This window comes from Mugil cephalus, chromosome 9 (assembly GCF_022458985.1).
Source record: "Mugil cephalus isolate CIBA_MC_2020 chromosome 9, CIBA_Mcephalus_1.1, whole genome shotgun sequence".
In the NCBI taxonomy this organism is placed as follows: Eukaryota; Metazoa; Chordata; class Actinopteri; order Mugiliformes; family Mugilidae; genus Mugil; species Mugil cephalus.
In genome coordinates, this window is record NC_061778.1 from 27,518,055 (window position 1) to 27,662,233 (window position 144,179).

Genomic DNA, 144,179 nt, shown 5'->3' on the forward strand with positions numbered 1-144,179 from the left:
ATGAGACCATGACAGCAGATGTAGTTTATGGAACTCTGCAGGTCAGATATACAGCACTCCAGACCAGAGACCCTCACAAGAAGATGGAGAGGGAGGAGAGGAAGGGAAAGAGGGAGACACAGTGGTTGGTAATAGAAAATATATTACAAGAGATTAGAGGACAGGAGCTTGGTGCCAGAGAAAAGAGAGTAGAGGACATTCAGTGCATCGTCCCCCTGCAGCCTAGGCCTATAGCAGCAAAACTAAGGGATGGTTAAGTCCAGCCCTAAATATAAGCTTTGTCAAAAAGGAAAGTTTTAAGCCTGACCTTCAAAGTAGACACGGTGTCTGCCTCCCGATCTGAAAATTTGTGGTTCTCGAATGACCTATTATTGGCCAGGAAATCTCCAGACTTGAGTTGTGATTGGAGGTGAAAGTTTGTGGGGAAGATGATCAATAAATAGAATCTCAGTCCTGCTCTCCTGTTTAGAGTGTATATGTTGTTGGAAGGCTGCGATAGGCTGGCAACCTGTCCAGGGATGTACCCCACCTTTGCCCGATGCCAGCTGGGATCGGCTCCAGCACCCCCCACAACCCTAGTGAGGATTAAGTGGTAGCAGAAGATGAGATGAGCTGAGATGTTGTTGGAAGGTAACCCTTCATTTCTGTCTAATTTAATTCAGGTTTTTTCCTATAGCATTTTTCATTTTCATGAAATAAATTCAAACCTGAGACTGCTTGTTTGGGCACAGGAAAATGTCATGTTTATATAGAGTGTTTACTGAGAAAGATCAGAAATCATCAATCAGTGGGGAACAGGCCATTTCCTAACTTACAACTCACTGAAGCTGAGAAGAAATACACATACATTTCAAATTGATATGCTTAAGTGTCATGTAAAAAAATAAATAAAGCCCAAATCACCAAAATGGATGCACACATATGGACTCACGCACGTCAGTCTTTCACACATGTAGTGAAACAGCCACAGGCTTTCTTCCTTATTAAAGATACTTGGAGTTCTTTTTATTTACATATAAGACAGAAGTTGTGTCCTTAATATCAGAATCCAACAGTTGTCATCAATCTCAGGTGTACTCACCTGATTCCAACAGCAATGTCAAACAGGGTTCATGCCCATCATATTAACAACATGATACAGATTTTCGACATGTGAACAATCAGACTTTGGTTCACAAAGGCCTGAGTTTCCTGTGAAATTAAAAAGTGTCTCATATATTGTATATTTAAATTAAGCTGGGGAATAAAATATATGGCAGCCACTATTCTCATGAGCTTCAGATGATTGAAGTAATGTCTAATCTTTTAGGTGATTATGTGTTTTTTTCGGACCCTGGACATTCATTACAACTATCAACCATGTTTGCTTTGGCTGTTAAAATTAGGCTGTTGTTTAATACATAGGGACAATAGGCCCCTCAGCTTAGATGGATTGTATTATAATTCACTGGGGATCGAGTTGCATTTTTTCAAGGACATAAACTTTCCTGTTTCCAATTCAACATATCTTAGGCAACCTTTTCAATAAAATAATGACATGAATTCATTCTTAAAAATTATAGACATACTTAAGGGTGTGGTTTTGTGGGACACTGTCTTGTGAGGGATACTAGCCTGCCTTTAGATGGCACACACACCGGGATAAATAATCTGACTGAAATTCAAAAAAAGACAGTAAAACACAGAACATGGTTTCGTGAATTATAGTGGAAAAAAAGGCTGAGATTTAACTTTATTACAATTTTCAGTCTGAATAAACTGATCTAAATTATACAGAATTATTACAGATACAGCTGGCTTTAATTAACAAATGAAATTTCCAAACTGGTATTGTTTGACATGAACAAAATCACACAGGCAGGCACAGGGACAACAGCTGCTGGAGGTATGGAAGTTTAATCCCACTGAACACTGGACCCCTTCTAAACTGAGCTCATGGCAACATTTACTCCCGTTCATTATTTGACACAACATATACAGCTTTGCTCAGCTGTATTGCCTGTTAGGGTGATGTATGCTTGCGTATCACCTACAGTATGCACTGCAGGGTCTATGACTGACACCAACACTGTAGAGAACCAGTACCTGCTGCAATACCTCTGCATCATAACGACAAGGCTTCAAAGATTCACAATGGTACTCCTGAAGTAAAGTGTAAACCTGCTATAACACTTAGGCTACAATAGATGTATCAAGGAAATATTAATCAATGTATGTGGTTATCTCCATGACTTACCCTGAAAACTAATGCCCCCTTCACTAAAATTGCCCCTTAAATACTCAAAAAACTATACGTAATAGGCAAATATAACTCTAACCAAGACATGGGAAACCCTGAAAACCTGGTGAACCATGCACTTGTGTGACTATTTGTGTCGAACCAGAAGTTAGTTGCTGTCCTTTTCTTGGACATATGTGAGGCTTTCTTGTTATGTAATGAAGATGCATATATCACTGGTGTCCCGGTAAATGCTGCAGGTTCTGGTTCTTTATAATATCACAAAAAATGGATGGATGTTATAGACTCTTATGTCTCAGGAGCATTTTTGGGTCAAATGAGGTGAACAACATTATGCTGTCGTCTAATAAATGCGCAAAAAACAATGTACTTAAATTTAGAGTTGCCAGTTGTCTTTAAATGAATTCATACTGTTGGCAGACTCTCTAGTCTTAAGATTACAGTATATGGTTGCCCCACTAAACAATGGCACCTAGTTTTGAGTTAATGTATGTATTTTCTTTGTGTTACAAAAATTATGCTGTCATGTATTTGACTTTTTTCTTTATGTCATTGTTCTCCTGTCCATTGTTAATTTTTATACTGCATAGTATAATGTAAGCCATGAAAAAACAATTGTAAAAATAGATTACAGTACTTTTTGTACACAGTAAGTGTGGTTATGATTATGGGGAGGATGGAAAAAATATTCTCAAAAATATACTTTTTTTTTTCATTTTATTCTTTAGCGAAATTGTTTATTTTCATTGTGAAAATGTACCAGAACATATACAGGACATGCTGTAAATTTGAAGCTTTCGAATGCTTCTGCCATCTGAGTATCTGACGACAGAATTTTTTATGACAATAACAAACTATGATCAGACTTTAGCACTTGGCAACCCGTCTCAGACAGGTAGTTCTCTCTCACCTTTGGTCAAAATTGGGCCATTACATTGTTATGCTGGTTTTAACCTCAGTATGAAAGCACTCCCTTTAGTGGGTAGTGATTTTGGCAAGATCTGAATTACTTTTTGTGTTTGAAATGAATTATTATTTTTTCCTACAATCTTTGTTTTACATAGCATAGCTGGCACATGGTTCTGTTGACTCTGTTGGTCTTTTACAGGTCCTGCAACCAATATGTCATTTGGCAAGATGTAGTGAAACTGCAACATACTTTTGTAATATAAACATAAACCTAAAACTTACCTTAACTGTGTTTTGCAGTTTTGAAGAGCAGAACCGTTTTGTTATTAAGTTGTTTTGTCAGTAACATAAGCCATATTCTGATACGATGTGCTATCACACTGACAGCTAGTACCACTCACCAAGGTTATCAGAAATGGTTTTGGCTACAAGTTATGACTTATAATTAGCAAATGATGTCGACAAATCTCTATGTACTTCTTATCATAATAAATATATATTTTCCTTGACATGAAAATAGTAATTAGTAATTCAAAATATCAAATGGAAACTAATGCTATCTTTGTTTTTTGCTCTGTCATATGCACTTCACTAATGAAGAAGAATGGCAGTAGTGTGATGTAAGTTGCTTTAAATTAGTAACCAAATAAATATCCTTCAAGCTAAGATTCACTTAGACATAATATTTTAATATTTACAGTTCTTTCCAATTTCTGCATTACTGAGCTACTGATAGTTTTCAGTGTACCAACCGACTAGAACAGTCGGTTGGTTGTGTTGGTTACGTTAGCATAAAGATGGTATGCACTTTTAGATCTGTGTGATTAAAAGAAAAGTAACTAAAAGAAGACACCTATGTGAATGTGAACCATGTCAAGTGTGCGTATTGTGAATATGTGTACAAGTATTTTATTAGTACTAGATTGTGGATATAATTGGATCTGGACAAAGATCAGGAAAGTAGGAAATTTTAATATTTGAATTCTTTGAGGAGCTCTTGCTTTACCCTACCAGCTGCTTGTGACTGTCTCAAACTAAAATAGACAACAGTACTCCTCCAGTGTCATCGGGAGATGAGGTGCCTCATCTCCCGATGACACTGGTGTGATGATGTGACTCATCATTATCACTCACTCACATAAATATCTTAAGCAAGTGTAAAGATAAGATAAATGAAGATAAATGAAGTACACCCTCATGTTTTAAATTTCTCTCTATATTTCAAATAAAGCTATCTTAAAATTGTCCTGATTTGTTGTTGTAGTTTACTGTTGTTACAAGCTAACTAAGCCTGTAAAATCAGCTTAGTACTAGCATTTATGGCATTCTTCTTTTGATGGCTGCTTTACTAAATAAATGTCTTTGTGTGTGCCTTTTCTTTGTCTCTCTCCATCCCAACCAAGTGATCCTCAATCAATGGTTTCAAATGTGACAAAGAGCAGGTGTTAGACATACAGTATGTTTGGTAAAGCATGACATGATATAGGGACAGTTGCAAAAGGAGGAAGGGGAGCTCTATTGTTCTTCATGAGTGATCTTTCTTGTACAAGAGACCATGATGCACAGCAAACATTTGTGGTAATGTTGCCATCTTCCAAAAGTTCCTACAGCTTCATTCCTTTGCACCCACTTTGTTAATGGACAGTTCATTTGTTCTGTTTGTGCAGTCCCATTGCTCATGACTGCAACACTGGTCTGTGTATGATTCTCTCCAGGTTATTTCCAAGTAATGTTGTGTCTAGGCCCAGGTCAGGGTGTTGTATAGAAGTGAGGGCCACTGGAGAGAGCGAGATACATGGTCTGGAGCTGAGGAACCCAGCTAGATCATTAAGTTTAAGATTTCTTTGCTAACTGATTCCATTAGTACACTTCCTTGGTGAAGGGTCCATTTGAGACCAGCACAGTTGCTGTTCCTTAAGTCTTCTGAACCACATCTCCCATTCTCAGGAAAGATGAAAACATGTTGTCCTGTTTTACCTGATGATGATGATTTTTAAGTGTCAGTTGTATAGGTCGCATGACAGGGCCGAACGTTTTTACATAATGCATTTGCATATCCAAAGATCTGTGTAATTGGTTTCCTGCATGTTCCATAGGTTCAAATGCAGTCGTTCACGTAATGAACGCCTGATTAACCTAGTCCGTGTGTAGGCTCTACAAACTTGTTTCTCTTAGAAACATGGTCCCAATGCTGTAGGAGACTTTCCTCATAGAGGCCGGAGGAGCAGAACGAGAGCTGGTCAGCGAAGCATGGCTGTGGGATGTCCCCGCCTCCAGGAAGTAACATGTCCCTGGGATCTCTTTGGGAAAATTCTCTGGGAGCTCCAGTCGTGATCGAGGAACGAATGAAAAAGAGCGGTCATCTTTCAACCATCTGTTGAGAAGAGAACATAGGAATTTTCATCACACTGCACTGTAAAGATCATACAACAGGGGTAAAGTAGAAACATATTTGAGTAAAAGAACATCACACCATATGACTGAGTTACCATTCATCAAAAACACCATTCTTATTAACAGTTGGACCATCTATATCGACATTTCTTTCAGGTTTTTAGAGTTTTGATACTAATCACCATCAAAAGTTCAAACACAGCCATGGATAGAATCACAGTCAGTGGACCATCATGTTATTGCTCAATTTAACATGTTCCCATCACAGCTGAGGTCTGCAGTATGTTAAAACATAATATTTTTTTGCAGCTCTCAAAAAACTAATACTAAAAACTGAAAATATACTAAACAAACAAATGAAATATTTGGGTACTGCTATAATCAGTACAGACAGCACAATTGTTTTGCGTCTTGTACAGAGGTGTGTGTCAGTGCACTGTGCTTACTGTACGCGTCCTTAGCTTAACAGCAGTCAAAACTATGTGATTAAAAACAATACAACATATACTGTACACATTTATCTGTAATCTAAAGCACCATTACTTACTGATAAGTTGTAGGACTAACGTTGATACACCGTGGATGGCTTCCAGATTCAAACTTGCTGGCCAGTGTCACATTGTTCCCAAAGAGGCAATAACGTGGCATTTTAACCCCTACCACGCCTGCCAGCACTGAACCTGTGTGGATACCTATCCTTAGCTAAGAGAGAAAAAGGAGAAGCGGAGGTACAAGGGAAGAAACATTAGAACAATGGTGCATTCAGCAGAATTCTCAAAGTAAGGTTTTAACATATGCCTGTAAAGGTTCTCATTCGTCCAGGTCATAGTATATGTTAAATCATTAAAGGAAGGCAACTGGACTCAGGCCAGCTGACAGTGTTGCCTGGGCCCGGGACAAGATAATCTTTGATGCCCCCTCACCCGCCAGGATCTCTCCTTTTCCCTTGCTCTTCCTCTCCTCTCCTCTCCTCTGACTCTCTCTCTCTCTCTCATCTCTCTCATCGGTAGCCTGACTCTGTCCCTTCGCGGGGCAGCAGGCCCCCACCCACATCACTCTCTCTGACATCTGACTGCAGCTGGATCTCTGTCTTCTCTGTCTCATCTTGTTTGACGGAGCTACTAAACTCAACTGTTTCTGTCAAAGATAGAGTGTTGTGTCAGGCTTTAATACAAGCTAACGGACATTAACATTAGAGCTGGCCATACAAGGCTGATAAACATTGGCTGCGCTGTTTCTTACCTTGCTCTACGCTGACTTGACTCGTTCCAGCTTCACTGTCACCACCTTTTTTTTTAAAATATTTAGTCAGAAAACCTCTAATCCCTTTATTTTCTATTTCTCTTTTCCTTTCTTTTCTGAGCACTGGACTTGTGCTGACCGGTCATTTTGAGCGTACTGAACTTCAAATCAAATGACAACATCAAATTTTGATCAGTGGCCAAACCATTTTTGTGTTGGGGGTGTAGGGTGGGGGTTGGGGGGATTCTTGACCACTATTTAAAGGACAATTAGGAAGAAAACAAATAAAAAGCTTTTATGTAACTCAAATATTACATATTTTCTCCACAAATAGGTCTATTATTATTATTATTATTATTATTTTAATTATTCCATAATTTAATGAGGGCCCGGTTCTGGGCCCTACCGTGGGCCGGGACAACAGACCTGTTGTTCATGAAGATGTTTCTCCACTCATCCGAGAAGCTTCTTAAGTTGTGAAGTACCGGCGGGATGTTGTGGTTTAAATGGGAACATCTGTGTGCCCATCAGAAACTGGCATGACTGGTGTTTGTTAACAACTAGATACTTGTTGGTCCCTGTCCTTATTCTCCATGGTGCTCTAACTACCCATTATAAGTAAGAGTCTCCAGTCTCAAGGTGGGAAACGGAGGTAAAACCTCTTGGGAAAAATTAGAACAGTATTGTAAATTTATGGCAGAATATATCTCACTCTGGGTGCTCTGGTTTTCTCCCACACTCCAAAGACATGCTTGTTAGGTTCATTGGTGATTCGTAGGTGAGGCCTCTCGCCTGATGACAGGTGGGATAGGCAGCCCCCACAACCCTAGTGAGGGTAAGTGGTAGTACAAGATGAATATATCTCTCTCCGCCTCCCCTGTTCAGAGAAGGTTTTTCCATTTTTTATTTTTTATTTTTTTGAGTGGTGGAGTGACCTTGTGTGGCAGGGAGGGCAGCACTACACCTCACTGAATAGAGGGGGAGAACAAAGGACAGAGAAGATGTGGAAGGATGGACAGAGGAAGAAAGGCATGTGGTGCTGGTAGGAACTAGTCGAGTGAAGGATTATGTACTTTCTAAGTCACCTCACTCAGGATTGAGGGGTTCCAGAGGGTTTCTGTGTAGATCTCTGGAGAGATGGGAGAGTCCAGGAGGGTAAGGGTGTCCCCAATAGAGGAGCTAAGTCAAAGATAGGGCCCACAGTGACAGAGTGAAAGAGCAGTCCAGCCTTTAACCTCAACGGATACTTTCAACAGATATTTCCGTCTTAACTCAGCATAGAGGTGAATTCAGTTACCACAGCTTAAAAGTTATTCTAAGATTCTTTTTTGTTGTTGTTGTTGTTGTTGTTTTGTTTTGTTTTTGTTTTGTTTTTTGTTTTGTAGTGCTCCAGATCAGAAGCTCCATGTTTTTATTTATTTATTTTTCCCTCTGCCAGTAATCTTTTTTTGGACAGTTCAGTACAGACAATACAGATATGAACAATACAGATATGAACATGTGATACGTGTATTTGTGTGTGTGTCATGGTGTTACATTTAATAATTACGTGTTTACCAGCAAATTATTAATACAATAATAAAGGAATGATAATAATTATTACATTGTTATTTATATTAAAGTAAGACTATATAAAGAATATATAAAGTAAAATTATGATTCCTTTAATAATATTTAAAAAGAAATCACAAAACAAACAGACATATACAAAACAATTAATAATTATAGTGCTAATAATTACTATAGTGAAGGATAGTGGGAGATAGTGGAGGGGGAGGAGGAAGGATAGGGAAGATAAATCTCCTGTGAGACTGATTTATTTATTCATTCAATTTTTATTCATTTTTATGTGGTATCTCGGGCCCCTGTTGACCCATTGGGGTCCAGCCTGAGGCTCCCCGTACCCTCCAACCCATTAGCATTATTAATAACAACAGCAAGAAATTATAGGAGAGGGGCAGTGGAAGACAGATAAGTAAATAAGTTATAACTAAAGAAAGGAAAGGAACACTGTAATACTGTAATTCATTAGTAAAGATACTATCTATATAATACAATAACTGGAGCTACAGGTATGTTTTAAGTTAATGATATTCTGGTTATGATATTGTAGTAAGATGCAGAGACTTGATGTAATGATATTGATGCTTCTAGTGGAATTGGCTCTCAGGCATCATGAGGGACTGTTTTATGAAGGAGAAAATAAGTGGTGACCAAATAGACAGCGATTCCTTTGCAAGTTGTTGATTGAAGTCTTCCATTGAGATGTAGTCAGTTAAGATATTTTTCCAGTAATGTTTATGTTGTGTTTGGACTTCACGTTCATGAGGATAGCTTTCCTGGCGATGGTTAGGGCCACCAGTAGGAGTTTATTGTTTGTGAGGTTTAATGCAGAGGTGTCACCAAGTAAGCAGGGGGAGGGAGACAGGGGGATATGGCAACCCAAGAAAACAGAAAGTGATTTGGTGACCTCACTCCAGAATTGTTCGACAGGTTTGCAGTGCCAGAATGCGTGATAACTGTCCGGTTTATTTTGCAGGTAGTTTGTGCAGATTCCTGATGTGGATCCCATTTTTGCCAGTTTCTGTCCTGTATAGTGAATCCTGTCAAGTATTCTATATTGTAAAAGTTGTAAATTTGTATTTCTAGACATGGAGTAAATGTTTCTGCACATGTGGTTCCAGAAGTCAGCATCAGAAGCAATAGCCAGATCTTCTTCCCACTTTGATGTAGATATGGATAAGGCTGTGTCAGATTATAAAAAGATTTGACATATTTTTGAAAGGACTTGAATGTTAATCAGGTTCGAACTTGGTGGGGATAAATCTAAGTTAATGGTTCTGATATTGTATTTTGTTTGAATTGATGCTTTGAGTTGAAGGTATTCCAGAAACTGGTTGCTCCTGATGCTGTACTCCTGGACCAAGTGGGTAAATGGGACCAATGTGTTGTTATGGATTATGTGTTTTAAGTGTGTTGTGCCTTTTTTTTGTGACCATGTGTGAAGGTGAAGTGATTTTTATTACTGAGAAAGTTGGGATTGCTCCAGAGTGGGGTGAATTTTGGAAGGTGCCAATGATGAGTTTGTGACTTTGTGGAATTTCCACCAGACTGTCAGAGTTGCTGAAATAGATAACATACACATACAACACATACATTGACTAAGATTCTGACTTCAGTACTAAACAAGTACTGAGACTAATCCACTTTTCCAAATCCATACTAGTTCGTATGAGTCATTGTCGAGTCCAATAGCCCTTAATTTGATCAGATAATCAACATTTTTCCTGGTCTTGCTGTATTTACTGATACATTTCACTATTTTTGTACCACTCAGTGGGCGTGGCCCCAGGCGGCAGTGACGTCAATGCATACCCTCAATTAGTGCAAATGTGATTATCTAATGGGATATCCTGTAGCAGCAGCTTTTTAGAGTGATGAACATCTTAATATAGCAAGAGAGTGAATGGGAAATTATTAAATAAATAATTGATTACATCTGTCCTTGGTAACATTTGGCATGGCAGCAACACAGCGTTTGTATTATCATGTGGCAGAAGTATGAATCTATAAACAGCCAGAGGCAGAGTGAAAGCTATCTAGCTGTTATTGTGATTCATGGCCTCTAAACTGATTATTGATTTGTACAACTTAAAAACAAGTCATCACACATACTGTACATCTCTCTCTCTCTCTCTCTCTCTCTGTGAGAGAGAGAGAGAGAGAGAGAGAGAGAGAGAGAGAGAGAGAGAGAGAGAGAGAGAGAGAGAGAGAGAGAGAGAGATCAGTGGAACCCAGTACATTTCTAATGATCTACTTGAGGATCCCATCACCTCGGTAACCAGTGCCACTGTGTGCATTCCAGCACACTGCAAAGTAGTCATGGCAACAGCAGCCAGGGGAAGAAGGCTACTTAGAAAGAAAGAGCACTGACAGACAGAAAGACAATGGAGAGGCAAAATAAACCTATAATTAGATGGCAAAACCTTGACAGAAGATGAAGAGAATGAGAGAGACAGGAACTGGGGAGAAAGGGCTTATAGGTGCGTTAGTGTGTGACCTATTTTTGTAGCTAAACTGCTTACTGATGGGCATATAGGCCTACTTGTTTGTCTCTACAACAGACAACGAGTCACAGACATACACAAACAAATCTGCATCCAACACCCACTCTTTCCTTTTTATTTCTAAAATACAGACACACTAATACTCGTGGGCTCTTCCCTATGAGTCAGCATCCCGAGTACATGGCCTTCAGTGAGCCAAAGAGCAAATGTCACAGCAGCACTGGCAACCAATCACATTCCAGCCTCTGGTGAAGCTGAGAGAAATATACAGAAATAAACAGAGGTGTTGTTTCTTGTACACTCAGCCATTGTTATACGATAGCAAAACTAATGCACCCTAATATAACTGTCTGCAATAAATAAAGATTACAGATCAGCTTTTTGTAATACAACGGTGTGGTAACTATGAATGAAAATCATCTCAATATAATGCAATACAATTTATTAATAAAACAATTTAGCCTTCAAATGAGCATACATTTGAATGAAACCCTTTCTAAAATTTGTCAGGCCTATTGAATCAGACTATAATAGCTAATAATAATCAAAAAGTATTTATATAGCACTTTTCCTACAAAATGCAATCCAAAGTGCTTCACACAAATAAAAACATAAAACATTACAATAAGAAACAAAATGAAGAACCCCGCCCGTATATACACATATAGACACACACAAGCACCTGCACACATACACATACACTACACATACACAGGCATACCCATGTACACACTGACCCCATATACGTCAGTGAGGTGTGGCTGGACACTGAGGCTTGAGGCAAGGAGGACGTTACCGTTGGGGGGTGGGTCCCGTCCATCCCATCACCATAGGGGCACCACCGCAAAGATCACCCCAACCCACACAGAGAGGCAGGCCCCACACCTAAGTGTGGAGTGTCCAGTGACCCAGGCTAAAGGGACTTAAGGGGTGGCACCCCCACGGGCAGACAGGAACACCCCCAGCGTGGCCCCCATGAGGAAACATGAGGAGTAATCTGTGATCTGAGTATACTTCTAGCTGTGATGAGCAAACCACAACACAAACTCATCCAAAGGCACCATGATTTTCACTGCTGAAGCAAGCCGTTAATAGTCAAATGTCAGGAAGGGTCTCAGGAAAAAAGTCAAACATGTGCTGGTTCAACCTAAATGTGAGGATTTGCATCAATTCTCTGTTTTATATCAACTTAAATTAAATAATCATATGGTTTTTGGACTGTTAGGGTTAGATTATATTGAGGAAATACCATTACAGTTGTAAAATGTTTAAAGAAGTACATACAGGAAGGTCATTGATACATTTTTGCTGCAATAATGTTGAATTACCTTAACTTACCACATTCTCAGCCAGCTTATAGTCCAGTAATGATAACCTATATGACAGTCCTGCATAGTGTGTATATAGTAGCAGAGTAGAATTCCATTTTTGAGCAAGATGAGCAAGTGAAACTGCAAGATGAAAAAAAAAAAAAAAAATGCTTTTGGTTTCCAAAAAGGGTCTCTGAGCATTTTGGAGTCTATAATTTTGCAGATACTGCAGATGTAATGTGTGTGGCCCAAAGAAACATAATAATTAACACAATAATAATCTAATCTGAATACAAGTTTCTCTGTGTCCGTGGATCACTTTCTTCATTTCTCTCTCACTAAGTATTCTCTCTCTTCTTTCTCACAGTTCTCATGCTAATTTGTATAACAGTGCATCATTGGTTGGAGCTGAGTGCACTCACTGAAAAGCATGCTAAGGTGTCTCTGTAACTCACCTTACACCAACATACACGATGAAAAATAGGAAAGCAACACAAAGAATCAAAAATACAGGAAAATACAAGAATAAAAAAAATCAGGAAACAAAGCAAGAAAAAAGCTGAAGACAAGTATTCAAATGAGTTGGACATGGGGCTACAAATGAGAGGGTGGAGGAAGGAGAAACGGGGGAGTGAAAGATAAGGAGGAGAAGGAGAAAAACAGTGAGAGAAAGCGGAAGTGCAAGACAGCAAGCCAAAAATGCTTGGCAAGGCCTTTCTATTTTGAGACAAATGGACCATGTCAGATCACTGCAGTGCACAGAACAGTATCCTGTCTGTAGCTTCTCTCACATATACAAGTTTCCCCCATCTGTGTTATCCACATTTTTAGAAAACTCTGAACTAAAATAAGTTCTGCAATGTGATCTCAAACGCTCATTTTGAAACTTATTATAACACATGTTGTGGTATTCCATATTTTTTTTTACTGTCAATAAATTCCCTGAAAATATCCAAACACAACTTTCTGAAACACATCACATTGTCTTTGGCTTCTGAAGTAAACACTGTTTTCTGAGTCACACATCATTTACAAGTCATTTACAAAAAAGGAGCTAATTAAGCTTCTGAAACAACAGGGCAGTGTAGTTTTATGTTACTCATACTCGGTAAATTGAGTATTTGTCATGGGATATTTTCTAAAGGGACTGGTTGACTAATTGTTCACATTATGAAACTTTCACAACCTTATCCAGTAATACTAGAATGGAACAATGAAAGACAGATCATGAAAACAACGGTTCTAAATGTCATTCTCTGCTGTACAATAGTAGGTTCTGTCTCATCATGTCCTATCAGAAAACAAGGTACTCTTACTGCAGGGAATTATTTTTCTAAGACTGCAAGGATGCACCACAGCCTGCAAAGCTGCTAAGGCATCCTAATACTGTTGGGTGACCTTCACAGAGACTGGACTAAGGATATACATTAATAAATCATATCTTGTGTTCCCTTTTTATTCTGCTGAATTAACATGAAAGGTTTAAACTCAATTCCCCCCACTGTGCCTCTCTACTTCCCTTCATCCTTAATATAATCTTTCTTTTACTGCAGAGCAGTTTTTTCCCTTCGTCCCTCTGAAAGCCATATGGCATTTGAAAATAAAGTATAAATAAGCCACAACCCTAGAAGTACATAACTGAATATTAATTAATGTCTTAACCATTAATCTCAGCATTAGTGCTTGGCAGCCTTCTGAAAGAGTCAACACTAACAACCCAGCAGCTAGTGTGATGAATTAGCTGTTGTTAATTTATTTATCCTCACAATGTATATATCTTACCAGAGCTATTGAGACACAGGCTGTTCCTCTAGCCTAACCATCTTAAATGGCGCAGTAACATAAAAACAAACAAACAAAAAAATAATAAAATAAAACATATAGCAATGTTTGAGGCTGAACAGAGAGAGGATAAACTAGAATCTTATTGAGTGGAGACCAACAAACCCACCAACACTCATATGGTATATGTACTTCCATCCACATTTGATCAACATGTATTGACTAAAGAAACATTCATGAACCCACACACATTCTGTACATGGCACACACAGCATCTGTTTGTGTAGCCTTACTGCAGATCCATGCAGATGCCCAATAGAGAGAAGTGTAACTGTACACTGTTACAGAGCACTATCCCTCTTTGCTCACTTCATAAAAATAAAACTCCACTGAACCACTAGCATCAAAGACTAAAATAGCTTTTCTCTGTTACACATCATCTCTTTCTCTTGATATTCTCCTACAACAGTCAGGTCCCAACAAATCTCTTGCTGTATTAAAAATAAAACAAATAATTATAGAAATATAATTATAGAAAGAGAGTCACCACTAAAAGTTAGTCCCGTAAGTTATACTGTTTTAAGTTAGTGTGATTTAGTTATGTTCTTGCCTGCACAATGTAGTGTACAGTATTTATTTGCTGGAGAGACATAAGGCTCAGTGGGAGCCTTTTCCATCAGGAATACGACTTAACTGAAGCTAAAGCTGGTACACATGAGTAGGAGCTGTATCAATAAAGCAAATCTGATTCTGTTTCCGCTAGCTCGTCGTGCTAGTAGTATGAGACACTTGTGCTTGGAAAACACTTGCTCCAAGCTGCTGAGAACCTACGGGATGCCTATGAATGTGAAGGAGAGAGGAGGAGCCCGAGAACATGTTTTCTTCACCACAATGACAAGACACTGCTGAAGGAGGGTTTTGACAGATTATATCTAACAGCATCCTGCATCCCAGGAACTGTGAGCACTGTTAAGTCACTGTGAACTGGATACAAATGACCTTGCATGAACATGCGTGCCAACTGTTTGGTACCATTGACTAATTAACTAAGAATCCATTCAAAATACACTTGCTTGTTTTGATATGAAATTGGGGACCACTGGGCCCAACATAAATGTTATTTGTCCATCTAGAAGTAACTCTGTGAAGATGAATGTCCTGGTGACAAGTGGTGAACTATGGGGCCACAGTGGTTTTCTTAATGCATGGGAGTCTAAGCTCTCATGAGAAGCATAGATGTATGTGAAGCTAACCAGGCCTCTCTCTGCACTGTAACCCAGAAAGACCCATACATTCTAACTAGTGGTATACATACATCCCAAATTTAAAACTTCAGAAGATCTGGTCATCTTCCACGCAAAGAATAAACACTAATAGTTTTGAGATGCATTACCCAATCTCCTGTAAAATAAGAGAAAAGAGTGCTACAAGACAAATAATAAATACTTGGTGTAGTGACTGAGATGTTCCACACCAAAAACAGACACATTAAAAGTTATTAAAGGCACAACAACAACAAGTAATGGATGAAAACAGGCAGAACAAACAAGCACACAATCGTTAATACTGAAATAAAAGTCACAAAGCCAGTCCATATGTCCTGACATCGCCCAATCTTTAAAGTTCTGACGTTTAAACCATACACAAAACTTCTCCGACACATGAATGATAAAGAATAGATGAAAACATACCTTGATGGGTTTTCCATCAGGTGTGAGTACTTCCTCAGAAAGTTCCATCATTTTCAGAGCCATGTGTGCGATTGGTTTCGCATGACTATCGACCTTCTTATGAAGTCCTCCTGCCACGCAGTACGCATCACCTATTGTCTCGATCTGTATGAGAAATGAAAGAAGAGGAACAGGCACTGAAATGAATGAATCATAGTAAAATTAACTGGGGCTGTGAGTTTGCTGATATGTGAAACTGAGTTTCTCCTGAGTAATAGAAAATTAAAAGCACTCCTTCATTCCTTGTGTAACATAAGAACTACAGTGTCCGTCTGTAACTCTCTGGGTCTGCATCATGTGATTGCTGCTGAGCATTTGAGAGGATCACAATAAAGCCACTTAAGCATATCACATTGCTTCTGACCCATTCGGTAAAACCACAAAACTCGAGCGTAAATGGCACAAGGCTGCTACTAATTCTGGTAACAAACTTGCAAATTGAAATGAACTGAGCCTCCTTTGCCATGTATTTGCCAGGAGCTCATTGTTAGTCAGTTTATTTTATTAAGTTTGCTTGCAGGGAATTATAAAAATTCTTAAATATAAATGCTTGACATACTGTGTAGTAAAAGGATCCTCTTAAAGCAAAGTGTCAAAAATATTCCTTTTCACAATGGGGTATTAAAATAACATCAGAGACCTTGTTGGGCCTAAATAAGTTCCCAAAAGATGTACTCTGTGCCTTTTATAAGGTGCTTTCAGAACTGTTTGAGGAGAAGAAGAAAAAAAGAAAACAAGGAGACAAACTGCTCTCATTAAGGCCGGCCACTGGCTAAATCATTTCGACAGTAACCATGGCAATGGCGACATATGGGTGATTCAGTCTTCTCACCATTTCCTCCTGTTCCTGCTTTCTGTCTGACACACAGACTAACTCTTTCACTGCTAAATGCAGAAATCCTTTCAGTCAGCGTCTCCATGTCTCCTCTTCTGTTTTTCTAAGTATCTGGCATTTAACATTTCTGAGATACCATATAAAAAGTATACTGTATGTTGTCATCACACTCACTGAGGTAATGAGATATAAAGGAAAGATGATATTAATTGTGCTGATGAAGAGGAGCAAAGGTGGAAAGAATAGGAAAATATGATCTGATTACAGAAAGAAAGAATGAAAAGAGTGAAAGACTACATTGATGACTGTAACTAGGCCCAGAGCCACACTGTCAGATGGACAATATTGACACATCTTTGTTAAGCTCTCACAGACGGGCCATTAATCAGTTACTTTTTCCACAACACAAGTACACCCACACATGAAAGCGCACACAGAGTATACACACACACACACAGTACACACAGACAGTGACACACTTTGTAAAGGTTGAGCTGGCTCAATGGGTAACACTTCAGAGATTTCAAGTTAAGAGAGTTGTAACGTTCTGGAGACAGTTATAATGATCTTATTCTATAAAGGTTTGCACATTTACCAATAAAGCCATTTCAGATTTCAGTGTTTCTGCTCCTCCTATAAATGCATCTCTTTGCACCTAATAAACATTTAGTCTTGACAGGTTTTACAACATAGTATCACTTTTTTTTTCTACTGACCTTATAAACATCCAGGATGCCACACTGGTAGTCGAAGCGTGTGTAAAGTTCATTCAGCATGGAGATGACCTGCATGGGTGTGCACTGGGCACACACAGCAGTAAAACCCACGATGTCCGAGAACAGCATGGTGACATCATCAAATTTGCGAGCAGGCACTGGCTGACCCTGCCAGAGTTTCTGTGCTACATCACCTGGAAATATAGAATAAAGGAGATCCACTGTTCTCCTCTTTTCCTCCTCCAGTGCCTGATGAGTCCGCTCTAATGTGGCCTGAGAGAGGAGAAAAGGAATTTAAGTGGTTTTGTTCCATGTGTTACTTTGATCAAAGCCTTGATGACAGCGATGCAGATATGTGGGAGTACTGCGCCAAATTAAAACTGCTGCTATATGCAAATGTATTTGTGTGTGGTTTGGTAAGCTTCTTTGTGTCAGGTTAAGCTTCTCAATGCCAAGTCTGACCTGATGCAGCACTATAGCATTATTCAAGCTGATATAGTTTATAACAGCAGCTTGGGGGAGTAACTGCAGTGAGAGAGTGATGCAGTGAGCAGATGCATAGGACTGGGTCAAGACTTAGTGACTTGCTTATGTGTGCTTTGAAAGACAATTATAAGAGCAAGTCCTAGGAGCCACATTATTCCAGGCAGTATGGATTTATATAATCAATATGGTACAGTATAGTTGTTGCATTATGGAAAACTAAAATAAAGACCTATTAGAGATACAAATAATTTATGAATATTCTCACAAATTTTAGTTTCATAGTCACATGATGTCATTCGTCATTTTGATAAGACGACAGATCTTAATATGACCTGGTCAGTAGACAGGCTCCAGAGAGGGAGAGAGCAGAGAAGTATGAGAGAAGAGAGCTGATAGCTTAACTCACTTTCTTGAGACTCTAATGGACAATGAGCGATGACCCTCATCCTGCATGATTAGCATCACAAGAATATGATGCCAGGCTGATCCCTCACCACATGGCGAATGCAAGCAACACAAGGCAGGAGCTTGTGCTTCCTTCATTAACTAAGTGCATGCAGGGGTCTGTAAGTCGTTGGTAAGGAACTGTGGTGCTTATTTGGTGATTGCATCATGTGTCCAGACTGATGTAAGTGCATCCATGCTGGTCAAACAGTTCCAGCAGGTGAAATGTTATGTTAATCTTAGAAAAAACACATAAAGCAAGTATGTTGACTGTTTTCTGATAAGAGCATTGTTTCATGATGGTAAACTTGTCTAATAAACTGAACTGAGCTCTATGTGAGAATCTTTTACCTTAAGCTTGTCCATTCGTTTCTTCAGGCCATCCTGGGCCTTGGCCTGCTCCCCGACCAGGATAACATCCCGCGTGGCATCATGGATGGGGATATCTGACAGATGGAGACCCCTGCCCATCAGCTCCTCTAACTTATCAACACGGGGCGAGCCCAGAAACATCAGGGAGCATGACTCGGGCACATGGATCATCTGACCCTTCAACTCCATCACCTGGACCAAGAAAATCGGAATGAAAGGTTCATTTTGTAGCTTTGTCACTTTCATTGAGTAAACGTCAGACATTGCTACCAGTGCTTTATTATTGGCCCGTCATTATTATTATTATGTCCACTTCACCCTTTCTTTCATCAACACACAAACACAACAACACACTTTCATGATGTGTCCCTACATGATACTAGTGTTTCTTTTTTATTATTTAATTTAAATGGATAAATAACAAGCTCTTGATGTTTTAATTAGCTAAGTATTTTACCCTATCCAGCTCTGTTTTAGCCCTCAAAAAAAATCAGATCATATGATGGCAACAACTAGATCGTTGTTTGTAAATGCATCCACAACAACTAAGGAAAAGTATTACAACTCCATCTCTACATACAATTAATACTTGGCGACTTAGCAACACAATCGTGTAAAAATAAATACACGTTTGCACTGCAGCACACACACTTACCATGCCTACACAATCATAGTGTTGTAAATTCAACACAGATTATGGTTACTGAATTTAGTGAGGTAAAGTCTGATCTAGAATGCATTCCCTGCATGGGAAAAGCCTATAAAACAAAATGGATAGATTGGGCACCTCATTAATAGGGATTATTATTACGATTTAAATTATTTATTATGTAAATCATAGCACCCAAACAGATCCTTAAATGAACCTAAATATCTTTCAGTGTTTTGAAGACTAAATATTAGACAAATAATATATATTTTGGTACATGTGTTTAAACACTACCAGAGCAAGCAGATCTGCAAACAACTGCTGAATTTTTGGCAATTGTGAATGGGTTGCACTAGCTTCTTGACATTTTGCTCACAAGCACTTACACATGATGACAAATATGCACAGGACCTGCTCCTGCTAAATGTCCTTAACACAGGTGTGAGAAATACAAACACAAGCTGCCTCTTATTCCTTGCAGGCATAAAGGAGGGAGACTGAAACACGCATGGCAGATTACCCAAAGAGAAAAGGCATTATTGCCCCTTTGAACGTGACTCTGAGGCTTTGGTTGTGTCATGGTGCTAACTACCTCTGCGAGAGGCCCTGTGGATAAACCATTCTTCCTGATTTCTCCCTCCCCTGCTTGGTTGTGGTGCCTTTTCCTTCGTTTTCTTCAGTTTAATTTTTTTCATTCTCTCTCCATTCACCTATCTTTAAATCTCCTGTTTCTCTGCTCTTCTGTCTCTTCCATTCCAACTTCCTCTCTCTCCCTTTCTCCATAGTGTCAGATAGATTATTCCGCTAGTGAGCACACTGCAGCCCTGTCTTATTTATAGCACAAGGCTCTCCTAGGTCTGCATAATACATAGACTACATCTACATGCACACAGTATTTCTCTACGCACACATATAAGTAGAAAACACACGTACTGCCTCTGTTGTATTGTTTCTCAGAAATACATATAGGATTGCATGCAAATATTTACATACACGTAGGCAGCCTACTTCCCATAGTACAAGACATACAAACATTACTGTAAAAGCTCATTTGCCAAACATCTGCACATGAAAACAGAAATTACAGTGTAATATTAGAATTTAAGAAACAGTCGTGTTAGCACACATGCTCCCATATGCCTGTCTAAAAACCGCACACCCGCGCACACACACACACACACACACACACACACCAACGTGAACATATTTTTTGAGCTGCTGTATCCTGAGGTCGTGTCTGGCTGTGAGTGGGAGGGCCTACATGCCTGACATACTAACAATCATCTCCATGGAGACTGTAAAATCTGGAAAGCCAAATACAAAATGAATAATGCTGCTTGTAGGAAGACACTATTCTCTGTCTAGTCACACTTTAATACTCCGCAGTGTCTGCCCTTCTCACATTTACCGTATATGAGCTAACAACACAAAGTATTAGGCTCTACTCTCTTCTCTCTCGCACAAACTCCTGTCCTCTAATTGCTTATCTAATTTCTTCTCTATTACTACTCTTGCATTTGTGGGCTACTATTGTATGCCATTCCTACCTGAACGCAACATTCTCCAACCTCTTGCATTCAGTCACTACAGCAGCTAAGTCACCTGTAATAGAAATACTGCTGTTCCTAACCGGTTTTCTGAAATAGTAGTCACTGTATCTAATAACAGGGTAGGCTATAGGTCACAGCTTCACTGTTCACTAATCACTTTCAGAGATCTCCAGAGAGTGATGGACTAAAATAAATGTGATTTATGGAATCAGACAGCCACAGTAACCAGATAAACAGTGCTTAATTGGGAATGCATGATATATATGTGGTCAAGATATTACTGACTGATAAGATATGTAATCTAATTATTGTTATTGTTCTGATAATGGAGTTTAGAGCACTGATTGTATCTGGTAATGTGAAGCATGGGTGGGGACAAAAGACACCACTTGAAACCCAGTCATATACATGGTGATTCTTACTTTACTTTGCTTGTCTCTCCCTTTTTCCCTTGTCTGTGTTGCTGACTATTTGCTGGAGGGAGGGACTAAGCTCCTTCCTTATTCATACACACACACACACACACACACTGCGGACAGAGTCAAACATGACAATGCTCATTATTCACAACAACATTCACCAGTATGTGAGCAATTTCTTTGAACACATTGCAGAATGTGCAAAAAGTGGAAAATGAGTCAAACGGGAGATTAAATCTACAAGTCAGTAAACATGCAGAACGTGCTAGCTGTCATTCTCAAGGCTTGCAGGTGTATCTCTACTTGATGAGTGGCAGTTTAAAAACATCTTATCAACATTAAAAAGCCCCCAAGTGAAAGCCGAGGTCACTACATGAAGTCAAGACATGGTCCTCCCCCTCTCTTCAGTATAATCACTTAATTGTTGTCCACCGTGCATCACAGCAGCAGAAGATTATAAATGCAGTCATCAGGCCATCCGGCAGGGCCACAAGACAACATTCACAGTTGCCTTCTTTGTTGTGCTATTTTGTTACTGTTTTAAGCACTTTGTTGTTATACAATAAAGGAGGAATATACGATGTCTGTTGTTTTTGTATTGATTTTATAGCATGTATAATTATACCAGTGTCTCACCACCATATTTTAAGTGTCTGTGTCTATTCCTCTGTCACTCCCATTTTCCGTTGTACTCTGTAACAAACTCACTCTCACACTGGCACACAAATACACACATCCCTGGAGGCAGTTGTGTTGGCCTAGTTGTGCGTCTCTGTTTAACTCAGCACTCTCTTCTGCCTGCATCTCTGTCATCACAGCACAGAGAAAGAGGAGGTGAGTGAACCGTGTGAAAGAAAAGAAAAAGGAATACAGAATACAGGAATGCAGATACAGAAGGGTGGAGAACTGGAGAAAGGAGAAAATATGGAAAAATAGAGAAAAATCTAGCGTAGAAACAGCTGGATGAATAAACTTGAGGAAAAAAAGCAGAGAAAGGACAGAGAAGGGAAGAAAGCGTTACGCAGACAGAACAAATGCATGACCAGAGTTTACATAGGTAGAAACTGCAGAAGATACTGTATTAACACAGAAAACTGGTATAAAAGGTCAGTATGCTGTGTTCTAGTTCTTAGCCCGTTGTGATTCTTCCTTGTAGCAGACTGTTACATATTCACACAGCACCCTCACTCAAGGTCACTACACTGTCACCACAAAGAAATAACATTTTTTCAATGTAATTGCATCTGTAATTGCGAGAATTCTTAACAACTATTATATAGTGTTATAATACTACATACCTCAAAACATTTCAAATGAATGGCTTGTTTAGCCAAAAAAAGTCTGACATATTTTTGTTCTTTGTATCATGGTTTACACTGCAACAAAAAATCCTAACTTGAAATGATACTTGATAGTATTATTGTCTTTAAAAGATACATTGAAGTGTTTGTGACCACTTTTTAACCACTTGACGCACATCACCATCATATTTAAGATTAAATCTACCCTCACTGGCCACTTTATTAGGTACACCTTGCTAGTAAAAGGTTGGAAACTCTTTTTTTTTCCTTCAGAACTGCCTCAATTCTTCATGCCATATTTTCAACAAGGTGTTTAAAACATTCCTCAGAGATTTTGGTCCATATTGACATGATAGCATCACACAGTTGCTGCAGATTTGTCGGCTGCACATCTATGATGAGAATCTCCCGTCAGTATCCCAAAGGTGCTCTATTGGACTGAGATCTGGTGACTGTGGAGGCCGTTGGAGTTCAGTGAACTCATTATCATGTTCAAGAAACCACTTCGAGATGATATGAGCTTTTGTGTGTTCAGAGATGGTATTCTGCATTACTTGGTTGTAACCAGTGGTTATTTGAGTTATTGTTGCCTTTTTATCATCTCCAACCAGTCTGTCCATTCTCCTCTGACCTCTGACATCAACAAGACATTTTTGTCCACACAACTGACACTCACTGGATATTTTCTCTCTTTCGGACCATTCTCTGTAAACCCTAGAGGGCACCAACAACCATACCACATTCAAAGTCACTTAAATCCCCTTTCGTCCTCATTTTGATGCTCGGTTTGAAGTTCACTAAGTTGTCTTGATCTCCTCTACATGAATAAATTCATTGAATTACAGCCATGTGATTGGCGGATTAGCTATTTGTGTTAACAAGCAATTGAACAGGTGTACCTAATAAAGTGCCAAGTGAGTGTATGTCCACACAAGTATCTGTGTAACATATAAACTCTTAACAAAATCATCATCTCAAAATTATTTGAGTTGAGAGGTATCCTATGTTTTTCTCTTTTTCTCAAATTACCCTGCAGATATTTTACATTTACATTATATGTAAAGATTATCGACATGTACATATTCAGATTTCTATTGCAACGGGTAACAGGGAGCTAAAAGTAGATGAAAAGGAAGAAACCCAGAGATAGAAATAGTTGTTGAAATAGATGAGGGAGTAAAGAGAGAGGACGACCAGAGAGAGACTCGACTTGAAAAATCAAAAAGAGGTATGAGAGAGGAAGACAAATGTGGAGAACGGTGGTGGGAGGAGGAACAGACAGCTATTGAATTGTCTTTTGTGTGCAGACTCAGGCATGTCAGCAGACCCTCATTTGCATGAACAGACACTAAGCAGCAAAAGAGTCAATGAGTCAGCCTCACGCATCCCTCTCTCTTGTACACACAAACACACACAATGCTACATGGCTCTTTTGTCAGACTCCACCTATATTGTGCCATACGCTTACATTCCACTCTCACAGACATATACACCACCACAAATGTACAAACACCTACACACTTTGTGGACTAGATAGATAACGCATAAGAAATTTTATACATTTTCATTTGATGACCTTTGGATGAAATATTCAACAGAAGGCCTGATTTCAAATTTCAGACTAAGACCTCTAAGATGAGTCCATTGCTTAAAATGAAATGTGACTGGAAGTAATGACAAAAATAACATTGTTCAAATGCAATGCCATCAGTTGTTACGACATCAGAGTGCTGGCTCTGGATGTCACTATCTCAGTTTTTTTTTTTTAATTTCTGCTGTAAATTTACCCATTTCAGTCAGTCTAATCCATGGAGATTAGACTGACTCGTTTTTGGAGCCAGGCTGAAGTGTCCATTTGAGGAACTGCGCTTATTTTTATAATTTTTCAGTATCATTACTTCAGTATGCAGGACCAAAACGCAGTATAAATCAACATTGTGTGATGCTATATTCCAGACATAGACATATCACAGACAGACAGACAGACAGACAGACAGACAGACAGACAGACAGACAGACAGACAGACAGACAGATAGATAGATAGATAGATAGATAGATAGATAGATAGATAGATAGATAGATAGATAGATAGATAGATAGATAGATAGATAGATAGATAGATAGATAGATTGTCTTACATTTCAATTTCAGTGGCTCAGAAATGTGTGATTCCCTCAAATCTTTGTGTCTAACGCTAATTTGTTCCCATTTTCTTTTTAAATCTAAAACATTTTAATGGTGACAGGAAATTACTTTACCTTTCAAATGACACAATGAGTCCAGTTTACTCTTTAACAATGAATTATCTGCTATAATGACAAACCAAAACACAAAGGTGAGGTTATTATATATTAGTTATTGCTTGTGTATGATAGTGTCTGTCTCAGAAATGAATGAACTTACACTTTCCTTTGCCGTTAGTAATTTAGCCTCGAGTGGGCTACAACAAAATCTGAGACTTACTTCTTTCACTATAACTTTCAATTCAGCGATTTTCAGCAAAAAAACAAAGAACAGAAAGAATGTTTAGGTAAATTACCTTCTCCCATACTGTGACATCCTATATCTTCAAGGGTGTGGCCAACATTATTCACCTCTGTTTCTAAGAGGATGTGAAGTTGGCAGTTCACTTCTTGTAAGTGTTCAACACAGTTACATCAAATTCTACCTCTGCAACAGCACTGTATGGAAGTAAACCATCTCTTTCCAGATCAAACAAGTGGTGTGTGGCTTTCACAATCAGTAGCTATTGATCGTAAATCATGAACAGTGACTTGTAAAACATTGCCATCAACAACTACATGAAATCAGTCACATCATCTTAACTATTAGCGTATAGCTAGATAACAGCCCGGGCAGAAATAGTCGAGACAAAATTACACCATTTCACCACATTCACCAATCCTGCTTTACACTGAGGTTAGCGCTACCCATGCAATTAGCATATGCTGACACAGAAATACATTAGTAATTAGAAATACTGACATGCCTGAGTCTGCACACAAAAGACAATTCAATAGCTGTCTGTTCCTCCTCCCACCACCGTTCTCCACATTTGTCTTCCTCTCTCATACCTCTTTTTGATTTTTCAAGTCGAGTCTCTCTCTGGTTGTCCTCTCTCTTTGCTCCCTCATCTATTTCAACAACTATTTCTATCTCTGGCCCCCTTTCAGCTGCGTTTCTTCCTTTTCATCTACTTTTAGCTCCCTGTTACCCTTTGCAATAGAAGTAGTGTAAATGAAATGTTAAAAAATTGAAATAATTGAATAAATAAATGCATAACTGGATGAGTAAATACTTGGTGGAATAAAGTCAAATATTAATTAACAGATTTTAGAAATACATAAATAGCCCAAACAAAACTCGATTAACGGAAATACAGAATCATATTTGAGACATCAATGCCATTATTCTATTCTATATTATCAAATTGTATTTATTTCATTTTTATTATGTTTAGTCACATACCAGTTATTAGTGACACAGTATTTTGTGACACCCTCAATACTAAACCACATCAATAATGAGATTTGCTTTATCTATCTATGCTTTTAGGCTTCTATAATTAAACTGTCGTAGCCATGGAGCCTTATAGCCATTATTATGGCAGACATTTTATTTCATCCCTCTGCTCAAAGTATACATACTAGCAAAGTGAACTTAGATTAAATATGTGAAAGCTATTTCTGTCACCAACAACCATCACAACAGTGTCATCATTACTATTTCAATCTAAAGTGCTAAAACTGTATCAAGCCAACAATCACAGTTCTATTCTATTCATCTTTGTTTCAAAAATTAGACAAAAAATATTTTTGTCATTTTCATTAGTCCTTATGTGTTCCTTTGTCTTTCTGCCTTTTTTCCTTTGCGGGTATTGTCATTCATTACATTTTGTCAACTTATCAATAGTACACAGAGACAAAGGGAACAGTGATTTTCAAAGCACTCGCCACTGAAAAAAATAAACCGTCCCAGCACTGATTTATCTACCTCAGATCAAAGGAGCTGCTAATGTCAAGATTTTCTTTGTACTCAGACACACAGGTGCACACACGATGCACAACAAACCTCTTTAAGCCACCTCTACAAATGCAGTACAGTAGCATTTATTGAAAAATGCTGCAGATTTGTACACAGTACTTATTAACTAATGCAATGCCACAGAAAATTGCATAAAATTACATAAAATAGGCCAAATGTCACAGACAAGAGCAGGATTTGTATCAAAATATTGAAAATATTAAAATATTAAATTATAAGATAAGTCAACTGAAGCCAAAGCTAGCATAAGCTCTAGCTAACTTTAAACGGGACACTACTGCTGTACTGACTCTTCCTAAGCACAACTTTGACACTTTGAGTCAAAGAGTCTTGGAACTTTTGGAAATCTGCAACAATAGCATTACTGCTGCGGAGGCAGGTGTTGATGAATTCTGTTTCATCCATGCTTTTATGTTCAAATGAAATGCCAACATCCATGGTAGTCCAGTGCATCCAGAGCTTGGACGGATCAAATGTCATCAAAATATACTGTATGTTAACTGTGCTAAAAGTAGACTACATAATAATAATAAGCACAGTGTCTGATAAACAATAACACTGTGGTGTGGGAGAAACAGGATTAATGAGATGTTGGACTGGTTAGAGCAGGGCTTTAAATGGTGTAGCCTGTTTACACTCCCCTGTGTGCTGACCACAGTGTTCACGCCAAACAGACAGACACAGAGATGCGATTTGACCTTTTCAGTTGGTCTTTGAATGCCTCTTGCACAGTCCATAGCTCTGGGCGAAGAGAGGAAAGAAGTCAAACTGAAAATCCACTACAGACCACTCAAACACACACAGTGCAGCAGTGGGGTGTGTGGCCTCTTTACCTTGGCCTGTCGCCTTCTTTTGCTGCCCTTTCTCGTGAAAATGTCAGGCCACCCTTCTCATGCTCTGTCTCGTTTTTTCTGCTCCTCTGCTCAGGTGACACAAGATTCATAGAACAAAACTTAGAAAAAACAATGTGTGCCCAGAATGCTCCACAAAGACATGCTTCCAAGTGTCTAGCAGATAGTGTTTGGATACCGGAGAGAAAGCCTTTTTTAAAATTTAGCAATTCCAGGTTCGATCACTGGTGACGCACGAAAAGAAAGAGACTAAAAAAGCAGCAACACCAACTCCATGAACCTTTTTGGTCAGAAGACAGTAGAGGATTATAACCACAATTTAAATGAAGAACACTCACACATGACTCAACCCTGAATACAGGAAAGTGCAATCAAACAAACATGGCAACCTCCATCTTGTTTTTAATGTATCACACATGCCCTGTTTTTAATGCACTACATTCATTCACAAAAACAAACAAACATGCAACAACAGCAACTACAAAAAAAAAAACAACAACAACAACAAGACGAGCCCCAGTGGGAGGCAGGGGACAGGGGCTGGAGGGTGGGGGGACCCTCAGGCTGGTTCCCAGTGGGTCAGCAGAGGCCCGAGACACCACATTAAAATGAATAAAAATAGAATGAATAAATAAATCAGTGTCTTAGAAGATTTATCTTCCCTATCCTTCCTCCTCCCCCTTCACTATCTCTGACTATCCTTCACTATAGTAATTATTATCACTATAATTATTAATTGTTTTTGTTTGTTTTGTCTGTTTTATTTATTATCATCATTACTTTCTATTTAAATACTTATTAATGGAAGCATTATTTTACTTCATATATTCTTTATATATTCTTACCACAATATAAATAACAATGTAATGATTATTATTATTCCTTTATTATTGTATTAACTATTTACTGGTAAACATACAAATTATGGTAAGGTAACACCATGATAGGTCTCACACGCACACCCACATACACACACACACACACACACACACACAAATACACATTCTTCATATCTTTGTTGTTCATATCTGTATTGTCTGTACTGTATTGTTCAATAAAAAAAAAAACTGAATTCAAACTAAATCCTGTGGCTGAATTTCTTGTGATTGATTATTGCAAAAATCGTCAGGCAGTTTTAGGGCAATTATTGTTACATTTCCATTTTATGACAGATGCAAACATTTCTAAATCAATTTGCTTTAACAAGGCATAAGAGTGAGAATCTGAAAGAGATGAGAAACATGAAGCTTTTGTGAGGAAAAAACAGAAGCAGTTGAGAGGGAGAGAGAATGAATGAATTTATGAAAGACTCTAACAGTGAGAAGACGAAAGCCTGGAGAGGAGATGTGTTGTACTGGTACTCATGATCTCACTGTGAAAAGGGGAACCCTGCTGCTACTCCTGAGGGCATGTGGAATGTCACAGTGTAGTATATTCATGGCCTCTGCATGCATGCATGTATGGAGGATATGTTAACCTATGTGTGTTGTTATTTTCATTTCAGGCGTATGCCCTTAACAAACATGTACAGTTTATTTGGCCAATGCAAGACCTGCATCCCTAAATGGGAGCCTTGTGTAAGCATAGCTTTACACTGTACCAAAAAAATGATTCAGTTTTGTAGTATTCATTTTGAAAGGAAAAACTTCAATGTACTTCATCTCATCTACTACTGCTTATCCTCACTAGGGTTTGAGGGTTGCTGGGCAAAAGGGAGGGTACACCCTGGACAGGTCACCAATATATCACAGAGCTAACGCAGAGACAAACAACCATTTGCAGTTAATTTAGGGTCACCAATTAGCCTAATGAGCATGTCTTTGGAGGAAGGGGGAAGAGAAATCGTAGTACCTAGAAAAAACTCACGCAGACACAGGGAGAACACACAAACTCCACCCAGAAAGGCCCGGGCTGGACTTGAACCTTCTCACTGAGAGTCATCTGTGCTAACCACCAACTTCAATATATGCTGTGTGAGCATGCTAGCTGTCTTTGAGTCATATTTTTGTGCCAGGGCAGACTAGTGCAAACAGTGCTATGACAAGGAAGGAAAACATGACATAAGAGGACTTTTAACTGCACCATCTGCCTTTGGCTGCAGATCTGTGGTGCCATTTTTTATTTTTTTATTTTTTCAGATTTTGCCACTCTATTAAATGAATAAAATAAGTTCATTGTCCTATTTTGAGCAGCCATCTCTCCAGTTGGCATGCTATATTTGTCGCGCACCTCTGTGTTCCAAGGATTTCCTTCCCTTCGGTTCATATATCATTTAGATTCACCCACCACTTAACTCACATTGTTGCCTTGCCTACATGATTAAAAATAGCAGTTTTGCTTAAAGGACCCACACAGCCTGTCCACACAAGGAACTCTAGGCTAATCATTCAAATAGAAACCATTATTTTATCCGCCCTCTTTTTTATAGAATATGCTACCTGTTAGACAAGATACCATTTATAAGGACAGCAGAAGAAACAAAACCAGTAGAGGCCCCTACAAGGAACTGTGCAACTACAGACTGGAGAACTGGTGGTATTTGCAATATGCACCTGCATTACAGTACCTTTTGTTACATTTTTGTACCTGTACCATTTCTACCAATTTCATTTGGATCTACCAACAGTTTCCCAACCACAGGGGCATTACTTGTGTTTCCACTGTAAGCTTAGGATCAAAATGATCAAAACTAGCTTTTACCTTTGTGCTGGGTCAAATAGTACACATCTGCTCCCATGTCCTGTGAAGACAAGTTTAAATATACACCTATTCTTGGGAGTGTAACTTAAGCTTAAGGTGCACCTGGCTCGCCCACCTGTATACAAACACACAGACACACAGCACAGCACTGTGGCTGACCAATCAATCACCTCACGGTCTGTTCTGTTTAACATCAGGGAGCCTGGTGCTGGCACTGACAGAATGCAGATACTGGATGCCATGCAATCAATAAAGAACTGGATGTAGCACACAACTCCAATTATTGATTTGTTTCTGGCAAATTGGAACCAATTCAAACCTCACACCTAATATGCAGTGAATGGCATGGTCAGTGAAGGTTCTCAGCTATCCAGGTCACGTCATATCCAAACAACATACTCAAACAAGGGCTATTGGAGGTTCTTGAATATGTTTTACCACTCATCCAAGTAGCTTCTTCAGTTCTAAAACAATTTTGAAGAAAGGCCAGATAAAGTTTAGCATTACAACAACATCAATGGCTGACTAGTGGACTACAGTGTTGTGACCATTATTGGGTGGTGATGTACAATATATACTGTTGCTTTACAACTACCATGAGCTAAATATGATTATGGTTGGATTATGGTTGATGCATGCTCCTCCTCTTCTTCTTCTTTTGGCTGAGGTCTCTAGCAGAAACAGCACCACACATAGGCCTGGGATATGTACTACCGCCTTTGTACAACTAGATGTGGTTTCGCAATGGATCGACACGGATAAATACTCGACACGATGCCAAGGAAAACCCCATAATTTTCGTATGTGTGGACATGGACTAAATCACTCCTGCACAGTGCCTGATATCCCCAAATCTCCTCTACCGCCAAATCTCCTCTTCTCCTCGGACGCAGAGCAGCTCGCGGATCTCACAGTCTTACCAGTGTGCTGCCATGGTCGTTAAAAAAAAGTATGCCATACAGCTTTACAAGCTGTATATAAACACAGTGACACATGCATTCCCTGATCTGTGCAATTTTCCAAACATGACTAGGACTAATTCACCTATGCTTTTCCATTAATGATCGTGTAACAACACATTTGATTTGTTTGATTGAAAAAATGGACAAAAATCTCTGACATGGTCTGACAGGCCGTCCAGTGACACAAACAGAATGTGACTGGCAGGTACATCAATGTCACGGTGTAAATCAGATGGTCGACGAGGCATTCCTGTTCACATCAAAGTCGAATCCAGCCGATAAAATCCCGGTTCAATTGCGAGTGTCGAAAACCCATTCAACCCTTTCACATGGAACGAAAAACCTGGGATCCCGCGTCAACAGTGCTTGTTGACGCGGGATCATGAAACATTGCCTTGGAATCAGGATTCCTCCATACATTTATAATCTCAAACTGGATTTCACAAACAGTTTTACAAACACAGAAATAGTGTTGTACATTTCACATTTGATATCATTACCTTCTCTTTGGTGCCAGTCTGTGAGGAGTCGGGCCTGGTTCGGATGGTAAATGGGGATGCAAGCCTCAGCAAGATGCCCTGAAATGAGGGTTCCATCTTGGGTGAGACGATCACAAAACAGTCCCTGAATGAGAGGCTTCGGTGAGGCTCAATGCGAACCTGTCGCCTCAGACCTTCTCCAAGCTGCAGTAGCTCCATGCGAGGCCCCAGGACAAGGTGAAATGGAAAAGCACGACAGAATGTGGCCAGGCCAATGCGCAAGTCACTGGGGTTGGTGGAGAGTGACAGAGGGGGCCGTTTAGTGCTCACCAAGGCAGCATTTGATAGAGAAGTGAGGGTATGAGGACATATCTCCTCGATTTGGAAGGAGAGACAAATTGTGGGAACAGATGTGGGAAAAGTAGAGGGAGGGGATGGTGATGAGGAGGGTGAGACAGTCGGGGACGCAGTTGGAGTTGGGGTTGTGGAGTCACAGTCTGTATCTTCACTGGGCAACAAAGGAGTTAGAGGTGGCACCTCTTCCACCTCAACTTCTGAATGAAAGATCCGCCTGGCAACAGCTCTGATCAAACCAGGCATGACCAATCCAACAACAGGGGCAGGGTTGAAACAATGAAGAAGCAGCACCTTTCCTCTTCCATCTCTTTGTCCCTGATCTCCAACTTTGTCCAATTTTCTTCGCCCTTTCTCCTCCTCATGGGGATCCTTGCACTGGAAGGAGGGGCTCTCGGATGAGGCACGACGCCCTGTGGAGGTGCGAATGTGTTCCAAAATTGCATCAAAACCATTGAAGAAATCCTGGAGATTACTGCCTACTGCCCGAAGTACTCGTTCATTTTCTTCAAAGCAGAGTCCAAAGAACTCCTCACCAAAACGCTCTCGCAGCTCACAGAATGGTATTTCTGGAAGAGCAGAGATGCAAAAGACTAATGTCAACAATGAGGTACTGCACTCACACACACATGATAAAGACATATTATCACAGACAGTGATACACACCTAAACCACAAGCACATAATGCAATGCTTTCATTGACACAGAAATACACACCACATATGGATAACAGCAAGTAGAGGAGATATGTCATGTTAAGCATTATGTAAACCTTGGTTTAATATAATTTCTCAAGGAAGATCTGCTCTTGAGCACTTAGACCCCCATCTGAGGCACATTTTTTGTTAAGTATAATGTTACCTCGCCTTCATAATATACATGATATGTCAGTCAAAATTTTAATTCATCAAGTGCAATTTTAGGCCACAACCACAGAAAATCATCATCAAAGCCTTGCTAAAAATAATAAAAATTGATAACATAAAATAATCATGCCACATGCCTACTGACTGAATATCATAGGTGGAAAATGGATTAAGGGATTGTAGAAAAATTCTAAGTGATATTTAAAATAAAAGCCTTTCTGCCCAAAATGTATTTAAAGAAATGCACCTACTCAAAACCAAGCTCTTAAACTTTGATTAGTTTACAAAACTAAACATGATGAGGGTACTTATCAGCTGATAAAAGTGTCTTCACTGGATCACTGGGCTAAATGGACCTTGGCAGTAAGACTTCTTGGACATCCTCCAGTGGAGGATGTATTCCAGCCTTTTCGAGCTTGGAGGAGACTCCTAGACAGATCCCTAATAGGGATTATATATCATATCCAGCAGAGCAGAGGAACACCTCGGGATCCCCCAGGAAGAGATGGATGATGAATATGTGGCGACTAATTTCTGGCCTACTTGCTTAGCCTTCTGCCACCTTTTCAGCGAGACAAACAGCATAAAATGAACAGATAAATTCACCTAGTGAGCTTGGCTTCCCTCTCAGAATGGAGGGCTGTTCCAGGTGCTAACTGTGTAAGAAGCTGCAGCTTTCTAAAGCAGAGGTATAATTACAGACGCAGCCGCAATCAAAATTATTCTCCTAGAATGTTTTTAATTACTTGCTAATAACCGTTTCAAAATACAATTTCTGAGCTTATGCAAACAACTCTAAATTTGCCAGAGATGCAGGCATAAACTGCACATTTCCAGGTGTTTTAGCTGCAAGGCAGATGTTAGAAATATAAAGGGGCTGCTAAGACGAAGAGAATAAATCATTTAATTGCAACAACAAAATACAATGTTTTATGAAAACATACGTAAGACACACAAATCCGAGAGAGTGTTGCGAGTGTAATGCTCGTGGCATCAGAATAACACAGGTAAAGTTCGCTTGACCAGTGAGAGCTCCTCTAATATGGATATTTGTGTGTGCATGAGCAGAACCAAGAGCCTGATAGCCTATCTCTATTTTCATTAAAAGTGCCTAACACAAACTAACAGTATGTTTATGTATGTCCTGGTCAGCCATAATACAATACAATACTATTGATTCTAGGCAAACACATAAAAATTAGACAGCCTCTCTCTCCATGTCTTTTCCTAAACCATACACACAGTAATATACAGTAATACTCACATGTCTTACTTACCTAGTATGGTGGCCATGTATTGTAGGACATGTAAGACATCTTCCTCTGAACCAGAGTTTTCTAGGAAGGGGCACTTCTCCTCTCTCCTCTCTCTTCGGCGTTCCTCACTTCCGACTTCCTGACACCTGTCAAAGACACAAACCAAATATGCAAACAGGAGAAGTCATGACTTCAGCAAACAACAGGGTTAATGGATAATAACATTTTGGTGCCACAAATATCTTTTATTATTATTAGTTGTTTGTGTCTTTCATTCCAAAAGCTGCCATATCAGAAATTCTATTCATTACTATTTTGTTAGGGTGATGCAGTGAGACAACAGCAGAGGTGAGACAGAGAGTTCAAATCACAACACAAGTATTCTGTCAGTCTGGGAACTGGACTAGAGACCTCCTGTTTAGCTTAATTTGCAAACTTTACGCACAAATATACCCTCTGTTCATATTTACACATAAAAATAGAAAGTATTTTCTATGGTATCTTTTTATTCCATATTCACTCAATTGTATCCCCAAAGAGACCAGTGAAGCAGAGAAACTAGGGAGGCCAAAGCATGAAGCCAAGAGGGAAAAATCTGACGTTAATGTTTGTATTGTAGAATCTGTGCCTTTTGGATGGTGTTAGTATGTGTTGTGCTGGGCACAATGCTCACTGCTGAGTTTAAGTATTTTCATAGGACAGGACACGACAGCGAGAGACAGGCAGAGGCAAGAGGTGAAGTGCTGTGTGCGCATGTGTTTGTCTGTCTCTACGTGTGACAAAACAGAGGATGAGAAGACAATTTGGTGGCGCTCACAGAAAAATGAACAGGTGTTTGGATGTACATGTTTGACAGACGCATAGTCTGAGACAAGTGAGAAAATAGACGCAAAAGGGAGGAAATGAGTGATAAGGACACCACAACAAGACAGCAGGTAAACAGCATGTGACAGAGTGTGTATTTAGAGACTGATAAAAGAGGACTGGAGTCAGAAAAAGAACAGAGATCTTACCTGATCTCTTGTTGTCTGTAAAATCGTAGAGTCCGCTGAAGAGCTTCCTGAACAGTCTGTGTCTGCAAAAAGAAGTGAAAATTGTGATGTGTGATTGCATTTATATCACCTCAGTCTTTCAATGCCTGAAACATTCCCTAAGTCTGTACTTTTAACTTGTTTTAATCATCAGATTATGCCATGAACTGTTTTAATTTACCAACCATTTTATAACCAATTATGTTTTATTTGAAAGTTTGATCTCTCAATACCTAGAGCTGAAAACATATTATGTTTATGTTATTTCATGTGTGAAAATTATCTAAGCAGACTAATAATGCTGCCAAGGCATCATACATAGACCTTTTGACATGTCATTTGTGGGATGACTTTTTGTAAGACTGCCCAGATTCATATTTATATCAGTAAAGCACAGGCATGAATAAAATCACACATGTGGTATATCTGTGCTGTGCTATCATTGAGGTCAGCACGGCGGTGCAGTAATTAGCCCTGTTGTGTCACAGCAACATTCTTGGCAGGAACTTGCTGGGCAGCTGGAGCCCTTTTGGGTGCAGTTTGTATGTTCTCCCTGCTTGTTCTTTTCAGGTGCTCCTAATTTCTCCCACAGTTTGAACAAGTATGCAAGGTTCATTGGTGATGCACACACGTGGTTTTTGTCTCCATGTGTTATGGTGCCTCTTGAAAGATGCCAGCTGGGATAGGCTCCAATCCCCCACGGCGCAGTTATAGATGAAGTACGAATTCCATTCAGTTTCTTAAGTTTTAGGGTCTTAAGGTGCCTGTAACTAGTAGGTACAACAGAGCTACTCCTTGATAGTGATGTGCCCCGTATTACCCCGTCTATCATTAATAAACATGTCCTGTCCTTGTTGTCCAGTTCTTTAGCATGCTAAGGCCATGCTAAACATGCTCAATATCTGTCTGGTAATTGGTTGACAAACACTTTCAGTGTATCAGTTAGTATGTATGTTAACCGACTGGTGTTTTGCTGTAGTGGTGTTTTAGTTTCTAGTGCTTGTGGCTTGAGCTTTTACAAGTTAAACATACACAGTTAAATCAGCACACCCAAATTAACACTGTAAGAGTTGATCTGTCTATATGGGTCCATACTTCAGAGTGTTAATTTAACACTTTTTCAAGTGTTGGTACCTTTACACTAAATTAGTGTAAATTTGACTCTTCTTGTAGTTAAATTGAACACTGCCTAACAACAACCAGTGTTGGGGTTTTTTTTAACACTTTTATGTAGAGTTAGCAATTAACTCTCTCAGAGGACTATTTCTTAACTACACAAGTGTTACCCCCATAACACTTAAAAGGTGTCAATATAATTCTTATATAATCCTACAAAAAATACATGGAAAATACTTTACTGAAATAAAAAGGTAGTCATGTTTGGCCACAAATATTAGAACATGCAACAGTAAGGCACAGTGTAGCGTTAGCACCACTTTAGCACGCTAGCTAGCAACTCCGAACCATGAGCATCGTCTTTTCACGTTTTGTGAAAACATTTATTTTCAAACTTGCACCACAAATATTAGAACATGCAACAGTAAGGCACAGTGTAGCGTTAGCACCACTTTAGCACGCTAGCTAGCAACTCCGAACCCTGAGCATCGTCTTATCACGTTTTGTGAAAACATTTATTTTCAAACTTGCACCACAAACATTAGAACATGCAAAAGTAAGGCACACTTTATGTATGTTGTGTTAGCACCACTTTAGCGCGCTAGTTAGCAACTCCGAGCCATTAGCATCACCTTATCACGTTTTATATCTATGGTTACAAAGAGCATGACTCGTCTCACTCAGCCAAAACATCAAGCCAAACGTACCGTTTACTGCCGTTACTCACTTTCTATGTAAGGCTAGGCATGCATGCTAACCTCTAGCTCATTAAGCAGGTGTTCGGGTGGTTAGTAGCAGCGCGACGAGTAAAGTTTCCGGGGCTCATCGCTGCAAAATGATTTCGGGTGCCCGAAGAGTAAGGGGCCCTTAACACTTGAGGTGTTAAATACAGGATCAGAGTTTAGAGTAAGAAGTTCGGAGTTAATATTTAAACATTTACACCTAGAGGTTTGATTTAGTGACACTTCCTTTTTACACTCGGTTTTAACAACAACTATTTATCGACTGAGAGTTAATTATAATGGATTAACTCTACCCAGAGTATAATCAACTCTACTAGTGTATGTCTAGTTTGACACCAAGAATTCAACTCTTCTCAGTTTGCTGTGTACCTAAAACAGTGAGGTGTGCTGACTTTTGTAATGTTTGAAAATAATAAAGACTGTAGTTAGTTACGTGTAACTTCGTGATCCAGTCTGTAAATGCTTTTTGTCTGCAAGAGAATGTCTGCTACTGTAACAGCTAAATTTTCCCACAGGCATGTCTCACTTTGGAACTGATTTTGCAAAACCACATACTGTACACTGGACAATGTATTCTTCCTCTTTAGGACCAGAGATTGGCATGGTGGACTTCAGTTCTTTATTATATTCCAGATATTTTGCTTGTTTTTTTCCTCCAAGACTCCACCTGGCACAATCTAATGTAAATGCTGTTGAATGTCTATGCCCCTTCATTGTCTGAGGAGAAATTCCTTAAACAAATTTTTGAATTATTAGTCTCGGATGCTCAGGGTACCTTAATCTGTGGTGGAGATTTTGATGTTAGATTGCACTCAACTCTGGATATATCAAAACCCTGCTACACAGGACAGAAGAAAATTACAAAAAAAACTAAAATGAATGATGAGGGAGCTGGGTCTCAGACAAATGGAGCAATCTGAATCTGATTAAAAAAGAACTTTACCTTCTTTTCTCACCCACATTGAGTTTATTCTCTGCTTGATTACTATTTAATGTTTCAAAGGGACATATATAGGGCTATAAGTTGAACTTATCTGATCAGGCACCCGTCTACTTGAATGTAATACTAAAGGGGACTACTTGGAGGCTAAATACGGGGATACTAGGCCAAATGAGAGAGCAAATAAGAACAGATATAAAGCAGTATTTTGACGAAAATGACAATGGAGTGTCCCCACAAACACTGTGGGATGCTTGCAAATGGGTTCTAAGGGGAAAATAATAGGCTACTGCTCTAATTTGAATAAACAGAGAAAAGCAAAAGTTGAACAGTGTTTCAGAACTGGAAACATCAGAGAGCATGCACAAAAAGGAAAACAAAAATAGAAATTAACAAGAAAAGAAGAAAAAATCAAACTGAACAAAATTTACTCTAATGACAAAAAGAAAAAAAATGACCTTTGTAAAACAAAAATATTATGAAATAGGGACAATCTGCTAAACTGCTAGCTTACAAATTAAAAAAGCAACACACAATTTATAAAATTAGGGATCCTATAGCAAATTCTGTACATTACAAAGTAAAAGATGAAAAGTTTTAAAGGATTTTATAAAGCCAACCAAAAACAGTTGGGGAAGTGACAGAATTTTATTTAGCCCACATAAAATTTCCCACGGTGAATGAGGAACAGATTTGTAATTGGTGAAATTACAGATGAAGAAATTAAAAACGCAATAGCACATTCGAAGATCAATAAAGTACCAGGGCCCGATGGTTTTCTGACAGAGTGATACAATGAGATGAAGGACCTACTCACCCCTGTACTTAAAACCATGTACAACCATGTGCTTATAACCGGCCTTACTCCTCTGGTTTGGAAAGAAGAAGCTATCTCGCTGATACCGAAGAGGGTAAAGACAAGCTAGATTGTGGAAGTTATCCACTGATAAGTGTCCTGGTCCAAGACTATGAGACCTTTACCCACATTCTGGCAAAAAAAATTCAAAATATAACTAGACAGAGCTGCCCATTGAGCCCATTGTTGTTTGCACTACTTATTGAATCATTAAGCCAGGGGATCACTCAGATTAACTAAACTCACTGGCCACTTTATTAGGTACACCTTGCTGTAAAAAGTTCCTCTCTCTTCCTCACTCTTTGCCTTCAGAACTGCCTTAATTCTTTGTGGTATACCTTCAACAAGGTATTTGAAACATTCCTCAGAGATTTTGGTCCATATTGACATGATGGCATCACACAGTTGCTGCAGATTTGTCAGATACACATCTACGACGAGAATCTCCCGTTCCACCACATCCCAAAGGTGCTCTATTGCATTGAGATCTGGTGACTGTGGAGGTCATTGGAGTTCAGTGATGATGATGATGATGATGATAATGATGATGATATGAGCTTTGTGATATGTAGTCTTTCTTCTTCAAGGTTGGACGTGTTGTGCGTTCAGAGATGGTATTCTGCATTCTTTGGTTGTAACGAGTGGTTATTTGAGTCACTATTGCCTTTCCATCATCTCCAACCAGTGTGTCCATTCTCCTCTGACCTCTCATATCAACAAGACATTTTCGTCCACACAGCTGCCGCTCACTGGATATTTTTTTCTTTTTCGGACCATTCTCTGTAAATCCTAGAGATGGTTGTGTGTGAAAATCCCAGTAGATCAGCAGTCTCTGAAATACTCGGACCAGCTCGTCTGGCACCAACAACCATAACACGTTCAAAGTCACTTAAATCCCCTTTTTTCCCCATTCTGATGCACGGTTTGAATTTCAGCAAGTTGTCTTGAGCTCCTCTATATGCCTAAATGCATTGAATTACAGTCATGTGATTGGCTGATTAGTTATTTGTTTTAATAAGCAATTGAGCAGGTGTACCTAATAAAGTGGCAAGCGAGTGTATATTACTGATATAAAATTATTAGAACTCAAGATTTCTGTGTTTGCAGATGATGTTCTGATCACTTTATCAAATCCTGAAAATTCCATTTTACAATTGCTACCATTTCTAGATGCTTTGGCTCAGTCTCGGGATACAAATTAAACATTATAAACACTCAAATACTAAATTTCAATTACAAACTTAGTCAGGACTAAACCTCCAAGATTCAACTAAATTGGGGATAAGAGTGCATTAAATATTTAGGAGTGAGCATCCTGAAAGATTTATCAAAATTATACAACTAAACCAGGAATTAAAGGAAGGCATATGGAGATGTAATGTTACTCCAATATTAAGCTTTAAATCTCGGCAAAAATCAACCTCCTGCCAAGGATATTGTATCTATTCCAGACCCTTCACTGCAAAAAAAAAAATAAATAAATAAATAATATAAAATAAAAAATAAAAATCTTACCAGGTATATTTGTCTCATTTCTAGTCAAAATATCTCATTACACTTAATATAAGACACAACTACCTAACAAGTACCATTTCAGCAAGATATAGGGACTTGTTTTAAGACAATACATCTTGAATATCTTGTTAAGTGAAAAAGTCTTGAAAACATCTTCAGTCATATGTCATATGAAACAAGTTTTTTTGACATTTGAGAAGGCTTTTAAGCTTTGTGTTATTTGCAACAGATAAATCATCTTGTTTCAGGAATTAGACTTGCTTGATTTAAGAAAATATATCTTGTTTACAGGAAAGCCTTAAGTTTCAATGGATTTTGACGAAAACTAATCAGATCTTTCTGGAGTCTGCTGTTTGCCTCATGGTGATCACAAGACTAGGGATTAGATCAATGTTGAAGTATTCCTTCAATCAAAATAAAACTCCAACAAAACTGAATAAAATACAATGATATACAAATCCAGGATTTTTTAATGTTCAGTTACAGAAAATAAATTTTTGCCATAAATCCCTGTTTTGGAAATGGCAGCAGTCTATGGTTCAGCAGTGGTCAGGCTGTCCTGCTATTTTACCTTACTGCGCAGCCCTCATTAAAGATTAAACGAAAATGAGATATGGGACACTCCATGGCTATTTCCATCTCTGAAAAACAACGTGTTCTATTCAGAATCTAAGTGAGCATAATACATTCACCTGATTTTTTTAAGAAGTGAGACTTTTTTATCTCGTCGGTTGAAAGTTGGACATGCGCAGTTGCGAACACAAAGAAGAAGAACAACAGTACAGCTCTCTGGATGGAATGTTACAGGTACATAATAAAGCTGCCCCGTGCAAGACGTTTTGAATTCGTATTTCATCGCAGGTTAAGTTGTATCAAATATCTCATATTTTTTAGTCACATACGTTTTAAATGTTATCCATGTTGAATGTGTGTTTGTTGTGTAGTCTACACTGTTGCATTTGAGCACGAGCTAACGCTACCTGAGCTAACTTGCTAGCTAAAACCACTAACAGCATGGACGAACTTCATCGTGTCGACTTTAAGAGGTAATGTAGTGAAATATACATTTTGGACGTAGTTATTGTTTTATATTTACATCATAACTCTGAATTCTGAACTGATTGTAATGAAACTGGTTTTGTTATAAATTGGATAAATTGGGCGTGATACTGGTTACTTGTTTCATTTAAATCCAGTTACTGGGTTGGATCTCCTCAATTCTATACTAAAACATTAACCTTCTGAATAGCTACAACTTAAAATGTATTTATGCTTTTGAGTTTCTCCAAAATTGTAGATTGCTATATACACTCTGTATATTTGAATTAAAATCACGTAAGAATTAAGAGAATTACAACCAATTGCAATGTTTAATTCATCACTGATATGGTGATGTATAGTCCACTGAGGTATGTAATTTCTTTACCTATTGTTAATGCACTAACTAGTCTGCGCTAACCAGCTGTGTCATACAGTTCGTTCTATGGCACTAATTTATCTTAATGTGTGTCTTACATTATGTCACAGCTGAAAACACAAGTGAAGAAATTATCAGCACTCTGTCTCATGAAGACCTTTTTCCCAGGCCCAGAGAACTTCTTGCGACGAAAAGTGAAGAGAGCTCAGATACAGATTGTGAGTCAAAACATGACTGGTGCTCCAGTCATACACTTAATGCTGTTAAGTCTCAGTGTAACTAACTAACTGCACTGAATTGTAAGAACTGTTGACTCCTGCATTTCAGAGCTAAAAAAAAAAGCATGTTCTTTCTTATGCAGAGAAGTTTGTTTAATGTAAGACTTGTTTTCATTCAATAGATGGTTGTCTTAAATCTAGAACAGTGTCACTATTGTAGAGCTTACAGTAAGTTATGTACTTGAATTGAGATTAATTATGATTATTATTATTACACTTCAAATAACTGTTGGTAACAATATTCTCTGTGTATGATTTTAAATTTATTGATTAAGACAAAAGCTAATCATCAACTCAATTTGAGTGAAAAACTAAAGTGAAATAAGAATTGAAAAGCTAGTTTTGAGATTATTTGTCTTGTATACAGTACTTGGAATGAGTGTTTCACCACTTATTTTAAGATATTTCTCACTTGCCTAATATGTATTTATTTTTTCTTATTTTAAGAAATCTTACCAAGTGTGATTATCTTACTGCACTGGCAGATTATTTCACTTAATTTTAGTCTATATCTGCTCAAACCAAATATTTATTTCTTATATTAAGACTATTAATTTTTGCAGTGTTCCAACTGAAATTATTGACAAACAATTTAATGAATTGAATAAATTGATATCACGTTATATCTGGCAAGGGAAAAAAACAAAGGATAAGATTTCACACTCTTCAGTTGGCAAAAAACAAGGGTGGACTGGCACTTCTCTGTGTAAAGGATTATTACATATCAGCGTAATTAGGGATCCTGTTTTGTTGGTGTGTCCCAGATTACGAGGCAAGATGGAAAGAAATTGAAGAAAACATATCTGGGACGATACCAATCCAAGCAAGGTTAGGAGACAAAAGACTAATTAAAAAATGATGGAAACAGGTAATGAATGGATCAACTTGACTTTGAAAACATGGTTAAATAGAAGCCCATGTAATAATGAAGAGTTTTCAGATGTTGAAAAGACTGCGTGGTCTTAATAACAGAGACTTCTTTAGATTTCTCTAGGTTTGCCACCACTTAAACAGTTCTATGTCAGAACATCAAAAGGTGTTTGAAAACAGTTTGTACACTCAACTACTAAATGTTGAAACTAAATATTTATTTGTAAAACTGAGTTTAGCTGCAAGAAAAGCAATTACAAAGAAAGGTCTTAAACCTGACATCCCAAGCAAAGAAAAATGGTATGATATCATCTATGATATATTTGTGATGGAAAGAATCACTTTGTGAATGAGACTTCAACAACCTAAATTTGAAGACATTTGGAAGAAATGGAAGATGTATGAAATGGAAAATTTCCCTGAGACACCCTTCTTCTGTTCAGATCTTTCTTTTCTTTTTCTTAAACAGTTGTTTCCTTTTCTTTTCTATGAGAACTATTTAATTATTTACTTTTTTGTATTATTAACATGCACCCACTCCATGTTCAAGTGTTTTGTTTAAAAATGTATTGTTTTAGAGAGAAAAAATGGAGCACTGGGTCAAAATGAGTAACAATGCAATGAAGATTGTTATACGCAACATTTTTGTGATGTGACTACCCCAAGTGCCAGAATGCACAGCAAAATGCATGAAAGCAGATCCAACCCTCTGTGAGTTTCACAAGGTTTTATTTAAGATTTTAATTCTCATTGACTGTGTTATACAGTCAATGAGAAGCATGTAACATAGATTCCATCAAGTCATAAAAGAATCATATCAACTTGTGCGTGGGGGGGTAAATCTACCTCTCGGCAGTATATTTTTTATATTGTGTAGAATTTGAATCTTTCCTCCAATGGTCTACCAAAATCAAAAATAAGATGGCAATGATGATTAACTTTTCAACATGACCAGAATGCGCACACAGCTTGATGGTTTGTATGCGTTTGTGCAGCTGGTGTATTTTGTGTTACTGACAGCCTAAGCTGTGAGGGCGGGTCCAATGTTATTATCTGTGATACGGCTGAAACACAAGGCTATAGTGACAAAACTAGAACACAGTGTGCCAGCTGGAGAGGTCATTCTGAGGCCTCCACCCACTCCGGACAGATACAGGAGTGATTGTGTGTGTTTGTGTCAAACAGACAAAGAGAGGATGAGAGGGGCAGACACTAGCGAGACTTGGGGTTGTAGAGCAAAAACATGACACAGTAAGAGATGAGATGCAGTGTGTGCACAGCCAGGGAACACATGTGTCCAGTGTGTGTCTTTATAAGGTGAATGTAGTTTTCTGTCATTACACCATGGGTTGGACACTGTAATACACATGTTTGGAGCTTTTCTTCATCTTTTATGTCCACTGGTACTTGAAATAACACCTGCTGATAACATTTTTGCCCCTTTTAGAAACACTCACATGTATATAAAGCAGTAACAGGGGTCACTTAAGCACTGTGTAGACAAACAACTGTGCAGTAATGATGAAGTAATATCTACCCACTAAGCCACTTTCACAGAATATTGGTGAGAAAAATGTTTACTATCTGCCACCTTTTTCTATTCCCCACTTGCCTATTATATATTTGTGTGAGTAGAACAGAAATGACAGTCTCCTCCTACTGCGTCCTTGATGTAGCTATCCATTTACCAAAGAACATGTACATTATAGTGTGTGTGCACAGGACTCTACAACATGACCAAACACACACCCTCACTAACTGTTATCGGCCACACATGTACACATGTGCAAACATGCTGAGCACATGCATCACCATTAGTCCGCATTGTTACATCCCTGGCATGTTTACTGTACTCACAACTTGATGCCCCATCACACATTAATCTCTCTTGGTCACACAGATGTAGTTAGCAGCTAGTAATGAATCAAGATCACCTGGTTGTTGGGATACGCTTTTAAAACACAGACACAGAACAGCAGACGTGTGGGGATTGCTGAAGTGTTGAGATGGGAGAAATGTTGCTGTGAAAAAAATATTTAATTAAAATAAAAGGTTGTTTGGGAAAGCTTGGGGTGTTCTCCTTTATTTCTGTCTTTTCTTTCTCCACCTCCCATCGTCCTTTTCCAAATCACTGTCTCTTTTGTTTGCTCTGTTTCTTTACCCTAGGAGAGAAACAGAATCCTTTTCCTTTTCAGTTGCTCTGATGTTCTGCTTTGCTGTCTTTCCTTCTGTCTTTCATGTGAATAATTCTTCTTTTCCTGTCTTTATTGCATCGTCCTCCAAATTTCTATTAGCATGAGCTGGTGTGGTCTATGATCGCAGAGCAGAGGCTGCTGCTGCTGTAGCAAGGTTGGCAAGCTATCAACACTTCTAAATAAAATAGAAACTTATGCACCAGATGAGACATTGCAAGAATCCCAGCATGGGATAATAAATGAGTGATGAGCTATAAACCAGGTACAAAGAAAACAATTCTGTTGCTGTTTGGTTCATTGTATTTTCATTGTTAGATGTTTAATGCAGCCTGTGCTAGACATGGAAAGGAGTCATATCTATCTATGGTTCCCTACTCACTGTAAATTACTTTAGAAATAGTGCCTGCCACATAAATGTAATATAATGCAATAAAGAACGTCATTGCTCAGATACAATGTTTCTATTACACTTTCACACACTATTTTATAGTCTTTCCATATTTTTTTTCCATAATGTTGGAGTATTCTCAGAACCCAAGTTGAATCAACATCTGTCTGTAGTTCAGAGAGACATCTACTCGTATCTTTAAGAAGATGCAGAATTCCAGTCTAATATACTCTATATCTAAGAAAATGGATCTCATTAAGTCCGTTGGTGTGTCAGTGACAATGATGAGTCTCGGTTACCACCAACACCTAAGATGTGCATCATATTTCACAAATGCAGCTACACAGTTTTAAAGTCAACATTATGAAAGCATGTCGGTCTTGTTAAAACTACAGCTAAACAAACAAATAGAGAGTTAGGGGCTCATGTTTTAAGGCTTGCTCATTTAGGTGTGAGGTACAACTTTTAATTTGAAGGAACTGTACTGTAATATAATAATAATAATAATAATAATACCAGGAATAACAGTAAATTCGATGAATTTTGAGTGAACATTATGAGAGGCATGTCGCAATCAAATATTTTTGCTCCCCAATCTGATCTTCTAATATTCAGTATCGGCCAATCCTAATTCTTGATGCGGTTTTAAGTACACAAAAATGTCCTCTAGCGCAGATTCATAAAGGCTCTACTTATCTTGTATTCACTTAGATTACATATGCACTGTGTAACTAGATTAGCACTGTCACAGCTAAAGTAGTGAGGAGAGGGTTTCCATTGGCTCCAGTAGCGTTCTCTACTCCAGAAATGGCCTGATCATCTACCATTAACTGGAATCCTCGCTGACTTAAGGTCAGTGAGGATTCGAAGTTTCGAAGAAACTTTTTTAAACTACTTCATCTACTTTTTTGGCAGCTTTGAATATAGCCAATAGCCACTCAAACAAGAGAAGAAGTTGTCTTCCTCTTTGTTTCTTCATGATTTTAGTTTATGGCAGGCCTAACAAAATCCTTTTGAAGACCGGACTTGGCTGAAGCTTGATACCAATACCATGATTTTAAAAAAGGGGCAGATCAGCCCCGATAGCAATTTCTCGATGCTGAATGGGACCTCCCTAATTGTAAATGAGAATTCTTCTCTGGGAAACTACCAGACGTTATGCAGACAAATACCTTCCCACCTTAACAAGGAAGGAATATAGACACGAAAACAAATTTTCATCAAAACAGTCAACATATTCACACTGACTATTTTGCAAAAATCAGTATGGCTCTTCACACTTACAAATCTGTTTTGTGATAGAGAAGAGAAGCCACAATTTGAAAATGTGTATTCACCAGAAACCACCCATTAGCACACACACTTTTCACGGCCTTTTGCTCAGCATCACGGGTCACTAGGCTAATGGCCACCTTCCATGTCGGTATACAAAACTGAGCGAGAGATACAGAAAATGAATGTTTGTGCACATGCAAATGTGTGTGGTTGTGCATGTTTCTGTGCATGTGTGTTTCTGCTTCTAGGTCAGTGTGTTCAGGGTGAAGACAAGGAGAGAGAGCATGCTCTGTTCTGTCAGTCATGGTCCATTGAAGTCAACAATAGACTGTTTCTGAAAGCAGCCAGTGTGTGTGTGTGCGTGTGTGTGTGTTAGTGGGTGAGTGAGTGAGTGAGTGAGTGAGTGAGTGAGTGAGTGAGTGAGTGAGTGAGTGAGTGAGTGAGTGAGTGAGTGAGTGAGAGAACAAAGATAATAAATTATGTGTGACTGAGTAAAGGTCTTTGACATTTCCGTTTTCCTTGTCACTGTGACCAATAATCACTCTTACCTACTAGGATTTAAAAAAAAGCTGCATGATGCCAAACTGTTGTCGGCAAACACACAATATGCAGACACACAGAGAAGTAAAATCTGGGTATTATCATAACTGAGTATTATACACAAATCTGTGTGTGCCCACTTCCCTATTTTTTCATGGATCTATTAAAGATCATGGCCAGTAAGAGCTACAGCTGAGAGCTGGAGTTGGCTCTCAGCGGGCCTCTCCAATATACACCAACTTCAGTTTTTATAAATATGGTGCTGAATTTCATCATTTTGTAAGGCGGTGCCTTAGCAGCAGAAATAATGAATAGGCTGCCAATTGCAGCTCTTCTACATTAATTTCCCTGCAACATCTATTTCTCCTAGGAATGTAAGCAAGAACCTTAACCACACAATTATATAACCAAATACAATACTTTATGGAAATAGTTTGCTAGTAGCCTACTGCTGTGCCACTGAGGAGCATCATACTTTGCAGCTTCAGTTCTTGTGCTGGTTATCCATAATCCTGGTTATCTATGGCAAAATTAAATATCGCCAGCTCATATTAAAACATGGTTAGCCTGTCACAACTGATGGTAATTTGTGATATGCTGCATACACAGCATGAAATTACAAAGCAGCTGGTGATGAAAGCTGAACGCTTAGCAAGCTAATGAGATATTTTCGTCAAGATTAGGCACCTCTAAATATTGCCTTCATTGGAGGCCAGCAAGAAGACTACACTAAGATCTTATGTTTGACTTAAACAGTTGTTGGGTAAAATGTTAATCATAGAAAGATGGTAAGAAAATGTTTGTGGTAGTGACTGTGTTTTAAAAAGCACTAGTGGTAAAAAAAAAAGAACAATAGTCCTTTAGCAGTGTGATATAAGTGTCTATGTATGTCACATAGAATGACTCAAGAGACAGGTTTTTCCACTTTTGACTGCATTTTGGTGTCTAAGGATATTCACATGAAATATTTTTTTCCAGCCAGGAAGAAGTTTGAACTAAAGTAGGTCAGATCATATGCCTCTGTCACATTTTTAGCTTCCTTCAGGACAAAGCAGTCATACAGCATCATATCTGGATAACATTAGTTCACTCTGTCATTCTGTTTAACCTTGTAAGTTGCAACTGCAACCTTTCTTGCTGCAGCATAACCTTTTTGCATTTCATACTGGAACATGAGCACAGACTATTAGACCTCTTCGACACAGCATCAATTGTGAAAAGGGTAATAGAATATGACATAAATTACCAAGAAATAGTATAGCTTCTAAAATCACAAGTAGTTACTACTTTTATTATGCTATAAGATATGAATTTGTGTATTTATCTATTCATATTTTTGATGTTAAGCAGCTGCATAACAGCAGACGCATCCAAATCCCAAACTGATATGCCATCACAACAGACAATAGTAAATTCCCTAATCACATGCCATCCATCACAATTGCACGCTGTTCTGATAGCTGCTTTATTGCATTACAGCCTGTAACACAACTGGGACACAGATAGAAGCAGACACACAGACATAGAATCGACTCCTTCGTCACACTCCCCACACCATTGCATTTATACAGACACGCATGGGCATTTCTCACCCTCACAACAACATATTTATTATGTAACCCTCCTGATGATTCAGGCTACCAGAGGTAAAGGATGAAAATTGTTGTTTTTTTTCATAGACAACACAGTACACATCATATCTTGATGTCAGAAAAGAAATTGTCTGCGATTTTGGAGGTGGTGATATTACTTGAATGTTGTCTTTTTGTCTGGTCTTAAAGGTTATGTTTCTCCTGAACTTTGTGAGACAACTCTGTGCAATGGAATAAAAGCCTCTGGCTGTTTTTCAAAATAACAGCCACTGATTTAATAGAGCCCTCTTACTATGCGTGACTTTTTTTAACAACTTGTTTTAAATAAAGGGCCGCACATTTATAACAAAGCTATCCCTCTAGTTAAGATATTAGCCGCATCGGAGAGAAGATTACTTTTGAAGTTTTAAATTATAAATATCTAACGATATTTCATGGAAGCCCTTCGGACTGATTTGGAGGCCTACCGTGGGTGAGGTCAGCCGCCTCAGGCTCTCCCCAAGGGAATCCAGGTTCACCCTTCTCCTTCTGGTGACCCTCTTGTGAGGACCACCGGGCCCCTGCTGCTCCTCGCCCGCCGGGCAGGCCGGCCTCTCGGCAGGGCTGCGGCCGTTCCAGAGCACCGCTCTGTGGGAGGACGAGGAAGAAAAGGAGGAGAAGGGGCAGCCTCGTCTCTCCTCGGCTGGTTCCAAACCGACGTCCCCTCCTTCTCCCCCTGGGCTTTCGAGCCCGCAGTCCGAGCCCACCGAGCTGCTGAAGGACTCGGAGGAGATCTTGCGCGACGACGAGGACATGGTGACGATGGCGAGGAAGAGGAGGAGAACGGTGAGGATGACAGCGTGGAGGGTGATGCTACAGTCGGCTCCGTACCTCGGCCACCTGTGCGCCGGGGAGTCATCAGATCGTGGAGCCGGGGGTTCGAGGGTTATCGGGCTCGACAGGTGAGACGGGGGAGGGGAGGGAGGGAGGGGGTGCGCGAGGCGTGTATGCGTGAGATAATGTTCAAGTGTATGTATGCGTATGAGACGCGTCCGCCTGCGCGTGAGCCCTATTCAGAGGGAGACTGGGGGTGGGGGGTCGACCGAGAACGACAGCACTAACGGCACGCAAACATTTATGTAAGGGGGAGGAGGAGGTAGGGGGTATTAAAAAAAAAAAAAAAACGCCTTCCTTCACCCCCAAAACGAATCCACCCTGCTCCTTGGGTGGCCAACCGCTCTCTAACGAATGTCACCAATAAATAAACAGAAAAACAGAAAACCCAACAGCGACCGCTGTTATGAAGCCGCTATAACCGCAAACCTCAGCTGAGGTGGTCGCAACTATGTTAAAGCAGACGTTCCCTTAGATTGCAAAACAAAGGATATAGAAAAACCTCGCCAGTGGCTCCACGGCAGTCCGACGCATCCTAATCATTCCTCATAACGCGGCACATTTCGGCATCAGAGGGATGCAGCGTCTGTCCCCGTTTTTGCTCCATGAAACCGGAGAAAGCTCCTCAAAGTCACCGCAGATGTGTTTCCCCCGTCCCCTCTCCTCCTACTCCTGATGCTGCTGAGTCCCCTGCGACAGCGGTTCTCCTCTCAGTGCGCCAACCAACGCTCCTCTCATCATTCGTTCATCTTCCACTTGTAGTCCTTGCCTGGCTTTTGTTCTCTCTTTTTTTGTTGTCCTTGGTTGGACAGCTGTCGGCAGCTGGAGTGGAGGTGCGCAAGACGGGGAAACATGAGTGAGAGAGAGGGAGAGAGGGAGAGGGAGAGAGAGAGAGAGAGAACGCATCGGTGAACTCGCGCTGGGAAGCAGTCTACGTCTCAACATAGATAGATAGATAGATAGATAGATAGATAGATAGATAGATAGATAGATAGATAGATAGATAGATAGATAGATAGATAGATAGATAGATAGATAGATGGCTTTGAGTGTTTGTGAGGTTTTGGGATGATTTTAACTTCATATTTGATGCCCTACGGATTTCGCAGTTGCAGTTCAGTCGCTTAAGGTCCACTCCTTGATTAAAGGTCTACTTTATGTTTTGCAGTACCGAAAGAAATGCAAGTATGGAGACGGGGATTTTTTGACAAATTATTGTTTCCATGGTGAAGAAGACACTGTCACAGATCAAAATCTCATAACTGGTGGGTGTGGCTTTTTTTTTTTTTTTTCAAATGCTGCAAATAAAATTATCTGTGCCGCACACTCTGTTTCAGAGCTTTTATTGCTTGTGACATCTTGACTTGCCACTAACAAGTTATTATTGGCCAATTAACAATCTGGAGGCGGTAATCAAGCAACATCTGATTGTCATCCAACAATAGTCATCTCAATAAACCAGATTGAAGGCAATGTACCAGATGCATTCCACATGGGTATACATGGAAAATGTAGCTCCACAGGCAGATAATGAAGCCTCCAGTGGTGCTACATACTCGTTGGCTCCCATCAGAGGACAGAATGGTGCTCATGTCTGGCACTAACAACAGCCACAACTGCGACCTTGATTGGCAGAGCATGTCTGTTCATTAAGGGTCCCAAAGGGACAAGGAGAGTGAAACTGAAACAGATTTGATGCATCATGCATGTGTGTACACACGCCAGTGTTAAATTTCCTGAAGGTGCCTACTAATTCATTTGACTTTCTGGAGCAGCATGACCCTAATTCATTACATAGAATTTTACTCACTCTCTCTCTGCCTTTCTTTCTAACACACACCCAAACACGCTCTTCCTCTCACACATAGCCTGCACTCACAGACTAAACACTCTTTCTCTTCCTTATCTGGTTGCTTGCCCTCAGCAATCAGCCTTCCATCCATCAGTAATAATGTGGGCATATAATAAAGCTGGCACTACAATGAAATAAATAATCTTCCAGTCAAGATAACCCCACTAGCTGTGGAGCTGCTTTGTGCTGGTTGCCAGTCATCTGTAGTGTAGTGCAGACAGGGCAATGATCAGTCAAAGTGTGCTTACATGGAGGTAGAAGAGACAAAAAGGGACATCTCTTGGCTTATTGTGGTATTCTAATTCATTAGGTACACCCCACGTTGATGGCAAGGCACTTTCTATTTAGCAATGTCATAAAGCCATGGCTAAGTCTAAGTGGCACAGTTTTAAGATTTAAAATGTACACACAGTCATGAGTATTTTTTTCATTTTACAACACACATCAATCATATGTCCAAATTGTAAATGGTCTTCCATTTATACAGCACTTTTGTACCTATTGCTGTTAGTTTGAATTATAAAACTGTATAAAATGTGCATAAAATAATATACGTAATTCCCGTCATCCTTTTAACGCTACAGCATTGTATGTCTAACGTTACGTTTGCCTGTCCACTTGCAGTGACTCTGATTAAACTGTCAGCCTTCTGTTGGTCAAATGTAAATTTTCCCACAGTAAGATACCATCTTCAGTCATTTGTATCATAATATAGTAAGGCATCATGCTTCTCCAGGAAATAATTAATAATACAAATAAATAAAATGCAAAGAGGAAGGGTTGTAATTATTATTAAGTGATCCATAATAAAAATAAACTACTTCTATTTCTTCTGAAGCAACACTCGTTTAATTTGAGCAAGATTTATTAACAATTTTTCCATTTTTAAATACCAGGCAATACATTTTATAGTATTGCACTAAACACAGTGTAAGAGCTATGCTGCAGATTGATTAGGGTAAAATCCTGCATATTTACATGGTGTCTAAAAGACTCGATTCTGTACAAATATTTCAAATAAGCAAAAAGGGACCAGGTGCCTTTTACATGTTTTAGTAAAGACGTGTGTCTGTAGCAAATATTTTTAGGAAGCTTGTCTGTTTCAAAGTGCTTATATAGAGAATTGAATGAGAAAATGTGGGAATTAAACAGATATAATTGCATGTTGTCTGTGTTTGGGAAACAAGACTAGAAAGGAGGCATATGTGGCTAAGGGAGACAGGAAAAGATGTATGGCTGAGTTGGCCATAAATCTGCCCCCAGCCAATCTAATTGGCCATAACCATATATCACTCCACACCACTCTGCCACTACTAACCATGAACCTGTGCCTCAGCATCACTTGTGCTATACAAATAACCTGCTGCACAGTCCCCAAAGGATCGTTTCAAAAGTACAAATAGGTTTAAACAGCAGCAAACTGCAGGATGTGGTGTTATCTGAAAATATAGCCATACCAACAATACAGTAATTAGTACAATTATTAGATTGGTATCAGACATTTGAATATATTGAATGTATTGAGATTTTCAAATGGTAGGAAACAAGGGCGGTTGGCAAAATGTATTACAGCTCATTTATGACAGAACCATCCTTCTGAGCAATGATAAATAATCCACAGTGCACTGACTGCCAGGCTGCAGAGACTCTGGGGTCTTCATGACTGTTAGGGTGACCATGTAGCAGCTGGATGTGCAAGGAGGCTTGAGGCAGAGGTAGTGCTCAACCAACTGGTGTGTTTATTCACCAACATTTAAATACACATACAGACACACCGTGGTCCAAGCAGCAGCAACAACAGGAACAGGAGCAAAACAGCAACAAGGCATGTGGTGTAAATGGCAGCATTAAACATTAACATGCTGCTACCAACCCTGGCCCTAGGGGATTCTGCTCCTCCTATTTCATGTCCACATAACAAACTACACACAAAACCCTTAAAATATATTTACCTCTACTGTAATATCAATTCCTTACTCCTTTTGTCAGTTCTAAAGAATATCACCTAACCTATTCAAGAGCTACCATAAACTGATTCTGCTGTACTCCCCCCTACACCAATCAGTTCATGGTCTGACCCGGAACCTTTAAATCCAGCAGAGTGAATACAGGGACTCTTTTACCCGACCACCCAAATGTTTCCTTTGCAGGCTGGATCCTCACTCACTCCCTGCTGAGGGCACCCAGGACTTGCACACACGCATTGTCAGTAAACATATTCAATAAATATCTGCCAATTCGTTTGTGCCTCATTTCTTAACACGTGTAACATTCATAACCAAAAGTAAATAATGAAGATTACCTACATTACAATGGCTTTCCAGTGTTTACAATCCAGTAGGACCTTCCATACTGATCTCATAAAATCTGAAAATGATAACAATAATTACACTCATAAGATACATAAACAGTGAGGGCCAGTAGACCTTTTCATACACTGAAGTAAAGAAAATGATTAAATGTGAAAAGAAATACATGTTCATGTTGGGTTTAAAATAAATGACAGACTGATCACAGATACAGATTACTCCATCTTTACATACGTCCAGGGTTCTAAATTGGCATCCACCAACCTGCCAAATGTGGGTAAAAAAAAATATTTTTGGCAGGTGTTAATAAAAGCTTACTAGCCAGTTTGAACGGTGACATCAGGCAATCATGTCAGTCATAGCCACTCGGTCATTTGTCCCCCTGGCAGTATTTCCTACATTTCCAATGAACACTACTGTCATGTTATGTATGCTATGCAATGACATACATTGGCTGGCTGCAGGCACGCTACAGTCTGCAGTGCAACCAGCACGAGAAACCATGGAAACAAATGGAGTGAAAAAGAGGAGGGAGCTAGCTAAACAGTGAAGTAAAAAGTAAAGTAAAACTAAATGCAGCGATGGGTGGGACAGACGTCTGGGGACATGAAGAGAAAGGAGGCACTGGATGCCAATATCGTCAGAATGTGCAAAATGAAGAAAAGAAAGTTTAACACTAATTGGTTGGTTGTGTTTGTGTTTGATCAAAAAAAGGCTTCATGTTTAGTAATGATTGCCGCATGCACAGGAAAAAATAATAAATAAATGAAAAATTTTGGACTAATTATTGTATGTATGTATATCAACAATGTTAATAAAATGATCAAATGCATTCAGTGGCACTCATAATCTCTTTTATAGAGTGTATGCATTGACATCACTGTCAGCTGGGGACACGTCCCCCAGAGTGGCAAAAACATGGTGAAATGTAGCAGTAAATACAGAGAGACTGGGAAAATGTGGACTAGATGTGGATCAGATCAAATTAAGGATTAGCCTCATTTCAGTTATGATTAATGTACCTAAATCAAAGATGCTAACGCTATGAGCTTTACTGAGAATTAACGTTAGCCTTACAATACTGTAGCGTCTGACCGGATTTTAAAAGGATGACGAGGAGTGATCACAAAGTTTATTGTTTTATTGTTGGAACTGAAATAGTTGAAATAGCTGAAACAACGCCTAAACAACAACAACATCCACAAACCTATCTGACAGCCCCCCAGAGCATAACTTAAGAAGTAACTTAAGGTATGACTTCATCAGAAAAATAGAGCATGAATTAATATTACCTGACACAGGGGTTGCTGTGGCTTAGTAGGTAGAGCAGGTTGTCCACGAACCAAAGAGTTAGTGGTTTGATCCCCGGAATGTTCCCATTGCACCTGGTGTGTGAATGTGTGTTTGCGAATGGGTGGATGTGTCTGTGACTGTAAAAGCACTTTGAGTACCAATAGGTAGAAAAGTGCTGTATAAAAGCAAGACCAATTACCAGTAAACGTTAACCACAATACCAGGTTTCAGTGCCTGGACTCCAGTTGTTTCTTCTAATGCAGCGATCCATTTACTTCTCTTTTCTTTGGCAGATATCTATAAAAACATCTGACTGCTTTTCAAATCTGTTGGTACAGTCAATCGCACTACAGCTCTTCCCAATTTTTAAATGAATTTTATAATTTAGACTGTATTAAAGCCTATGATTCAAGCTAACGTGGCTAATCTCCATGCTCAACTGTCACTTTTTGCCACTCAGTGGGCGTAATACCCAATTTCCCTTCAGGGATGAATAAAGTTATCTCTCTATCTCTCTATCTCTCTATCTCTCTATCTATCTATAACCACGGAGATGCCAGTCTCTATTTTCACCGGGGGAAAAAATGCCTAGTGGAAATTCAAATTGACTGCTAACTTAAGAAGGTTTTCACATTAGCTGATAGTGATAAGTTCATTTAGAACCCTGCATATGTCAAGAATCAATCAATAAAATCTTTATTTCTAATAATAAAAGGTCTCAACAGCTATTCCGACTTTGATATTTAATCCATCTGTTTTCTATGGCCCGGAGGTTATTCAGCCTAGCATGTACGGTACTGTTAAATTTCTATCTAGACTTCAGCAGTCAGTGGGTATGGATGTATGTCAGTAAATATGTCCTCATTTGTTGCCTCGTCGAAGGAAGTACTTATACTCCATTTCAGTCCAGTTAGAGCATGTATCAGACCATATACGGTCACTTCTGCAGGCATCACAAATGATGTCGCCACCGTGCCTCTCGAGAAGAAGTAAAACAATCAGCAAAAATCATTCTACATCATGGGAATGCATCCAACTTCCTCGTTCGTCCGAAATCAGAAAATAATTCTTCAGCGCAGCTGCTTCCAGGTCCACTGCAATAACATAAAAACTAAGTGTACATCTCTACATGAACGCTGAATGCTGACCTAATGTCTTTATTTGTCAGAGATGGGGACTCTAGTCTTGTTTTGATGACTTGTGACTTGACAACAAATAACGAAACATGAGATTCAACTTGGAAGGTTAAGACTCTGGACTTGACACAACGACTTGAGACACCATGACTTGATAGTCGTTAGTTTCAAGTTTTCAGTTTGAATATGAAAGCACACTGGGAATGGTGTTGTCCTGAACAATGATTTCGGACAGCCCGTCTACAGCGTCAAACTTTGTCATGCATTGCAAGTCTCAAGTCTTTTTTGGGGGGGCAAGACAAGTCACAGGTTATGTCAAGTCCAAGTGAAGTCACATAATTGCAATCTTACCTGCAGAATCTGGTCTTAACAAAAACAAAATCTAAGATATCAGTAACTGTCAAATAATATTAATGGCCAATTTATCCAACCTGTTTAAAAAGTATGACATCTTAATTATTGATATATTTAGTAAAATACATGAAATCAAACAACACAAATAAATTTTAAAACCATTTATTATTATTTGTAGACAAAAAAACAAAAAAGGAAACAACTCCTTTCGTGGTTGGTTGGTCAGTGCTCGTGATCAGTGCACTTATTTGGCCTCTTCATGATGCTTAAATGTGTTTTTATCCATTAACCTACTCATTATTAAACCAAATTTACTTACTTTATTCTGTTTTATAATCATATTTATTGTTTTAGAACTATATTTACCTAACTCTGTGTTTCCCAACCTCTCAAGCAATGGCAGATAAAATGTACTGCCTTTTAAACCCATATATAAGTTCTGAAAAATGCTGTACACGTGCTCATATCTAGCTTCTATTTTTAGAGAGACCGGTTCTTTGAATGTTTTATATTTCACCAAAATGTTAAACAGAATATCAGAAATAGATAGAAATCAGTTTTTTGTTTGATGTTGAAAAACGAATAATGAAATAACGAACTGTTTTTTCCATTTGATTGATTTTTCAGTCTGAACTGAAATTCTAATAAACAAATGGACCTTTCTCCCCTGTGACCCTTCATACAAATCCCATAGTGAACATAAAATCAAAACCTTCATATTTTGTGATTCTCACAAATTCAGCCAGCTAACCAGCTGCATCCATGCATCAAATGATGTCTGAGAAAAAACCTGACAAGGCAGGTCTAGAGCTAATCAAAGAGTCAATAGTCTAGCTGGGAAAGTAAATGAGGAGGTCGCATGCAGGGGCAATGGTGCCAATTGCTCCTGAGAGGAATGTATATACATAAGGTGTGGAGGTTGCGATGTAGTGACACACATGCATCTGGATACCCTTAGCCGTGCAGCTGCAATGACACTGAAATCTCTTACAGTTAAGTGACAGCTGCATAGGATCAAGAGGTCACAGAGTTAGAAATTAAATCCCAGGACCAGAGAGCAGGGAAGGGCAGTACTGGCAAAGAAGCTAAAAATAGGGGTTATGTTGGAGTGACAACGGGTTCAATTCATGCCTTGGCCCCACTACCCACTACCTAGCAGTATATGTGTAGTAGACGTGCAGTATATATTGTAACAAAACACCATCAAATTCAATTTTTTATTTTTATATAAGCAAAAACTTTCACCCTTTGAAACATCAAAACCTGAATGTGTAGCTGAAACACCCCAAATGTAATTTCTGCATTGGAAACCACAGCATGGCTGGAGGAGTGTGTGTGCTGACCTAGCTCTCAGTCTTGGTACAGTCATATGGTTTCCACCACTGTGCAAATTGTAGGACTTTTTTCCTCTGGTCTGCAAAATTTTCTCTAATCAGCTTTCTCCAGCGCCGTGGCTCCAAATCCATCATGCCTCCAACCACTTCCTGCGAAGGAGAAGAGAGGTTGTTAGATCATGTAGACATATTGCTGTAAAATTAACCAGAATGTTCTGGTTCCTTCAAATATTTCATAACTTTATGTCAAGAACAGGTTATGCAGTTCCAGAAGAGCAAAGATGCATAACTGAATTCATAAACATGTCAGTACTTCATCCTTAGCAGCACAATTGTTTTTATTCAGCTGTGAGAATAGTGTTATTGCTACAGTAGAAGACTACTTTATCATTAAACATGTCCTTTTGTAGTCCTGGGTTGTGTCTGCACTGACTCATTTTGATAAATCTGAAGTAATGGGAAAATCAAGATTGGAGTTGAGCTGAAGTTGCACCCCGAAACCACATATACAAACTAAATCTTATCTCATCTTCTACTAAGGTCATGGGAGCCTATCCCAGCTGTCATTGGGCGAGAGGTGAGGTACACCCACACACTCACACCTAGGGTCAATTTAGGGGCACAAATTAACCTAACAAGCATGTATTTGCAGAAAGGCCCGAGCTGGACTCGGGCCCCGAACCCTTCTCGCTGGAAGGCATCAGTGCTAACCACCGAGCCGATGTGCCGCCAACAAAACTAAATCTTATTAACTAATTAAATAAGGTATTAAATCAAATAAACCAGACAACAGAAGCCACTACAAAGGAATAAAGATGCATGAGGTATCACACACGCACTGACCTTCCCAAAGTAATGAGGAAACTTCTGTTCATTTTCAATGACGTGAGCAAAACCTCCCTGGAGTCCGAAGTCTACAGCAAAGTATGGCAAACCTCGAGGAACCTTGTAAGACAGCATGATAAAAATTACGAGTAAACAGCAATCAACAAAAAAAATGGAAAGGATGACAAAAAGAAAGATTAGATAACCGAAAACTTACAGCTTGACGGATGTCTTTTGAAGAGAGGTCAACAACCTTCTTGTTCATCGCCCATTCTTCATCACACTCCATGATAGCTTTCTGTCAACACACACAAACAGCTGTCTTACTAGAGGTTATTTAAATGATCTTATGCCCCTACAACATTTTAGCAATATGCCTTTCCCAGTAAGAACCAGAAAAACCAGAGTCAGTGAACACATACCTTAAAGTATATGGGAGCCATATCGCCCAGTTCTCTGGGCAGAGGGATACACTCTAGGACCATGTGGTGACTTCTACGCGGGTTCATGTGTGTTTCCATGAAAACACAGTCCAAGTCCTGGGACTCAAACATCTGCACCAAGGTACGTCGGAACAGCTGAAGACAGCAAAGCAGGACAGAAGTAAGCTCAATTCAACTTTAAAGCACCATTTGGTTTTGATTAAGTCTATAACTTCTCTAAACCAACAGTCACAGAAGCCGTCAGTTTATCCCGGATTAACAGAAATTGGAGCTCTGATGGGCTCACCTGCATTTCTGACCATATATCCTCATCCAATCCAGTAGCAGAGCAGTGATGCTGGAGAGGACAGATCAGACAGTGGCCTTCTGCCATTGATACTCCAGCAGGCAGGCTGAGGTACACCTAAAGACAAGACAGCAAATGCATAAACAATACAAACTAAATAAAAAACATAATCTTTACATTTATATTGTTCAGTCCAAAACCGAAAGTTATTTAGAGCTTTAATAACTAATTCATTCTATGTGCTGACAAAAAAAAAATAACATACAAAATAAATTACAAGTAACACATATCAGTAATCTTTTTTTTTTAAATAATCTTTTAAAAAAAAAAAGAGTCAATTTTGCTGGTTCCAGCAGCGAATGTCAATATTTCTATGATTTCTTATTTTTCTGATTTTTTGAACACTTACTTATTGAATAATGTATTGTAAGCGCTTTGAGCATCTAATAGAAAAGCACGATATAAAATAAATGCATTATTATTATTATTATTTACACTGATATGAACTGCAATATTTCATTATGTTCTCATAATGACAATACAGATTCTTAAATCCTGAACTGAAGTGACATCCCATTCTTAATCCATAGGGTTTAATATGACGTTGGCCCACCCTTTGCAGCTATAACTCCTTCAACTCTTCTGGGAAGGCTTTCCACAAGGTTTAGGAGTGTGTTTATGGGAATTGTTGACCATTCTTCAAGAAGTGCATTTGTGAGATCAGACACTGATATTGGACGAGAAGGCCTGGCTCACAGTCTTCACTATAATTCATCCCAAAGGTGTTCTAACGGGTTGAGGTCAGGACTCTATGCAGACCATTCAAGTTCTTAAACACCAAACTCGCTTTATGGACCACACTTTTTGCACAGTCATGTTGAAACAGGAAGGGGCCATCTCTAAAGTGTTCCCACAAAGTTGGGAGCATAGAATTGTCCAAAAGGCCCTGGTATGTTGAAGCATTCAGTATTCCTTTCACTGGAACTAAGGGGCCAAGTCCAGCTGTTGTAAAACATACCCACACATAATCCACCCTTCAACAAACTTCACACTTGGCACAATGCAGTCAGACGAGTACCATTCTCCTGGCAACCACCAAACCTAAATTAGTCCAGAGAACATCTCCACTGCTCTAGAGTCCTGTGGTGGTGTACTTCACACCACTGTATCTAACACTTTGCATTGCACTTGGTGAAGTATGGCTTGGATGCAACTGCTCAGCCATGGAAACCCATTCCATGGAGCTCTCTACACACTGTTCTTGAGCTAATCTGAAGGCCACATGAAGTGGCATCCTATCACAGTACCACACTGGAATTCACTAAGCTCCTGAAAGCAACCCATTCTTTCACAAATGTTTGAAGAAGCAGTCTCCATGCCAAGGTGCTTGATTTTATACACCTGTGGCCACAGAAGTGATTGGAACCTGAATTTAGTTCTGGGTGGGTGAGGGAATACTTTTTGCATTGTAGTGTAGATAACTTGACTGTTGACTCAGTCACTTATTCAGTCACTATGTATTTCCACATATTGCACTGTATTGTCTCAAAACAGCCTAGATTAATAATCACTTACCTTGCTCCCTATTGCCACAATTAGATGCTTCTGGAGTTCGCTGCTGCTGAAGCAGTGTTGGCATTTATCCATTGAGGCAGCCAACCTCCTACTCTCCCCGATGGCTCTGTTCCTCATCCTCTCCTCCTCCCTTCCCTCACCCTCCCGCTGTGCTGCACTCGACACAAACATGTCATCCAGTGTGTAGTTGTCGCCGTCCGTCTTCCCCATCATCTGGAGAGTCAAGTGGAGAGGTGGTGATGGAGACACCGGGGACACCCGGGGAGATGGGGAGTGAAAGTGACAAAAGAAACAGTGAAAGAAATGGTGAGCAGTCTTGTACTCGTGTGATGCTTTTTTTTATCTATCAAACTAAAAATTAAGAAGGACTCATAAATAATCCCACTACTACACTGACGTACACTCAGTTTGTATCCTATTTAACCAAGTTATAGACATGTTTCATTGGTAAAGCGACTAAATGTTTTCACTTTTAATTTCAGGCTTAAAACAAAGTAGATGAAACACTGGTACTGGAAAAGAGCAATGGTAATCCTTAAAAAACCACCATAGTTCACTTAATGGTGTATGTAGGTGTGGACTTTGTGTGTGTGTGTACATGATATCTAAAGTACCCTGTATGCAAGTTGGTCTGCCTGCTAACAGTATGAGGCAGGACACAGAGTATTAACTGTGGCGTTCCTACGTCTGAGTCCTGTCACCATGGCGACCCAGCAACAAGTTGGAATGTATGTGAGAGAGCGAGAGGCAAGCATGGCTGAATGTGTGTGCATGACTCGCTGTGTAGGAGTGAGTGTGTGAGTGAGAGTGAAAATTGGATTAGTTTAGTGACAGTGTGGGAGGGAGGGTGTGTGTGTGTGTGTGTGTGTGTGTGTGTGTCTATGCGTGTGTACTTGTACAGCTTTCTTTCCGAGAACCAGTGTAAGTATTTATGCATTTAGCTTGTGCTTGGCCACATACATTTACAGACAGCACGCGTCCATGCGTCTACCTACATTCCCTTGTTTCGTTTGTTCCTTCTTCTTCCCTTCCACTTGTTTACTCTCCATGTACTTAGGAACATGACAACGAATAGTGTGAAAATCTTATTGCCAGGTGTGTGTGTTTTTGTAAAGCTATCTTTCTGAGAACCAGTTTAAGTTTTATACCATCAAATTGAGGACATTTGTGTAAAGTGAGGACATTTTGGCCGATCCTCACTTTTTGGCTGTTTTGAAGGTTAAAACTCAGTTTTAAGGTAAAGGTTACAATTAGATTATGGTTAGGGTTAGGGTTAGGCATTTAGTTGAGATGGTTAGGGTTAGGGGCTATGGAATGCATTATGCCAATGAGAGTCCTCACAAAGATTGGCAGGAGTGAGTATGTGCATGTAACTGTGTGCAGTGGCACATACGCATTTGGCCAAGACAAGAGTAGTTAGTTTTTTCTACTCTTAAACACATGTTGCCATGCATACTCACATGTGGACCAATTCCATGGTAGCATAAAACAAGCAGTCAGCCCTCATTCTCTTGGCTCATGTGTTTATGTTTATAAAGGTCATAGCAAATGATGAATGGATGCATGATCCAATATTATAATACAAAAAAAATATCCAATATATATACATTGTGAATTTAGCAAAGGACATATCTGAGACACTACTTGTAGCAAAGAAAAAAGAACATAATTTGCCAGTAAATGCTAACTAACCTTGCTGTTTATGAGCATGTATGGCCTACATTTACAAAAAAAATTAAAAAAAAAAAACAGGTAAATGTAAAGGTAGAGTGATGGTAAAGAAGTCAGAGGTTTCTCAATGTATGTGTTTTTCTAGACATCTTGTGTTTCCTGAAAGTAAGTCTGAAATCTCATTTTATTTAAAAAATAAATAAATAAATGAGTGACGCATGACAAGAAAACATTACTCAGAGAATGCAACAAAAAAGATAGTAAAAAAAAGAACACATTAATAATAAAATTACTGGTTCATGCCTGCACATCTCCAAAAACAAGTCAAGTCCAGCTAATCTTTGTTTGTCCACACACGTTGTCAGCTTTGAAGCAATTAGGTATAAAATAGGTATTAGGTGCATGTTTTGGTGAAAACAAAGTTTGATTCCAGTATAAAACATGGTGTCTTCACTGCTGAGGAACTGAGGTAGGTTTGTGAAGGTACAGTGATCTTTGACCAGTAAATCCACAAGTCGGTGAGAGTATTTACACCAAATTTAAAGAACTGTCATCAAGGTGCTGCAGCGATGTCAAGATCGGCTTAATAGGACTATCTGTTTCCTTATTTATTTATATTTTTTACGTACTTGCTAATATCAGTTTTGGTTAGCATATTGTTCCACATCACCACAGACAGCAAACAGCAAACTACAGCTAAACACCAGCCACTTAAATTAGATCAGTAACCTCATTACTTATTAAAAGAACACAGACCAGATGTGTTCTATAGGAAAGGTGACCTGAAATGACTTCTGTTGTGAGTTGTTGATATAAATAAAATCATGGAACTTGACTTTTGGAGAGTAGCAAAAACACTGAATCTTATGGCACTGTGTTCAGCTGCTGGTCAGTCGTGGAGATGGTGTAGTTTATTCTTTTCCTTGTTGAACACAGACAGATGAGCAACATGCCATCACCATCTTTTAGTATAATAATAATATAGAATATATAAAAAAAAATAATTGTCAGAAACAGCAGAGGTCCTGACAAGGACCTGATATTCTGACAAAAAAGAGAGCGGGAGGAACACGGAGAGTGGAAGAAGGAAGATTAATAAAACTGAGAAAACCATTTGAAAAAATAAATAAACATATTTGATGGGTAATTGAGGTAGGTGTAAAGGGGACAGGGAGTTAGGGCCAAAGAAGTGAGTCTAGAGTAATGTAGAGATAAAACACACCTTTCTCTCACTTGCAGATCATCGATCTACACCTGGGATTAGATGTGGTATTTATAGAAGGCCTACTATGGTAACTGTAGATGTATTTTTCGTGTCACTCTTTGTAGGTGCAGAACCAGTGTGTGTAATTTTGTACGCATGCATGTGTAGTTAATGTATGAGAGAAGGTGAGTGACTGAGCTGTGTGAGTGAGCAAGGCAAAGTGAACGAGTGAGGGCAGAGGAAGTCGGAGAAGGGAAAAACACGGACAGGACAGGACACTCATTGGCATAATGCATTCCCTAGCCCCTTACCCTAACCCTAACCATCTCAACTAAATGCCTAACCCTAACCATAACCCAATTGTGACCTTTACCCTAAAACTTAGTTCTAACCTTCAAAACAGCCAAAAAGTGAGGACCCTCCAAAATGTCCTCACTTTACACAAATGTCCTCAATCTGATGGTATAAAAAATTCTCAAAAAAATTGCTTTACAAAAACACACACACCTGGCAATAAGATTTTCACACTATTTGTTCAGTCATGTTCCTAAGTACATGGAGAGTAAACAAGGGAAGAAGAAGGAACAAGGAAATGTATGTGGCCAAGCACAAGCTAAATATGGATCCTAGCCCTCGTTCTTTGGGAGCTAATGAAGAATCAAGGGTGAGCACGTAACACATCTACTACTGTATGTAGCACCTGACCATGATGATGGGTGATCAATTTGGTAAGTATAATCCGGTCTAAGATTCTATTTAACCCAACTGAAATCTTGGTGCTATAACTCAAACTAAATAGTTCAAATGGGGTAGTTACATGAATCAGTTTTATTCTGTTTATTAGTGGAATACTAGTATCCATGTAAAAGCAGCCAATTATGTCTACTTACTAAAAAAGATAAGTGTGCAACATACAGTAGATTTTGGGTTTTCTTTTTTCCTTTGCCGACCATTAGGTATATAATATTGCAATTAATGTCAGGTCCATACTACACACTATTTCTCTCTCAGAGAAATCAAACAGTCATTGCATCTGCAAGTCATTGCAGCTGCAAGTTCTTGCAAGGACATGACTGGCTGCACAATCATCACTGACCAGTCACATCTTGGCTGTTTTTTGCCACTCGAAGAAAACTAAGAAAATGTGTCTATGGAGGCCATGAAGAGGACAACATGGTTTGTCTTTAGCCTAATATTAGCAATGTTGCTCTTGCAATTGTGCTACTGGTCAATGTCACAGTAATCACTGTAATGTGGAAGCAAGGGCAAGGACATACAAGGTTGAGTGATCGCTGCTGCTGCTCTCTGGAGGCCCTTCTTTTTAACAGTTTTCTGTACTGTACTTGTTTAAGACTTACTCAACTAATGAGATCTCAGTGGAATCTGCCTTTGTTTTATCAAGCGTCTATCAGTTGTTCTGTGGGCATGTGCCTGGACTCCTGTAGCTGCTGCTTTTCGGCCTTACGTTTGGCTGCTGCCAGAAAGTCTCTGTTGGTTTTTCCTCAGTGACAATGATCAATAAAGTGTTTGTGCAGTCTGTGCTTGCATGGTCTGTATTGTCTTTCCTATTCTATACATCAACAGAAATAACCCAATAATCCACGACTGAGTGACTGCAACTCCGTATCCACATATCTACACCTCTGCCAGTGTCACGGTCAGAAAATTATCTATGATGAGTAATAATCAGAGCTTTCACTTCGATGACTACAAACCAGTAAAATCTTTCTGAACCTCAACTCATCTCTCCTGAAGAAAGGCCAGTCACAAATTTGACCACAGTCTAACCAGGACAACTAATGAGAATGTCAAGCACAACACCACCAACATTAACTTTGTCTATTCAACGTCTGCTCACTCAGGAACAAGAGTGATCTTGTCCAGGATTTTCCAAATGACCATCAACTTGACATTTCGTGTTGGACTGAAATGTGGCAACAGCCTAATGATATTTCTCAAACGAATGAATCTACTCCTCCTAGATTTGTTGACATCTGTTGTCCACACACTTCCAGGAGCAAAGGAGCTCCTGGAAGGAGGTCCAAGTGGAAGTGAATTACCTAAACCTAACCTAACCTAAGCTAACCTCTCCCCAATAACCTAAACAACTTCAATCTCAAACTTACCATTTTGGTCAAAAATACTTAAAAAATGTTACTCAGGCTAATTCTTTATTCTTAGTTAAGTAGTCATATAGTACCCTCTGGCACTATCTCCATCCTCTCTCCTCGCACGGCTTGCCTCTGTTCACCAGCACCTGTCTCAAATGGCTCACATCAAATCTCTCCCACCGCACACAGTTTGTCCAGCTTAAACACTTCTGATCTCATCCAAACCCATCATCAGAGAAGTGACCCATTCTGGATCCACTGCTTTTCATCATTTGACTTCCTCTTTCCGAAAAACATAAGGTACACTTTCATGCCCACGCAGATGACATCCAGCTCTGTTTGTCTACAAAGGTGATCGTCACTATTCCATCCCTTGCCCTGCCTCTGCCTGTCTAACTGAGATTAAATTCTGATTCTCCTGCAACTTTGCATATATGAACAGCAGCAAAAAAAAAAAAAAAAAAAAAGAAGTCCTGTGACTTTCTCATTAAATATCAATAAGTCCACTGTACTTCCCTCCCCTCAGGTCTGGGTATGGTCCTCAACTGCACTCTGTGACTTGAAGCCCACATCGACAATGTCACTCTGTCACTTAATTCCACCTCCGCAACATCAATTGACTTTGCCCATCTCTGGCACAGAACGCCACTGTCATTCTTGTCCACACCCTCATCACATCACACATTGACTACTGCAACTCCGTTCTTTTTGGTTTACCCTCCAAATGTCTACATAAATTTCAACTGGTCCAAAACACTATGGCACATATCATCACCTGAACTCCCTCCATGGACCACATCACCCAGGTTCTTCAGCAGCTTTACTGCGTTGCAAGAAAATCTCGTATTGAATACAGGATCCTGCTACTTACCTGCAAGGCCCTTCACAACCAATCTGTCACTGTATCTGTCTGAACTTCTCCAATTATACATATCCTCCCGTACTCTCAGATCCTCCCAGGAAACACAATTTATTGCACCAGCTGCTTGACTGTCCAGCATTGGTTTCAGAGCATCCTTTACAACACTCTCCACCCTGACATCCGAAACATAGACTTTGATATGCCTCAAATACAGACTCATTTTTTATAAATAGTTCACTCTATTACTATTCTATACTGAAAAGAAAAAATCAAAGGCATCAAATGTGTGACCTCAGCAAGAAATATGCACAGGGCTTAAAGTTAAAAGAAAAAAGTCCTTCCGACAACAGGGTCTTCGATAAAAAACGCTGACTATTTTTTATTTTGGAAGAAGTAATTCCTGCGTTTGACAACTTAGAGCTCATTTTCAGTTGAATGCAGCATCAGCTGCAGCTGGATCTCAACAAGTATTCCAAAACCCACTCCCACCCTACGTCTGCGTTACTCTCATTCCATTGGTAGATGAACTCAACTAACTGCTCGAACCTGACAATATTCGGGCATCAACATTTTTTTCTAAATATTCGTCTTTTTTTAAAAGCGATCAAACATCACATGCCAGGATACTTTAATCCCTGCTGTAATATATAATTATTAACTGTTGTCAGTTACAGGGTTGGCATTGTGTAGTTCAACCAAGCAACAACCTCTGGGACTTAAAACTACTGTTGAAATGAATACTATTGTTCAAATGAGCCCTTGTGACATGTTTTACAGCTGGCTATAAAACAGATATGGTTTCTACCGTTAATTTTAATAGCAAAATCAAGGATGACATTTTATTTACAGCAATGTTTGCAATGCCTTCTTATTTTATTTACTTCTCACTAAACAATGCAAACAGCTGTGTTCAGCTTGCTTGTAAAATGTTTTCTTACCTTGGCAGCCATGCGAGAGTAGAGGGCATTCTGATCCTGGGCAGAGCTCATTTTCTCCCTTCTCACCATCTCTTGGAGACCCACATTATCATCATCCTGGAAGTAGCGCACCCGCTCTTTGTCAACATGGGTCTCAATCTAATAGGAAAGAGCAAGAGAGAGCGATGTTAAAGAGGACGGAAGGTTGACAGCAGGAAAAAAAAGAAAATGTTGAAATATAATTAACGAGCTGCATCCCAGGAGAAGAGGAGATTTGGCGGCAGATATCGGGCACTGTACGAGACACAGTGACTCATTCTAATATCAGCAGACTTTTGAAAGAGCGGGGGTTTTACTGATCCATTCTTCAGGTCATCAACAAACTAAAAGCATTAAAAAAATACACACATGCTGTCCATTGTTATTGTTTACCTGCAATGTACGCGATGAGTATTAGAGGGAGGAAAAAACAAGTAGGCAGCTTTCACAGGGGTGGCCCGACCACTTTTGAATGAAAGTGCGCCAAAGGCGAGCTGACCCGGGTCTGAAAATGTCAGGTCAAATGGGATTTTCGCCGTAAAAGGGGTATAAGAAACTAGACAGACAGTAGACGACCTGGCAATCAACCCGGGATTTTATCAACTCAGCTTCGATGTGAACAGGAATGCCACGTTGACCCGTTTTTTTGCTCTGACACTGATTTTGTCACTCAACGGCCTGTCAGACTGTATCATTGTAGAAGCTCCAGCTCAGAAACAGAGCAAAGTTCTTTGTACTCCCATAAAGACTGATATCTGAAGGGCATATATTTTTGTTCATTTTTTTTCAATCAAATAAATCAGATGTGTTGTTACACAATTGTTAGGGAATGCATGTGCGACTGTGTTTATATACAGCTTGTATAGCAATATCCCACACTTTTTTAACGATCATGGCAACACACCAGCAAACCATGAGATCTGCGAGCTGCTCTGTATCTGAGGAGAAGAGGAGAGACAGCGGCAGATACCGGGCTCTGTGCAAGACAGTGATTTATTCGAATAACAGCAGCCTTTTGAAAGAGCTTTGACCGGTCCATTCTTCAGATCATCAACATGTCCATTGTTTACCTGCAATGTACTGTGCTTAAATGATGTATAATTGTATAATGATGACGTTGCCGATGCGTCATATGAGAGGGGAAAAAACTGACACGCAGCTCTCACAGCAGGAGGCCAGACCCAGGACTTCTGGCGATATGCAATCTGGGATTTTCAATGTGAAAGGCATTCCGATGCACAGGTTTAGTAGTTTCATACCTCCCTGCTATTCTATAATTTGATTTTCTACTTTCTAACAACCCATCAACCCTCTCTTTTTACCGGTTTCTTCTTCTGTCTTCCTCCATGAGGCTCCTGAGGTCCAGAGGGGCCCTTAACTGGCCAGGCCCGACCTGACTGGTCCGTTCTGAACAGCAACATTTCCTGGTCTTCACTGGTGTGACCAGCAACCTGCAAAAACAAAATACAGTCTGGTCAAGTTCTTTTAGCTTAGTAAATACATATGCATGCATTCATCTTTTAGCATGTAACACAACCTCAGTAAAGAAAAAATGCAACTGTTTAATGTCCACTGACAGAAATTTTAACATTAAACATTGTGATCTGAGACAGAGGGAGTAGCTGAATTTTAACTTGTATTGCATGAAAACTCAGACCTGATTAAAGGATACCTTACATGAACAACTCAATTGCCTTGATCCATTCATTAATTCAATAGTTTTTGGCAGGGTCTGAACAATAAAGCTGATTCTGATAATATTTCTTTTTTTGTTGATTTAATTCAAACATTCCAATTGCTTAGTAAGGGGAATAAGTAAGTAAAAATCACTTTAGATGAAAGCCATTCACTGTGCAGGCGTGTTTGAAAGTAGACACTTGACAGATTATATGACAGTGAATGATAGTTGCCAATTTTGGAGGGAAAAAAAACGTGGTTCCTTTGTAAAGGTTGTATCTGGTAATACTACCGCCTCAGTGCCAATTTAGCACTTAACACAGCTTTTTCAGCTTTTTTTTCAAAGACTGAAAAGTTTGCTTGTCATGCAGAACTAAGTGTAATCCACGTTTTATTTCTGGAGAAAATGTAAACAGGACAATTTATCTCAATATTTCAACTAGTGCTCACTTAAAATTTACTTCTTCGTGATAGGAAGCGTCAGTCAGATTTATTACATTGTAAAAGAACCTGACAAGCAGACATGGAAAAGAAACAAGAACAAGGTGGGAGTAGCAGAGAATGAGACACAATCCCTGAAAAATTAAACTGGGCTGTAAGAAAAAAAAAAGTCAACAAAGTTAAGCTTTAGAAAGCTCCACACACCATAGAAAAGGCTGTATATAAGCCAGACAGGCAACAAAAGTTAAAACACTGAACAGTGAATGAAAGCCAAAAGTCTTCCATACCCAGACAAACTGAGAGGATCTCAAATGAGTGCAAATCAACAGAACTCTGTCTACCTCTCAGCTGATAAATGCACTAAAACTGAAGAAATACTACACGTTGTCTGAAACTTCACTAAGTATTTCCCCATCATCTTTTCCTTTAGACAGGGAACACCATCTGGGGGGTCAAATCTGGTCGTACTTGCAAATAAGGATCTGCAGGGAAATAATCACAGACTGCTTTCAATGCATTTCCAAACCATTTAGCTGGTTGGATAAGTGTGTGTGTATGCATGTGTGTTTGAAGCCAAAAAAGGCCTTAGTGATGCCAGTAAAAGAAAATAAAGCAGTGCTGAGATGTCAGGGCACAGCCTTTGCACCGTGAATAGTCAGTACTATCAGACATGATTGCTCATGTACTCAGTCTCCCTCTCAGTGTGTCTTTTCTCCTGCCGGTGTTTCAGTCACACACACATACAAGACAAGGGCACCTCCCTGACCTCTGGTTGGTAATTGTTGTCAACCTGGTATGAGACATTTGTTTCTGCTGTAGTGCTGAACAGGAGCAGCTTAGTACAGACAGCAAGACATAAGAGCTTAACAGCAAAGACATTTCAAACAAATTCTTTATAAAAGCAGTAAGACGCAACAGCATTTGAAGAGAAGCGTGTGTTTGTGACTTTCTTGCCTACACGGTGAGATGTGGATGCTATATGTGTGTGAAGTCCAGCCCTAGCCAGACGATTAATCTAAACACAGGTTTATGTTGTGTTCTTATTTTTAATCAAGTTGTAGGGGCCAAACTATTGCAAAATACAAACATTGTGGGGGCATTTTTCTGTGTTAACAAGGTATATTATTATGGTTGGGTAAGGGTTAAGCATGGTTAGGTTTAAGGGCTGGAGAATGTGTTGTCAATTGGCAATGTGAATGGAAAGACCTTTTAAAGGTAGACAGTTTATGTAGCTATCCATTTCTGTGTGTGCACAAAAAACATAAAACAGCCATGAAAAAAATATTTATAAAGGATATGATCACTATTTATTTGTTATACTGAGAGGTATTATTAGTATTTTCTTTGCTTTCCTGGATACTAATTTGATTAGTCAGACAATGGTTTTCTCCAAACTGATTTAAATCATTGTGATTAGACACTCCAGCTTAACTCTTGACATTACCATAGTCACTAAACAAAACGATGTGATAGAATCCTATAAATGCATTTGCATTCACCAGAACATATGCCGCTGTTGGGCATCCGATCTGACATAACAGAAGAAGTTTTTTGGCAACTTTACGGAAAACACTGATTTCATTCAATAGAAGGTGATCAAAATGGTATAAGATGGACACATGTTTTTGATATCACCATCCACAATTCTATTTGTACTCTTCCCTCCTCGAACTCATCACTTCACCTGTTGTGTGTGATGTGTGCTTCACATGGTTGAACTAGGGCAAACAGAATGTATTTGTATTCATTCATATACTTATATGTGTTTGTTCTAAGTACATTACAACAAACAATCCCAATGTATTTAATGGGGATGTATTTATTTCTGCCACGGGAAAAAGAAAATGCCAAAGATTACCTAAGATTTACATTAAACCTTCTAAATCCATTTCCATTTGATCCGATGTAGTTACATGACACATTTTTATCCTGATTGGGCTAATATCCAAATTGTTAGTGGCCATGTGAACACAGCAACCAACTGTATAAAATTTACAGTTTGCATCAACTGACCTGGTTTGATTTAGCCGTTTCTTGTAGCTTCCTTCTGGCAGCATGGATCTCCTTGGCTTTATGAGCCGCCTCCAGCTTTGATTTCAGCTTCTCAATCATGGCCTAAAACATATACACAATAGGTTTGAAAGACACACAAAAAAAATGCATTCACAGTTAAGATTTACTGATAAAGTCTGCCAGTGGAAACAACCAATGTTGCTGTGTACTGTACTTGTTTTTTGGCAAAACAAAATATATATAAAGCTTGACATACAGCACTAAAACACTGATATTAACATCTGGTATGATATTACCTAATAAATGTATGTTGACAGATCTACTTAAAATGAGAAATTGTAGTAGCTGAATGTTTTAGGGGCATCTTCTTTTCATTTAAGTTTGAAATATTTTTTTCCATCACAAGTATGTACACACGCACTGAACAGTTTAAGCCACGTTGCCATGACAGCTATAAATACCTTTAAGAGTATGACTGTAAAATGTATTTAAGCGCACACACTCACTAAGAGGTTTGGGAATATCGCTTTGATTACTTTGCCATGTTGGGAGATCCTGGACACCAGGTTGCTAACACTTAGCATTATAGCTGTGAGCATAGCAACAGACGGCTCTGACACTATAAGAGATCCCAGCGTCACTCTTAGCACTGATACATTAAAACAGGCAGAGGAGGATGAATGAATAAATGACAGGATAAATGACAGGATAAATGAATGCATCCCCTGTACTGTTAAATACATGAGGAATGAGGTTAGGCAAACTTGCTGAGGAAAGACAAATCAGCAGCAACTGTAAAAAATAAAAGTGCCATTTTGGCCCAGTAAAAGAAGATGCTCGTCCTGGCCTTTACGCACTGAAAAGATTGTACAATACAATGCAAATATAACTGGACTGGGCTGAATTGAGGTAAAGTATTATTTTATCAATCAATCAATCAGACTTTATTTGTAAAGCACTCTTCACATAAAAATAGCACAAAGTGCTGTAGAAAATAATCACACCTATACCCCCCAATCCACTCCCATCCCATCCCATCCCCCTCCTCCAACACTGACACGCACACACACATACACAGACGGACACACAACTTAAAAATTCATTATATAGAACAAATAAAAATAATATTCATTAGAACAGCAGCATGAACTGCAGAAACGCTATCATAGGTGAGGAAAGACCAGAGGCTGGATAAAAACAATACCCTTAAAACCCTAAAAATAGTGCATAGACCTGAGACAATAAAATGAGATAAATAATAAATAAATAAATATCAAACTTAAGGTCATAAAAAAACACTATAAATGCTAACTATGCTAACTACTGAGACGGTAAAAGAGATTAAAAAAAATAAAATAGTAAATGAGTAAATAAATAGATAGTTCAGATTCAATTAAAAGACAAACTACAAAGGTGAGTCTTGAGATTGCCTTTAAAAATATCAACACTCTCTGCAGGTCAGGTCTTCAGGTAGGCTGTTCTACAGGTGTGGACCGTGATGGTAAAAGGCTTCCTCGCCATGGGTTTTTGTTCTAACTCTGGGTATTATTAAAAGGCCCCTACCAGAAGACCTGAGGGCTCTACAAGGGGCATATGATAAATGATAAATAGCTTGGACTAAGACCATTAAGAGCTTTATAAATACATAAAAGGATCTTAAAATAAATTCTAAAGCAAACCAGAAGCCAGTGCAGACTCTTTAAAATGGGTGTGATGTGTTCCCTCTTTCTGGTCCTCGTCAGCACACATACAGCTGAATTCTGTTATAATTCTAAGTGTGAAATATTATTCTTTTGAAGACCAGAAAGTAGGGCATTGCAGTAGCCCATCCTGCAAGTACTAAAAGCATGCATCAGCATCTCTGTATTGGCTTGAGAGAGAAAGGATTGTACTCTGGAATGGTTTTAAGGTGATAAAATGCAATTTTAGTTATGTTTTTAATGTGCAGCACAAAACTAAGATCCGAATCAAATATAATACAGTTTTTTTCCAGTTGCTGAGAGGATCTTAATGCCGGTGTTTGAAGTTTTGTATTAATTTTCTCTGTCTGACCTTCAGGACTAATAATTAAGCTGTAGAAAGTTTGTTGCCATCCATGACTTGATATCTAAAAGTCTAAAAAGGTATACATTGGCCCAGACTCATCAGGAGATGTGGCAATAAAGCTAGAGATGGTTGTACGTGAAAATCCCAGTAGATCAGCAGTTTCTGAAATACTCAGACCAGCCCGTCTGGCACCAACAACCACACCACGTTCAAAGTCACTTAAATCCCCTTTCTTCCCCATTCTGATGCTCAATTTGTGCTTCAGTAAGTTGCCTTGATTAGCTATTTGTGTTCACAAGCAATGGAAAAGGTGTACCTAATAAAATGGCCAGTGGGTGTATATTGTGGTTGTTTGTAAAATCATTTAACTCATTAAAAACAAGTTTTCTTAAAAATGTCAGACTGGATACTGGTCTGGCTGTCTTAAAAGCGGTGGGAAAAACACCCCCCTGAAGAGAATAATTTACAATAGTAAGAACAACCTCATTTAATAGTTGTCATTTATTACAGTTGTCATTTAGAGTAAGCAACTCTAACAGTAACAAATAAATGTCTCACCGTGTTGCCCATGAGTTCTGCCTTTATCATCTTGGATCCCAGTTTGTTCATTTCTTCTTCTGACAGCAAAGGGACCTCCTCCTCTTCATCACTTTCAGTCTCAGTCCTAGGCAAACATAAGTAGTTTGAATGTCACACCAAAAAGAGAGGTAAAAAGAAAGACGACAGGATACAGGATGTATCCAACCTATCCCAAATTCACAAAGACTCATGAAGACTTCTCCCACAGCCTGATTTAGATTCTCAATTATTCCACTCTAATAACAGTCCTAAATCTTCTAATAGGAAATCTATTTGTAAAGTTTGTAATTTAACCAGTTGTTTGGTCCTGAGCTTTCTCACAGTGTTTATCTGTTATGATTCATTTGAGCCTCTTTGGCCCTCTGAGATCATTACAGCTTTGCCTGGGAGGATCAGAACTGCAGCAAGGGAAGCAGTGTTCTAGACCACAACACTTCTCATAGCACCATTTCATTCGGTTGCCACACTGTAGACTAATTTCGAGTTGCAAGGGTTCTGGGCACCAGATAACCCAAACAACTTAGCCTAATGATGCACAACATGGAACAACTAAGAGGACTTTACAAAGCAGTGATACTCCGACAGCTGGCCTACAACAGAGCTAAAACTTGCACACTTGTAATCAATCATTATTACTGTTTTTAGCTGGCCTCTTTTGTTTCTTTGCATGTTGCAACTTTAACAAAATGAATAAGAAATTCATTATTTAAAAAAAAATCAGAGCTGAAAATACAGCCAAGTTTTTTGGGAAGGGTTACTGTGAGGACGACATACATCTCAGATACGCAAGGCATATTATTTTGCTGTTTTATAATGATTATAGATCTTAGGTGTGGGTTTAATCTTCATTTAAGATCTGCACTACAGATTTTATAGATTTTTTAAATGTATGCCTTTTCTTGCACAAAATTAGACCACGTGTGAGGAAAATCCAAAATTTGACAGAAGTTGTAATGGAAATTCAGGAAATCAGTAGCGATACACAGCCCAAGTAGACATATTTCCTGTGTCAGCAGATTCTTTTGATTAAAATGTCCCCCAAAAAGCAACAAGACCATACAAATAAAAAAGCTACATACCTTGATGACTCAGCAGCTTGAGGAGTAGTTGAAGTTTCCTCAGAATCCCTCTTATTTTCCTGCTGTAGGTTTTCAGAGCTGTTAGATTCACAGGTAGGATTGTTGCTCTTCTTCCATGCAGGAACGCTGCTGTTATGTGGGCAAAAGTCCTCATCATCAGAGTTGGGTTTCAAGAACCCAGCAGATGGCCGTGCCGGAGGAGGACGACGTCCTGAAGCTGCACACAAACACAAACCATAAAGCATATTCACTGTTACATGTGGCTAAATCAACACAGACTCATTATATTCTTAAAACACATACCTTTTGCTACATGCACTCTCTAGGAAACAAATCGTTTATCATTCATGATGTAATTTTAGATAATAACCTGGACTGCCTTCTTCTTACAGAGACATGGCTCGGCACCGATGCAATTGCAGTTCTCACTGAGGCTTCTTCACAAAATTTTAACTTTTTATTTTCCACCAGGGGGAACAAAAGAGGAGGAGGCATTGCATCAATTATAAAAAATAACATGTTCTCAAATCAAACTCTTTTTAACAGGTACACATCATTTGAGTATCATGCCTTTGTATTTATCCTCTGTGTCACAATCTACAGACCACCCCGCTATTCCTCCTCTTCAATCAGAGACTTCTCCGATCTGTTATCAATTATCCACACATCATATAACAGAATTTTAGTAACTGGTGATTTTAATCTACACATGGATGTCTCCTTGGACTCTATGTCCAGAGAACTTTTAAACATTTTACAATGTTTTGATTTTATTCAACAAGTCACACAGCCGACCCACGGCAGAGACTGTTGATACATTTATAAAGAGGCTCAAGACTCACCTTTTTAATCTGGCTTTTTTTATGATTTTAATTCCTATTAACTCTATTTTATCACATTGGATTTGTAGTTATCTTATTTGTGCTTTATGTGGCTTACTTTTACATGGTTCATTTACTTACTTGTATAATGATTTTTTATTGGTAAAGAGTGTTTCAACTTTTTATTTATTATTTAATCTATCTTTTTATTTATTTTTTATCTACTTGCTTCAATGTCTTACCATATTTTATTGTCTTATTGTTTTAGTCTTTTAGTCCTCCAGTGTTTCCTTATGGGGGGGCTCCCACACTCTGGGCTGTTCCTGTCTGCTCATGGGTTCCCTGGGTAGGCATTCTGCACCTTGGTGTGGGGGCCTCTCTGCCTGGGTCAGGGTGACCTTTACAGCGATGCCCCTATGGTTTAAGGGCTGGGCATGGTAATGTTTTATGTGTTTGTTTTTTTTTGTTGTTTTTTTTTTTTTATGTAAAGCACTTTTGGGTTGCTTCATTTTAGTATGAAAAGTGCTATATAAATAAATAAAGTTTGAAGGGTGTTAGCAAAGGGATATTTTCTGATCCAACACTTGTTTATTCTAAAAACTGATTAATGTGAATGTAGCCTTAGTTTACAATATCATAACATACCAATAAGTACCTGTATTCTTTATCTTATTTTTTATTCTTGCAGTATGTCTGCGAATGTTCTCAGTCATCCAGGTCATGGTAATCCAAAAAGCGTTGAATAAGGTCAGCTGGACTTGTAGAATTCCTTGAAGACGTTTCGCCACTCATCCAAGTAGCTTCTTCAGTTCTGATAGACTAGTGGGAAATTGAGGTTTAAATAGGAAAACTCTGTGGGTAACACCCACCAGAAACTTGCTTGACTAGAAACTGGGGTCACTATTTCCATAATGACTGGAACTGTGTGCCTAGGCTACTTACTCTATGAATGGAGCTCTAACGAGGCTATTGTCAGTGGGAACCTCCAGTCTCAAGATGTGAATTGTAAACAGATGGTAAATTAAATCTCAGTCCACCTCCTCTGTTAGGAGAAGTTTTTTCCACTTTGACATAGATGGCTTCCTTTACTCCTCTCTCAACCATCTGTCCTCTCTGGCCAGGACTTTGACATTGTTATCTTCAAAGGAGTGTCCTTTGTCCTTCAGGTGGAGGTGGACTGCTGAGTTGTTCCCTGATGAGCTGGCTCTCCTGTGTTAGGCTGTTTAGTTTCCCCAATGTACAAATCTGTACATTCCTCACTACACTGAACAGCATACACTACATTACTCTCCTTTTGTCTGGGTGTTTTGTCTTTGGGATGGACCAGTTTCTGCCTTAGTGTGTTGCCAGGTCTGAAATAAACTCGGAACCAACACATGAAACAAACCCTCAAAACATGTGGATATCCCAACTAGGCCTTTGTCAAAGGCACAAAAAGTTATCCCAGGAAGGATAGGGAATACGAGCACAGCAGTAGGAAGAACATCGTCATACCCTACGTAGCTGGTGCATCAGAGAAACTGAGGAGAATTTTTGGAAAACACCGCATCCCAGTTTATTTCAAACCTGGCAACACACTAAGACAAAAACAGGTCCACCCCAAAGACAAAACACCTAGACAAAAACAGAGTAATGTAGTGTATGCTGTTCAGTGTAGTGAGAAATGTACAGACTTGTACATCGCAGAAACAAAACAACCCATCCACAAACGCATGGCCCAACACAGGAGTTAAGGAAGCCATCTATGTCAAAGTGGAAAAACCTTCTCTAAACAGAGGAGGTGGACTAAGATTTAATTTACCATCTGTTTACGATTCAGTTTTTACTTCTGTCCCCAAGAAGTTTCAAAACCATTCACACCTTGAGCCTCCAGGCTCCCACCAACAATAGCCTCGTTAGAGCTCTATTCATAAGGTAAGTAGCCTAGGCACACAGTCCCCCCCCCCCCCCCATTCAATGACAGGTAAATACCAGCCATTATGGAAATAGTGACCCCAGTTTCTTTTTCTATTTAAACCTCAATTTCCCACTAGTTTATCAGAACTGAAGAAGCTACTTGGATGAATGGTGAAACGTCTTCAAGAAACTCTACAAGTCCAGCTGACCTTATTCAACGGCTTTTTGGATTTATTCTTGCTCTTTTAAGGTTTCAGGAAGAAAGCACAAAGCTGACTTTATGCAACCACTGCAGTATAGATAGGATCAAAATGATGTTACTTAGTCACAAAACTGGAAAATGTCTTCACGTGAACCCACCTTCACCACTGTCATCATCTTCTGAGGGCTTAAGGAAGCGGCCTTTTAGTGACCCAAGTGAGAGGGAACATTGACTCCAACTTTTCCCAGATGGTGATGATGATGACGCACTGGACTCATCTTTTTCTCTATTTTTTATCCTATCTTCATCCCTAAGCCCCATCTCTCTGCTCCTACCTCTGTCATTATCTCTTTCTTGGTCCCTGTTTCTGTCCCTTTCCCTCTGTCTATCCCTTTCTTTCTCTCGATAGCTGTCTTTCTCATGAGCTCCTCCTCGATACCTTTCTCTCATCCTCTCCTTCTCGCCACCTCTTCCACTGTGGTATCTTCCTCTCTCTCTGGGTGATGAGTCTCTTTCATTTTTTCTCCATCTGTCTCTGCCTTCTCCATCTTCGTCTTTCCTCTTCCATCGTTCCTTGGTCAGTTCCTCTCCTTTCCTCCATCCACCTCTTGCAGCAGTCTCTTCCTGTCCTCTCCTCTGACCATACACTGCTTTCTCGGCATCAGCAAGTCTCTGTTGAAACTCTTCCATGGACTATGAAAGGATGAGAAAAAAAATACATTAAAGGCTTCGCATTTTCACAAATGTCCAAAGTATTGACTTTTGACTAGGTCAAAGCTGAAAGCTAGCTGAAAGTGCATGATCTCTGTATGAAACCAAGACAAAAAAAGATGTGTCTGATAGCAGTCATCTGGAGACATGATGTGGACTAACTGTAATTTTTTTTTGTTACCTGGACATACTTGTGAACAATTACACTCTCTGGACATTTCACTAGGTACCCTGGTCCAGTGAATGCATGTGTGGATGCATACGTCCATGTCTTCTGTGTGCACTTACCTCGACAAGTAACTACTTTTACTATAACTTCCTGTAGGTAAGAAAATCTTTATGCCCTAATCTCTATCCAGTGCCTACTCATCTCCATTTCTGAGTGTCACATGAAAACTCACTCCGTATCTCTCGGCCACAATGTCATCGAGCCTGCGCTTTTCCTTCTCTGCCTGCTCCTTCATCCTTTGGTAGCTCTTCCTCAGCCAGCTCAGACCACCATCATTCACTACAGGGCCTACACGAAGGGACAGACAGAAGAAGTCTCAGAGAAGAAGGAAAGACATGACATTCAACTAATTTAGAGGCTCCGCTGGTACTGTAAACAGTAACAGGTTTCAAGGTATGGAACAAAAGCCTACAAATAGAGGGAACAAATTAAAGGACAGAAATGATGAAGACATTCCATAACTAGATGGACTTGACAATCAAGGAGGCGGAGGAATTGAGAAATCACATGTAAATGTCATTCTTTGTTAGAAAATGAGATAGCACCAGGCATCCAGGATAAAGGCAGAATCACATACAGTGTAATAAGAGGCAGATCAAGGGGAAAACAAGGGAAGGATAAACCAAGGTCAGGATGAATGGCTGACAAAATATGAGATATTTAGAATAGAATAGAATGCCCTTTATTGTCATTATATAGTGTGTAACGAGTTTGGCGAGATTCTCCTTTTCAGTGCAAAAACACAAGTATTTATTTTTTTAAGCTACTGGAAAGAAATGTTTGTTCAAAAACCAAAAGTTGTAACAACTTCCCAGGGCGATAAAACATTGCAAATGTACTGACCAGAACCAAATCTCTGGTCAAGGTCAACACTGATCGCTGTTTGCCTCTAAGAAAATGGCAGTGCTTCATCTGTATATGGTTTATAATAAACAAAAAAATGTTTAAAACAAGTTACATGTTGTTTACAAAGATAACATTTTACACTTGTCAGAGATTATGTTACCAGTGATTATAAAATGGCTGAGATTTGTCAAGAGTCTTTTAAATTACCTTTTTTCCCTGTAGTATCAGTCATCTCCTCTGGGGGCAGACCAGTTCCTCCATCTTTCCAGTATGGATTTAATTCCAGTTTGTGCAAACCAGCCTGACAGAAAACACAGACACAGACACACAGCTGCTAATAATTCATACAATTACACACACAGTGTATGGCTGTCCATGAGGGGAAACCCTCTGTTACTTTGGTAACTGCACAGTTGGTGTACACAAAAACAGGATAGATCATTACTTTCCTCTTACACAGACATATACATTACAATTAGTGTACATCTTCACCACAGCAGAAGGAAACTGGACACATTGGAGGAGCAAACCTGTTCAATGGCCTGAGCCTTGGCTCTCTCTTCCTCTTTCTGTCGTTCTTTGTCAGCCCTTCTCTCTGCAGTGGATGTGGTTTTCATGGCCAAGAAGTCAAAAGTCATCCATTCGTCTCTCTGTGGACAGTTAGGGGCAAAGACAGACAAAGAAACAGAGAGACGTACCAATTGATTAATCAGCACTGTCACTTGACAGGCAACTTAACAAATAATTACTATGCAATACAAGCACCTGCTTGTATTACATAGTATTACATAGGGGTGGTAATAAATCATAATAATGCACTGGTTTAATATGGCACTTTTCCATTTTTAGGTGCTCAAAGCACTTACAATTGTATGCATTATTTATTTGCTCAGACAGGCACACCCTGGTGGTGGTAAACTACCTCAGTAGTCTACAGTGCCTACGGTCTCTCCGACCACCACCGACATCACTGACTCGCAATCATACACCTGGGGGCCAGGTGGGTTAAGTGTGTTGCCCAAGGATACAACAGACAAATAGGGCGGTATTGAACCGCCAACCGTTGTCCAATAACTGCTGTTATTGGACAACAGCTCTACCTCCTGAGCTACTGCCGCCCTAATGGTGCCAATAATCTCCACTGTCAAAACTCAACACACAGATATCCATAGTTGCTATGTTAAACTAATATAAATATACCTAATTAAAATAAAAGACTGTTCATTTTTGACATCAGCCATAAATATTCGAGACCAGTTTAGAAAGGTACCTGGACATTTTGGACTGGGCTGAGGCTGTTCTCCGATGGTTTTGACTCTCGAGGAACCTGCCAGGCTTTAGTTGTCTGAGGCTGAGCCTCAACCCACTCGTCCCCTGAGCCCTAACAAAGAAAGACAAGGAGAGAGGGAGAAAGAGAATGATAAAGAAATGAAGAAGATGGTAAACTGTACTTCTGTATATAAAAAAAGTCATTTTATGACATTTTTGTAAGAAGTTCTAAGCTTACAGAGGATGGCCAACTACACAGTTTTATCTGAAAAGAATCACTTTCACTAAATCACCATTTAGTTGAGTAATGGGTGTCATTTATTTTTTTATTTACTTTTACTTTAGCTATTAACCCGCAGAGCAGGATTTGCAGATATTCATCAGGAATTAACCATGTTTAAAGAGATCATGACCAAATTATTTACCTCTGAGCTATCACCTGAGCCACCTCCTCCATCTGTAGTCTGCTTCTCTTTCTTGGCCTTCTTTTTCTTCTCCTTTTTCCTTTTAGATTTCTTCTCTTTCTTCTTTTTGCTCTTTTCGGAGACCTCCTGTTGAAATCCAGAAGGAATTACTTATAGATTATATTTCGATCTCTCATCTCATCTTCCATACCGCTTAATCCTGCACTAGGGCCGTGGGGGTTGCTGGAGCCTATCCCAGCTGGCATCGGGCGAGAGACGGGGTACACCCTGGACAGGTCACCAGCCTATCACAGGGCTATATATATAGATTTATAGAATATTATTTAATCTCAATATTCAATGTACATGGTTCCTGAATCATTTGTCAGTCACACAAGGTAAGAATAAACAATTCCATAGGGTTTAATATGACGTTGGCCCACTCTTTACACCTTTTGCACCTATAACAGTTTCAACTTCACAACTTTCTGTGAAGACTTTCCACAAGGTTTAGGAGTGTGTTTATGGGAATTGTTGACCATTCTTCAAGAAGTGCATTTGTGAAGTCAGACACTGATGGTGGATGAGAAGGCCTGACTTGCAGTCTTTGTTCTAATTCATCCCAAAAGTGTTCTATCAGGTTCAGTCAGGACTTTGTGCAGGCCAGTAAAGTACTTCCATACCAGACTCACTCATCCACAGTCATGTTGGAACGGGAAGGGGCCATCCCTAAAGTGTCGGGAGCATGGGATTGTCCAAAATCTCTTGGTATGCTGAAGCATTCAAAATTCTTTTTACTTTTCCTTTTAAAAAAAATCTGGGATTTGTCACAGTCAGATGTTCACAACACTTTTTTTCAGGGATTGTATGATGGCATGGACGAAGGAGCTTTCTGGGGACCTCAGAAAAAGTAGTTTTTGCTGGAAAAAGGTTAAAAAAACATCTCTAAAGAGTTTGGAATCCAAAATACATGATCAGACAGACTGTGACTGTGGGATTTAAGTAGACTGTTACCCTCCATAAGAGTGATCAACCAACAAAGATCACTCCAAAAGTAAAATGATAGCTTCTAAGCAACTGTAGGTCTCTTCCACAATGGCTGATGTTAATGTTCATGAAACCACCATCAGAAGAACCATGGTGTGGGTGGCAGAGTGGCAAGGACAAAAACACCACGCATTTCTGCGTGTTTGCAGCAGACAATTGGGAAAATGTTTTGTGGACAGATATGACCACGTTCCAAATACTGTGTTAGTCCCCTTATCCCTCTTTATCAATAGCATTTAAAAGTACTGCACAGTATTGAAAGTGGAATTTCTCTGATGCCTTCTCTGTGTACTGCAGTGGAGGATCTAATAACTTTGGCAGTGAAGTTCACCAGCAAACTGTTGATTTGCAGCCTCCTTCTCTCTGTTATCGCAGAAGGTTTGGTGAAGTTGTTAACTGACTGCTGTCGATGGGATTTGGACCATTTCTCTGCTACTGGTAGCAGAAGCTATGTTATGTCACATTAGTATGGGCTTCATCTTCAGTGAAGTATTTTCACACACTTGAGGAACCGCTGCTAGTTTGCCGCAATGACTCACTGGGCTCCACACCTGTGACAATAAGTTCCACACCGAGGCATTGACAGCTCTGCTCTCTGATGACAGTAAGTTTGGCTTTACTGTGATCGATGGTAGTGGGGCACAGTTTGGCACATTGCAGGTCAACACCAGGGAGGTGCTGCACAAGTTCACTGTAGACTTACCCATGTCTGCTTGTCTGAGAAGGGAGAAGAGACATAACTATGTGAGAAAAATAGCTGAGACAGCTGTCCAGTTCTTTGTGACCAACAACAAAGTCAATGTGGCAGGAATGGTCTTGGCTGGTTCTGCTGACTTCAAGACTGAACTCAGCAAGTCAGACATGTTTGACCCAAGGTTACAATCCAAGGTTCTGAAGTTGGTGGACATCTCCTATGGAGGATAGAATGAGAATGGTTTCAACCAGGCCATCTAGCTCTCAGCAGAGGTTCTCTCAAATGTCAAGTTCATCCAAGAAAAGAAACTCACAGGGCGGTACTTTGATGAGATCAGCCAGGACACAGGGAAGTACTGCTTTGGTGTGGAGGACACACTCAAAGCCCTGGAAATGGGAGCAATGGAGATCTACGAGAATTTAGACACCATGCGATATATTCTCTGTGTGCATGGGGCCAAGAGCAATGGAGCACAAAATGATGAGAAGACTTTGTACTTGATGCCAGAGCAGGAGAAAGACAAGTCTCAATTCACAAAAGGAAGAGAGACAATGTTTCCATTGCCACAAGCACACACGTCATTGCCAACTGTCTTGCATTAAAACATAAAGAACAAGGGAAATCTGAACAGCCTACTCCTAATGGGATAGGGTTGGTAAAGGTGGAACGAAACTCGCCTCAAACTTTCAGTTCCAGCGACACCACCGATAAGTGTTTCAAGCCCTTCACCTTCAATGGTTTGGTGTCCCCGGCTTGTGACCCTGCTGACTGACGTCCGGTGCATATCCTACATGACACAGGTTGTTCCAAGTCCCTTATCCTTTCCTCTGCCCTGCCGTTTACTAAGCAGTCTTCTTGTGGTTACCGTTCTGTGTGGCGTGAAAATGGGGTACATAAGCCAACCCGTCTGTCAGGTTTATGTGCAAATTAACTAAATTTGTGGTTATTTCTCAGTGTCTCTGTGTTCGAAGTTACCCATCGAAGGCATCAATTTTGTCATGGGAAATGACATAGCTGGAGGAAAAGTAACTCCTCCGCTGGAGGTGTTTGACTCACTCCAGCGCACCAAACCTGACCAGATACCCCCCAAAAACAAAGATGGACGTTGTGCTTGTGGGGTAACTCCTGCTTAGGCATTTAAAAGAAAAAAAAAACAGACGTGTGATGCTGTAGCTTAGGGGGAAGCATTTTTGTTAAGCAGTGGCGTGTATTTTAAGTGGGGGGTGTTACGGCCGTGACCTGTTGGCGGTATTTCTCTCCCCTCCCAGGGTGCGTGCGTGTACTTTTGTGTGTGTGTGTCTGTTTGTATCCTGACTTAAGTGTCTTGTCCAGTGGGCGTGTTCTTTCAGTCCGGAGCTGATTCGTGCGGCCCCAGCCAACTGCCATTCGCCAGCCATAAAAGTCAGTCAGGCACGACAGGCGGTAGCAGACACCCTCCTCGACAACTTTGTTTGAACATAAGAGTAACTAGAATTAATGAGCTGTGTGTGTGTGTCCCAGATTTGGGCCAGGGTAAGATTCAACACTATTACTGATTTTGTTTTGCACTCACGGTTAGTTTCCACGATTGTTTAGACACACTACATATAGAGGTGCTGTTCCCTTGTATTTTTGGTTACGCACACTAGAGCAGCTAGATAGGTTTCGTTTTAGGAACATTTACGTTTATTATCACCAGCACTTTCACATTAGTTTTTAGACAGAAAGCTCCATTTTATTTTAAAGGAGTCCTCTTTTTGTTATATTTCTTTATTTGATTTAACAGCACCCGTCGGGTCCATTTCAGTTGTCCGCATTGTCTTTTCAATAAATACGCACTTTGCCACAATCTTTCATCTGATTGTGCGTGTGTTACTTCCCTTTTCCCCGTAACAAGCCGGGGACCGTAACACCAGGTCACCTTCTTCCATTACTCTGAGGTTCAGTTCTGTTTTGACAGATGGGGGTAAGCATGGGCACCGTGACTGGTCTGTTGCTATGGAGCCCCATACTGAAGATGCACTGGGGATTCTGACACCTGTCTATCGGAACAAGCACTAAATTCTTCAGCAATTTGAACTGCAGTAGTTTGTCTGTTGGATTGGTCCACACTGGCCAGCCTTCACTCCTGCATGCATCATTGAGCCTTGGTCGTAACCCTGTTGTACTGTTCCTTCCTTGGATCACTTTTGATAGATACTGACCACTGCAGACTGTGAACAACCCACGAGAGCTGCAATTTTGTAGATTCCCTGACCTAGTCGTCCAGTCATCACAATTTGGCTATTATCAAACTCAGTCAAATACTGACACTTGCCCATGCTTTTTGCATCAACGTTGAGGACAAAATGTTCTCTTATTGCCTATTCACGCCCAATATTATATCCTGCCCACTAACAGGTGCCGTGTTGAAGAGATAATCATTGTTATTAACTTCACCTGTGAGTGGTCATTATGGTGTGCCTGATCGGTGTAAACTGTCACCACTAATTTGGAGAAAAGTAGTAGTCTATTTCACTAGATAAAACAGGGACATGTGTCTTTCAGATGCACAGGGCTTTCGCTTACATGCAAAACTTTAAGAGATTTAACAAATCTTACTTCTTCTAACTGTTGCAGCCTCTGGTTGACCTCAGGGAGCATCCAAGTATCCTCCCCTCTCTGCCTTTTCAGCTCCTTCCTCCTCTCTTCCTTCTCACACTGATGCTTGGCCTGGATGACAAAATGGAAATACGAGAGACTAATCAAAAGAGAAATAAAACATAAAGAGAGGGCACAGCAGAAACAGAATTTACATATATGCCTTTACAATGTTAATCCAATTTAGAGGACAACTAAAATTATTTGAAAGACTAAAACAGAAATGTTGGTATCTCTGTTAGTAAACAGCTTCATATTGATGAACATGTCTACAAACAAGACGTAAGTATGACATTTGCGACTGGCGAGTACTTAAGTCATAACGGGCCAGTTCCTCTGCAAACGCTGCAGAATAAATCAGACCCAAATACACTCTTTTTTTTCTTGCCAGATCAAGTACAGGTGAGCAAAGAAGATAACGTGGTTCCAGCGTATAATGCTCATCTACAGTAAGTATCGTCTGCTCTGAGACAGTCTGGATATCTGTGTAAACAAAGCTGCGTGGCGGAACGATAGCACAACTGGGAAAACTTTTTTTATTTTATTTTTTTTATTTTAGTGATTGCCACGGCAAGGCTGCGCTTATCTTTGAATGGGACACCGTGAATAGCTGCATAACATATCTATAAAAGACTGCCATCTACTTCACTTAGTGTTTGTGCTCTAATTTCCGCCCCTCCACAGACAAGATCATATGAACACACACAGGTACTGTTAGCTTTCCGGGAGGGAGGAAAGAGACACGATATTTCTCGAAAATACACTAAAGGACATAGCTAACATTACAGTGAGGGTAACATTAGCTGTTAGCCTACTTAGCTTAATAGATTTGGTTCGGAGAAAGCAGGTAACGTTATGGTTTTACCCAGAACCTACGCGTTACCGTGAAGAGTCGTTGTCACCAAAGCCCGTGGTTCATACCTTTTCTATCGCCTCTTTTCGTGCTTGTCTCTTCTTTTCCTTTCGATCTTCGATGCTGATCGAGCTCTCAAAACTGAGCCCGTGCGCCGCCATGATGCCGCCGTCAATGTATTCGTGTAATGTCGTAAAGCGTTGCCGTTTACGACAGCTTCGTGACACATGTAGTGCAGACTAACGAGAGAAGACAGTGTAGGGTTTACGCAACCCTACACATTAACCACGTTAAACAGCAATTTATACGTTTATACGTTTGTACTGAATAAAAAGAAGAATATAGGAAATGTCAACAATACTTGAGTGCATCCAACCGCACATCACATTACTAGTAGGCTACGTGTACCTTTTACCGAGCATCCAACAGTTTCATCTAAAAGCGTGGAGTGATGAAAGGCCGCTAGATTGTCTGACCATTAATAAATAACATCTGAATGTTGGAACATAAATTGATAGAATAAAAAAGGGAGTGAATGGTGTCTGGCTCAATCTTCAAGCATGAACAAAGAGGTAAAACAAAATAAATGAGGTAGTAAAATATAGATGAGGTAGTAAGGTAGTAAAATATAGGTAGTGAGGTAGTAAAACATAGAAAAGACACAAGATAAAACAAAGGGTATTGTTGGGTAGTCTGTTTCATATCAAAGATGGTGAATGGGGTTAAGGTCAGATCTTCCACACCAAACTCAAAATGTACAGGTGTTAACGAATAGCCTATGTATTTTTTTTTTTGTCTAACATGCTCTAACTCCCCACATGTTTTAGTAACCATATAGGTTTCATTTGCATTGTCATTGCAAAATGTGCCCAGGTTTTCCACACTCATCGCTCATCCTCGCACATCATTTGTAGATTTTTTTTTCATTCAAACTATTGTCGCTAAAGTGTCCAGAGTCACCAAGCTGACACTAAGCAATTGAAAGCATCCAATTTTTAAAAAAGCAAGTTTAAAATATAACCGCATGCTGTCCTATTGAGATTTCCTGTCTGCTGGATCAAGCCACATTTATGAGAAGCAGAAGAATGGTTTTATTGTAACATGTCACAATGAAATTATAAAGACCTACTCCATACGGTGTATACGGTATATAAAGATATATAAAAACAGTGCACATACAATAGGACAGTACACAGAGATAAAAGTCAGGTAAATTCATGAAAACCAGCATAAGACTACAATCATGCATGGAGGACAGAAACAGTGACACATTTTCAGAATGATCACACATATCACTTATCCATCAGAGGATTGTTTTCAAAATAAATGTCTATTAACTCTAGTGTGCTGATGTGAAATGTCTTGTAGACTGTTCAGTTAATAGGACCTGCACCTGGAGAAGGGATACCCTTACATTTTAATTATTGTTCCAAATGCCAAGTGAGAAATCTATGGGCTCAACAACAACAATAGTCAAATCTCTCTTTTACTTTCCCACACACACCATAATCAATAAACCACCTGTCAATAAAAAGTCACCACGGCCTCAGCACCGTGATGTGTTTGTCACTGTAGGTCCCAGAGGACTGAGAAACCACAGGAGTAATTTTACCAAGAGCTGCTGACCAATTATCAATCAAGCACAGAGGGGCCACAAAAAATGGCCAGGCTCCATTCTGTCAGTATCAATATTCTATTATGCTACAATTCATTCTTTTAGCCGTTGGATTAAAAAACAATCCTGTAGATGGAAGAAAGAGAGAATGTGATTTCAGAACACATGAAGTCATAATTTGGGTAGAGATTTGAGCAACTGTTTCCAAAATTTATGTTGTCCACACATAAAACTAGATTTTTTTTTCAATACTTTCTACCAAACAGCTCAGAAAAGTATCTTAATTGGTAAAGTGCTAGGTTAGATAGACCTATTGTTTTTTTTCAATGAATAAATCTAATCTATAATACTAAATATCAACACGGATCAGCAAAATAATAAAATGACACAATGCTTGAAACCACCTAGGAATAAATCAACTATGATGTCAGAATTTAATACAGTTGACCAAGAAACCATATAGCAAACAGTTCAGCATATTAAACCATCGACATGCTGTCTTGACACAGTGTCATCTGACTTTTTTAAAACTATCATAAGCTTTGTCCAAACAGATCTTCAGCAAATAATAAATTATTCACTTCAATCAGGCACATTTCCTAAACCCCTAAAAGTAGCTGCCATCAAGCCACTCTTAAAAAAGAAAACGCTGGATGCTTCAATTTTAACCAACTATAGACCTGTCTCAAATCTTCCTTTTATAGCCAAGATTGTTGAGAAAGTGGTATTTAATCAACTCAGCAACTTCTTGAACTCAGTGGACTCTTAGACAAATTTCAATCAGGCTTCGGACCTCACCACAGTACAGAAATGGCTCTTATTAGAGTGTTAAATGACATAAGGTTGAACACCGACTCAGGCAAGGTGTCAGTTTTGGTCTTGCTGGATCTCAGTGCTGCGTTCAACACTGTGGATCACAGTATACTGCTGAACAGGTTGGAAACCTGGGCAGGACTCAGCGGAACAGTCTTAGAATGGTTCTACTTGGAGGAGCAGAGTTATTTTCTGACCATAGGAAATTATCAATCTGACCAAGTGACTATGACATATGGAGTTCCTCAGGGGTCCATCCTTGGACCCCTACTTTTGAGCCTATATATGCTTCCTTTGGGACAACATTCTGCAACATTGTAATGTCAACTATCATAGTTATGGAGATGACACTCAAATATATCTCACACTGTCTCCAGATGACTGCAGTCCAATAGAGTCATTGTGTCACTGCTTAGGGCAAGTCAAAAATTGGATGAACCAAAATTTCCTTCAGTTAAACCAAGATAAAACTGATGTCACTGTTTGCAGCAACAAAGAGAAGAGGGTTATTGTCAGTAAACACCTTGAGTGACTGTCTGTAGAAACTAAAGACCAAGTCCGAAACCTTGGCGTGCTGATAGACTCAGATCTGACCTTCAACAGTCATATCAGATCAGTCATCAAAACAGACTTTTATCAACTTAAGAACATATCCAGAATTAAAGGCTTTATGTCCCAAACAGATCAGGAGAAAATGATTCATGTGTTCATCTCCAATAGACTCGACTACTGTAATGGTATTCTGACTGGACTCCCCCAAAAAAGTATCAAACACCGCAGCTCGAGTTTTAACCAGAACAAAGAGATCAGATCATTTCACCCCAGTTCTCAAGTCTTTACATTGACTCCCAGTCAGCTTCTGAATAGATTTTAAAGTTCTGCTACTGGTTTACAATATACTGAATGGTTTACGTCCAGAATACATGAATGACATGTTAAAGAGTATAAACCCAGTAGAGCTCTGAGATCTACTGACTCAGGTCAGATAGTGGAGCACAGAGTTCAAACCAGACATGGTGGAGCAGCATTTAGCTGTTATGCTGCACACAACTGGAAAAAAATACCAGCAGAACTCAAATCAGTCCCAGCTGTGAGTACCTTTAAATTCAGGTTAAAAACATTTCAATTTTCATGTGCTTATGGCTGAGCTGTAAATAATTTTAAATTGTAATCTTGGATCTGCAATGTAAGCCCTCTTAATTGTTTTAATGTATTTCTATTTCTTGTACTTGTTCTGTTTTATGCTGCTCTTTTTAATGCTTTGTCTTTATGTAAAGCATTGAGTTGCCTCCTGGTATGAAATGCGCTATACAAATAAAAAATGCCTTGCCTTGCCTATTGTTTATACCTAACCAAGGCTGTTGTGCCATCACGCCAGTAGATCCCCTGTTGCAACCCGGGGGGTTTTACTCAAATTTCTTTCTGGTAACAAAGAAAGACAGCGGACTCTGTCCCATCCTCGACCTGAGGGGTCTAAACAGATTCCTGAAGGTCCTGAGGTTACACATGCTCAGCACTGCAGAGATTCTGCACACTGTTGCCAGAGGGGAGTGGTTTACATCAATAGACCTGAAGGTTGCCTACTTTCATATCCCCATAGCTCCACACCACAGACAGTTTCTGCAGTTCGCTTTTCACAGGCGTCATTTCCAATTCAGGGTGCTACCGTTTGGCCTCTCCCTTTCCCTACAGGTGTTCACCAGGTGTGTGATGGCAGCCCCATCGCCCCTACAGTCGAGGGGCATCCTCCCATATCTGGACGACTGGCTCATGTGTGCGCCATCCCAGTCTCAAGTGGCCCTGGACACGACAAATCTCCATGGATCATTTCTCCTTTAGGGCATGCCCATGGGTTCCATCTCATCCAGTCAGGAAGCCATCAGGGGTGCTGTGTGGCAGAACCAGACAGCTTAGGGCCTGTGGTCGACTCGAGACCACTCGGTGCATATAAACGTTCTGGAGCTGCGGGCTGTGAAGAGGGCACTGCATTGTTTCCTTCCCTTCCTGAGAGGCTGGCATGTGCTTATACGGTCGGACAATGTCTCAACTGTTTTACCACATAAATCACCAGGGGGCACCAGGTCTGCCCAATTGTTGCAGGCATCCCAGGACCTCCTGTTGTGGGCAGTGCCATGCCTGGCCAGCCTGAGAGCAATGTATTTGCCTGGGAAAGGGAACCAGGCTGCTGGCTTCCTCTGCTATTACAAACCTCCGCCAGGGGAATGGCGTCTTCATTCGGAGGTGGTTCTCAACATCTGGGACATCTTCGGCAGGGCAGAGGTGGATCTTTTTGTCATGGAGGAGTCGACCCATTGCCCCCTCTGGTTCTCTTTGACAGAGGAGAGCAGCCCTTTGAGTCTGGCCAGACAGTCTCCTCTATGTGTTTCCACCAATCCCTCTGATTTTTCCAACACTACAGAGGGTCCTCCAGCAGGGTCACAGACTGCTGTTGGTAGCCCCCTTCTGGCCAGGGAGGACGTGGTTCCCACTGCTGTGCAGGCTCTGCTGCAGCTCCCCGACAGGAAGGATCTCCTGTCTCAGTTACAGGGCCAGATTTAGCATCCCGACCCTCTTCGCCTGCAACTATGGGTCTGGCCGCTGCAGGGCCCAACCCACTGCTGACATAGTGTTCAAATGCTGTCTGCAATACCATATTGAATGCCAGGGCGCCTTCTACCCAGATGCAATATGAAAATAGGTGGCAGCTGTTCACTCAATGGTGTTCAGACAGGGGTGAGGACCCCATGAACTGTTCAGTCCTACCAACAGGCACCACAGATAAGAACGACCAGACTTCTTGGCGCTTGGACCACCTGGAGATAGTGTTCTCAAAAAAAATTGAGAAATGCAAGATCTCTCTCTGACTAGAACTACAAACTATGAAATATATACTTGTAACCAAAATTACAATGTTTAATCTATACTCAGCTCTTGATTTGTGTCAATTTACAGTTTTGTTCATTTTTGTAGCTTCAAATTAGATAAAGTTAGCCCTTGAGTATTTTAATCATAAGTCTCTATCATGGAGCCATACTGCCATCCAGAGGCTGGCTAAGGAAATGTCTACAAAGCAAGACTGGTTAGCCTAGCCCAAATATAATCTACCTTTCCTTCTTCTTGATACTAGTTAGTGTTGGTTACTATTGTTATTTACTTATAATAAATTAGGATATTGAGGAAAGTCATAGAAATTAATGAATGTTTCTGATGTGTTTTTATGCCGACATGATGTTTCATTCATTGAAAGTGTTTGATTCCATGTCTCTTTCACCCTATTTCTGAGTTTAACATTGTGAGAAGTCCAACTGTTAGGTAATACTCTCTTATGAAAGCATTTATGTGTAAATCCCTTGCAGGCAATGAGTGCCTTAAGATACTGTTGTGGAAGATCGAGCTCAGCAGGACAGCGTTTGGTCACCCGATCCAGTGGTTCGGAGCGCTATCCAAGGAGTTCCCCTAAGTAGACTATCACCTTCATATTTGTGCAGAGTTGAGGATTGTGTTATAACTAAAGAAACTAATCTAAATCTAAAAATGTTAAGAAAATAGGTTCCGTTTGCATCCTCATTTTCATTCATACTTCTCACTTTCGTTAAACTCATTTATTTCAGTATTCTCTTCTATATTATTCATCATATTGTTTATTATTCACTATTCACCATTTTGTAAATAAACCACATATTTCACTTAAGTCTAAGGTCCTTGTGAGCTGGAAAAAGAGCTGACGCCTCAGATATGATGAGATTGATCATTTACTAATAATTAATATTGATCCAATCATTTTGATCCTACAAGACTGTCGGACCAGCTCTTCCTCTACTATGGTGGTCCTAGGAAAAGGCAATGCTGTCTCCAAACAGCGATTGTTTCATTGGGTTTTGGACGTCATCACCAATGCATATAAATGAAGTAGTCACCCCCTGCCCACTCTACTAGGACTGTCAAAATAGCATGGGCGGCCCTTGCGTGGTGTGCCCCTGGGCCCCTGGAAGACATATGTGATGCAGTATCATGGGCATCACCAAGTACCATCTCCAGGTTTTATCTGATGAATGTTCCACTCCCCATCCGTTCGGTGTGATCCTGTTGCCCGACTCTGCTGTTTCCTCTCAATGAGGTATGTATTGGAATTCTTCGTGACTTTGTTGTTATGGGTCATCCAGTGCTTGAAGCAATGCCTCTGGTGGTCAGTAAGGATAAAATAGAACCAAAGTTACATATGTAACTACGGTTCTATGAATCCTGGATCACCGCCAGAGCGTTCTGTCACTCAGAATCCTTGTGCTCTCGTGAGAAGATTCTGCAGGAATCGATGCTCTGATGTCATTCGAAGATATAGGTGACTGGGGACATCAGGGGTCACAGGTGACTTTGTTGGTATAAACACTCGACGTGCGCATGTGCAAGATCCTGGATCCGTAGTTACATACGTAAATTTCGTTTTACTTATTGACGTATTTGTTGTTTTCCTTATAGTTTTTTTTTTTTATCACTTTCTTAGTGACTCAACTTAGATGTTTTGTGTACTGTAGCCTGTTTTGCTCACGAAGTGTAATAGATTGTGGCATCTTAGTGGACCATCTAAGAATTGGGAATCTCTTCGTAGTTTGACAAACTAGGGGCCCCCAAACAACATCTTGCTCCACCATATATATCTGATCTGCTTCAGCCTTGCTGCCCATCCTGATCCCTAAGATCAGCCGATCAGCTGTTGCTGACAGCCCTTAAAACAAGGCTGAAACTCAGAGGTGACAGAGCATTTGCCGTTGCTGCACCCAAGCTTTGGAATGACCTGCCTTTAAATGTCAGACAGGCCTCCTTGCTTCCTGTTTTTAAATCTCTTCTAAAAACGCACTTTTACTCCTTCGCCTTTAACTTACCTTTAGTTTTGTCTGTCATTTGCTAAAAAGCACTTGCAGTGAGCTTGTTTGATCCTTTATTCTGTTTTCTTTGCTTTTCTTGTTTGTCTGTTTTTTGAAGTAATTTTGTGTTTGTGTTTTTATGCCTTTTATCTTAATCTTTAACCTATTTTATGTCCTAATGTAAAGCACTTTGGCTTCCCCTGTGGTTTTTAAATGTGCTATATAAATAAAGTTGATTGACTGATTGATTGATTGCTTAGGGCCCCCACAAAGCTAGAAACACCCCTGAATAAAGATTAGGGATGGGTACCGATACTTGGTTTGGGCACTGTTTAAGCACCGGCACCGTTTCAAAAGTACCAGTTTGGCACCGGTATTAAAAAGAAACATTAATGACACCCATCCCCAGTAAAGGCCTGGCAAAACATCACACAGAAGGAAATGCAGCATTTGGTGACGTCCATAGGTATCACACTTAAGGCACTCATTGCCTGCAAGGGATTCTCATTTCAGTTTAATTTCAAATGTGGTGGCATGGAGTCCAAATTAATTAACAGCTCACTGTTTTCACAGAGGATGTTAGGCTCAAGGAACAAAGTAATGAGATTATAAAAAACACTGTTGGTGCTCTCTGAACTTGAAGAGCCGTTTTGAACTGTTGTACCAAAACTACTTTCAAGTTTGTTTCAGAGTCTTTGGATAAGTAATCTTAATAGAACTCTGTGTTTTTTTTCTCATCAATATATGATATGAAATCAATTTTAAAACTACAATATAAAATAAGAAGTAAGCACAACAAAAGACATTTTGCACAATCTTTAATTTATTTCATTGCACTTTAACCATATGTATGCATCTTTCCAGTTAGTCTTTTGCATTGTTAAAAAAAAAATGTCTGTGCCAGTCAACTAATGCCCCTCAGTCCTTCTCTAATATAACACACCAGTTGCCCTGGTCATGGTAGCTGCTTTGCACTTTGACTCCAGCCACCTGCCCACACAGCTGCTCCAGCTCCCCCTGTTGGAACACATGGTAATAACGATGAAAAACAGGTGCTGGGCTGCTCTCCGACTCTGACTTTAAAGTGGAAGCGGGGTTTGGAGTGCTGCCACTTGCACTAGATTTAGAAGTTGCGTTATGAGTGGCGTCAGGTCTTGATCCAGAAGATAAGTTGGGGTCAGTTGTAAAGACTGAACAAGAGTTACTTGAACTCTTTTTGGACTTTTCCTTTATGTTTTCCTTTTTTGAGCCATTTCCTGTTTGTTCCTCCCCTTGTTTTTTCCCCCCTTTCAGATGCCAGGGAACCAAAACATCCTGAGTGTTAAAGGCTGTACGGTTGGTGTGCACGCTAAGCTTGCCATCAGTCACTTTGCTGACATCTCGATTGGTGTCAACAGGCCTAAGGTTGTCTTCTAAATCTCCACTGGTATGGATTCTCTCATGAGGTTCCTGACCATCTTCTGATATGTTTTTAGATGGGCTGTGCTTCCCATGATGCTCTTTGTTTTGGTCTTTGAGGTATTTGGACTTCTGCTTGTTGTGTTCTTGTTCGAAAGCCCAAACGTATATAAGTGCTCGACCTCCAGGCTTCAAAAGCCTCACCAGTTCTTTTACTGCTGCCAGTCGACGCTCCTGCAACACAAACATGTAACTCAACATTTTAAAAACAATGAACAAATTGAAACCTTGCTTAGATCTTTGTTTGCATTTATCATCTGTACATTAAGTGCAATAAAAACCATAGAACTGTTTAATGAAGAGCCCACTAATGAAGGTCAGGCAACTCACACTAATTAAGACCAAGACCAATTAAGACAAGGCAATTAAGACCTCAAAAGCCGACAGGAGAAGAGGGTAAAATAAGGAAGGAGTAGGTTGGGATATCATTTAGCTTAAAAGAGCATTTTCTTTGTTAACTGTTTTTACAATAAATGCAGGATACAATAATAAGTGAACACTCTTTCCTTCCATGCCACCTGAAGAAGACCTTCCAGTTTCTTGAGGCCAATTTAATAAAGACTTTTAAGAATTGTTTTCCTACTACCTACATTAAATACATGATAGAACATACATAAACATAAGTTCAAATTAAATATAACTAAAAAAAATATGCATAATTTTTTCTCCTCCGGGTACTCCAATCATTTGATTGGTGATTCTGAATTGTCTGTCTATGTGTTAGGCCAGCGATGGACTGGCGACCTGTCCAGGGTGTAGCCCGCTTCTCGCCCAATAACAACTAGGATAGGCTCCAGCAACCCCACAACCCTAGTGAGGATAAGCCATTTTAGAATGTAGATGATGAGACATCTCTCCTCCTTGAACTGTCACCATCTCATGGTGAACCCTAGGGGCTATGCTGTCCGGGGCATTTTACCCCCTACCCCAAAATGTTGCGCCACATGAGAGGCGGAGGGCTGGGCTTTTTTCTTGGTAAATGGTCTTGCTCTTATATAGCGCTTTTCTACCTACTCAAAGGTACTCAAAGCGCTTTTACAGTCAGAGACACATCCACCCATTCGCGCACACAAGCTCACACACCAGCGCCAGTTGCACTGGGAGCAACTGGGGTTCAGTGTCTTGCTCAAGGACACTTCGGCATATGGCACACTCAGGGGATCGAACCGCTAACCCTTCGGTCCATGGACAACCCACTCTACCTACTGAGCCATAGCCGCCCCGTGACTCTTGCCCTCAGACTCTGTACCTGCATGCTGGGGTTGTCCGAGGGGCATGAAAGGGTGGCTTTCTTGCACCTTTGGTTCAGGGAACTGACTGTCCTGATTGTTGTTTGGTCTTATGTGCCAAACAGCAGTTCAGAGTACCCGCCCTAGAACGGACACTCGTCTGCACCTTAACTGGGGACTTCATCACTCATGTGGGCAATGACAAGGTAATCTGGAGGGGCGTGATTGGAAGGGATGGTCTGGCTGATCTGAACCCGAGGGGTGTTCAGTTACTGGACTTCTGTGCGAGTCGAAGGTTGTCTATAACTAACACCATGTTCAAACATAAGGTTGTTCATCGCTGCTCTTGGCACCATGACAGCCTAGGTTGTAGGTCGAAGATTGACTTAATAGTCGTATCATGTGACCTGCGACTGTATGTTCTGGACACTCACGTGAAGAGAGGATCATCACCTGGTGGATCAGATCAGATCAGATCAGATCAGGGCTGCAAAGTGCAACAATTTTCGTCATATTTGCTATTAAAAACACGCACGCTGCACTTTGGTTGTCGTCTTTTTAGTGTGTTAGCATTAACAGTAGTGATATTTAAATGGTGCTTCTAGAGCAAAGGTCAAGATAGTTCAACAATGCTTCTCTTTTTGGTATCTGCCACATTTTTACTCACTGTGGTCTATTTTTTTACTGTAATATGAAGTCCTACACCTCTATAGATTCAGGACACACAGGGCTATAGGCTGATGTAACTCAAGTATGTCTAGATGCAGTGTAACAAATTTGAAAACCTGTAAATAATTAGAAAAAGAGAAAAACGGAAATTGAATTGGTCAGATTTTTTTTCTTGTAAAATATTCCAAAAATTATGAAATATTGTATACAACACATTTTCAGGTACCCTGTAGCATAAGGAACATAGGAAAAATATTGGTGGTTGTATTACATTCAGAGAATATAAAAATTCTGAGACCCCATTTGATATTTGTAATTTTCAGACGTTTTTTCTTGTTACATTTTGACTTACTGCGGTCTCATTTTTTATTGTAATATCAAGTCCTGCACATCTATAGGTCATGACAAGCCCGGCTACAGGCTGATGTAACTCACTAATGTCTCCTAAGCAGTATAAAATAATCAGAATGTAAGAGAGCATTGTAAAAAGAACAGGATTGTTTACTTTCGGCCCATCCCCCCGACAGCCACATACACACAGACGCTCCTTCGCACATACACACAGACGGACACAACTCTTCCCCTCCTTTCTTTCACACCTGAGGTTTGTTTATTCCCTGTAACTTGACTGTAAGGCACTAAGAGCAGGCAAACGGAGCCAGATCATTGGTTCTGAGCGGCTCTGACCCGGATGTTGTGTCTGTAAGGCACTACACAGGGAAGAAAAGTTCAGCCAATTATTGAAGAGCAATCACAGGCTGTATGTAATCATTCAGAGTTCGCTGGAAGCAGGAAAGACTGTAGAGTTTTTGCTTTTTTACAGAATTAATCTAGAGCAAATGGTTTATTTTCTGAAGAATTTCGAACGTTCCTATTGCAGTGTAGGTGTCTATTAAGAGTCCAAGAGATGTTCAAACCTTTCTGTTTTCTACAGAAAAGAATATGTCCCAGAATTATGCAATGTACGTGTACCTGTGTGGAAAAATGGTGAATGACTGCTATAGAGATGCAGGCATCACAGGAGGCTGTTCGCAGAGGCACGCTGAGAGCATCAGATACAAACGCATGGAAACCTCTCTCTGCACAGATTTGGACGAGGGCGCTGCTACGATCACATCCAACCTGAAATGTAACAGACATAGGATAACATCTTTTACAAATAGAATAGGCACAGTAGAATTGACTGTAGTTGTGAACATAGTCCAAACAATTTGTCACAGCAGACAAGCAGAAATGGCCCCAGGTAGTTCAGGAAACCAAATATGAATAAATGGGAACAGAAAAATAAGGAGAAATGCCACAAGTGGAGAAGCTAAAAAAAATATGATGAAGGAAGAGAAAGAATGACTGATGGGATTGAATGGTAATGAGAATATTTCAATTCAACACACAATTCAACAAAGTTCCATATGATCTCTTCCCAGAAGAGACAGAGGTGATAAGAGAGAGAGAAATACTACACACATGCAGACAGTGTCACACTCGATCTGTTATCAACATGCAAACACATAAAACTTGAGTTTATTGTTTTTTTTTCTCATTTCAATTAGAACAGAGAACAGTGTCAAGCTGCCATATGAGACAATGAAGTGGAGCAAAAGAGGAACAATTTTAAGACAGCAAAAGAACGTTCAAAGGAAGGGAAAGTTGGTGTGTGACCTGAATGGTTACAGCTTTCTTACCAATGATTTATCACAGCTGCAGTCTGAGTCAGGTAATACTATTTGCAACCAAACCATCAACTAAGTAAGTGTTGTGTATAAATTATGTCTTAAAATGAAAGGTTATGCTTGCTGTAGCACCAGTGCAATACCTACGTGATCCACAACAGATGTCTGTAGATAGTGAAAGTGCATCTTCTTGCTCAAGGAAAGTGTAATGATGCAAACCTGACTTCATTCTAAATCAGTCAAGCGTGGCTTGTGTAACATCCTAGACTGAACTCTGAGACTCCCTGACACTGTGACCTCTGCAGGGTCCATCTGTTGCTGTACTTGTCAGTTGGGGTGGATTTCAAGCCTGTTCTATTGTGAAACTAACTAAGCTGTTAGAGATTTAGCAGTACCTCAATATAGACTAGATATTAGTTTATTTGTGAGAAAACCATGATTCAAATTTATCAAAACAAATAAAACAAATGTGAGTCCTTTCCACAGACCTTCATGTTAGAATATTGCTCTACAACTACTTTCCACATTTATGCCAACTGTGGATGTTGGATGAACTTTTATAAAGCTTGAGTGTTAAGTGTTAATTTACCCATAATCATGGGTCTAGCCATTTTGAGTGACAAGCTATCTTAGCCTGTCACGGCATCACGCGCCATGTCTTTTTGCTTCTCATTTTTTAATTAGTCAAGAGATAGTATGTTACTTCTTGAAGTACATAAAACATACCCCCCCCCGCCCCCACGCCCCAACCTCCACCACCACCACACTCTTCTCTGTGAAGCTTACAAAGAAACTGGTCCTTCAGAAGCAAATGGACCCTCAGTTTTGTTCTCTGATGTATCAGCAGAGCTATTCTAGGTCAGAGGAACAATCTGGTGTCTCATTTGCTACTGATCTACAGAGTGTTGCAGCTCATTTCCTCTGCACATAGAGGAAATGAAATGAAAATTTGTGCCACTTCAAAATGAAGATAATCTAAGAATCTGCGGCAATAAAAATGAAATAATAAAGGACATTTCCTTGCAGGGACCACTTAAGTATCACAGAATTACACACATTACTACACTAAATGATGACACTCACCGCAATCATCTCCGGATTCACACCCAGGTATTTCCCATTCCCACAACCCACATCAGCCAGCACGATGCCAGGTGGGAACGAGGACAGGAAATGGCAAACACGAGGCCAAGGGGAGTGTCGAGTGCTGCTAAAGTGGGAGGCGATGGCGTCGTACACTCGGTGCACGTACTCTTCCTCCAGACAGGCTGCATCGGCATGGCAACAGGGCAGTGTGGGGGGAGGTGGTGAGGGTGCTGAGGGAGCTCCCTGACTGTCACAGGCAGAGGGGAAAGCTGGAGAGGGAAGGTGTTGGATAGTGAGAATATGCACATACAGGACATCCATTAGACTTAACTGTAGCACGTCCAATTCCATCTGAAATATTTGGAGAAAAGGACCCTGATTTGTATAATTTTTTGATATTGCCTGTTACAGATCAGATACGGTATACACCAATATAAGAACTTTTTTGAAAGATGTGATGCCAAATGATTTACTAGGTGGTTTCAGAAAGACATCTTTTTGTAATTGTCAAGGATAGCAAGCACAACTCCATTGATTAAAATGTTGTTTAGTAGTAGTACACGTCACAGCTGAGAAGATGATGGCAGGAACTCAAGCAATGGCTTCAATGTTTAATTACCTGTTTTACAGATTGCTGAAAGTTAATGACCCTATGATTTCCTATTTTCAAGGTTAATCTAACATAACCCTTGACTGTCAACATCTCACCAACACTTAGAACATCAGTTTTCGTATGTTAGCTAAGTAGCTAGACCAGGGATGGGCAACTGGCTATGCTTGTTGTAGCACCAGTGCAACCTTGATCTAGAGTCATGTAAACCCACAGGTTTATTGACTCAGTAAGTCTGTGTCTGCTGCTTGTGAAGTTCACAGGCACAATACAGGTTAAATCCCCAGTAGAACAATTGCTACTAAAAAAATAATCTGAAACAGCAGTGATATGAGTTTAATAAATGTGTCTATCAGGCAGTATAGCATCTAAACTCCACAAGTGATGAAGCTGATACACACAAGTATCCAGGGCAAAATTTACCCCCAGGACTTTTTTTGTGCCCAAACTGGTGAAAAAAAAAAAAAAAAAAAAAACTTGTCACCTGCTACACATTATGAAGTCTTTTATCAGCAAGAACACAGTATGTTTCATTAGGTACTTTCTCACCACAGTGGCAGGGTTCATGTCTGATCTTGCGGAAAGTGAAAGACGTGCGGGTGCCTCTCTTGCACAAAGTGAGATCGCTGTGTGTTCTGTCGGGCATTTGAGCAGAGAACCGTGGGTTGCAGGCTGGCATCATGTCAAACTTTCGCGGGGTAATTCTGAGATAAGATAAGAGGCAGTTGTTACAATTCTAGTCAACTTTTTTCACTAAATAACTGTAGCACCAAATGTGGCTATGTTCAACACAACAGAGGAAGAAAAGACCTATCACATGGTTTATCTACGTACGCTATGTACTCAGGGCTGTAAACTAACAGTCGCCACTCGCAGCGACCGTGACCCTAGTGAGGATTAAACGGTACTGAAGATGAGATGTGATGAGACTTACTTTTGGAGGGCTACATGCCACAGGGCGGGTAAATGTTTGTCCCGATGGTCGTACTCGTGCAATAAATTATGCATGACGTAGCAAAACATTATACCATGGTCTGGGTGAATCCTCGATTCTGACTGGCTGCGGGGTGTACATTAAAAGTGATAATGGACATGCATAAAAACGTTCCGGTCAAATCACCTGAAGACAGTTCTAAATCATTGCGCTGGCTCGAACGCTTTGGCAACCGTGGCAACAGAAACACAGACAGAGACTCTGTCCAGTCGACCAAGGAAGGAGGACAATACAGTCAGTGCGTTTACATGCAGAGCTTAATCGAGCTATGCTCAAAATTCGACTTTCTGACTACAGTTCTTGTCCCAGTTTAGATGCAGCGCAAGAAAATCCAATAAATGTTCTCCACACTAGGTGGCAATACGTGTCTTTTCAGTGGGTTAATACCACGTTAATACAGCCCGATTTCAGGCTGGCCTATTATGTGATAAAATAAACAAGAGTCGTTCATGCGGCAGACCCGGCATTTCAAACAACAACCAGACAGATAATAGTACATTTTTTTTAATGTCGTAGGTAATGTCCGCATTACTTCTGATAAAGGTAAGATCCGTGCTATCCCTCAGACGGCTCCGTTTCTCTTCTTCTTCTTCTGCGATCGGCTTTCTTGGATGTTTTTGTTCAGGGGTCACATGCCAGGGCAGCAGTCGTGGAGCATGAGCACACGCATTATCTGATTGAAAAGTCCGATTCAATCGCATTATCTGGGTGTCTCAATCGGATAATGAAAACTCCGATTTTAATCGGAATAACGTGTTTACATGCACCTAAGTTCTCCTGTTATAGTCCAATTAAGGCAATAATTAGTTTTTTTCAGTGTTGCCAGTTTTAGGAGTCTGAGAGCCGGCATTAATCGCCACTGAGAGACGTAAACATCATTAGCGACACGGTGTTCAAGACAAGGAATGCTGTTTTCCAGGCGATGCCGAAGCACTACAGGAAGAGTGGGAAAGACACTAGCTTCCATCACCCTTGAACCCCTGAGTCGGAACTTGAAGTAATCAGAAGTTCATCTTTCTTGCAATAAAATGATTTAGGAAACTATCTGTGTTACTATCTGGATCTGTGGAAATTTCGCACGATCCTCTGGACACACGTGGTAATAAGTGCACTGGCCTTCTGAAATGATACTTTGTGTCACGTAATGTAACGTTAAATAGTCTGCTCAGCCGCTTCTTGTGAAAAACTTATGATTGAAACGGTAAAAAAAACATTACAGCACGGCTGACTCATCAAGTCTGTGGCACATATTTTATTATGCTGTAAAGTGCACCATTTTAACCTAAGTTACCTAGGCCTATTTTGACCGTGATGAACAAGTTTTTTTTTTTTGTTTTGTTTAGTTTTTAATAAAAAAAAAAATCTGCATCTTTGTTATAACTTGGGCAATGCAAGTATTTTTTACTCATTAAAGCATTATTGATTTAGTTCGGTAAAGTCCAAGACCGCGTTAAAACATGAACGTCAGTTCAGAGTTCACTCATCTGGAACTAGAAAATCATTTCTGTTGCTAGGTCATTACTAAGGTTCGGATTATTTGCTGTAGTGGTGAACTAGGTTCCATTACATATAGGAGTCTACCGACGTGACTGATTGTGTTCCAGTTATTAGTCAGACCCCATTTATTTCCATGGAAATGGAAAAAAAACGATGTGCTTCACCCTCTCGGGTAATATTGCTTAAATTAACATATTAATAATTGATCTAATATGTATTTATTTCGTAATTGACCATGGTATAAGTGGGTTAATGCGCCTCGAGGGGGTGGCAATGGCCATTCCGACATAGCACCATTCCGACATTAGGCCCTGATTGTTGGAATGGCAACACATAACCCTTTAATCAAATGTCCCATTATTCCGAAAATTTTTGCAGGTTGGTATGGTGGTATGTTATCTGTTTTTAAAAGTATTGCCATCCTGACAAATCTTTTGTGCACCTTTACACTGGCATCATATGCAGCATTAATTATTACAATTAACATGCAGAGACTGACAACTTTGATGCCCGCTCCATTAGCCAAAACTTTGGAATCTAATAACAACATTACTATCACCACCACTGACGAGCTATCTGCTCCCTGTCCTTTTCTAAAACTATTATGTTATGATCAGACATTAATGACAGACAGCCATAGATGTCGGAACTAGGGGCTGATGGAGTGCAGGGGGTGGACGGGAGGGGGTGAGGCCTCCCTACCCACAGCACACTCTAAAAAAAAAAATAAGGCATCTGAATTTGTCTGACTTACATTTATCTCACATAAGGCATAGATCTATGCTTGTGCAGCCTGCCTGGCTCCATGCAGCAGCCTGGCATCTGGCATAGTATGGATGGAGTCAGGCTGCATCTGACAGCTCAGTGTGACTTAGGCTACGGCCTTTATTGGAGGCAAGCTTCTATGTGAGGGAGGCTTTTATTTCTAAATCCCTCCTCATCATTCAGTAGCTCATCTTCATCACGTGGTGCTCTCCTCGCTGTGCTGTCGGACCTGGGTCTCTGTCTCCGTTGCGCCACACTGTCTCTTGTCAGTCAGAGCATTTTCCCAGCGTGCGCTGCACTCCGTCTCTGGTCCATGAATCTATTATAATACATCCATGCTCCGGTCCCGACCAGCTCCAGACACGGAGCAGAGATCAGGTCCGACAGTAGGCGGTCACTCTTTGAAGCAGAGGATGAGGTCGGCTTCACTCCCCCCAGTCTTCACAGAAATGAATGTTTCTGATCATATCGTTGTCATTTTTCTTCTTCTTTTTATTTTTTTGTTTGACCCAGCTTGTATTTAGGGCCGGCCTTTATTTGTTCATGGAAACAATTGAATATCAGCTATTATTTGAGGAAACGCGGTATGCTATTGTAAAATAACTTCAAATCAAATGTTTAATCAATGATAAGTGTGCATCTCTCTCTCTCCGTTTGTCTATGTTTATTGCATCTTTTGCGCAATAAACAATTTGAATATAAGTAATTTGCTTTTGGAGTGAAAATCACCATGACCCCACTAATGACATTGTCAGGATCTGTATTCGACACACCTCCATGACCGCTGTCACACGCACACATCAGATTTATACTGAAATAGTGATCGGAGTGTTTGATTGAAAACCACGACGATCTGCTTCCCGTTCAGTGCACCTCCTCCTTCGGATGGCGAGACTTTGTGTTTATTTATTAAGCTTCCACTGACTGTATCACATCAGTCATCAGTCTAACGAGTCCTACTCACCCATGAGTCCAGAGGTATCTGCTCTCTCCCTTCATCACCAAGAGACTCCGTCCTGGCAACACCACAGCAACAACGCGACCATCAGGGTGACGGAACTCCATCACTATCTGTAAAAATACACACACAGGCATGTAGACTGACCAAACAATCAGAAACAGACTTCATGAGGGCTGCCTGAGGGCTCAGTGTCCTCTAGCCAGTCCTGCACTTGCTGCCCGGCACTGCTGAGTACCATTTTGAGTTGCTGAAACAAACAAAGTAAAATGGACTAGACTGCACATAATTTTTTAACTTGGATTTTATGGGTCTTTGAATTCAACCCTTTGGCATCCTTTTGTTCCTAACACGGAAAATTCACCCGAAAGTCCCAGGTCTGGGATATATTGAAAAACTTATTCTGACCCTCGGGCACTCTTTCTGTATTTGCCTGGATTTGCAGTGCATGTGTTGTCAAAGTGTCAAAGGTGTTTTCTTTATTTTCTTGTGCTTTGTCTATTTGCATTTAACTACAGTGCATTGAGCTCTTAGCCACCATGTTTTCTGTTAATTAGAGCCAAACAAAAATACCAGGAACTGCTTAATAAGGTCAGCATCAGCAACAATAACAATTCGGCCAACTGGATCCATGCTTCTTATTCTGTAACTGCTATAGATGTGTCACTTCTAATAAACCGTGTCAAACCTCAGTACTTATTCTACCATCCAACCCTCACTTTGATCATCTGAATCAAACTGACAATTATTATTCAGATAAATGAAAATGAAAGCAAATCAAAATTAGAATGCCTCAATATAAAACATTCTTTTAATTCAATTACCGTATTTTCCGGACTACAAGCATGCAAAAAGCATCATTTTCAGCCAGCTAACCGGGATGATGGCGACACGGAAAGCAACACTGACATAGACACAGAAAAGGTATGTGACGAAGCTCTTCTGAGGCTGTTCAACTCCGACACTGAAGAAGATGACTTCAGTGGTTTCAGTGCGCAGGAGGAAGATGAATAAACCAATCAATAACTTTTCTGTTTTGTTTGATCAGCACTTTTACTTTTATGAAACAGGCAGCGTTTGGAAACTGATCAGTTCAGTTATGTTCAGTTAAACTAATCAGTTCAGTAGATATCAGCGGCTTATAGCCCGGTGCGGCATATGTACATTCCCATTTCTTTAAAAAAATTCTTCTGTGGGTGCCGCTTATATTGAGGTGCGCTCTGTAGTCCAGAAAATACGGTAATAGTTTTAGCAGGCCTCACCCAGAGTAAGAAAAACAATCTCTCCCTCTCTCTAAAAACGAGGCATCTCGGCCCCAGCGTTGGTGTTTGATTCTAATGTTTCCATGCAGCACATAACAGCACAAGCTCTGCTGGGAAATTACATCTACACAATTTCAAACTACATCTCTCCAACTTCTGACAGCAGGAAAAATGGATTTTGTAGAGTAAGGGCATGTGTGTGTGTGTGTGTGTGTGCGTGTGTGTGACAGAGAGAGAGTGGGGAAACAGATATGTGTTTGTGTGCGATTGTGATAGAGCATGCAGTTCAGATTTTACCCCCAAATTTCTCTCTCTCTCCTTAGCCCACTACCAGTGAGATCAAATATCACATGTATTTTACACAACCTGCTTCCTAGTCTTGAGTGAGTATGTGATGCTGACCTAGACCTATGTCAGAGTGTAGGTCCAGAGATGTGTGTCATGTCCTGGCTCCTGTACACTCTTCCAAGGTGGCACTTGTTACCTAAAGTGGGCAGACAACTTCCAGTAAGTGAGAACACATCTACTGCATGCCTAAGAAGGGCAACTCCAGGCAATGTCCAGGCCTGATTCTGTGAAAATAGCCTGATTATTTGCATGTGAATAAATTCCCTTAGCTGTTAAACAGTCCTTTGAAGGTATGGCAGAGATTAAAGTATGGACTAAAATGTCCTCACCCACATGCATGAGTTTGCCTGTCAGTAATGACTGAAACAGTTCTGTTTAACTGATATCAGACTAAGTCAAATCAAACTGAGTGACAGATAGACAACTGTGTCTTGCCCCAGGAAGACTAGCAGCGTTATAGGCCAGTGGTTCCCAACCTTGGGTCCACGCCCCACCAAGGGGGACACCAGAGATCATAGGGGGTGCGTCAAAACTTGTCTGATCTGAGGTCACCATCAGTTTTCACCTGTTCCACCAGTCACCAGTTTTTAACCAGTATTGTGTATGTCTCCCTACATGTACAATATGCAGGTCTTAAAGTATTCTGGCACTGTGCCAGATCTCTGGCATGTGGTGATCAATCGCAATTCAAAAAAAGATATCGATGCGGGATATTCTCAGGTTCAATCAGTCACTTGAGTTCACCTACCAATGGACTGAGAGTAATGTAGTGTTTTCTCTCCAAACTAACATCTCTAGCCAATCAGAAGTAGGGTGGGGTGGGTCTTGGGAAGCATGGTTAAGATCCAGCCATACTGAAAGCATGGTTTTTGCTCACCCCAAGACCCAAGACCGCATACTGGGGTTCTCCTGGGTGGACAACAGGATTGCTTCCCTGCGCCTACGGGTTCTGACTGTTGGTTATGCTTATGTGGCAAACAGCAGTACCCACCCTTTTTGGAGGCCCTAGGATGGACGCTGGACACTGGGGACTTCATTGTCCTGCTGGGGGACTTCAACACTCACACAGGCAATGACAGCATGACCTGGAGGGGCGTGATTGTTAGGAACGGCCTGTCTGATCTGAACCCAAGCGGTGTGTAGTTGTTGGACTTGTGTGGAAACCAGTCCGTCCATCACTAACACCATGTTCAAACATAGGGTTCATTGGTGCTCTTGGCACCATAACATCCTAGGTCGTAGGTCAATGATTGACTACACATTCATATCATTTGATCTGCGACCAAATGTTCTGGATTATTTTGGTGAAGAGAGGAGCAGAGCTGTCAACTGATCACCACCTGGTGGTGCGTTGGATCAGATTACAGGGGAAGATGCCGCACAGACCTGGTAGGCCCAAAAGAATACTGAGGGTCTGCTGGGAATGCTTGGTGGAAGAACATGTCAAGACGGTCTTCAACTCCTACGTACAACAGCTGCTGCGAGTTGCTGCTGCAAAGTAGCTGGTGCTGGTCATGGCGGGAGCTGTCACGCTGAAGAACGTGTCTCTGGAAGCAGTTTACCAGAAAAATTTGAAGAGTTGGGTGAGGCTATGGAAGAAGACCATTGGTCAGCTCCGAAAAGGTTCTGGCAAACTAGCCAACGCCACCAGGCCGCAGGTGACCGTCCAATCTCTAGGGCAGAAGTCACATAAACAGTGAAATAACTCCTTGGCGGAGTAGCTCCAGAAGAGGATGAGATCTGCTCTGGGTATCTTAACGCTCTGAATTCTGTAGGGCCTCTGACACGCCTCTACAATATTGCATGGACATCGGGGCAGTACCTCTGGAGTGGGACCAGAGGACAAAGGGGACCAGAGGGTGTGTCCCAACTACAGGGGACCAGAGGGCGTGTCCCAACTACAGGGGGATCACACTCCTCCCTCCGGGAAAGTCTATGCCAGGGTGCTGGAAAAAAGAGTTCGATCAGCAGTTGAACGTCAGATCACGAAGGAACAATGGGGTTTTTGTCCTAGGCGTGGAACCACAGATCAGCTCTCTACACTGTGGAGTTTTCCCAACCATCTACATGTGTTTTGTGGATTTGGAGAAGACTTATGACTGTATTCACAGAGGCATTCTGAGGGGGGTGCTCTGGGAATACGGCATGGGTGGCCCCTGTACCAAAGGAGTGCAAGCTCAGTCCATGTAGCCAACTGTAAGTTGGACTCATTCCCAGTGAAGGTTGGACTCCGCCAAGGCTGCCCTTTATCGCCAGTTCTGTTCATAGCTTTTGTGGACAGAATTTCTAGGTACAGCCGGGCGGTGGAGGGTGTCGAGTTCAGTGATCAGAGGATCTTGTCTCTTTTTGCGGATGATGTGGCCCCCTAAGCTTCTTCAAATTACAACCTCCAGCTCTTACTGGAGTGGTTCGCAGCTGATTGTGAAGTGACTGGGATGAAGATCGGCACCTCCAAGTCTGAGGCCATGGTCCTCAGGTGGGGAAAAGGGTGGGTTGCCCACTCCAGGTCGGGAAGGAGGTCTTGCCTCAAGTGGAGGAGTTCAAGTATCTCAGGATTTCGGGACCACTTGAACATTGAGAGAGCAAGTGGGTGTTCCTTAGATCTTGGCGTCATGTGTTTCCCAGCTAAGTGATACACACACCTAACCTAACCACCTAAAAAATGTGATCCATCAGACCGTCTTCCATTGCTCCATGGTCCAGTTCTGATGCTCACACCCCCATTATTGATGCTTTTAACAGGGAACAGGGGTCAGTATGGGCATTCTTGACTGGTCATGCACCGTGTTCTGACATTTTTCTATCAGAACCAGGATGTACAATTTGTGCCACATAATAAAAATAATAATGCCTTTAATAAAAAAATCAACTGAAATATTCCTCTCCAATTTTCCTATTTAGCCCTAACATGATACAGTATGTTTACATTTTATCTGTGGCTCAAATTTTCAACTGAGCATGGGCAATAAACAAAAAAATGCACAGCACTGAACACAAACAGACAGGCTGTCTGTCACTCTCTATTTGTGACAGATGCTGTGAGAGATGACAGCTGATCGCCAATAGACAGATGGATGTTCATCAACAGCAATCATGCTACACAGAATCAACCCACATCCCAGTTCCAGGTCACAATACCTAGAAACAGCTGGAACAGTTTTGGACATGAAAATGGTCATCGTTTAAAAGGAAATTGTTGTTTACAATAATTCTAACTTAATTTTGTATGATGGTCTTGGTCTTGCTTTTATATAGCACTTTTCTACCTACTCAAAGTGCTTTTACAGTCAGAGACACATCCACATTCACACACCAGTGCCAGTTGCACTGGGAGTAACAGGTAGGTTCAGTGTCTTGCTCAAGACACTTCGGCATATGGCACACTCGAACCGGGGATCGAACCCCTAACCCTAACCCTTCGGGTTCGTGGACAACCCGCTCCACCCACCTACTGAGCCACAGCCGCTCACGACGAAAAGAGTGAGGGAATAAAATGACTGAAGCAAGAAGTGAACAAAATGTTCTCAGTAAAATCACAAGGACATCACAGCAATTGCAAATAAAGACTATGCTGATAACATCATCTTTACATTTATATCCAACTTTTAAACCGACTGTACAAGTTGATATCATCATAGAGGTTGGTGAGTTACTGGTTCACCTAAAAAATGCTGGGCTGGATTCTTACCTTTGCCCCCAGGCTCAGTGACAGGATGGTGTCCTCAAAGGCAGAGTGAGTATCCACATGAGGAGGTATCCCTGACAATATTGGGAACACACATACAGACATCATGCCCTTTTGAACTACAGAAGTGAAACTTAAGTCATTCCCAAAAACCCAATCAAAAACAATTTCATCAATTTCATTTACTGATCTCTTAATTTCAGCCCTAAAATGTTTGCCAGTCAGAGATTTCATCATCCCACTCCAGTGAACATTGGAAAAGTTCTGCTGCCATCTTGTGGTGTCATCACATCAGTATGTGGTTACTTCTTATTTTAGTTTTCTTCAAAATCAACAGCATAAACATCTCCTCTCATCTTCTTCCACCACTTACCCTCACTAGGGTTGCAAGGGTTGCTGGAGCCTATCCTAGCTGTCATTGGATGAAAGGCAGGGTACACCCTGGACAGGTCACAGGTCTATTACAGGGCCGTCACAGAGACAAACAACCATTCAAACTGATACTCACACCTATAAGCAACTTAGAATCACCAGTTAACCTAGCATGTCTTTGGAGGTGGGAGGAAACCGGAGTACCCGGAGAAAACCACACGGACACAGGAAGTACATGCAAACTCCACCCAGAAAGGCCTGAGTCAGACTCCAGCATAAACATAACCTTAATAATTAGGTCAAAACAAATAAGTGTACATTTACTTATTTTGTATTTGACTTGGCAGTGTAACAATCTACAAAATTCCTGCACCATTATGTGTATATTTTAAACTGCCTAGCATACTAGTTAACCTAACTGTGGCACTGATTTAATGCCAAATTAGAATAAGATTCTTTCCTGATCTGATTTTTGAATGACCTCAGGATACTGGCATTGGTGTATTTTATTCATGCATTTGTGCTTCTATGTGATCAAGTCAGTCAATCGAGACTGGACTGACTCACCTTGTCCAGACTCATACTGGTTTACAGTCAGCTGGTCTGGCATGAAGCTGATGTATCCGTTCTTCTTGCAGCGATCCAGCACAGGTACGCACTCCTTAGGAAGACCTACACACACACACTACTGTTACTTTGCCATAGTTTTCTTCTTAATGTTTTTAATGAATGAAAATTTCTGATTTCTTTGCAACTTCTACTAGTACTAACTAAAAGCTATCTGTACATCATACTCTGCTGCAGCCCAGAATTTCTGGATAGTAATTGTTAAGTATCTTATCAAAGGCAACAGGAATAAAGCCCCAACCCATAAAAGTGCCATCCACAAACCTTGACTGTAATAAAATAAATACTGGATGAAAAAGACAAAGTCTACCTGCAGGTAATGGCTTGTCCATATCCACGTTGTTGTTGTCATAGCGAAATTCAAAGCCATAATGTTTGACTCTTCTATGCTTTAGAGCTTTCTGAGCTAAAGGGGATTGAAATAAATGTAGCACATTAGGTTAGCAAAACAGTGTTTGTACTTCTTGTAAATGGGCTTGTTTTTATATAGCGCTTTTCTACCTACTCAAAGGTACTCAAAGCGCTTTTACAATCAGAGACACAGAGACACATCCACTCACGTAAGACAGGTGACTAGGACTGCTTTCTTTCATCTGTGTAATATTGTCAAAATTAGGAACATTCTTTTCCAAAAACTAGTTCATGCAGTTGTGTCTTCCAGGCTGAATTATTGCAACTCGTTACTGTCTGGCTGTCCAAATAGCTGACAGGAATAAGCAAGAGAGATCATGTTACTCCAGTATTAGCTTCTCCTCATTGGCTCCCTTTAAAATCTAGAATTGAATTCAAAATCCTCCTCCTTACATACAAGGCCTTGAAAGGCCTAGCTCCATCATATATGAAAGACCTCATAGAACCATATTGTCCCAACAGATCACTATGATCTCAAAGTTCAGGTCTACTTGTGGTTCCTAGAGTTTCTAAAAGTAGAATGGGAGGTAGAGTCTTCAGCTATCAGGCTCCTCTCCTGTGGAACCAGCTCCCAGTTTGAGTTTGGGAAGCAGACACAGTCTCTATGTTTAGGGTCAGGCATTAAGACTTTCCTTTTTGACAAAGCTTATAGTTAGGGCTGGACTTAACCATCCCTTAGTTTTGCTGCTATAGGCCTCGGCTGCTGGGAGACAATGCACTGAGGACATGTCCTCTATTCTCTCTTCTCTGGCACCAAGCTCCTCTAAGATCCACTCCTACCTGGATAGACAATTCACCAACCTGCCCATGAATCTTCTTATACTCTCAAAATGTCACATAAGGTCATCAGCATATGTTGTATTATTCAAATCTATGCATTTCCTTTAGCTCGATGTATTGATCTATGACAGAAGTTTGTTTATCTTGTTTCTTCTGCTCTTCTTTTCTCTCCATCTTCTCTGTTTCTACCCATCTGGCCTTCAGCAGATGGGTCCCTCCATATGAGCTGGGTTCTGCTCAAGGTTTCTTCCTGTTAAAAGGGAGTTTTTCCTTGCCACCGTCGCCCTCAGGCTGCTCTGGAGGTTTCAGGTCAGTTTTTGTAGCGTCTTGAGACAATATGCATGTTATTAGCGCTATATAAATAAAACTGAATTGAAAATTTAAATGAATTGAATTATTTTACATTTCTGGTAACTATATAATTTCCAAGAGAAATACCAATGCCTGAGTGAACAACATTTTATTCTATTGCGGGAGGTTCAACCCAAATTATCTAGGAATGAGACTTCCAAAATGCTCATAGACTCATCAGGACTGCTATGAGTATTATGTGTTGGGATATCACTTTCAAATTTTGTAATACATGGTAGTTTGAGAATTAATAAAACACGCATGCCCTCACCAGTGACACCATCATTAGTGGACGACCAGTCTACAGCAGCGAGCAGCAGAGCTTCTTCTTCTGGAGAAACAAAATCCTCCACTAAGACTAATCCATCTGGTAAAGGGACAGACGCCTCCTCCTCATGGGCAACTGTATTCAAACATATACAAACACAGTAAGACTTGACATGCTCACTGTAACAGTATGTTTCAAATAGCACACAGTTGCCTGACCTTTGTCTAAAATGTAAAGATGTGTTATTAATAATCTTTTTACAGTGATCAGTGGCTGTGTCCATGTGTTAAACCTTAAGGCAAGTACCTGAGTCAACATAACATAGGTACAGTGTGACGCTGTTCTCTTCACATTGCAGCGTCTGTCCATTAAGATTGATGTAAGCTTTCTGAGCACTCTCCTCAGATCTAGGAGCACAGTGACAACAACAACAATTTGGAGACAAATTTTCAGAGAGTCACACATTCTTGCAAGAATACATTCTTGCTGTGATACAGTACTCTCCATGTCCCAACTGTACCTGTATGTGACAAAGGCGTGGGGCTTGTAAGGAGGCATGACCAAGGCCTCCACCTCTCCCACTTCTTTCAGCGCTCCAGAAAGCTCCTCTCGACTGACGCCGTTCCCCAGGCCACCGTTAGCCACCACCAAACTCTGCAGACATGACAGGGGTAGCTATCTTCATCTTGCTCTTTGGTTGTCAAAGGAATGAAATGACCAGACAACCAAGCTCCAAACAGTTTTCTTCACAGTGAAGTGCAGTGAGACAAGGGGCACGTGTTTTTTTTTTCTTTAAAAAAAGAGTGCTAAGCTCAATAACACAAGCACAAAAACAATGAAATAGCAAACATTTTATGCATAGGCCCTATAATTAGAAAATGGCTGATTTTAGTGTTGAACACTAAAATGACAATTTTGACCATTTTTCTCACAAATTAAATCCTAACATTTCAGAATGAATTATGTCGTTATGCCATGGCTGAGAGATCAAAAAAATTAGTTAGAATGGAAGTCAAAGGGAGGTTACAAGAGGGTAGTGCATTTTTTTCTGATGCTACACAAAAACTAATGATGCAATCAAGTCACTGATAATCTTGGTCATACCCAAGATTTATGCAGAAGAAAACAGAGAAAATATCTGAAAAAAAAAAAATCTGTTAAGTCTTTATACAGTTTTTGGACATGGACTTTTCTGTCTGCGAAGGTTACAAGAGGGTGGTAAAACAATTTCACAGTGTTCTGTTGGAATACATTTTTTTATTTCAAAATTTGTGTAGAGATTTTATTTTATTTTATTTTATTTTATTTTATTTTATTTACAAACAATTGTATCATGTGCGCTAACACAGTCAAAATGGCAGCCAAATATAGAGGACAATTCTGCCCAAATGGACAAAAATGTCCCCAAGGTTCGTGAGGGTTAAGTTTACATATTTCTGTACAGTAGTTATTCCCTCTTGCTATGGTCAAACGAAACTGGTTCCTGGCCCCTATTTTAAATGTCTTACAACATCGAAATACAAATTAGCAAATCAGTAAATTTCAGAGTAAATTTCTTCCTCACGTACAATTTGGCTCTTAAAACAGACACACAATAACTGGCCTTAAGGATGCTGATCCAGATTTTAAAAAAGCAAATAAGATGTTAAATATTAAAGCAGAAGCTGAACATTAGCCTAGTATGCTAGCAACTCAATAGCCGCCATTCTCTCTGAAAGTTTTAATTCACTTTGATGTGTAGTTTACTCCTCCAGGGTACATGCAGAAGAATGCCTATGACAGCACAACCATCGTGCTCGACAGTTTCCGCTTTATAAACGTTCGTTTCCTTTACCTTTGTAGGCAGCGCTGCCGTACTGATGCCTTCATGCTTCAGTAAAGTGTGACTGGCTTTTAATTGTTTTCTGAGTATTTTCTTCTCCACTTTACTCTTTCTGACAGCTTTCGCGTTGTCTCCTACACTTGAATCCATGGTGCGTTATCTTATTCTTTCCGGGTGCAACAAGAATTGAGAAACGATAGTTCCCAAAGGGATGACATCGCCCTCAGAAGCTGCTCCCTTTTATCAGTAATTTTAAAGAATTTGCACGTGCATCAAAGATTTAAAATTACTCTGGTTGCTATTATTTAAAAACCATCATTGTGAACACGGGCTATATGCAATTCAGTGTGTTGGTCGTTTCTTAATGCCTTAGTTTCCATGGAAATGTACGTCACAGCAAGCGGAAGTCTCCGTGGTTACGGCCGCTCATAGATGCATACCACGTGTATCTATGACGGCCACTGAGTGGCAAAAATTGACAGTGGAGCATAGAGAATAGTTCATCAAAGCCTCTTATAGTGTCTAAATAGTAAAATTGATTAAAACTTTTTAATGTTGTCGTTGACAGCCATTGAATCCTTAAAGTGCTGCTCAATTTCCAAAAACTAGGAATTGTGCAAACACGATAGATTGGAAACAGTGGTTAGCATATTTCAAGAGACTGTTTTGGGAAGAATGGACGAGGGAAACGCATATTTTAGAGAACATACTAATACACTCAATTCCCAAGTTATTTTCAACAGTTGACTCTGGCTGATGGGAAGACATTCACTGACCCCTACACTCTCACTCACTACGATTTGACCAAAGGAGGACACAGAGGAGATGAAGTCTGGGCTGTCATTATCAAGTGAAGCCTATCCTACAAAGATATTACAAGAAGTAAGTGGAAACACTATGGAGGGTAACGTAGTAAATGCAATTTATGCTTGGAAGCCGCTGAAACACATTGCGTTAGCTCTTGATTAGCATTGGCATTAGCATTAACCTGTTGCAAGAATACGCCAAATAATGATTAACTTAACGTAATTTGTCAAATCATCCTGATATGAAGTGTGGCCATTGTTAATTGTCTCACTCCAATCCTTTTTTTTAATCGCCAAAGCCAAAACTTCAAGTGGATTTTTTTGATTTTTCGCTTTTAGCAGCCAAAAATACAGCAAGACGAGATTTTCATGGTTGAAAGTGACAGTGTTCACCTCAAGCTTCCCTCTGTTTTGCCTCCATTTAACATTGTGGCGTCACAATGACGAAGGCCATGAAGGGGTCTATATGGCTGCTGCTTTTTTTTTTTTTTTTTTTTAAATGTCGGTTAAGGTAGGTATGGTATAGTACGGTATATGGTTCTTTCTGTCTGTCATAAGCCCTTCTTCTCTTTTGTATTCCCATATCACAGTTTTATCCATTGACTGCATTATACAGGCATTATATCAACTCCAACAGCAAATCCTTCCTGCGTGATCTAATCTCCCAACAAAAGTTAGATGAAAACACCCCATAGATCATTCTACAGGCTCTGCTAACTTGATAGTAAGGGATCAAATGTAAGCGTTCAGGGTGACTATCTGGTGAGGAATGTCTGTCCGTCCATATTAATCAATTTCTCTCATCTTTCATCAGACTGCGCTTTTGACAAGGATAATCTTGTGAAAAACATCTCACAAAGAAGTAGTTGGCATTCTTTTAGTGCATCACATACACAATGTGACCTCAAAGCTGGTCACTAGCATGTACTACTGCACTCAAACCAATGAACCCTCTCTGCAAAAAAGCCCTAAAGACTGGGGACAAAAAACCCTTGTCATTTCACATCTGTAATGTCCTCAAAAAACTTAGCTTTTTAAGCTTCCATAGTTTTAAGATTTTTAGAGTTGCTTGTTTTGAGTACAACTGTCTCCATGGTGTTGGCGCAACATGTTTAGGAGCAATGTATTGTCTGTCATAAGGGAGAGCATTTGGAAAAGTCTTCCCTCCATGATAAAGGAATTTCCATCATATTCATCCTTTAAAGGAAACCTCTAACAATGGCTTAAAACTAGGCAAAAGTGCGACAACTGACCAGACTTGGGCTTAGTTGATTAATTATTTATCTATTGCTGTTGTATCATTTATATCTTGATCATGAACTGTGATCTACTTTATTAATTTATTGTATTATTTTATCCTGACTTTTTTTTATTTATTTTTTTTATTTTTCTATTTATCGATTAGGGACTGGGGGGGCAAATTAGCAGCGCTGATAAAATCCGGTATACTAACAACAGTATTCTCCCATATTGTTCATCAATGTGCACTGTCCCTACCCAAATAAGTTTATCTTATCTTATGTAATGCCCTATATTCTGCTCAGATATGAACGTTATCTCCATTGTGGGATAAATTAAAGGATTATCTTTTCTTATTTTATCTTTTGTGCAGTGTCTGCCTGTGTCACTGCTCTCTGTCTGTCTCCTCCCCCAGTGGAGGCAAATTAACTCAGATACAAAAATTCTTCCTCATGAGTTTAATGTCCCCATAACCTGCATATCTTCCTATGTGTCTGTGCACATGAAAAATTTGTGCATCAGTGTGCACATTTATACTTTGGCCCTCACCACATGAGACCCTCACCTGTCTTCAGCCATCTCCAGTGTCAGCCTGAGCTTCTGGCCAGTTGGAACCCGTCATTGCCATAACAGCATGCTCAGTATGGTCAAACAAAACAACAGCTGGTCAGATAGGAGAGCACGTGGCTGCCACCTCCAACACAAAAACAGTGTTCTATTTGATCTCACAGAGCAATCTGATAAAATATTATGTTTTTTATCGCTGTTGGATTACAAAGCAAGAGGCCAGTCACTTTTTAGTATTAAATGTTTTATCTCCAGTTTGTTGTGCTCTGGCACCAGGTGTTGCTAACAACCCAAGTAATCCATACATAGAAAGAAACCAAAACAAATAAGTCCAGAAATTAGTTATGTGTAATCATGTAAAATAACAGGGAAAAAGTATTGAACACGCTTACTGATATTTATTTAATACTTTGTACAAAAGCCTTTGTTGCTAATGACAGATTCAGGACACCTCCTGTATGGAGAAACTAGTCGCTTGCGTTGCTTAGGTGTTATTTTGGCCCATTCTTCCACACAAACAGGCTTTAAATCTTGTCTGGGCCATTCTAGCAGCTTTATTTTCTTTCTCTGAAGCCAGTTGAGAGTTTCCTTGGCTAACTGTTTGGGAACATTGTCTTGCTGAAATGTCCAACCTCATTTCATCTTCATCATTCTGGTAGATGGCAGCAGATTTTTCTCAAGAATGTCTCGGTACATTTTTCCATTCATCCTCCCTTCAATTATGTGAAGTTTGCCAGTGCCATATGCAGAAAAACAGCTCCACACCATGATGTTCCCACTTCCAAATTTCATTGTCAGTACTTAAGGGACTTAAGTGTTATCAAGATTACAGGAACTGCATCAGACTGGTTTGATTTCAGTTTGTCCATGTAAACAATGATTCTTCTATATATACCAAAGTAAGCTATGGAGTCCGTCAGGGTTCTGTTCTAGGACCAATGTTATTCACACACACACACACACACACACACACACACACACACACACACACACACACACACACACACACACACACACACACACACACATACATGTTTCCCTTAATATTATTCGAAAGCACGGCATATGCTTCCATTGCTACGCAGATGATATCCAGCTATATTTTTCCATGAAACTAGATGAAACTAATCAGCTGGTTAAACTCCAAGCATGACTTAAAGTCATCAAGGCTTGGATTACCTGTAATTTTCTACTTCTAAACTCAGACAAAACAGAAGTCATTGTATTTGGCTCTAAACATGGCAGAGATTCATTATCTAATCACCTGGTTTCTTTGGATGACATTACCGTGGCCTCCAGTACTACTGTGAAAAACCTTGGTGTTATATTTGACTAGGATATGTCCTTTAATTCTCACATAAAGCAGGTGACCAGGACTGCTTTCTTTCACCTGTGTATTATTGTCAAAATTAGGAACATCCTTTCTCAGAGTGATGCTGTTGGGTTTAAAGGGGTTAATAAGGCCTTCAGCCTATGTATAACCTTGGGAAGAATCAAGTAGAATGTTACTTACGCTACCTCACCATATCAATCGTTGTCTTTCGCTTCGCTACAGCTTGCTCACAGACTAGGACACATTACACCCTAATATCTCACATGCTGGAGACCAGATAAAGCTAATCAGCTACACATAGAAACTCACTGACACATGAGAGGCAGTACTCCTCCCCATTGTCTTACGGGCGGGGTCTAGGTAGAATAAGATCACTGTACGTCCCTGAAGTGGGGCATTTGGTTCTTTTTACCCCTAAGGTGAACTGACCAAAGCCTCAGCGCTGAAATCAATACCTATTCTCTGTGTACCAAATAAATATCCAAAACGTGAGAAATCGTCGCGTGATTTGTGCGTAGGCGATCTACCCTTTCCAAACGGTATAAAGATCCTGGGCTGAAGGAGAGGAAAATATCCTCCTTCACAATGCGGAAAACTAATTTATGCATTTGTGTCTTCTAGGCTGGATTATTGTAACTCATTACTGTCTGGCTGTCCAAATAGCTTTTTGAAAATCCTCCAGCTGATTCAAAACGCTGCAGCAAGAGCGCTGACAGGAATTAGCAAGACAGATCAAATTACCCCAGTTTTAGCTTCTCTTCATTGGCCTCCTCCTTACATACAAGGCCTTGAAAGGCCTCCTCGATCATATCTGAAAGACCTCATAGTACCATATTGTCCCAACGGATCACTATGATCTCAAAGTTCAGGTCTACTTGTGGTTCCTAGAGTTTCTAAAAGTAGAATGAGAGGTAGAGCCTTCAGCTATGAGGCTCCTCTCCTGTGGAACCAGCTCCCAGTTTGGGTTCAGGAGTCTCAATTAATATTTTCCTTTTTGACAAAGCTTATAGTTAGGACTGGAATTAACCATCCCTTAGTAATGCTGGTACCTTCTTATGAGGGTCTCTGGCCTTGAGACAATTTGCATCGTTATTGGCGCTATATAAATAAAATTGAATTGGAATTGAATTATGGCGTCCAAAGAGTTCAAATTTGCTCTCATCTGAACAGATTATGTTTACCCAGTATTTTACAGGCTTGTCAAGATGCTGTGCAGCAAACTTTAAACAAGCTTCAACATGCTTTTCCTTCAGAAATGGAGTCTTGTGTGGTGGGCGTGTATACAGGCCATGGCCATTGAGTGCATTGCTTATTGTTTTCTTTGAAACAATTGCACCTGCTAATTCCAGGTCTTTCTGAAGCTCTCCACAAGTGGTCCTTGGCTCTTGGACAACTCTTCTGATAATTCTTTTCACTTAATCCAAGCACTGTATCCCACTGCCAAAGACCTCACGATTCCCTTGAGGACAGATGGCACCACCAACCTGAAGCTCCTTCTCCGCTCCTCCACCACCAACTCCAGCCTGGCATCCCCAGGATTTCTTCTGAGGTTTAGCATGAATCTCAGCCTGGCATCCGACCCTACTCTACGCAGCTCAGGTGACACAGATAACGCTAGCAGTTGATAGCAGGAACACACCACCGGACACAACAGCCACTCCGCCGAACCCCACAGCCAAAAAACTAAAAGTCCAGAGAACAACAAAATAAAAACAGCACAAAAAGACAAAAATGGTTCAAGGCACAGAAAAACATCAAGTCAGACAAAAAAACAACCATTAACACACTAATAATAACCTAAAAAGGTTATTCTTCATGGAGCTACTGGCAACATGCAGCCACTCTTTAGGCGCATTTATAAATAAAAAAAAAAAAACACACACAACTTAAACTGTGTTAATCTTAGTTCTCAGTGGTCTAAAGCAGGTGTGTGTGAGTGGAAAATAAAGAAACAACTCAAAACAAACCGACTTTCCCAATGGTGCCAGAACAAAAGAGAAAAGAGAAAAAGTAAAAACATAAGGGAGGGCCCCAAAGGAATACCTCAAAATTTTTTCAAGCGAGGCCAGTATAAGTAGCGGAAGATTTTTTCATACGTCTTCTTAACTCCCAAATGGCCCACTAACTTGTCATGAGCAGTGCTCAAAATCCCATCTCTCAATTTGTCCGAACCACAATCTGGAAGCTGGCATCGCCAACAAACCACTTTGAGGCAGCCATTTTCTCACCAACATGCTCTCTTCCAGGAAGTATTCATGTGCCACACTTTCCATCTCTTCCGCACTGAAACACTTCAACCGTAGTAGGATCGTCCTGCCACTCCTGTATCAGGTCAGAGCAGGACATAGAAAGGAAAAACAGGCAATTGCAACACAACATTTAGAGGATTTTATTCCCCCCTTTCCTCTTCCAATTCGTTTTTGTTCAGACAAGCCAGAGCCCTAGTAACAGCGCATGCTGGAAAAACCTGTGGATGGCTTGTACTCAATCTCCGCTTTATTCACGGATCAAGTAGGGGTAACCACTAGAGAAGGTTGTGAATCTGCCCTGCTGCGGCCCCCAGCTAACTAATTTCCCAGAATAACTTGCACCCCTTCAACTGGTAGAGCAGGCTTCACTCCCAACACAGCCTCACCTTTAATCAGATCAGAACACAAAACAACCTTATGCAAAGGAGCAGGGACCAAAGTCAAATCCTACCTCTAACCAACACAGAATTTTCTGTGTCTGATGAGAATGGCAGCACTGATGACAGAATGAAAGAGTCCAAAGATCCAGAATCTCTCAAAATTATAACTGGAATTTTTTCATCAGACCCTTCTAAAGATACAAACCCAATGGACACAAATGGGTCATAACGTGGATGAATTTCACTGGACAGGTCAGTTTCAGATGGCACTCCCTGGGAGAGTCCAAGTGGAAGCCCACCTTCCACAGGAGAAGGTGCAGGCTCAGCAGACTGGGAGGCAAGAACATCCACCATGTTTGACTTTATGTGCTGGCGAACTGCAGCAGTAGCATCAGCCTTCTCACCTAATTGTGCTGGAGCAGAAAGGGCCACAGGTTTTATATGATGGGAACCTTGCTGTGATTTCTGTTTTGATTTCAGCACTGGACATTCAACTTTCCAATTACCTTAGCAAGACAATAATTACAAACCCAACCTTGATCCAACTTACTGCCACTATTACCTGACTTGAAAGGTGGGAGCTCACTTCCTGACCCTTTCTGATGACCAAAAAACACCTCTCTGTGTCGGTCACCTCGTACTTCATGTGTCAATGCATACTCATCTGCAATGGCTGCTGCGTCAGTCAAAGTTTTAGCGTTTCTTTCACTAAGATAAGTAGCTATATGCTCAGGAAGAGTGTCGTGGAACTGCTAAAACAACAACAGCTCACATAACTGCTCAAATGTGTCCACCCCAGATGCCAACCACCATCTACCAAAAAGAGTGGACAGTTCACGTGCAAACTCTACATAGGTCTGTTTGTTATATTTTCTTGCACCGCTAAACTTCTGTCGATAAGCCTCAAGTACAAGTTCATATGCTTTTAGCAATGCAGTTTTTACCTTTTGAAAATTTTCACTATCTGTTGTAGACAAAGCAGAATAAACTTCCTGGGCCTTCCCAGTTTACACACATTGCAGCAGCAAAGTCTGCTTAGAATCACTCCACTTCCTGTTTTTAAGCCAACCTTTCAAAAAACAAGAAAAATGTATCTGGATCCTTCTCTGAAAACTTTGGAACCAATCGTAAGCAACTGGAGACATCAAAATGTGAGGAACTGCTCCCGCCAGTATTTAGGACCTTACCCTCCTTGATCAACTCCAGCTTGTAGTGTTCCAATTTCAACTTCTCAATTTGAACAGCTTGTTCCTGTGCCCAAATTGTACGCTCTCGCTCCAGAGCCCATTCCTCATGCTCCAACTCATGCTGCAAAATTAACAACTCCTTTTGCTGATCAAATGTCAGACCTACCCCAGCTACAGGCTGCACAGGGAAATTAACCTGGGGAGAAACTGAATCCTCTTTATCCACTTCTTTAACAGCAACCAAAACAACTGAACCAACTCTTCCTTAATTAACCTGAAAATGTGGTCCTTACGCCCCTGACTAGGGATTTCAATGCCATAATGCTCTGCTATTTTTATCAAATGATCCTTAGTGAAGGCCTCCAGTCAATCTACACTGGGACTCTTCACAAATTCCTCTACAGTAGACATTACCATACAATCAACTGTACTACACTGACTGGTGACCAAACATTCAGAAAATCACAACATCCCACAAATGTTGTCTGCCCTAAACCTAAACCACAGTACACTTCATATGCATTTAGTCCTGCTTTCTCCAGTCTACATGACAACTATCACCAACTGGAATGGCGCTGGAGCAAAAGAGGGATGGGTAGAAACAATTCAATAATAAAGATGTATGGACAATGCTAAAATATTCTTCCCGTTGAAAAGAACATTAGTTCCAATAGTTGCTGTAGCAATCATAAAGATTAGCAAAGTTGCGCCATAAATCACTATTGTGGGGACAGACTAATGACCAGACTAACCAGAATATTTTCCTGCTTTGACATTTTTACTGATGTTTTGATTGGCTTTTAGATGGAGAAATGTGGGTCATAAAATAAGCGCTGGGTGTATCTGTTTTATTTATTTTGCTATGATACTCACAGCCAGCCACCACACATTCATGATGAACAGAAGTCTAACTGAATGCACAACCACATACACAGCATCCCACAATGTGTGGAATGATGTCTCTGAGACCTTGTTGAGACTTTTTTGTCTCTCTACTGCTTTAGTGGGAAACCCTGCCAGTGCTTTTCTATCTTGGGCATGCACACAGCTGTCAGGTGGCTGTGGTCCACCTCGCACAGTGATATCCGCTCACCCCAGCCGTGCCTTACTAAGCCACCCCAACACTGGATCTCTGTGACAATGGGAATCCCTGGGTCAAATAGCTGTTGGTCCGACGCCATCAGAGCTGCATGCCAATAGAATTGCAGCTGTTTTGATCTGTTAAATCCTCTGAGAATAAACTTGGAATCCTGTGATGGAAAAGTTTAAGGGGGCATGATTTGTCCTGCCATGCTCCCATTGTGGGTATGCAGGCAAGGTGTGTGTTTCCAAGTGATTTACCACTGACGGTCTTCACTGTATTCCATGGTATGTTTAATTCCGAGGAAATTCTTTTGTAACCTTCACCTGACTGATATCTTTGAATAATGAGATCCCTCTGATGCTTTGGAAGCTCTCTGCGAACCCTGGCTTGTGCTGGAAGATGTGGCTACAAAAATGTCAGGAAAAGCCTACTAGAACAGCTGAACTTTATTTGGGGTTGATCAGAGGCACTTTAATTGGTGACAGGTGTGTGCTGACTCCAATTTAACACGAGTTTGAATGTGCTTGGTTAAATCTAAACACAGCCACATCCCCAGTTGTAAAAGGGTGAGCACACTTATGCAATCACATTATCTCAGTTGTTTATTTTTACTTCACCTCCCTAAAAGATTGTTTTTCAATTGCATTGTACAGGTTATAGGTCACATCAAAGGAAGAAAACGTTGTGAAATTATTTGTCTTGCTGCCATTTTTTTTACATCACAAAAATCTGGCATTTCAACAGGTGTGTATAGACTTTTTATATCCACTGTACATTGTACATCATTGTACAAAGTACACAGCCAGAAAAGAGAGAAAAGCTTGCCTTGATGTGGCATAATAATCTGTAATCTAGAAATCACTGATGAACAAGGGCAATACATCACTCAAGATTTTACAAATTCTGCATGCATATGATCCAAGAAGAGACTGGACAAGTTATCTCGTATGTTTCATGTTGAAGAGGTTGCAGTGTTATTCCTCCCCAGATACTGAGTGACACTGTTACAGTTTCCTTTATCCATCAGATGGTACAAGTATTGTGAACAGCTGTGATCCACTAAGTATCTGCTGTGGTTATAAATGGGAAACACTCCAGCTTGCCAGAATGTGGAAAATAACCATGCTCCATTGGTTGATTGGTTGTTTAGTTGCCCTATGACATCAGTCTGTGTATATGTGAACCATGGGCGGTCCACTGAGGATGGCTACATTAGGAGCAGACAACAGAAGAGAGCTGGACACCAGCAAATAAACAGATGCTGCAGAAGGACAACCGTCTCAGCAGGAAAAGCTTCCAGAAGAAGAAGACTTTATTAGAAGTTAAGATAGGGAGCAGAGAACAACATTTGCTTTCTTCACTTCCTGTCCAGACTGAGTTTGCAGCCAGAAGAAGCAAGGTAACAACTGTGTCTAGTTTTGTGTTATCAACTTGATGACTCATTTTGAAATTTATGCAGGTTTATGAAGGCTAACAAGCCCAGATCTGCGCAAAAAGACTGTGTGAAAGTCTAAACGTTTGACCTTTCTCGCATCAACAAACATGATCATGCTCGCATTAGTGTGTTAATGTTTATATTTTTGTCAAATATGTCTAATGTGGACAGTGAGAAAGAGAGAAGATATTGTGACCCCTTTTGAGTGATGGTGACTGTAAGAGAAGAACAAATGAGAATCTGTTCTCATTTGTTATATTACAACAGACTAGAACTGCACAGGCCACTGCCACATACTCATACTTGCTAATATGCTCATACACAATTCCTCTGGCAACTACAATATTGTTTTATTCTTTCTTCATCTCCAATTATTTCTCTCTCTCTCTCTCTCTCTCTCTCTCTCTCCCTCTCTCTCTCTCTCTCTCTCTCAGGTCTTGGGTCCAAAAGGAAGTCACATCTCTTCACAAATATCTGCAACCTTCCTCCTCTCCACAGCGTCAGATCTCTCTTCTCCTTGCTTGCCTCACCTGTCCTGTCTGTCATGGACCGCTCAGCTCAGGAGTTGTTCCTCAACTTCATGATCGTCTTAATCACTGTGCTGCTGATGTGGTTGTTGGTGAAAACATACCAGGACTAAAAAAAACATGGAGCAATGTGAGGGGATGAAGAGATGATGGAGGGGGCTCAGCATGGTTACTATAAGACTTAATTGCTGATAAGAAATTGTTCAGACACTGTTTACACCCTTTAATTTATTTAGTCTGCGGTCACTAGTCTCATACAAAGTTCCATCATCCATATGAAGTCAAGTATCATTGCTAAAGCAATGGCGAGATGTCTTCTAGAACCTTCCTTTGAATACATGACAGAAGCTGATGAATTATTTAATTGTTCACTATGGAAACCTTAAATATGACAGCCAGAAAGCATTGCACTAGACCATGCTGTTGTGTTTGCTCTGTTTTTCCAAAGTGATGATTGTGACAGACACTGTATTCTCTCACAAAACAAGACATCAAGACAGTTATTGAAGCAGCGTGTTTATGTCCACTTCTCGTCATTAACAGTCTTTTACTTGTTTCTTATTCATAACACATTCACAATTCCCACCATTTATGCCCATATTTTTCTCCTTGAAGTTTTAGATGCTATGTGAAGTGTTTATAACAGACTGTCTCTAACTCTCTCTTTCTCACTTTCAACACACAAATGTGGAATTGTTGTGCCTTGTAGAAACTGTGCTACAAGGCAAGGATACATAATGCTATAGGAGCAGAATAAAGGCAAGTTATTTATTTATTTATTTTTTTAAGGTGTGATTGATAGGAATTATTGAGCTCAGTTTTAAATGACACTGAAAATTACCAGCTTTCGGCTAGAAAGAAAATATTTGGTAAAATAAATTCCCGGAAATACTATGATGAAGGATAGAATACAGTATCAAGGTACTTTGTTGTTTTGAAATTTCTGAAAGAAATATTGATTGCGCAATGTGACATCATCTCAACTTACAATTCTGTCCGCAACCACATAGGAAACCAGAGAGAGAAAAGGAATTCTCATCTCATCTTCTGTACCGCTTAATGTCGCGGGGGCTGCTGGAGTCTATCCCAGCTGGCATCAGGCGAGAGGCGGGGTACACCCTGAACAGGTCGCCAGCCTAACGCAGGGTTAACACAGAGACATACAACCATTTGCACTCACACACACACACCTAGGGTCAATTTAGAGTCACCAATTAACGGGCATGACTTTGGAGGAAGCCGGAGTACCCACGCGAACACAGGGAGAACATGCAAACTCCACCACAGAAAGGACTCGAACCCTGACCTTCTCGCTGGCAGGCATCAGCGCTAACCACCGAGCACTGTGCCACCCCGAAAAGGAATTCTTGAAGACAAAAATATAAAAAGTGCATCTCAGGTAGTTAATAGAAGTTAGGAAACAAGGACCATTAGAAGTGAGGTTGAGCGTTTTATATCCCATGTTGGTAGTTTTCTAGACTCCAAATGAAACTGAATCTGGTGACACAGAAATACTGTGCTAATAAGAAATGCTAGAGGGTGGAATTTGATCAAGATTGGGTCTCATGCCCATTGCTCAAGATTCAAGATCACTTTATTGATCTCCACAGGGAAATTGTGGGGAGCAATACTAGTACTATAATAGTCAAAATGAGAAATAAAAAAGGTAACATAAAATAAAAATAATCGTAAAAAAATAATGAGGTAGTAAGTAAGAATTACAATAAGAAATAAGTAAGAAATATACAATCCAATCTACAGTCCTATGAGATGAGACATTTTAAAGTGTCTCAGTCCCAAAGTTTCTCAGTGCAGATCTAAAGTGTCTTAGTGTGATGTTATATAAAGTGTGAAGTGTCTATAAAGTGTCCTGAATGCAGATGCGCAACAGACAGTTCTTGGGTTTTAATGTGTTAAATGAGGCCTTCAGTCTGTGTATAACACTGGGAAAAATCAGGAAGAGTGTTACTTCCCTTATCTCCCCATATAAGGAGTTGTTTTCTGCTTTTCTGCAGCTTGCTCACAGACTAGGATATATCACACCTCAATATTTCATACTCTGGAAACCAGATAAAGCTAATTGGCTACACAAAGAAATTCACTGACACATGAGAGGCAGTGCTCCTCCCTATTGTTTACGGGCAGAGTCCAGGTAGAACAAGGTCACCGTGTCTGCTTAGATAGGGGCCATAAAGTGGTTGAAGTCTCAGTGCTGAATCAATACCTATTCTCTGTGCACCAAATAAATAACCTAAACCAGCGTAGGGAGGGTGAAGGGGGTAACTGTCACAGTCCAGGATGCTACCTTCCTCATGTAGCACCTTTCAGTGACAGTCCCCACAGAGTCTAGACTCCTCCTCAGAACCAAGCCAGCCCTGCGAATGAGTGCTCCAGTGCTGGACTCAGCACATTCAAACAACACTTCCACACACAGGTCTCCGGGCAACAAATGTAGGCCTGAATGAAAAAGGGTGACAGTTACTTGCAGTGTTACATGATCATTTCAGATTGCCATTATTGACTGACTTGTGCGTTCATCAGCACGCATCTGATGGCCCCTGTACAGGGGATGCTTGGGTCAAAGTGGGCTGATAATCCACACGTCTTAAAAAAGTTTGTTTTTGTTTTTTTTTTCCTCATAAAAACATAAATGAAGAATCAAGATTCTCAATGGTGAAATAATCAAAGTTGACATATGGTAATCATAAAAAAGACAAACTTTATTAATTTTCACTCTGATAGAAATTGGGGAAACATTGAACAAATCAAATTAGAAATAAATTGACAGTATTGTCCACTAGATTTCTGGGGAACCATATGGATGAATTCATAAATTTCAGGAGCCATATTGATGAATTAACAAAGAAACTATGAAAATATATTGGACTTATATTGGTTTCTTAGATTTAGCCACTCCTTACATTATACTGATCATTATTGGAGCCTCATCTAAATTACTGTAATATCATCTGAAACAATACTTTTCCCTGTCACTTAGGCAAATTGTTGAGATTGCAGAAGAAAATAATACATGTAATATCTTGGTCCAGACTTGATGCTCCTTCTGAGCTGCCTTTTCATTGCTATGGGTTTCTGAAAATTACCGAGCTCAGTATTTATCACAATGCTTATCATATTGTGTTGTCAACATGCTCAATGACTCTGTGATCTAATTCCAATTTCCTCCCCTCACATGCTATCAGACTAGGGAAAATAATCATATCAAAAACAAAAACTCAGATGTACCAGCAACAGTATAGTTTGTAAAGGTCTGCAGGTATGGAATGATCTTGACTAAGATTGCATCAAACTGTACATGTTTTTTTTGTTTGTTTTTTTAAAAAAAAAAGACAAACAAGGCATCTGCTGTTAAAATATGCTCAAAAGTGAAATAATACTGGAATCTTGTCTGTTTACCTACATGTATTTGACTGTGTTAGACTAAAAGTACCTTGTTAGGAGTAGGGCTTAGTTTTTTATGAGTGTCACTGTAGGTCAATGTGCATATAGAATGGGCTGTGGGAGAGTGTGGTTTGCCAAGAGTGATAGGTTGGCATCTTGGTGGATAGAAGAGAGTAACAAATAGGCCACGCCCCCATTTGGATGAAAACAAACCACCAGCGTTAAATACAAACTCCCACGTAAGCAGTGTTTATTTTCTGTTGCTATTGATTGGCTGGAAAGTCAAGTAGACGGCTTCTTTTTATTTATTTTTTTATTTAACGTCGCCGATCATCGTTCGGCAACGACATTATGTGTCTGCCTGACTAGCAGTAGCCCTTTCGCCCACTTTCCAGCCGATGAATGCTAGCAACACAAAATAAACACTTAGGTGATTATCTTACGGGGGAGGGGTTGTATTTTTTACCTTAATTCCCTTCGGGGATGAATAAAGTAATCGATCTATCCCCAAATGTGACGAGATTCAGAATCACTGACTGTATGTACTGTACTGTATAATCTCATATATATCTATGTCTGGTACCTACAGAGGCGCCCTTTTTGGCAGTTGGGTACTCTTGGACCGAGCCGATCTTGAGCTATATATAGTCACTGATTGAGACGCACCCGACTGCAGGCAAGATGGCCGACAAGGGCACCGCCATACCTAAACACCATGCAGGATCCCCAAAGCGTAAGTTTCTTCTTCGTGTAAAGATCAAGCTGGTTGCAAACAGCTATTGAAAATCGAAGAAGAAGATCGTCTTAGGAGAGCGGGGTAAGATAAAGGCATGAAAAGTTGTCTTTTAATTTTCATCCAGTGAGTGTGATATGGTCTCTAAACTGTTATTTGTGCTATTTACAAATGCAATGCATCAAACAATTAAAGTGTCTCTTGAAGTTTTTCTGGTTAGAGCTAACGTTAGCTTAGTCAAAAAAAGTCAAAAAAACAAAACAATAATTACATTAAAAATAAAAACAACAAATACGAGAGGGTGATTTGGCATAACAACACTCGTGTATCAAATATTTTGTAAAGATTATCAGATTATTAACTATGAATTCGGATTTTCTATTCTTCAGGATTACACCAATATTTCGATATGGCCATGTATAACCATACAGACAGATTTTCAGATTTTGAACAAGTTCACATCCAAAAAAAACACAGGTGCTTTGTCGTTTCTACACTCGTTTTCCAAATGTAGCAATTCTCTACAGCTAATTTAAACCTTTTATTAATTAATTCACTAGAGAGGTAGATGTTTTTCTGGTTTTCTTTGTTTTCTTTGCATTTGTAAGGGATTCAGAATTTTAGATATTTTGTTTAACTAGATCGATCTTTTAGATTTATCGTAACTTTTAACTATGTTTGGGTGAAAGCTGTTTACTAAGTACTGTCTTAATTTATTGTTACATTTTTCACTAATGAGGTAGAAAATATACTAATGCCGCACGGCTCTGCTAGAAAGAAAATTTTATCAGCGTTTTTTGTGGTGTGTTGTGGCGTAAACGTGCGCACTACCTAGAGACTACCGAGACCTAGTCAGGTGGGTTGATCGACATTTCGATTTTCAACTCATCGGACTGGTGACCGACCATGGCTGGGCTAAAGATCTAAGGGCTAACACCATCAGCAGAAGTATGTCCGTGACCACCGTCTATTTGCATCTGCACGTAGCCATATTCTGCCTGTGAACCATTGACTTTATATATCTTTATACGGTATGTGCTGTAAACTCACAAACATCACGTAGTTTATTAGACCCTGGACAGCCTCGCCGCTATTGCTATTCAGTCGTGTCTTCAGACTGCAGTATTTGGCACAATTCCATGCACCTCCCCTAGAAACACTACACGTCCCGGTGATGAAGAGGGAAGTAATGATTGGTCTGGCCTGTCCAAAATGAATATCCATGTACACTTCTTTCAGTGGGGACACGCACACATTTTCCCCCCTTGTTCAGCCTCTTTCAAATTATCTACTTGGACGTCTTTTCTATTTCTGTGTTGTTTAACAGCAACGAGAACCCCATCCCATTTTGGATTGATTTTACTAATTCAGCTTGACGCAGGATACAAAAATTACGAAATAATTTTATCCTGTCGAGGGCAGTGACATGCGCAGTGGCGTCGGCACTGCCAAAATCTTAAAGGAAGAGGAAAGAAGGAGGGGAGCAGAATTTGACATTGGTCATTTGGACAGGTACAATTTATTCAGCGAATGGGGGTACCGAGAATACCAGTGAGGGGATTTTGCAGCAAATAGAAACAAATGAGTCCGTTTTGGTATCCGGAAGCCGCGACCGACAGACGAGGGCGTGGATGAGCGAGTGGGTTTTTCCCATGACATTATAGTTTACGTTAATCCTTGCCAGTTCATACTGTCGAATTGGCTGGCTGTGTAAAGTTAGGGGGCAAGCACTAATCCACTACTACGTTCGTCGTGTTGTTAGCAACCTGTCCTTACCCGTAAACTGACTGTTGCATGAGGATTAGTAAAACCTGCCGACCTCTCTCTCATGTTAACGGAAACACGCTGGTGAAAATACTATCATTTTACTTTCACTTCCTATTTGCACCAGTTGTCTCACTTTGTTCTCTAACGGTTTACAGAATTCTCTGTGATACAATAACGGCAGGCCAGAACGATGAGCTTTTTGTACAGGTTAGTAACAAACTGCTGTTGGTCTCTGAACCTCTGTTGTGTCAACGTCTTTCTGAATGTGTGGCCTGAGTTTTCTTCTTGTAATTTTCATAATGCACAGGGTCAGAAGCAGTGAAATGAAATTACAGTAACTCTTTGCTGTTGCAAAAAGCAAGTATTTAAAATCGTAATACATTTTGAAAAGAACACTGCATAGTATAAACATCAAGTTAACTATATTAACATTGAAGATGTTGAACAGTCCTTCTATCTATCTATCTATCTATCTATCTATCTATCTATCTATCTATCTATCTATCTATCAGATGATTATGTGTCCCAATAGGTTAGAGGTCATTAAAATAACTGCTAGGGCATGTCACTTACTATTGCATTATAAAGAGACATTGTGACATTGTTTTTCGGTTTGATCACTGGTCTAGCAGCCTAAACTGCTGGCCACACCTAACATCAGGGTTAGGTGTGTAGGTAGCCTACACCTAGGCTTAATGTTAGGTGTGGTAGTGGATATACAACTTGGTATTTACATGTTGCTGTGAGGAACAGAGTTTGATAACCTTATTTTACATAATACTGTGGATGTCCTGATCAGAAACTTCTGGAAGTCACATGACACTCAAAGTGTATAAGGTGAACAGGAATGAAAAAAGCACAGTGTCCTGTGGGGCTCCTATCGTACTCACCAGCACATCAGACAGGACATGACCCTGTGCAGTGAGCCATGGTTTGGACATATGGGCTCATTGCAGGGGCAGGAAGGGAGAGATGCAGGAGACAGTGAGGAGATGTGGGGGACCAGCATGAAAGAGAGAAGTCTGAGGCCCTGTTCAGACCTTGCATTAACATCCATCCTGGGCAATCCAATTGCAAGTGCCTCAGCTTTTTGTACCTATGTTCACACTTGACACTAACAGCCTGTTCCAACCAACCTCCAGATACAGTGTGCTCTGTATGCAAATAAATACGGACATCATTTAGGGTTCAAAATATTTATCAGTGGCTGTCTTTAATGGATCATTGTCACTGTTTCAGAAGCACAGACAGGTTTGTTTTATGTGCATGTGTCATGAACTGGGCACACATGTTAGGTTATTATTTATTGATCTCTGCCCTGACTTACAATAGACCTGGACAAAAGTCAGATTAAACTTAAAAAGACTTTAATGATCCACCAGGGAAATTGCTTGGTCACAGTAGCTTTGTTGCACATAAATTACACTCTTAAAAACTACTAGAAAGATAAAATAAGATTAGATTAGTATAAAAATAAATATTATCAATAAAATAAAAAGTGTAATCAAATCATTTACATATATTTACATTTACATATAATTATTATTACATATAATAACTCCAACCGTGGAAACATTTTACTAATGGTAAAAAAAGAGACAGGAACACTGATATTCTATCATTTTATTTGTTAATTCTTGTTTAGATTAATTACAAAGGCACGATATTTTAAAAGACTTGTTCAGTGGAGGCTGACCTATTTTTGGTCATATAGGCCTATGTCAGTATACATGTTAATAACATGTAAAATGATATGTATAATAGTATGTTAAAGCAAATTCTTTTATGGCTACAGATTCAGCTCTGACCCTGACCCTACTATCAGTCGCTATTTTTGAAAGTAACCCAGAAGTTCCCACTTGTGCTAGGACTAAGATTGTCTGATACTCAGGCTGCAAAAAAAACATGATCAGGACATCTCTACAAATCACGTCTGCCTGCAATATAAACACCATATTTGAATAGACCACATTTTGTGTGACTGCGGAAGTAACTTTTCATCTGGTCTCTGTGCGTGTTCAATGTGCATTTTGTGAAAACTGCAAACAATATTAACTGAAACCGTGTGATTTATTCATTTCTTTGCTGTCTTTTCAAGACGCCTGAGACATCTGCCTGCAGTATGGAGATGGAAGAGGTGGGTGGAGGTTTCTCCCCTCCCTGCCACTGGCTTCCATTGTAGGACTTTCTGTTCTACCACTTCAGAACCAGGTGCACAACTCATTTTCAATGTTTATTGCCCTTAGACAGGTGTGACGGAATACTGCAGTCTTAAATACAGATACAGTGTTCAGGTAGTAGCAGTTGTAGTAGCTGGAGCAGAGATAGACATTCTCTCAAGGCCTTTTACAACCAAGCTCCATCATATCTGTCTGAACTACTACACACCCTCCCATACTCTCAGGTCCTCCTCAGTCACTCAACTTACTGTACCACCGCCCAACTGTCCAATGGAGATTCAAGATTCAAGATCACTTTATTGATCCCCACAGGGAACCTGTTTTGTCCAAGCGTCCCAAGATAACAAAGAACACATATCAACCAGACATAGCCATAATAATAAGAGTCAAAATAAAATAAAATAAAATAATTTTAAAAATAGAATAAGAATGAGGTAGTAAGAATTACAAAAAAATAATATACGTCAGCTACTGTTGGGTCAAATGGGAGACCTTTGTGAGACCCCTGGCAGTTGTTGAATCAGCCTGGTGGAGTCTTCTCTTTGGTGTCTCGAACAACTTGTCACGAGTCCGCATTCAGCATCATAGTGATATTTATTGCCGCCAGTAAAGGAGAGCAGTCTTATAGTGCACGGAGGTTCACCACAATCCTACTCTGAAGTGTGAGGGTCCTTGTTCTCATCTCTTATACCTTCATCCATCCCCTACATTTGGGCCACACCCTTATACCACCCCTTCATATTAACCAATTACACCATTAGACCTTACCTTTTATTTATTTTTTTAAGGTTCATCCTAACTTACACTAATAGCTTCACAATTCCCCTAGGTGTTCAATTTTGTTAAGTTATCCCTGCCCTTTTTCCACCCTTATTTTCTAACCCACTTCTAAGATTATTTTTAAAAAATAATTTTACCAAATTTTACCAAGTGCAATAAGTGCAACTATCTTCTACATATTTTGTGCCCTTACACACATGTCCTTGTGAGGTGTACAGTAGATATACTTTTGATTTCAGTGCTCTCCTTTTGTGTTCCAGTAGCATATGCCTGGTTTAGGCCCATCATATCAAACATCATATTATAGTCAAACTAATGACAGTATAATCAGACATATCATTGTAATAAATATAACCTTATAATCAAACATCGATGTCATTCTGATTGTGTTTTTTCATTTATCTGCTTCTTAGCACATCATAGGCTTTACAATTATACTACACTAGCAACACCTGCTGTACAGTGAAAGTTAGGGCTGTTGCTATATGAAGTAAAGTAAGTAGTGATTAAGTAAAGAGATCTTTGTCTGGTAACCGTTTAAAAAAAAAAAAAAAAAAAAAGGGGAAAAAAAGCATTTTCCATTTTCACACACTCTGGTAGTGCGTATCTTCTCCAGCGGCACGGGGCTGACTGTGGATGGTCAGACGGGGGTCTGTAAATCTTGCTGGCAAAGAACGCAGTCAGTTTGCTGCAAGTCTTGAGAATATTCTCCCACCTGAAAACTCTCTGGCAAGTTTCAAATCCAGACTCAAAACTCATCTTTTTTTAATATAGCTTACTCCATTTAATCCATTTCCCTCTTATTGCATTTCTATATACTTTTAAATCTGCTTTTACTATATTGCATTGTATGTTTTATTCTCATGTTTTTTTCCCCAACATTATCTTTATTGAGTTTTCAAAATGTTTACAAATTACATAAATATACAGAAATAAGAGTGCTCTCACATCAAAGAAGACGTCAGGGGCAACTAAATTATTGTCCAGCATTCAAATTGTCCTTCCTTCCAAGTCAGGTATTTGTGCGATAACACAGAGCAACACTTAGGTGAAAGTGTAAGTATAAAAACAAACAAAACAACAAAAACAACAGCAACAACACCAACAACCAGAACAATAAAGGTTTCTCTACCTTATCAAGAGTTAGCTCAGGTTATTCACTATTGTGCATGGATCAAAAAATACAAATTTAGATGTACAGAAAAAGAAATGTATGATGATGATGATGTAAAGAAATCAAATATCAAAAGAAAATAAATTATTTTAGATCACTACAAAGGACTACTGACAACTACGCCTCATCAGCTTCATTCCCCACATTGTTTAAATCCACACTCTCCATATATTCCATAAAAGGACCCCAAATGTTTTGAAATAGTGGAAGTTTTCCTTTTATAATGTAGGTTATCTTAATCTATTTGCTGAGTTTTGGTTTACTGGTACTCCTCCATGAGAGTGCTATGGCTCTTTTTGCAAGCAGTAAACATAAATCCAGGGCAGTAATTATTTTTCTAGACATGTGACGTCTATCAGGATATAAACCTAGAATAAAACGTTTAGGGTCAAGAACTAATTTTATACCTAATCTCTAAAGTTTGTTTAATCTCCCGCCAAAACTGTTGGACTTTACTGCATTCCCAGACACAGTGGAAGAACGTCCCCTTCTCCTCTCCACACCTGATACACAGGTTTGGGATAGTATCGTTATACTTGCTAAGCTTTTCTTGTGTCACATATGTGCCAATTGGGGTACTTTGAGACGAGCATTGGTAGTTTGTGTTTGTGCTTCAGCACACGCTTTTTCCCAGTCCTCAGAGGGCAAATCCTCCTGTAAATCTTCCTGCCAGGCATCAAGTTTCCTTAAAGAAGACTAAGAGGGTCCCTCCGCTAACATGTTATATAGTTTGGAGATAACTCCCTTTCCAAAGCAATCTGTTTTCATTTCCGATTCCAAAGTGGAAAACGGTGGAATCAACAAACACAGGTTTTGAGATGATTTAATAAAGTTTCTTACCTGTGGATATTTAAATTGATGTTTATTTGGAATATCATACCTGGTAATCAACTCTTCAGATGACATCAAAATTCCACCATCTTATTTGATGAGATCCACCTTCGTCTTTATACCTTTTTCAGCCACTTCCTAAAACCAGGGTCGGATCTGCCTGGAGGGAAAAACTGGTTTCCCCAAATCGGGCTGGCATGATAGAGAGGACCAAATTGTAATCATATTTCTGAGTAGGATTTTTTGTCTTTTTTTTTTTTTTTTTCAACATTTCAACTTTTGCTGAGTATATGTACTGAGGAAGAGGGAGAGGGACTTAGCAGTTTTCAATATTTATCCAAGGTGGGAGGGACTTATCTGGTAGATAGTCCTCAGTTGAGCTGCCCAATAGTACCAAAGTGGATTGGGGCACTTGAGGCCTCCTCGATCATACGGTAGGTAAAAGAGGGGACAGCAATTTATCTATAAATAAATTTTTTATAAAGTTCTGTCGGCAGTCCATCTAGGCCTGGGGTTTTGCCTGTTTTCAAATGATCTATCGCTGTAGATATTTCTTCCTTTGTTATAGCTGCCCCAAGATCTGCACTTGTTAATCCTGAAATTTTAGGTATTCGGAGGTTTATCTAAGAAGGATTTTGTTCTTGTCCCATATGTGTTATGTCTGAGCTGTATAACTTCTCAAAGAAGACCTTAAAGAGGGTCCACAATAATCTGTCCATCACTATTTTCAACTAAGGTATTGTTTTTCTCATTTTGTAATTGTTTGAGGTGCCAGGCTAACAGTTTCCTGGGCTTTTCCCCCAGTCATAAAATGCCTGCTTAAGACACAAAAGATGTGATGCTGCTTTAGAGGCAGAAGGTTCGTTATACTGTGTTCTTAGTAGCGGACGTTTTTGATGAATGATTGGACATAATGTTTGACAGTATTCCCCCTCAAGCAATTCAATCTGTTTCCAACTTTTTTGTTTTCTGATAAGTTTGATTTGCCTTATAGCTAGTAAAACTAATTATCTCGCCTCTTATGTAGGCCTTAACGGTTTCCCACCTTAAAGAGGGTGGTGTTTCATCTTTATTGGTTTCAAAAAAGATATTCATTTGGTTATCTGAGAAGGATATAAATTCTAAATCTAGGAGACATTTTTGTTTAAATCTCCACCTAGGGTGATCTCTTAGTCTTAAATCTTCATATATTAATGTATTTGGTGCATGGTCAGATATTAAGATGCTATTATAGTGACAGTCCTTTATTTTGTGTCTCAAATTAGCAGAAACCAAAAAGTAATCGATACACAAGTAAGATTTATGTGTATTTGAGTAACAGGAGTATGTTAGACCTCTGGGGTTCATATCCCTCCAAATATCTGTCAGATTAAGTTCCTCCATAAAGTGTTGAATAGTTTGTCTACTTGTGGTATGAGTTATCAGTACCTGAGCTTCTATCCAATTCTGTGTTCAATGTGCAGTTAAAATCCCCTGCTATAATACAGTTACCAGCCAGAGATGAAATTGTAAGAAAGAGATTATGAAAAAACTTCGGATCATCAATGTTAGGAGCATATAAATTTATCAGGTTTATTTTTTCCGTAATAAGTTTGCCCTCTGGAATAATGTATCTCCCAGTCTTTAATAACCCTTGTCACATGAAATGGTATGGATTTATGCATCAAAATCATAACTCCTCTTGTCTGGCAAGTAAAGGGTGCTGAATATATATTGCCCTGCCACCTCCTCCTAATCTTCGCCTCTTGACTAGATAACAGGTGCGTTTCCTGAAGTAGCATGATATCAGAGTGTACAGATTTCACCCTAGTCATTACCTGTTTTACCTTTTTCAGTTTTTGTAGTCCCCTGCAGTTCCAAGAAGATATTTTAATTCTTAATCCACCAGACATAACGTACAACATTGTTTTGGCTTCTCAGTACATTCAGATAATTTAAAGACAGAGAAACAAAAAGCACCTGGATGTTAAAAACTACATCCATAATAATAAACACTGAACAATATACCCCCTTTAACTTTGTTCTTACCCAGGTCCACTTTCTGCTCTCAAATCCCTAACAAAGTTCTGGTTAAAGATATTAGACTGTCCGTTGTGTGTCACCAGCAGCCGTGCGGGAGGAATCATGCCGTATCGGATCCCCATGGCTCGGAGCTGCTATCTCACAGCATCAAACTCTTCCTCTTTTTTTTGTGTACGCCGGTTGCGAGGTCTTTGTACAGTTTCACCTGGTGGTTCTAGAATAACATCTGTTTCTTTGCCCTGGCAGCTTTTATCACGGCCGTTTTGTCCTTGTAATTTAAGAACTTCATGATAAGAGTCCTTGGTGGAGCAGTATGTGATGTACTCTCTCCACTATCAGAGCGGTGCATAACGGTGCCAAGTTCAGAGCCTCCGGCGGCCAGTTCTCCAAGAAGGCGCACGCGTCCTCTCCCTCCGCACGAGCCTGAACACTGGCTTGCAGACTGGCGATGCTTCTGCTGCAGATATCCGGTTTTCCGCCTCACCGACCCGTTCAGTACAGTCATTAACAAAATGCCATCTAGTTTGGAGGAAAAATCAGATTTTAAGTTTGCAATTGCAGCGAGTATTGCGTCTGAGCCCATTTCCACCGTTATTCTCTTCTCTGTCGGCTTGTTATTTTCCTCCATTGCCTCGCTTGTATTATCCTCGTTAGCGTCTTGGCTAGCTTCAGGGCTTAGCATAGAAGTGAAGTTGGATAATTCGACTGTACCAGTGGCTGGCTGGCGGGTTTTGAGTTTCTTTTAGTAAGAGGCATCACAGCTGTCCCAAGACGTCCTTCAGTGTCTCATATACCGAGTATTGTCCAGAGTTTTACAGAAAGATAGCGGAGCCGAAGCAGCACGTCCTCTCAGCAAGCTGCCATCACCGGAACCATCTTATTCTTATGTTTTATGTGTTGCAGTTTTATGTAAGGTGGACTTGATTGCTTTGAAAGGCACCCACAAATCGAATTTATGATTATTATTAAATATTTAGTGTTTCCCTGGGTTTACGGCCTTGGTTAATTCAATTCAATTCAGTTTTATTTATATAGCGCCAATAACAATACAAATCATCTCAAGACGCTTCACAAAAACCAGCCTGCAACCTCCAGAGCAAGCCTGAGGGCGACGGTGGCAAGGAAAAACTCCCTTTTAACAGGAAGAAACCTTGAGCAGAACCCAGCTCATATGGAGGGACCCATCTGCCGAAGGCCAGCCGGTTAGAAACAGAGAAGATAGAGAGAAAAGAAGAGCAGGAGAAACAAGATAAACAAACTTCTGCCATAGATACATACATCAAGCGGAAGGAAACATGTAGGGTCTAGTAATATAACACATAGCTGATGATCTGTGACAGTTTGTGAGTATAACAGGAATTATGGGCAGGTTGGTGAATTGTTCATCTAGGTAGGAGTGGACAACTGGAGGAGGCCATGATGACTGGGACAGATGTAGTTTATGGAGAACAATTTTATCAGTGAAGAAGCTCATGAAATCATTACTTCTGAGGTCTGAAGGAATAGATGGCTCAACAGAGCTGCGACTCTTTGTCAGCCTGGCTACAGTGCTGAAAAGAAATCTGGGGTTGTTCTTGTTTTCTTCTATTAATGAAGAATAATACGCTGTTCTAATCTTACGGAGAGTTTTTTTTACAAGTTGTTAAACTATCTTTCCAGGCTATGTGAGCTTCTTCAGAACTAGTGGAATGCCAAATTCTTTCCAGCTATCGAACTGTCTGCTTTGAACTATGCAACTGTGAATTATACGATGGAGCTACCCTCCTTCGATTTACCATCTCTTTAGTGGTACAAGGTCAACAGGTAAAATGTTGAAAGTGAGAAATTGTATACTTTTTTTGAAAAATGTGATCATTTTGAATTTGATGTCGGAAATGTGTGAAAAAAGTGGGAACAGTGGGAACTCTGATTCATACTTGTTAGCACTCGTAAGCATTTTTCCTTTCTTATGCCCAACTCCTTGGTGTTTTTTTTTTTACTGTGGAGCTATGTTTCATATATATATGAATGTAGGTATATGATATATATGTGTAAGGTGTGATTTAGAATAGTCTTGGGTATTTCAATTATTTCAAGACCAAATCGGATGAAAAAGACATCAGATGGAAGCATACGATGCTTTAAAACCTGTATATAACTTTAGCAGTAATAGTGATATCACCGATGTTACCCATGCCATGCGCAATAATTACCCCCAAAATCACAGACAATCTGACTTACATAAGGAACGCAAACGGAATTGTACTTCATTTGACCATGCATGCAAAAGTTGCAGTACTTCCGGCAGAAAGAGGACATACACTGTAGAAAAAAAATAAATAAATAAAAATAATTGTAATATAACGGAATTTTACTGATTATTTTTACAGATTATTTCTGTATTTTAAAAATACAGAAACAACAACGAAAAAGACTGCAATTTTACATGTTAATTTTAAAATAACATGAAATTGCTGTAACTGTGGAAATACACATGAAAACATGATATTTCTGTTCTTTTACAAAAAAACCCATTAGAAATACAGATATTTATTGTTAAAATATGTTCACAAATGTATCGTAATTTTACAAATGTTTGTCTGTTATTTAATGGAATAAACTGTAAAATTCAACAAAACTTAAAACTTAAAAAAATCATTTAAAATTACTGAGAAATTAATAGTAAAATAACTATTTAACACTGTAGGCTATTGTGTGTATACAATATATACAATCCAATGTAAATCACAAGTCTTGAATTATTTCACAGCATGTCTGAACAAAACACGTGTAATCAGGAGACATTTTACTGCTGCAACGTCTCCCTGTACAAACACAAAAGACAAAAACGTGAACGCGACATGTCATTGGAGTGCGTGCTTTGAAAAGCGCTGGTCCCGTTTGGATTGGTCGACAGAAACGGTTGGAGAAGAAGAAGAAGAAGACATGCCATTGGCTGTTGGGACACTGAACATCCGTCTTTGATGTTACGCTTAACAAGGTCAACAACCACCACGGGGCTGTTCCCGTTTAGTCACAGAAACTTGGAGCAAACAGCAGCTAATGTCGAGTCTGGAGGAAGGACGAAGGCAGAAGGCAAGTATCAAACTGAAGCTTAGTAGTATTAGCTTTATTTACCACCATGCCTCTGACTTTACTCAGTCGACAAAACCAATCCGCTAGCATGTCGTCAATTGAAATGTTAGCTAACTACATGACAAAAGTATGGCTGGCGGCGGCGTCTTCACGTGGCGTCTGCCAGTGTTAGTCATAGATATATATCTATGAGTGTTAGCAGTCAGCCAGACCAACCACTTTTTTATTTTATTTACGCTAACGTTAGCTTAGCACTTAACAGTGAGTCATTACGTTTACTTTTGTGAACTGACTAACACAGGCGGAGAAAAAGAGGAACAACATTTGTTTAGAGCTGCCACAATGAACAATAATCGATTATTAACCCTCTTCTACATTTTCACTAATTTTTTTGGCCATACCTTTTACTGCGTGTCTTGAAATGGCATGATTTCTGGCTAGGATAGGAAGCTGGATTTTATGGAACGTGTTTCCGCGCAGACTGCTCCTACTCCTCCACATGCAGGTGTCGCTAATAAGCCATTTTAATTAGATTTTCTTCCAAAGAAGAGAGAATAAATGTCTTATAAATGATACTGATACTGAAAACTAATATTTTCATCTTCCTCTTGCCTCTCACAAATATAGGAGGAGCGACCTACTCTGCCTTTTTCAAGGTTTTTCAAATTTTAAGTTTGGTGCAACACTAGTCAGTGGTCAACATGAAATTCAAAACAATACTGAAAAATATGTAAAGGATAAGCTAATGATCATCTTCTAGTTTATTGAGGGGAGATCTGCTAACACATTTTAGGTCGACTTTTTCACAACCAATAGCATTTATTTTGATTTTGGCAAATTTCATGATTCATCATTTTTTTTTCTTTCTTTCTGCAGATAAGTGGTGAGAGTTGATTTCATGGCATAAACTTGAGGTTAAGAACTCCACTCCTTTCCATGCTGAACTGTACAGTGAAGCAGTGGCACTCAGTACAGGGTCTTTCTGTGTTTAAACCAAGGTGAAGCACTTGAATTCAGACAGATTTAGCTCATGCTTGTGATGCAGGACCAGCATGTATACTTTATTGTTACACCTCATGATGTGTCCTATGTGCCAGCATTTGCATTGTATGAAGTGAAACAGGCATGAAATGTTGGAAGCCTGAGCAGAAACTAGATTATTACCATTTGCATGTGTACAAGCTTTGTGGGACAAGAGTAATTTCACTTAAGCATAGCATTGTTGACTCAGAGTCATCTGAAGTTTGAAAGATTAAAATCTGACAGTAACAGTATTTTTCATCCCTTCTAGTCCTCCTAGTCATGGATGCAGAGAGTCCGCTTCTGTCTTTCATCAAATCAGTGCCTAAACTGAGAGACCCTGAGCCTTTGCTGGAGCATCTGCAATGTTTAGGAGTTGGACCTGAGCTACCTGCAGGAGAGTGACCTCCTTTCTGTCCTCAGACCAGTTGAAGCCAGGAAACGTCTGTCACTGCTCAAAAAGACAAGTATGTTTTTCAGTTTGTACAGAATAAACTTTCACATTAAAAAAATGTGCATAGTCAAAATCTACTTATTAGGTCCACCTGTACTAATCAATGCAGTCCAATACAGCAGTTCTACTATGAATTATACTTCAAAGAATCTTCTCTACATTTTTGTTGATGTTTTGAAAAAGGTGATGACTATACACTACACCTTGTTCTTCACTGATTTCATAGCGGGTCTTAGTGGTGGTGTACTGCATTATATTGAGAAAGGAACAGTTTAAAATATATCAATGGCTACTGAGGATAGAATTATGTTAGGTAATAATATACCCACATTGAGCTATGTGATGTCTGTGTTTAAATATTACTACTATCTGTCCTTTAATAAGGCCAACAACATGTCTTGGACAGTCCTCCAAGCAGCCAGAGCAACCAACAGTTGAGCAGAGCCAGTACCAGTACAAGTCCAGTAACACAGTCTGACCAGATGCCCCTCTCTGGTGAGTACATGCATCTGTTGCACACAATCACTCTTTTGGGCTGAAAAATAACATAATCTACCT

General features: G+C 39.9%; 4 protein-coding genes, 1 long non-coding RNA gene and 1 pseudogene across 10 annotated transcripts in view; 3 read left to right on the forward strand and 3 right to left on the reverse strand.

Moving 5' to 3' along the window:
* Window positions 1-1,687: 1,687 nt before the first annotated feature.
* gucy1a2 (guanylate cyclase 1, soluble, alpha 2) lies at window positions 1,688-50,505 on the reverse strand. Its single transcript, XM_047594910.1, has 9 exons — window positions 49,182-50,505; window positions 34,972-35,033; window positions 33,980-34,104; window positions 31,504-32,405; window positions 18,506-18,718; window positions 17,225-17,497; window positions 15,635-15,778; window positions 6,090-6,244; window positions 1,688-5,522 (listed from the first exon to the last, which is right to left on the reverse strand). The coding sequence occupies exons 1-9, from the start codon at window positions 49,506-49,508 to the stop codon at window positions 5,303-5,305; spliced, it is 2,421 nt and encodes an 806-aa protein (XP_047450866.1). The 5' UTR covers window positions 49,509-50,505; the 3' UTR covers window positions 1,688-5,302.
* LOC125013945 lies at window positions 49,518-50,911 on the forward strand. The gene is made up of 2 exons (XR_007113415.1): window positions 49,518-49,655; window positions 50,756-50,911. It is a non-coding gene; the product is annotated as an uncharacterized LOC125013945 (long non-coding RNA).
* A 5,766-nt stretch (window positions 50,912-56,677) lies between these two features.
* On the reverse strand, window positions 56,678-87,424 carry cwf19l2 (CWF19 like cell cycle control factor 2). Its single transcript, XM_047594266.1, has 19 exons — window positions 87,293-87,424; window positions 86,333-86,443; window positions 82,033-82,158; window positions 81,609-81,719; window positions 80,869-80,988; window positions 80,546-80,639; window positions 79,665-79,780; window positions 78,711-79,245; window positions 75,634-75,850; window positions 74,534-74,639; window positions 71,930-72,031; window positions 69,121-69,249; window positions 67,781-67,918; window positions 60,995-61,207; window positions 59,420-59,536; window positions 59,113-59,268; window positions 58,908-58,988; window positions 58,709-58,810; window positions 56,678-58,015 (listed from the first exon to the last, which is right to left on the reverse strand). Exons 1-19 carry the CDS (start codon window positions 87,383-87,385, stop codon window positions 57,875-57,877), a joined length of 2,808 nt encoding a protein of 935 aa, XP_047450222.1. The 5' UTR covers window positions 87,386-87,424; the 3' UTR covers window positions 56,678-57,874.
* Window positions 87,425-91,494: 4,070 nt separating this feature from the next.
* LOC125013890 lies at window positions 91,495-92,274 on the forward strand (annotated as a pseudogene).
* Window positions 92,275-95,315: 3,041 nt separating this feature from the next.
* Window positions 95,316-115,658, reverse strand: alkbh8 (alkB homolog 8, tRNA methyltransferase). 2 transcript variants are annotated; one of them, XM_047594985.1, is made up of 12 exons: window positions 115,389-115,658; window positions 114,075-114,208; window positions 113,861-113,961; window positions 113,558-113,689; window positions 112,055-112,150; window positions 111,685-111,789; window positions 110,749-110,819; window positions 105,457-105,563; window positions 101,786-101,940; window positions 100,624-100,895; window positions 98,843-98,992; window positions 95,316-96,146 (listed from the first exon to the last, which is right to left on the reverse strand). In XM_047594985.1, exons 1-12 carry the CDS (start codon window positions 115,524-115,526, stop codon window positions 95,433-95,435), a joined length of 2,175 nt encoding a protein of 724 aa, XP_047450941.1. In that variant the 5' UTR covers window positions 115,527-115,658; the 3' UTR covers window positions 95,316-95,432. The 2 variants fall into 2 exon arrangements, with proteins under 2 accessions (XP_047450941.1, XP_047450942.1); XM_047594986.1 differs by lacking the exon at window positions 112,055-112,150 and having other exon boundaries at window positions 115,389-115,656.
* Window positions 115,659-130,380: 14,722 nt separating this feature from the next.
* nlrx1 (NLR family member X1) overlaps window positions 130,381-144,179 on the forward strand; it is a 35,313-nt gene continuing 21,514 nt past the window's right edge. The window contains exons 1-3 of one of the 5 annotated variants that reach the window (XM_047594579.1): window positions 130,381-130,402; window positions 132,241-132,292; window positions 134,184-134,296. In XM_047594579.1, the coding sequence (XP_047450535.1) occupies window positions 132,276-132,292; window positions 134,184-134,296 (130 nt within the window). In that variant the 5' untranslated portion in view covers window positions 130,381-130,402; window positions 132,241-132,275. Of the gene's footprint in view, window positions 130,403-131,194; window positions 131,350-131,559; window positions 131,958-132,240; window positions 132,293-134,183; window positions 134,297-144,179 lie in introns of those variants that run through there. The other 4 variants (XM_047594577.1, XM_047594578.1, XM_047594575.1 and 1 more) reach the window with 4 other exon arrangements.

Coding starts and splice junctions, on each gene's coding strand:
- gucy1a2 (XM_047594910.1), bottom strand. CDS start 49,508: ATGTCCTCGTCGTCGCGCAAGATCTCCTCCGAGTCCTTCAGCAGCTCG. Junction 34,105..34,971: donor TACAGACAACAAGAGATCAG/GTAAGATCTCTG, acceptor TGTCTTTGACAG/GTGTCAGGAAGTCGGAAGTG. Junction 18,719..31,503: donor AGACTGGCACCAAAGAGAAG/GTAATGATATCA, acceptor TTCTTGGTCCAG/GTGATGGAGTTGAAGGGTCA.
- cwf19l2 (XM_047594266.1), bottom strand. CDS start 87,385: ATGGCGGCGCACGGGCTCAGTTTTGAGAGCTCGATCAGCATCGAAGAT. Junction 72,032..74,533: donor CAGAACTCATGGGCAACACG/GTGAGACATTTA, acceptor TATATGTTTTAG/GCCATGATTGAGAAGCTGAA. Junction 58,989..59,112: donor TGGCTCCCATATACTTTAAG/GTATGTGTTCAC, acceptor GTGTGTTGACAG/AAAGCTATCATGGAGTGTGA.
- alkbh8 (XM_047594985.1), bottom strand. CDS start 115,526: ATGGATTCAAGTGTAGGAGACAACGCGAAAGCTGTCAGAAAGAGTAAA. Junction 100,896..101,785: donor ACATGAACCCTGCCACTGTG/GTGAGAAAGTAC, acceptor TTCCCTCTCCAG/CTTTCCCCTCTGCCTGTGAC. Junction 96,147..98,842: donor TTCACCATTTTTCCACACAG/GTACACGTACAT, acceptor TTTGTGTTGCAG/GAGCGTCGACTGGCAGCAGT.